Genomic DNA, 142,036 nt, shown 5'->3' with positions numbered 1-142,036 from the left:
TAATTTTAATTTTTTTTAAAGTGCGTAGCAAAAATAACAGAATGCGTGCCCACGTTCACTGTAACTAGAGGCTTAGCAGCCCTTCTAGCTCAGCACTGTCCTGATACCCAGAGACACAAACTGCAGGGGAATAAATTCCTGTCCTCCAGGAGCTTAATGTACAGCATTTCTCCCACCAGATCCACCAACTTTGTGATAAAGTCATATGAGACAGAAACAGGATGTTTGGTTTCTCAATCAGCACCCCCACAGCTCCCTATACCCCCTCACCCTACCCCACCCACACCTGAAAGTTCTTTTCCTAAGAAATGGACAGATCGTAAATCTTTTTAACCTAAGGGGGATTAGCATGACAAAAGAGTTCTTGGGATGGATGCTGAAAGGTCAGAGGAATGAACAACAGGGCTGAAGGCTTGCCCAGCGCCTCTCCTGTCTTCCTAGCTTGCTTTCCTTTCCCAGGCTGACTTCACCTCCCTGACCTCTAAGCCGCTACTTAAACAATCCTAAGACTTCTATACTTAAAGGGCAGCAGGACTTCGGCTTCAGTAAGATGCATTCAACTCTCAAATAGTATCCAAAGTTTATTTTCAAATGAAAATCAGATCCTTAATTGATGAAAAGTTATAAGCAGTTGTTTTCACTTTTTTAATTCTGAATCCGCTTAAGGGCAACAATCTTTGACTATCAATCCGTGTTATTCTCTGTTCTGAGTGTGCAGGGATTATCTTATGCAGAAGAATGCTCTTGTGGAAGGTAATAAAGCTACCTGAGTAGGGATGACGTGGCTGGCACATGCCAGGCACTGATGTTCTCATCACCACTTTGGTTGTCCGTGAAAGAGCTATCCTTCCGTATGAAGGGCATAGAAACTGAAGTTACGGAGGAAAGTATTGTAGCTAAAGACTGCCATCTCTTATGGCACTATGGCCCACTCAGGATTCTCCACTACTTCTAAAATCAAGCACTGGCATCATTTCCATGCTGGAAGTGTGTGAAAGAGTTTGACAGAGTTACACAAGTATTTGCAGCGGTGACACACCACACGTGTGTCACGTGTGGTGGTCCACCATATGGTGAGTGACCAGAAGGCAGGACTATCATAGCCATTCTAGACCCCGGCTCCTACGAGGAACCCTGAACCCAGTGGGTTCTCAGTAAGGATCTGCTAGGAAAGCTGAACAAACACACCACCACCTGTTCTGGTCAGTGACACACGACTTCTTAATTCCAGCTTCTCCTAGTGGCCTTCAGGCAAATCTGTGAGATACTCTTCAGCCTGCAGAGCTCAGGAAATAATGCCCAACACCACCTCAGAACCTGGAGGCCAAAGATCTGAAGCATGTTCTGATGCCGAAAGTCATGAAGCTCCGTGTGAGCCACAGCGTAAGGGCTGCGACGGGGAGAGATGAGTCTACACAGTCTCTGCTGCAAGACAGCCTCCCCTCCCGGCAGCAGGCCTGCCTGGGGTCTCTTGCCTTCTGCCGTGAGCTTCTGAGACCAGCCCTGAGACCTTCTACCTGCTCTCCTCCCCACACACGTCGCTGCCTCCCCGCTGCAGGGCACCTGAGCTCAGGCCGCCTTCTTCTTCCTCGTTGGAAGACAGGCAACTCTTGGGTGATTTATTTTCCTCATGCAGTCTCTCAGGCAGCACACAGCTGTGGTGGGAAAGGCCTGGAGAAACTCTGGGAGGCACTCTCTGTGGGTGGCCTTCAAGCAGCTCCCCACCCCAGCTCACCCCCTCTTTCCCAGGAGGTTTGTTCAACAGTAGAGGGCGAGCAGCTAGCCTCAGGAGATGGAGCGCCAGCGCAGTCAGTCTAAGCCAGCCAAAGAAAGCTCACCTTGCTGAGAGAGTGTTCCGAACAGTGGCGTGTCGGTCATATCTTGTTCCGGCCAGCAGCATGTGCAGGGCCATCTTTCTGAAAGCTCTTGGGGAAAAAGGTCTTTCTCAACAGCTCAAGAAACCTCCTTTTCACCCGCCTCTGTGTCCAGAACATTTAGGCTTGTTTCTCCCCCAAACTCCAACTTGAATACATGAAGACGGGATCATACCTGATCATACCTGATTTGCTTAGCTTTGTGCGACAGTGTCCAACATCTGCCTGGGTCACACTCAGCCTCTGATAGTCATTTCAAATGACCAAATAAGGAATGAGATTACTTCCCGCCAGAAGGACTGAAAAGAGCTTCATGTAGTGATATTTAAGACAAATCTTAAATAGAAAATATAATAATACAATGAAATGAGACTGCTGACATTTATTGGGGTCCCCTTTGCATATTCTAGGCACCCCGATACTGGATTATCTCGTTTTCAATCCTCACAACTTCCCTACGAAGTAGGGATGCTCATAGTTACCATTTCACCCAGGAATGAACTAAAACCTAGAAAGTGGGATTGACTGGCCCAAGGCCACACAGCTGGAAAACGGTTGTTTGAACTTCAGCTCCTGATTCCGGAGAACTACATTCCTACAGACTCAGTTGACAGGCTGTAGAGGTCACAATTCAGCTCAACAAACGGGCCCTCTCACGACAGCAAGGCACCCCCTGCCAATTCACCCTCAGTCTCTACGAACATAGGGATGCAGCAAAGTCAGTCTCTGCAGAGATAGCCGAGACATTACTGTCAACAGCTGTCCTCTGTTGAGCAAGGTAGCACGCCAGGCGATCTGTATGCGTCATCTCATCATGTGGGCATCATTAATAATACCCACTTTACAAGTTAGGAAAGTGAGTCACAGAGACAGCCAGCCCTTCACCCGTGATCACAGTGACGGAGACGACACGTACCCATGCCATCCGGCTTCAGGGTGGGAGTGACTCTCCCCGACACCGTCACTGCAAAATGAAATCGCAGAAGCTTTTACAGAGGTGTGCGCTCGGAAGATGGAAGCAGCAAAAGTGGGGTGATGATCTGTGCTTGGGCAGGTGAGATAAAGGGCACGGAGAAAGCGCCACCATGTGTGTTGATGCTGTGAGCAAAACTAGTGAGGGGAGTGCGTCCATGTGTCCACGCTGAGAGAGCTACCTGAGTGTGTGAGTGTGCGCGTGTGTGTGTGTGTGTGTGTGTGTGTGTGTGTGTGTGTGTGTGTGTAGAGGAGGAAGGGAGAGAAACACATGATCAAGGGCCTTAACAAACACTGGGCTGCACTCAAGGAGCCCAACGTTCTATTCAGTCTCACAGCAATGACTCAGAGTTCCCAGGCAAGGGCTGGCATGGTGGGAGGTGAGAGCAAGCCTCTGAGGTCCAGAGGCAGACAAGCCAGCTCTGCTAGCCTGGAGTTTCACATGGGTGCAGAGCCACCATCCCTTCCCAAACAAGGACTGTGAAGCACCAACAACTTTTTAGTGGAAGCAGCGCCAGTTAGGGGAGCAGAGCGCTGTGAGGCCCACTGACTGCATCCTGGGGTGCAGGAGAACCTAAGATCCAAAAAGAGCAGCCAGGAGGGCCATACCCACACAGATGCCATTCTCCAGAGCAGGGAGAGGTTGGTGTCCAAATACCCACCCTTCATTCATCTTTTCTACGTTCGCTTCTTCATCCTGTCTCTCCTCCCCACTCTCCTCTCTATTTCTCTGTCTTTGGTTTGCATTCTTTTTCTGCACATCCAAGGCATAGCAAATACAGTTTGTGCTCAGCCAAAAGATTGCCATCTCTACCCAATTTGAAACGCCATAGTTGGATGGGAAACAGCTGTTTCTGGCCATTAAATTTTATATGAAAACTATAAATGTTTCCCTGACAAATGAGATAAGGAGAAGCCTCTGAGAAATCATGAAGTCATCCCCACCCAGGGATTCAGCAGGATTCATGGGATTCATGGCCTGGTGGCAAGGTCTCGCTTTCTTCTTGCAAAATTAGAACACAGCCTGGGGTAGAGTAAAAAGAAGCTGTTTCCAAATGACATGGAGAACCAATATCCTTATCTACACTCCCCACGGCCAGAAATCACTGCCTCGGGGTTAGGATACAGAAGAGTGTGGACACGTTCATCACAGCTATCACCCTGAAGGACTCTATTAGGCGCCCATCCATGTGCACCCTCGAGTTATATAATTCAGTGGGTGTCTTGCTATCAAGTTTTATGTTCAGGTTTGTTTTTTGTTTTTTGTTTTTTGTTTTTTTTGTATGTGTGTTTTTTAAATTGCCAATAAGGAAAAACTATTCAGTAATTCACTCAGTAAATTTTAATGAAAAGTGTATTAGGTCCTGGCCTGTGTGCTAGGCTCTCAGGAACACAAATGATCAGCAACACCATCTTTGCCCATAATAAAGTCATGATCACTGGGCTCATACTAATGTGTCCGTCCTTCCTCCTCAAAGACCAAGTGTCCTGTTGGCACAGATGGGAAGGATCATACAGAAACTTCTCCTATGGAAAGGAACTATCGAGCCTGAGAAACCAGGCCTGGATTTGTCCGCTGTGCCAAGACAGCACTGACCTCCAAGGAAATAAAATCATATATAAAGAAAAAGCGAACAAAAAGGAGAAAGAGGTTTGAAAATCTAACCATCGTTTCTGTGCCGTGCTACTTCGTTATTATGCCACAACTTCATTAGAACATCAGACTCTCTTAAGTTGAGAGAGTCTTAATTTAAAAAAAAAGATTTAAAAGTGATAGTAGATATTATAAGAACTCAAGTATGAGAGAGAAGTGAAAAACACAGGCACTATCTCTCTTCATCTCTCCATGTTGGCTTCTGCCATATATCTGTTTTTTGTTTTTTGTTTGTTTGTTTGTTTGTTTGTTTACTTTCTCTTCTTTCAACACATCATCTTTGTCTTCACATTCTATAGTTCCATCCGAAGTCCCAGGAAAGGGCATCTGATTGGCTCAGTGTGGAGGAATCACCACTCTTGATCCTCCGATGAGGCGCTGTCTAGAAGGCAGAGTCACACAGCACAAGCACAGCTGTCACGGAGGAGCCTGAAGAGCATGACAGAAAGTGTGCTCAGGGCAACAGGGCTGCTATGGTTTGAGCATGCGCCACAGACGTGCATGCTGATCTCTGGCCATCCTGTCTTCTCTGTGGGCTCTTCCTCTGCTGCCCGTCCTTTATGCTAAACCAGATACACTAACAATGTCCTCCATTCACCAGCTTTTATTGTTTTGCCACCAAGACTGAAGGAAGGCCAGGCCTACTCAAGCTCTCAGCTGCTGAGTTAGGCCTCCAGCCCTCTCTCTGGGCTTTTGAATTTTTCAGGCAATACTTGATTTAACATTTCACATCCGTCTAGTAAAATGACTTCTTTAACATTTGATCATTACTGTAGTAAGCCTTATACTCCTCAAACAACTATTTGGGAACAACTAACAATAAGATGGAATAAGAAAATAATAGATTAAAGGGGAAAAATTCACAGCACAAAATCATTAAGACTGACTGCCACATAAGTTCCTGGTGACTGAAGTCTTACAATCCCGGGGGTACGATTGCTATTCCTCTTGTAAAAATCTTCTGTACAACTCATTTAAACAACTAGAGACAAGCAGTGCGCCAACATCTTTCTCCCATGAGCAAATTAAACTAAATGATGCAATGCCTGTGCTCTCACCATACGAAGGAGAATGTAACATAAACACGAAGAGGAGAAGATATAGCCCAAGAACAAAAGAGTCTGTCGCTGAGAACCAGGAGAAGTTTGTGGGAAAGGTACACCACGTTACACGAAAGAGTCTAAATATTTTGTTCTCCTAGTTACAAGCTCAGCTTCCAATTAATTTACAGCCTGAACCATCTAGTTAGCCGTGAGTGCATCCCGATACTAAAGACGCAGGTTCTCTGAAGATGAGAACGTTCTTTGACCTAGAAGTACAAATAAACCCATACTCCGTGCAGCTGAGACGGGTTTCCTAGGCAGGGAACGGCCAGCAGGAGAGTAAGAACTTTTACCCGAATGAGAGCCACAGGAAGTGCAGTCTCTCGTCCATGTCATTTTGTAGAGATTTCCTCTGTGACCTCACTTCCAAACCTGAAACATAGAGTTCTCTTTTAACTGGGGTGGTTCAATTTCACACACTCTTTCCATAAGAACACTGGCCAGGCTCAGATGAGTGTGTGGCCTCAGAAGTGAAGCAAACTGCCCAAACACCACAGCCCTGAATTGAGATGAATCCAGATCCAGTTGGAAACAATCCCCCTCTCATCACCGTTCTGTGAGAGCGGATGAAGTCCTTAGAGAAGTTATTGGCATGATCTCATCAAGGACCCCAACGCCTCAGCCCCACAGGAATGGCAATGCCTTCTCCGAGTGAGACTTGGAGCGACCACAGAGTCCTCCTCTGGTCCAAGTACAAATGTTACAAAGGCAGGAAGATCTCTGTGAGTTCAAGGCCAGCCCAGTCTGTATAGTAAGCTCCAGGCTAGCCAAAATTGGAGCAAGGTTTCAATGCAGCAAATAGTGAGACCCTGTCCAGAAAACAAAACAAAACAAGAAAGTATAGAAGTTATGAATGATTTACATTTGGCTAAAACTGGTATATGTAGTCATCTGCTACATGAAACTGCTCCCCTTCAGAGAAACCGCCCCCCGCCAAGATTAGCCAAAGTGCCTTCTGCTCATTCGGCTGTATACAGTAAGCCTGCCTCCTTACATCTCAGGCTGTAATGAATACAGCAAGTCTCTGGGGTGCCGCTGTGTCTCCATCAGAGCGCGAGGCCCACCCAACCCCAGCTTTTTTGCAAATGTGTTTTTCCTTTCTTCATCACCCTGCCTCCCACGTCCCAATCAGGGCAGCCCCAGAGCCACGCAGGTTGCTGTGTAGGCTGAGGCACTAGTTTCTTCCTCCCTCCTAGACAACGTGGCTCTTGCCAAGGATAACCCCACCATAAGCCCCATGGCGATTTAGACACCAGATCTCAAATCAAAGAGTCTGATGAGCAAGGTTCCAACACAGCACATGACATCCAGAGATATGGACTACAGGTACGAAAGAGTCAAAATAGAAAATCCCAGAGAACTCCAATAAAGACCTGTGAGATGACTCAGAGGTGAAGGGACTCACCGGCCAGCCTGACAAACTGATTTCAGTCCCCAGGTTCCACGTGGAAGAGAAAGAAAACTGACTCCCAAAAGTCGCCCTCTGCCCTACACACGTGTGCACCCGTACGCATACTATAAATGGATTTTAAAAATAAACTTTAAAAACAGATCTGATAAACTGAATTACTGCCCGTCTAAACAGAATTCCTTGGTGAATCCTTCAGAACAGAAAGGCCATGAACGTGCAGTCTTAGACTGAACCCTGAACAGCAGCAGATGAGCACTGTGGTGAAACAGGCTGCCCCAAACAACAATAATTTACTAGCTTGCGGTAGTGCTGGGCACTCAAACAGGCCTGCACATGGGTGGCTCCTGTCCTAATCTCTTCGGGCTGACTCACGTGGCAGCTGTCGGCTAGCACTTCAGCAGGGATCTCGCAAAAATGGCCTTGCTCTGTGACTGGCTAGTTGGTCTTTGCCTCTCCTCATGTCCTCCCATGCCTGGTGCACACAGCCTTGGTTCTCCTGGAGGCAACAGTGAGCAGAACAAAGAGCTGAGAGGACAGGCCTCAGGACCAAGGCCTACCTACACCAGCAGCAGAATATATAACTCAGTGAACACTGGTCTCCCTGGAGCCTAATGTAGGACCTGGGACATACCGGACGTTTTTCAAGTACGTTTTAAAAGAAAACGCCATTTAAGATATAGTCAGCTGGTTGCTAGATAGATATATAAAAAAAAAAAAAAGGAATTCCAAAATTTAAGCTAGCCATGTTTTCAGCAACTCAGGTTCTGACTTACAGGTCAACACTGCTCTCTCAGAACTCTTGCTTCTCTCTTTCTCCTTCTCCCTCCCTCTCTCCCTCTCTCCCCTTCTCCCGCTTTAAAGTTTTGTTAATACAGGAGAAGGGGGTTGTTGCCATGGCATAGTGCATGTCCGTATGGAAGCTAGAAGACAACTTTGAGGGTCTGTTCTCTGCTTCTACCTACACGAGGTTCCAAAGGTCGAACCCAGGCCACCAGGTTGGTGAGGCAATCGCCTTTATCTGCTGAGGCCTCTCAATGGCTCTGGTTTTTTGTTTGTTTGTTTGTCTTCTAAGCCCAGCTAGGATGAGGCTACTTTTGTTATATTCTTAAAAACTTGATTGTAGTGTAACTTCTATTACTGTCAAAACAACATTGATCACGCTAGCCATAATTTTATACATCATTTACATGTATGACCCTGATGTGCCCCACATCTGGAGGCAGAAGCATCTCCATGTCATTACCACAGGAGTGCATAGAATGGCTCACTAGTGAGCAGTCCATGACCTATGGGCATAGGGCCATTCATAGCACCTGTGCGGGGGGCAACAGAGAATGGCCATCCTTTGTTCTCCCCTTTCCTTCCATCCGCTTGCCCTTCTCTTTTCACGAAAGGTAGCAGACGTGTGTGCCTAAGTAGTAGATGCTGATGGAAGCGTCGCTGTCTTGTGTTCTGGTGTTTCTGGAAGCCACTGCTGCTCCTTGCCCTGGGGTCACCTCCTCCTTCTTCAAATCTTTCTCCCATCTCTCTATCCTACTTCCTCTTTAATACAACTTGTGACCTTTTAGACCATAGACCGGATAGAAAGCTCACTCTTTTAAGAGTCCCCTCAGGTAATTCAGCACACAATCCTTCTATCAAGGCCCGTATCCTTAACCATATTTGTAAAGTCCTTTTTGTTGTATAAGGTTCCATAGTTTAGGGTGTCTCTTCAGGAGCCCATTACTATCACAAAAAGAGATTCCCATCTCGTCTAAGTTACTATTATTTTTGTATTGGCAGTAGAAACCAAACTGGTATTGTTTTTAATGATTTTATTTATGCGTATGTGACTGAGTGCATGAACATACACACATGCATTTGAACACCTGTCAGGGCCAGAACATGATCAGCTCCCCTACAGCTGGAGTACTGGGGGGCTGTGAGCCTCCTGAGCCGGGTGCTAGGACCGGACTCACATCCTCTGCGTGGGCCATACATGCTCGTAACTGCTGAGGCTCCTCTCCAGAACCTCTCCCCCTCCCACCCCCAACTGGAATCCTAGCTGATATCATCTTCTCCAGCCTCGTTTTGCAGTGGTATGAACTCCTTGCTTTTTAAAGTGCCATCCATGACAAGGCAACAGGAGCAGTAGTGGCCTCACTTTATGAACGGGTTGCCTGACATCATCTATGTAATCATAATTGCTCTAAATTGAATCAAATTTGAAAGGTGGCAAAAAAAAAAAAATGTCATGTGGGTAATCCTTTGAAAAGTGAAACAATACTTTCCGGCAGAATAAACATCCCCTAATAAACCACTTTTATTCTACATTTAAATTTTTTTCATTTGACTGAAATCAGATAAGCCTAAAAATAAAGTTATACTTCATAACATTCAAAAGAGCTGCTCCTGTTTGAACGCCTAGAAAGTGTTTTATTATAGCTCTTTTGTGTGAGGTATTTAGTAAAATGCAAAGCTTTTCTTAGCAGAGCATGCAATATATGTTTGTTTTATTTTTTGAATATTTAACCATGCTGTAAAAAGGTAAGAGAAATGCGTGGATCAAAAGAAGCTATGAATGTAACTACATGAGCTGACAGTTAAGCTCATGAGACATGTTAAATGTAGGCTGTGAGCCGACATGTACCTTATGAGAATTAGGCAGAATTCTTTTTTGTTTGTTTGGTTGGTTGGTTAGTTGGTTTTTTGAGACAGGAATTCTCTTTGTATCCCTGGCTGTCCTTTATAGACCAGGCTGGCCTCAAACTCACAGAGATCTGCCTGCCTCTGCCTTCCAGAGTACTAAAATTATAGCCCTGCACCACTGTGCCTGGCTGTGCAGAATTTTTTAAATGTGTTAATGTAAAGAATGAGTAATCCAGAACTGTTTTTTAATTTTTTTTTTTTATAATTTGTTCACTTTACATCTCAGTTGTAACCCCCTCCCTCGTCTTCTCCTGGTTCCAACCTCTCTCCCTCTTCCCCCTCATTCCCTTTCCCTATTTCTCAAAAAGGGGGTGCCCTCCTCCCTTACCATCTGACCCATGCCTCATTAGGTCTCATCAAGTCTCATTAGGACTACCTGTGGCCTAGCAATGCCCCTCTACCAGAGGAAAGTGATCAAAGAGAGGACAACAGGTCCATATGGAGAGACAGCCCCTGCTCCCCCTACTAGGACACCCACATGTAGATTGAGCAGCACCTATGTCTGAGCCTGGGGTCTATGTCCTCTCCATGCATGGTCCTTGGTTGGTACATCAGTCTCTGTAGGCCCCCATGGGCCCAGTTTTGTTGGCTCTGTTGGTCTTCTTATGGAGCTCCTGTCCCCTTTGGGTCCTTCTATTCCCCCACTCTTTTCTAGGACTCCCTGCACTCTGCCCAAAGTTTGGCTGTAAGTCTCAGCATCTGTTTCAATCCCCTGATGCATGGAGTCTTTCAGAGGATATCTATGGTTAGGCTCCCATCTTGTTCCCTCTCTTCAACCGCTTCCAGTGTCAATTCTATTTGCACATTTTAATGAGAATTAAGCATCTTCCCTAGAGTCTTCCTTGTTATTTAGCTTCTTTAGTGCCGTGAATTGTAGTATGGCTAATATCCACTTATAAGTGAGTATATTCCATGCATGTCTTCATGGTTCTGGGTTACCTCAGGATAATCTTTTCTAGTTCCATCCTTTTGCCCACAAATTTCATGATATCCTTATTTTTAATAGCTGAGTAGTATTCTACTGTGTAAGTGTACCACAATTTCTGTATCCATTCTTCAGTTGAGGGACATCTAGGTTGTTTCCAGACTCTGGCTATTATGGATAAAGCTGCTTTGAAGATAGCTGAACAAATGTCCTTCTTGTATGGTGAAGCATCTTTCAGATATATGCCAAGGAGTGGTAAGGCTGGGTCTTGAGGTAGAGCTGTTCCCAGTTGTCTGAGAAAGTGCCAGATTGATTTACAAAGTGGTTCTACAGGTTTACACTACCACCAGCAATGGAGGAGGGTTCCCTTTCTCTACATCCTGGCCAGAATGTGCTGTCATTTGAGTTTTGATCTTAGCCATTCTGATGGGTGTAAGATGGACTCTCAGAGTCATTTTGATTTGCATTTCCCTGATGACTAAGGACGTTGAGCATTTCTTGAAATGTTTCTCTACCATTAGATATTCCCCTGCTGAGAATTCTCTATTTAGTTCTGTACCTATTTTTTTTTAATTTGATTATTTGGTTTGTTGGAGTTTAATTTCTTGAGTTCTTTATATATTCTGGATATTAGCCCACTGTCAGATATAGGGTTGGTGAAGATCCTTTCCAAGTCTGTAGGCTGTTGTTTTGTTCTGATGACAATGTCCTTTACTTTACAGAAGGTTTTCAGTTTCATGAGGTCCCATTTATTGATTGTTGATCTTAGAGCCTGAGTTGTTGGTGTGCTGTTCAGGAAATTATGCCAATGAAATCAAGGCTCTTCCCCACTTTTTCTTCTAACAGGTTTAGTCTGTCTGATTTTATGTTGAGGTCTTTGATCCACTTAGACTTCAGTTTGGTGCAGGGTAATAAATATGGATTATTTGCATTTTCCTACATGTAGACATCCAGGTAGACCAGCACTATTTGTTGAAGATGCTATCTTTTTTCAATTGTATGGTTTTGGCTCCTTTGTCAAGAATCAAGTATCTGTCGATGTATGGATTTATTTCTGGGTCTTCTATTTAATTTCATTGATCCACCAGTCTGTTTCTATACAAATACCATGCAGTTTTTACTACTATCGCTCTGTAGGACTGTGAGATCAGGGATGGAAATATCTCCAGACAATCTGTTGTTGTATAGGATTGTTTTGGCAATTTTGTGTTTTGGTTTTTTGTTTGTTTGTTTGTTTGCTTGTTTTGTTTTTCCATATGAAGTTGAGAATTGTTCTTTCAAGGTCTGTAAAGAATTGTGTCAGTATTTTTATGGGAATTGCATTGAATATGTAGCTTACTTTTGGTAAGATGGCCATTTTTACTAAGTTGAGCCTACTGATCTATGAGCATGGGAAATCTTTCCATCTTCTAATATATTCTTCAATTTCTTTCTTCAAAGACTTGAAGTTTTTTTTTCATACAAGTCTTTCACTTGCTTAGGGTAGCACCAAGATACTTTATGTGTGTGTTTGTGTGTGTGTGTGTGTGTGTGTATTATGTGAAGGGTGTTGTTTCCTTAATTTCTTTCTCAGCCCATTTGTCCTTTATATACAGAAGGGCTATTGATTTTTATTTATTTTTATTTTTTTTTTTTATTTTTTTAGTTAATTTTGTATCCAGCCACTTTGCTGAAAGTGCTTGTCAGCTATAGGAGTTCCCTGGTAGAATTTTTGGAGTCACTTATGTACATTATCATATCAATTTGCAAATAGTGATACTTTGGCTTCTTCCTTTGATCTCCTTTAATTGTCTTATTACTCTAGCAAGGACTTCAAGTACTATGTTGAAGAGATACAGAGAGAGTGGGCAGTGCTGCCTTGTCCCTGATTTCAGTGGGATTGGTTTAAGCTTCTCTCTGTTTACTTTGTTGTTGGCTATAGGCTTGCTGTTTATTGCCTTTACTATGTTTAGGTATGTGCCTTGTATCCCCGATCTCTCTAAGACGTTAAACATGAATGAGTGTTGGATTTTGTCAAATGCTTTTTAGCATCTAAAGAAATGATAATTTTTTTATTATTTCAGTTTGTTTATATGGTGGATTACATTGATGGATTTCAATATATTAAACTACCCTGCATGTCTGGGGAGAAGCCTACTTGGTCATGGTGGATGATATCTTTACTGTGTTCTTATATTCGGTTTGCAAGTATTTTATTGAGTATTTTCATGCCAATGTTCATAAGAGAGATTGGTCTGAAATTCCCTTTCTCTGTTGGGTCTTTGTGTGGTTTAGGTATCAAGGTGACTGTGACCTCATAGAATGAGTTTGGTAACGTTCCTTCCATTTCTAGTTTGTGGAATAGTTTGAAGAATAATGCTATTAGCTCTTCTTTGAAGGTCTGGTAGAATTCTGCACTGAAACCATCTGAACCAGGGCTTTTTTTTTTTTTTTTTTTTTTTTTTTTTTTTTTTTGAGGTGGGGGAGAGGGGTTTAGGAGACTTTTGATGACTGCTTCTATTTCCTTAAAGGATATAGGACTATTTAATTTGTTTACATGATCATATCATCTCTGGAACAGGCTGACACAGGGACTCCACATGCCGAGTTTGCTCACCTTCCAGTGATGCCCCAAAGAAACCCTTGGGTCCCAAACTACAAGTGTGGCCTAGAGGTGAATCACCAGGGATGGCTTGGTTCTGTCTGCCCTCCTTCTGGTTCTTGTTTGAACTTGGTCCTTCCTCTTTACCCTCGAGTTTATCTGCTACCCCCTCTCTTCCCACAACTCATGGGGAACCCTAGGAGTGAGCACTCACCCCGATTGTCCACCTGCTCTGGTTTGGATGTGTAGGTCAGACACCTTTCCCCACTGGTTTATGTACTATGATTGAAAGTGATAGAACATTTAAGAACTGGGGCTTACTACAAAGTAATCAGGGCGCCAAAGGCATTACCCTCAGTAGAGATAACGCTGGTCTCAGGGAGTTATTAGTCCTTATAAGAGAGAGTTGTAAAGCAAGGCTACCCCACATGCTTAGCCCCTTTAGTATATGTCTCTCCATCATATGTCACACAGCCACAGGGGTCATTACCAGAGGCTAGACACTTTAGTACGTGGATCTTCATGAAGTTCCAGCCTCAAGTATTGTGTTATAGCAACAGAAGGGAGACTAATACATGCCCTATTGCAAAGGCTACCAGCCCTCATCCAATGCCTTAAGCTGACAATAGAGCTTCCCCTAAAGAGACAACAAATGTACACAACAATGAAGGAGGGTGGCAGGAAGTAGAAACACTTGGATGGTTAGATTAAGCATGAATTGGGAGATCACTTCAGAGACAAAAAGGCGCTCTAAAAATGTTAGTTGGCATACCTGTAGAGACGGGAGACATCTAAGCCATAGAAACAAGAGCCCACAAAGAAAAAAACAAAAAAAACAATCCAATGTGATAAAGAAACATTTCTAAATTATTAGAAGAACTATAAGAAAGTCAAGATCTTCTGAGAGATAGAACAAAAACCAAAGAAATGGAAACTATGAGAAGAATTTTAAGAAGCGCCCTGAGGATTTACCCAGGAAGTAGTCCTGTATGCAGGTAACAAAATGAGAGAGAGCAGGCAAGGTGGCTTAGGGGCTGAAGGTCCTTGCCACCAAGCCTGAAAACCTGACTTGGACTCCCAGTATCTGCAGGATGGAAAGGGAGGACTCCTGAAAGTTCTCCTCTGACCTCACATGTGCTCCAGGGCACGGGCAAACCCACATCAATGCCAATGAAGACAGTTTTTTAAGAGGGGTTCAAAACTGTTGCTAAATAATAAAATAAATCTTCCCAGAGAGGAGGAAAGACACGTGGCTTCTGAGAGCCCAACAAACTCAGTACCGAGAAATTTCATCCTCTGTACCACACAAGGACATGCCACTGTGAAATTTATGAGTGCCAGAGAGAAAAGGAAGATCTATTTGTTCTGAGACAGTGAAGGCCAAGGATGAGGCATGAGAATTAGGATGGTGTCACTGTGTCCACAGCAATAGTGGTGGCAATAATTCCCACTAAGGGACACATTATTTTGAACATAGTATTCTGTACATAACCTAACACTCAGAGAAGTATAAGATGAAAACCACGGCATGGTCTCACACACCAGGAGAACAATGGAAACATCCCTTGAAGCCTTTTTAGAAAGCAGCTCCTACAGAGGCGACTAGTTAATCAGAAGAAAATGAGGACCCGGGAATAAAGGGAAAATGCAAGATCCAGTAAAAGCAGGGAGAAAGCCCAGAAAGCTCATTAAAAAAAAAAAAAAAAAAAAAAAAACCCTGGGATAATAGTCTCACAGCTGCTTAGGAGGTAACAAGGCAGAATTAAAGCAATAAATCAGATAGTTCTGGAAATAAGTCTTTTCAGAAGTAAATTCACATTACTAGTCAGAATAGGCACTGGATGCTCTCTATAATATGGATTTATATGCTTCTTTTGTCCATAAGGAGAAAAGAAAGATAGACAAACTCTTTAGGGGAAAGAGTTTAGAAGTATGAAGCTAAACTGTGTTTCAGAGTAATTTTGAGAATAAGAGAGAGGAAAATCAACTGGCCATGGTGATGGGGCCATTGCTTGCTGTGGTTCCATTTCTGACATATGACTCCACTTCCTTCTGACTGCAAGCTGCTGTAATTTAAAAATGAAACCAACCTGACTCATAACATTGTAAGCGCTTTTATTGATGCCCCGTTTCTATTATAAAATAAGATAAAGATACAGGAAATGATGGGAGGGATAGGATGGTGGCTGAGTAAGAGGCTCCAATGATCACCTCTCCCAGAGACAAGCCAGTTTGAACAGCCGTTTACACCCCAAACTACCCTCACAAGTGCTAATGTAGTCAGGTGAGAGAGTGCAGTGCCTGGTGTTAGTGTAATTAAAAAAAAGAAAGAAAAAGAAAGGCTTGTTTGGAGGTCTAGCAGGGGAGCCCAGCTACTCATCTACCCTTGACTGATCCTCCTCTATTTGGGGAAGCTTCTCCTCTTCCGCTGAGCTAGAGCAGTGTTGGAAGGGACACACATGGAGCATGAGGGAGGAAAGGGACACCCACCTAGCCAGTCAGATCAGCTGAATCAACCCTGGTGATCAATGTCGAAGCCAGAATGCCCTCACATCAGCTCAGAGAGTAAGAGCCCTGTCTGCTCTTCCAAAGGTCCCGAGTTCAATTCCCATCTCGTACCCTCTTCTGGTGTACATGCAGGCAGAATATTGTATAAATAATAAATAAACAAATCTTTCAAAAAAAGAAGAAGAAGAAGAAGAAGAAGAAGAAGAAGAAGAAGAAGAAGAAGAAGAGGAAGAGGAAGAGGAAGAAGCAAGGCATTGAAAAAGACAAGAAGGCAAGCCTTGCCTCTCCAACCCCTAACTAAACAACCCAGCATGCAGAGAGAAACTTCCTCAGCACTTTGGGCAGGAATTACTTCCAGGCTAACGGACATGAAGCCAGGGGCCAGGAAGAGTCTCACAAGAACGAGGACCAGGTGACAGCCGAAGACTGTGCTGCGGACTGCATTAGCTGAGCAGCTAACTTCCTCAGAGAGCCTTTGAGCCATCACTGGCAGCAGAAATGGAGCAGTCTGTGAAAGCCAGCACTGTGTCTTCTTCAGGAAGTGTGGACTCACATGTGGCAAAGTTTTGTAGCACTCCTAACCACACCCATGGCACACACAAGATACATGGCCAATCCCTTCAGGGTGAGTCCCTCAGAGCCAGGCCGAAGCCTCACCATCCAACCACAGGCCCTGTACGATGGATGAGCTGTTTGGGCACCCCTTGTCCCAGAGAGAGGCTAAAGAGGGTGACTATCACGTCTAGGTTCTCCTTCCATTTTGAAGATCTGGGATATGTCTGCACTTAGACGATCCGCTGGCGTTGAGACACTGACATCACACTGTGGGCAGACCTGCAGCAGAACCACGGAATCAGACACAGCAAAGAACCTCCTTGAAATCTCAGAGAGCCTGGCATAAAAGAGCTAAGTTGGAAAAAAAAATGGACAGTTCTTTGATCCTGAAACAATTTTGCATACTAACAAGAATCAAGAACTTTACAGAAAACGTGATCCTACCTGTCAAAATAAGGTGTGAGAAAATAAACTGCAGCTCTCTCTGTGGGACACTTTTGAAGTTGAAACAGTTTTTCTCAGGAAACTCGATGAACCTCAGGAAATCTTGGAGATAGGACTTGAAACCACAATAGAGAAATCAACAGAGAAACTGAAATATTTTTTTTTAATCAAACAGAAATCCTTAAGGTAAAAACTACCCAGAACAGAATTAAAGCCTGATAGACCATGCGTGGGATGTCACACAGAAGAAAGATCCAGTGATCCAAAAACAGGTTATGTGAAGATATAAATCTTGGGCTGTAGAGAGGACACAGTGGGAAAAGTCTTGCCACCAAGTCTGGTGAGCTAAGGTCCAACTCTGAGACCCACACGGTAGAAGGAGAGACCGGACTCCTGAAAGCTGCCCTCTGCCCAGCAAGCAAACCAACACACACGTACATAAATCTTAAAAATGTAATTTTTAAAGACAAGTCACATGGCTGGAATGACTGGCCTCCCAAACTGCAGTCTACATATTTCTGTTTATGCTCTCGGCTTCGGCCAGGAAGCTCCTTCATTCCGTAGGCCACAGCGAATTCAAGAGGTTTTTCACGGGTCGAAGCGCTAAGGGTAAATGCCTGCTCGCTGCTGGCCCTGAGTCTGTGTCAGCCCCTCGAGGAGGAGGGTGACTGGAAAGCGTGAGAGGAAGAGAGGAGCTGTGGTGCTGAGGATCCGGCTTCCAGGCCTCCCGTGGCCATCTCAGGCTGGCCCCCTCAGTGCTGCAGTTAGCTGCGTGGGATGGGCCGCCAGCGGTCCTGTGTGGAGTGGGAGGGCCTTGCGGAGCGACGACACAGGCAGTTTAGAGGAAGGCGAGAGGTTGTCTTCAGTGGTATGGATACTAGAAGTGCTGCGCTCGTGGACGCAACCCCAATAAAACTCACCGATTTACAAAACAACGAAAGAAAAGAAAGACACGGGTCTTCTAAGTGTGACGAGACTGTAACACTCAGGAGTGCACAGCAGCTGCTGTTAACTCCCCCAAGAACTGTACAAGACAAGACCAGACCGGAAGGAGGACGGCACGTGGGCTGCCACTTGACCCCCGATGAGCTACCGGCAGTTGTGGGTGCTCGAGGAGGAAGTCCTTTTCTCTAGAAATGGGTTCACGCTCGTGCTCCAGAGGATGGCCTCCCAGCCACCCAGGCCTGCGCAGCACTGATTGCATTCGGTGGGCTATTAAAAAAAGAAAGTTATGTATAAGAAGTTGGGATAAGGCTGGGGGCCAGATCTAGGAAGAGTTGAAAGAGAGAGTGGGGGAAATATGATAAAAATATAACCATGTGTGAGATTATCAAGGAATAATTTTAAAATACTATATTAAAAATTTACATTTTAAAAGCCCTGAACATAGAAAAGAGGAGGAAAGGGATTGGAAGAAGGGGTGATAAAACTCACTGTATGCATCATGAAATGTCATAGTGGAACCTGTCATTTCTTTAATGATTTCTTTATTATTTATACATTATTCTGTCTGCATGTATGCCTGCAAGCCAGAAGAGGACACCGGATCTCATTATAGATGGTTGTGAGCCACCATGCGGTTGCTGGGAATTGAACCCAGGACCTTTGGAAGCACGGCCAGTGCTCTTAACCTCTGAACCATCTCTTCAGCACCCAGAACCTATCACTGCAATTTACTTATGCTAGTAAAAGGGGAAAGGAATGAAGAAGAAAACGAAGTCTCACGGACACATTGGTAAACATTAAATAAGTAAATATTTGAATTATTGAGCTTAAATAAGAACCAGAAAATGCCAAAGATGCAGAAACTTAATCAAAGGGGGGGGGGGGAGAAACAGAAAACGTCACAAATCTAGAGAAGAACAAATAAGCAGACAGACGGGCAAAGGCCACCAGACCTTACCAAGTCTATGCAAGACGCAATCAAGCTCTACAGGACAACGCTCTGGAGGAGACAAAAGGGAAACAAACAGCACATCAGTCTCGCCATCACTTGACAGCAGACTTCTTAGCCTTATTCTCAGCGCCCGGGGAGGCTGCATCAGATTGTCATAGCGCTCAAGTGGGGGAAATCCTGCCAATGAGAGCGCTGGGCACAAAGCTACCCTTTAGCACAAAAAGACGTGCCCAGACGAAAACTCAGAGCATCTCCGCTAGACCCACCCAAGAGCGAAAGGTAAGCCCTTTAAACTGTAAGAGCCATTTAAAAATAAGAAGGACACCCTGGGGGCGACTCTCTCCGTAGGCAGCGCGGCGGCCTTCCACTTGACTCTCAAGGTGCTGGCGCTGAACAAGTTCTCCTCAACAGAAAGATTTTGTGAGAGATCATGCGAGTTCTAGGATTCTGACCGACAGTACTCAGTACCTTCAGTATTCTTCAGGGAAGAAGTTAAAAGAAACAGAAGTGTCACAGAAGAGGACACAATCCGAATGATGGTTACCTAAGGCAATCCGCAGCTTAAGGAGTTAGAAAGGACGTGCGCTTTAGCAAAATCTTAATGGATTTTCACATCTCCATGCATTTTGCACAGGCTTAAAAGCCACTGTCACAAAGCACAGTAACACATGAAGAGATGAGCACTCCAGTCAAGAGTGCAGATCAAGGTGTCAATATGTCCACTACAGCGGCTGAAATTAAAAGGTGGACTAATGTAAAGAGGAGAGCGAGGAAACACACACTGCTCATGGGAAGGTAAAATTGATGCCTAATGACATTCTGCTATCCTCACAGATTGCTGCCTATCCCAGTTGTCATCAGAGAAGTGTCACCTAGCAACTGACAGGGGCAGATGCAGAAATCCACACCAAACACTAGGCAGGGTTCGGGGACTCCTGCTGAGGAGAGAGAGGAAGGATTATAGGACCCACAGGGGTCAAACCCACAGAAAACCCACAAGAAAACCCACAGAATCAACTAACCTGGGCCTATAGGGGCTCACAGAGACTGAACCAGCAATTAGGGATACTGCGTGGGACCGACTGAGGCCCTCTGCATATATGTTACAGTTGTTCGGCTCGGGCTTTTTATGGAACCACTAACAGTGAGAGCAGGGGCTGCCTCTTACTCTCTTGCCAGCTTGTGGGACCTTTTCCCTCATACTGGGTCGTCCCTTCCAGCCTTAATATGAGGAGAGGTCTTACTGCAACTTGACGTGCAGTGTTTGGTTGATTTCCATGGGAGGCCTGCCCTTTTCTGGGTAGAAACAGAGGAAGAATTGAGGTGGGAAGTAGAGGGGAGGTGAGGAGAGGGACTAGGAAGAGAGGAGAGAGAAGAAATTGCAGTCTGATGTTAATAATAATAATAATGATAATTTTAAAATGAATTTAAAAATTAAAATATGAAAAGCTATTGTAAAAGGCAAGGAGTTCATAAACTAATAAAGGCATTAATTTAATAAGAAGAACAATAACTCCATCTGCACACTATCAGAACATCCAGATATATAAGGCAAGTGTCAAAAGAACTACAGGGAAAGATAGGCTCCAATCGATAACATTAGGGGACCACAGCACCTCATTTCCAGTAGTTCATATGAAAAGAAAATAAAACAGGAACAGGAGCGTTAGAGTTCACCCTGGAATAAATGGAGCTAGCAAACATCTAATGGACAGTCCAGCAGCCACTGCACAATCTGCATTCTTTTCATTAACACTCTCCAGGGACAGTCTTCAGAACAGATCCCATGATAGACCACAAAGAAGTCTCAACAATTTTCAAAGACTGAAGTGGGAGGCTGAGGAAACGGCTCGGCCATTAAGAGTGTGCCCTCTCCCTGCCGAGGACACAGCTTCAGCTCTTACCACTCACTCACACAGGGGCTCACGGTCACCTGTAGCTCCAGCTCCAGAGCCAGCGCCCTCTACCTGCATCCATGGGCAACTGCAGTTATGTGCACAAACCCCAACACACACACACACACACACACACACACACACACTTTAAAATAAAAGAAAATATTAATTGAAAGTGTATTACCTCTTCTAAGCATAACGTCATAAAACTAAAAATCAATTACAAAAAAGAAAAGCTTTAGAAACTACATAAACACATGGAAATTAATCAACTTACTCTTAAACACCAATAGATTCAAAGAAGAAAACCGAAAGGTGATTTAAATTTGGGGTAAGGGAGCATTGATACGGTTCAGCAAGTAAGGCACTTCCCATTAAGCCTAAAAACCTGAGTTCAATACTCAGAACCTGCACCATAGAACTGACTCTCCGAAGCTGTCCTCTGACCTGTGACCTCTGAGCAAGCCATAGCATTTACATGTTCCCCAACACACACATAACATAAATGTTTTTAAAAGCCCTAAAAACATATATATGTGTGTGTGTTTATATATATATATGAGCAACACTAGAAGGACTAAGTAAGCTGTGTGCACACGTAATATTAGGAAAAAGAAGCCACGAACTTGAGGGGTAGAACATGGAAAAAGTTGGAAGGAAGAGAGAAAGGGGAAGTGATGTAAATATACTACTCATGTATGTAATTCTCAAAAATTTAAATTTATAATTTAAATTTTTTTAAAACAATGAAACTAAAGACACAATATAAAAACCTTCAACACACAGAAAAATAAGTAATAAGAGAGAAATTAGCACTCAACACCTACAGAGAAAAAAAATGCTTTCAAATAAATCACCTACTGCTACATAGCAAGAAACTGAGGACCAAAAAATAAAAACAAATCAAATCCAAAATTAGTATAAAGCTGTATTTCATTGTTATTAGAACAGAAATATATGAAACAGACTGAAAAACAGACTAAAAAACATCAACAAAGATAAACAATAATGGTAAACCCATAGTCAGACTAAGAAGAGCAAAGACAAAAATAAAATTAGAGATGAGAAGAGTGACTAATCGTTACCATGACAAAAATACAAAAGATCATTACAGGTTATTATTAACTACACGCTAACAAATATGGCAACCTAGAAAAAATGGAAAAATTCTTGAACTCATATATCTTACCAAGATTGAGTCACAACGACATGAAAAATTTGACCAGGCCAAACCACAAGTAACAAGATCCAATCAGTCATAAACTCTTCCACTGAAGAAAGGCCCAGAACCAGAGGCTTCACTATTGAATCCTACCAAACCCTTAAAGAATTCTAATACCATTTTCAATCACTGTTTTTACTTATTCTTTAAGAATTTCATAATGTATGAAATGTATTTCGATCATACTTATCCCTTTATCCCCTATTCTGATTCCTCTTAAATTATTCTTTAAAAGAAAAATAAAGAGAATAAATTCTTTCAAATGTGTTCCCCAAGACCAGAGTTAGCAAAACCACCAGAGTGAAGATACAGCCTGCAGAACAGGAGGAAATACATGTGAGCTATACATCCAAAAGGGTCAATCTCCAGAATACATAGAAACTTGAAATCTCAATAACAAGTAAACTTACTGAAAGAAGAGACTTAAAAAGCTAGAAGCTGGTGTTTGCATGTCTTTAACATAATGATGAATATTTGTAAAGATATACGCTGTGATGGTTTGAATGAGAATGGTCCCAATAGCTCCATGTATTTAGATTCTTAGTCACCAAGTAGTGGCACTATTTGGAAGGTTAAAAGAATTAGACTGTGTAGAGGTAATGTGTCACTGGTGAGCTTTGAGATTTCAAAAGCCCATTCATGCCAAGCCCAGTGTTTCTCTCAGCCTATGAGTCAGGATTCAACTCTAGCTACGGCTGCAGATTCACATGGGCCAACAATGGTCTCCATCTTGATGATAATAGACCCCCTGAAACTGTAAGCAAGCCTCCAATCAAATGTTTTCCTTTGTAAGAGCTGCCTTGATCGTGGGGTGGCCAGGACAGAAGCTGGTACCAAGGAGAAGAGTGCCACCGTGATAGGCCTGAGCACCCTTTTGTTCGAAGGAATGTGCAAGCCTTTGGGACTAGAAAAGCACTTGCAGGCTTTTAGCATCGTTTCACGGGCCATTCTAGCAGGAGCATGGAAGAAGGAAGTAAAGAGAATGGTTAAATTATAACAGCCCAGCTCGAGAAATTTCAGAAAGAAATAATATTAAGCCCCCGAGAAGCTCTTCTTGTGATATTTTGGCAAAGAATCTGCCAGATTTTTGCCCTTGTCCTAAAAAAATCTGCCTGAAGCTAATTTTAAAAGTTTTGGATTGAGGATATTAGAAGAGATTTAGAGACAGCCTAGTATCGACGCTGACGTGTGGTTATTAGTAATCATGTTTACACAGATCTGTAATGAAAAAGCTGGACAAACAGTAACACAAAATGAACAGCTTAAAGAGAAAGGAGCGCCAGGCAAGGTGAGATTGGAGCCAAGTCTGTGCTCAAGGAGATAAAAAATTTAAAAAGCCCACCCAGCTAAGCTTCCAACTTGTGAAAGGGAATTAAAGAAAAGGTTAATTAACAAGGAAACCATCAACAACAGAAAGCCAGTGCAAATATAACTCAAGAAGGGGCCAGGTTCCAGCTCCAGCAAGCAATAGAACTTGGCAGCTTTGGCCATACAGTTCTGGCTTTAGAGCCAATGATACAAGAAAGGGGCCAGGAGTGTGGCAGGGGTGGCCCAGAGAGGCTATTGCATGAAGTTGTGAAAGTGAAGCCTGGATTTCACTAGAGGCCCCAAAATGTTGGAGATGGCAGAGTTACGGATACATGCCCAGGAGAGCCGAAGACTGGGCGTTGAACCGGCCCAAGAAAGAGAAGTGTGTTGCAGTCAGGGAAGCTGAAAGAAGTTGGAAATTTGGAGAGTGCTCTCACATCAGACATGGAGATGCAGAGTTTGGAGTTTTCTCAGCTGGTTTTAGGCCTTGCTTTGGTTTAGCATTTCCTCACTATGCCCCCTTTCCTCCTTTTTAGGATAGGAATGTATATTCTGGGCCATTGTGTGTCGAAAGTATGTAATCTGCTTTCTTATTTTGGTTTTATGTGAGGTTACAGTTAAGAGATTGCCATGAGTCAACTTTGAATTTTGGGCTTTCAGACTTTGAATTTTGAGACTGTGGTAGACTATGGGGATTTTTGATGTTAGATCTTTGCATTTGATATAGCTACAAGTCTGTGGGGACCAAGGAGTAGAATGTGGTGGTTTAAATTAAAAACAGCTCCCATAGGCTCATATGTTTGAAGGCTTAGTCACCAGGGAGTGGAACTCTTTGAAAGGATTAGAAGGATTTGGAAGCATGGCCTTGTTGGCTGTGTGCTTTGAGGCTTCAAGAGTCCATGTCAGGCCCAGTCTTCTCTCTCTCTCTCTCTCTCTCTCTCTCTCTCTCTCTCTCTCTCCCTATGGATCAGGATGAAGCTCTCAGATACTGCTCCAGCACCATGTAAACTGCCATGCTCCCCGCCATAATAATGTACTCTGAAACTTTAAGCAAGCCCCAAACTGAATACTTTCTTTTTATAAGACTTACCTTGGTCATTGTGTTTCTTCATAGCAATAGAATAGTGACCAGGACATTAGCTTGACTTGATTTAAGAAGAATATAATATGCATACCTATCAGAATGTCACACTATACCCTATTCATATGTGCAATGGTTTTATAGATCTTTAGAAAAATAATTTAATTCAAGAGATTGTTTAAAGAAGCATAAAATCCAAGTCAAAACGCAGAGCGATGAATTACGAACAGGAGTACATTTATTGAGCTGCTATTCTGCTCAAGGACTAGAACCGCCCCAGCCTTTCCATTTTCATGGTTCCAGGCTCACCCTCTTGGCTTTTGTTCCAATTGTTTCCTTCACACTTTATCATTTTATCCCTTGAATGTGAGGCTCTAGAGTCTAGTTGCATCTTGACAACTTTTAAATGTTGATATCTTGTGATGCTGGCTCCTTTCCCATCATGCCATCTGTGCTAGGGACTGACCCGAGGGCCTCACAGGCTCTAGGCAAATGCTCTACCCCCGGGGCTATATCTCCAGTCTGTAAGTCTCCTTCCTTTTTAAAATTTGAATTAAGTGACTTACTGACCAAACTTTTATTGGCTTTTCTATGAAGCACATTTGGGTACATAAGGGAATATACTGGGTGTTTCCGGGATTTAGTTACACTGCTGTCTGTCCCATGGTTTTTATTGTGCAATGCATCCAATGGGTTATTAACTTACATCTTATTAATTCTGCCTATTCCTACAAGCCATTTGCATACTCACTGCGTATGCTTAACTTTTCTTCCTTAATGTTTTCTTTGTTTTATTTTCTTTGATAGCAAATTTTGAGTAAGTTCAACTACAGACAAAATACACAAATATAAGTGGAAAACAGCTTTCAGTTTGGGGCCAGAGAGGTAACTCCAACATTAAGAGCGCTTGTTACTCATGCAAATTATCGGTACAGTTCCCAGAACCTACATAGCAGCTTCTAACCATCCATCATTCTAGTTCCAGTGCATCAAACTCCTTTTCTGGCCTCTGAGCGCACCAGGCACACAAATGGTACACGAACAATACACACAGGCAAAACACTCATACATATAATATAAAATTTAAAGCCTAGAGATAAATGAATAATAATAAAATAAATAAGCAAGACTTTTCTTTTTCTACTTTTTACCCTTCTTGAGGATAAATGTTGTTATACGCCTTAGTCGCTCCTAAAATATTAAACAACAAAAACATAATGAAAACCATCTATTCCTATAGAATGATTTTAAAACTTTACTGTTTTATTGTTTTACATTTTACAGTGCAGGGTGTTTTTCTGTTCCAAAGGCTTTGTAGCCAAGATCTTCACTGTATAAATCATGTGGGGACTGTGGGAAAGAAGCACCACACAGTAGACGTCACGCCTCCAAAACTGCCGATGTAAGCATGGATCCTGTCCACTGTGACCGCAGCCATTCCCTGGAACTCTGTGGTCACCTTTCTTACCTGTAAAGTGGAAACAATACGAGTGGAGAATGAAATTAGATCATGCTGAGCACATCACATAGAAGGCTGTAAATTATCTATCTTAATCCTCATTCCATCAAAGATGAAGCCACAATTTATATTCCTGACTCTAAAATTCACTACAGTAGAAATCTTAACTAAAAAAGATGTGGCTAATATAAAGGGAAAATGAAGAGAGGAGAGGAAGGAAGACCTAAGGAGAGGAAGACCTAAGTAAAAACAGTCAAAATATTTAAAGGGAAGCCATTAAGGAACCAGCTGCAGAGACTCCCGGGTGCCTCAAGATTTCCCAACACTTAGTCCATTAAGAAAAGGGATTTTGTTCCTCAATTAGATTTTATTTGACTTGGGTCCCAGGTCTCGGGCACCTCCTGGCAGCCTCGGCTCTGAGACTTTAGGGCAGGCAAGTCGAAGCGGAGCCCTCTGGCGTTTTTGTCCTTCCCTAGAAGGAGCAGAAGGAGCCTCTCTGCCATTAGTCATCAGGAGGCTGGGGGATAATTCCTGACTCTGTAAACATCTCCCAAAGTGGGCAGGATCCAGCTGGTGGTGGGAGGCTGTTAAGGAAGGATTAGCCCCAAGACTGGGCCACTTCCTGAGGCCAACCCAGCAGTCTTTGCCTTCCAGGATCAAACTGAAGCTCTCAGGAAGATATTTGTCTCCCCACAGCCAGCTGTCAGCCAACTAAGAAAGCTCACACAGGACTTGAAGTGAGAGAACTCAGATTCGGGTCCTAATTCAGACACTTCGAGTCTGACCTCTTTTCTTCCTTCTGACGTTTTCAAGATTTATTTTATTACTACCGCGTGTGCCTTACCTTGCCGGTTCGAATTCAGGTTGTCAGGCTTCAGCCAGCATCTTTACCAACTTAGCCATCCCGGCAGCCCCATATTGGTAAGTTTTCATCTTAGTAGAGCAGAGCAGAGCAGAATGTCCCACCCCCACAGCATGGAAGGGTCTCCTCCAATCATTTGGAACCCTGAATAAGACAGAAAGATCATACACCCTCTGAGCAGAAGAGAACTCTCCATCAACTCCCCATCATCCCGCCCTTGGATGAAATCTACATCAGCTCTTACTGTCAAAGGCAGTGAGTGTTTTTCCACCTGTGGTTCCAGCCACTTTGGGGTTGCCTCTCAGATTTTCATATGACAGTTGGTGACAGTAGCAAAATTATAGTTATGAGGAAGTAACAGAATAATCTTACGGCTGGGGTTCAGCACAACCTGGGTTGCAGCATTAGGAAGCCTAAGAACCACTAGCCTAAAGGCCTTAAATACAGCATCAACTCCCCTTAGAGCTGTGGCCTGCTGACCTTCCCCACTGACTAGACCCACCAGGATACACTCTACGGTCAATGGGCTGAGAGAACATGCTGTGTGATCAGTTCATCCTTGCGTGATATTCGGGGCACTCCTAGGTTCTGATCCCATCTCTGGCGGTTACTTCCTCGTGATTCTCTTCTTTTCAATAGATCCAGTCTCTGTGAGTTACCCATAAATTATTCGTCAGCTTCATTCCCATTCCCTGCTGTGGAAGCTCTCCAAGCCGTGACTATGTTTGTACTCATCCCCAACAAAGGCTTTGTTTTCTTGCCTCCCATCTTGATCTACAAAATCCCACCTTTTTCCTGCCCTCTTCCCAATTTCTGTATCATCTGACCCTCGTGGGCAAGAATGGATGTATACTGTACACACCCACACCCACACCCACACCCACACCCACACACCGTACACTGAGGCCTGCTATTCCCGCCACCATGCCTGTTGCCTCGGCTCTGCCGTCATGGACTCGGCCCCTCTGGAACCGTAAGCCAAACAAATCCCTCGTTCTGTAGGTTGCCTTGGTCATGGCGTTTTCTCACAGCAATAGAAAAGTAGCTAAGACGGATAGCTTGTCCTAACACAGTTCAGAGGCATGAGAAGAGGGTTCAGAAACCAAGAAGCTGATTACTGCTGCCGCAGAGAGCAGCATGAACATCGGCTTTGCTGGAGTGAGCCTCCTGAGTTCTAGTTCCTGCAGAGCCCCGTGAGGGGCAGCTCATTCCTGCTCGTGCAGAGGGGTTGTGTGACAGAAGAGGAAGCCAATGTTTACAGAACTTGAGTCTTCCATCACGAGTAGTGAGCATGCCTGTCCTCTATTCCAGAAAGTGACATACATTACTGCCACCTTCCAAGACTGCTCGCTACACAGGCATCTCAGGAACAGCACGTAATTAGCCAGCCACAGTAATGTTCATCTGTAACTCCAGCTTTTGAGAGGCTGGAGAAGGTTGATCTCCAAGTTGAAAACCAGCCCAGGATACATAGAGAGTCAGAGGCCAGCCTGGGCTTTACACTAAGACCCTGTCTCAAAACAAATAAGCACACAAACAAAACAGTACCAAGCAAAGTTCAGCCAGGGTCTGCTGACAACACAGGCAGAAACAGAAGCGTCTGGGGAGTCGTTCCCCCAACCAGTAGGAGATAAAAGCTGATACTTTAGAAATGAGCCCTTGTGTTCAAATTCTAGACTGTTACTCATCCCAGCTGGGCAACTTTGGGTGCGTTTCTTAACCTCGCTGATCTGTTCTTCTCTCATCTAAAACATAATAGTAGCAGCCACCCAAAAGCTTCTGTGTAGTGAATATGCACCTAGCCCTTGTCAGAGTGCTAGTACCTTAACATAGTCACTGTCACTATGGTGGGAAGTGTCTCATTGTTTAATTCCATTGTCTCCAAGCCCAGCACAGGCCATCCCTTGTGGAAGACTGGACCTGTTCCTCATTATCCTTCCTGCTTCTCATCTATCACAGGAGGCTTAGCCTCGGGCAAGTTCCCACTGTTCTGTGTGTTCCGTCTGGAGATCTTGCCCCTTGTGTAAGTCCTGCCATTGCACTGTGTCTAGATGCAAGTCTTCCCAGCCAGACTGCTCTGTCCTGGAGGAGTAACTCTCTTGGCATGTGATCTTATACCATATACACGGCAAAGGACATTAGCAGGAAGCTCACACAGCCCGGGACGGTGGACATAGACCCCTCCATGAGCACTCACGCCTGTATGCAGACAGACATCTGTCTGTATAGAGCAGGCCAGTAGACATCTGAACAGTGAAGGGTAACTGGTGGCTGGCCTGGCTCCTTCACCATCTGCATGTCCCTCTAGAGCTCATATGAGGGGTGCTTGGCAAGGGAGCAAAATCATGGCCTCCAGAAGAAACTTCTTTGAAAAGAACTCATTGGCGCGAAGTTGTTTTGTTGTTGTTATTGCTTGTTTTTTTTGTTTTTTGAAAAAGCCAACTAGAGGGACCTCTGGCTAGCAAATTAAATCCCTGTGCCTTTCTGGTGTGCCCTGGGGCAGCAAACCTGCAGTAAACAGGACTCTAACAGGACACCTTCCCTGGGCATTTTAGTGTTTAGCAGCCAAACAACAGGTGATTGAACCCAGATGTACACTGTGCCATCTCTGGCCAGCCAAGAACAAATAGTTTGTCTCAGCCGTGTCTGCCGGGGGGAGGGGGCAGCTTCATATCAGCCCCACGCAGGCTGTGGCCCAACTGGGCTTTTCGTCACAGGGCAGATTCTTTCGAAAAGCAAGCCCCACACTCAGCCAGTGCCAAGGAGAGCTGGCTCCCTGTCAGATTCTGCCAGAGTGGCTTCGCCCGCCTCTTACGTAGAAAATGCCTTTTAAAATCAAGGTACTGTAAACAAAAGGCTATGGGTACCGCAACTGAATTGACAGGGGCCTTCCCGCAGAGGGGGACCTTCCCTCTCCTCCCCGTGTCCTGAGAGTCAGCAAGAAGGGAAGAGGGCGCATACAGCTGAAACAGCAGGAACCTGATGCGGAAAGGAAGCCTGGTGTCTCTTCCCCATAAGACCCACATGCAGAAGAGAATATATATTATATATATATATATAAAATGACTTCTATATAAGAATTTCCTCTCAATATAAATATGTATATATGGATATGTGTGTGTGCATGTGTGTGTATAAACGTGTGTGTATGCAAATGCCTGCTTCTTTGCATGATCTGTCCCATTGGCCGTGACAAAGAGACAGGCTCGGGAATAAGCCTAAGTCCCCTGGGCCCCTGAGAGAAGGACGGCAGATATCAGGTGGTGGCTGACACCACCCAGCTCTGAAACAGCCCTCCCTGGAGCCATCACCTCGCAGACCTCTCACTCTGAGGTGCTTCGATGTTACTGTGTAAGTGGATTTGCCCAGATCTTCCCGGACTCCCAGGTAATTGATTCAACATCAAGCATCTGTTCTACAAGCCTCAAGTTCAAGGTTAGCGAGTCTTTGCTGGGCCTAAGAGATAGGAGAGCAGGCCATGAGGGCTGGTTTAATACTGATGGCCGTGCCCACTTACACAGCTCTTACCGTGTGCCAGATTCTGTCTCTTCTATTTCTCCTAACGACGCCATGGAACAGACCCAGCTGAAATGTTCTTATTCTCAGGAGTTCACAGATGGGGAAACTGAAGAGCAATTTTTTTTCAACACCTACCCAAGATCATTAGGCCAGTCCATGGCAAAAGCAGGCCTGGCACCCAGCCCCACAGTGTGACATCAGAGCCCTTCTTTCAGCTCCTTAGGCATAACAAGAGCCCTGGGAAATAGTTCACTAAACGTGGATGTGGATAGAAAGAGGTCAGCTGAACATGTCCCAGGAGGTGACTGCCGAGAGGCTCCTTTGCCCTTGTGCCTCTACACTAAAGGGCTAATGCCAGGTAAAACTTTTGCTAAAAGATTTTTTTTAAGAAAGTCATTTTTTTTAAATGATCTGTTAGACTCTTAGCCAAACTCTGGGCAGATCGCAGGGAGTCATATGGTAGAGAAGTAGGTAGAAGTAGAAGGGACAGGAGCTCCACAAGGAGACCAACAGAGCCAAAAAATCTGGGCCCAGGGGAGCCATGCACCAATGCACCAACCAAACACCAGGTATGGAGAGGACCTAGACCCCCTGTTCAGATGTAGCCCACAGTCCTCATGGGGGGTTCCCTAGTAAGGGGAACAGGGGTTATCTCTGACATGGAGTCTGTTACCCATTCTTTGATCACTTCCCCCTGGCAGGGTGGCCTTGACAGGCTGCAAAGAAAGAGGATCCAGGCAGTCCTGATGAGACTTGATAGGGTCATATGGTAGGGGAGGAGGGCTCCCCCTCTCTGTGGTCTAGGAAAGGAGGACAGGGGAAGACGGAGGGAGGGTGGGACCAGGAGGAGACAAGGGAGAGGGCTATAATCGGGATATAAAGTGAAAAACTTAATAATTAATTAATTAATTGGGAAAAATAAACTGTTATCCATGAAAGTCAAAAATCAGCCTGCTAGGGAACACCGTGAGATGCAGCCAGGCCCCAGCAGTCTTGTCTAACATCAAGACAGATGTAAACGAGCTGCAGATGTGGTTCTGGCAGGCCTGCACCTCAGGACCCGTGCACTGGGTCTCCAGTAGCCTGTGGCCCTGCCTGTACCCAACCAGTGAACTGAAGCCCCGGGTGACTATGCGCTGCTGCGTGACGTCGGACGCACATCGCTTTTCTCCTAACTATCAGTGTCCTTGCCTGTTACATTGTCCAGCCTCCTAAGCAAGCTCTTCCTGGACGCTCCATCAAGGGACAGCCAGCCACTGTTCCTCAGAGTCTAGCATGGAAAGGACTCATGAAAAATAGCCAGTACTAGGAGACTACACATCTATTGATTCAACAGAATTCCAATGGAAACTATTTGGGGGGCGGGGGACCAGCAACTTGTCCTTGCTGAGCATGCCCAGTCTCTCTTGAGAATTACTCCCTTAACTTCTTAACAACATTGGACGTTAGCTCACAGTCCGGGAGAATGACCATTTCCATAGGACTTACAACTTGGTTGCATATGGCCAGAAATGATTTAAAGCACCCGAGCGAGATGTCACCTGACCACAGTTTGTAAGTTTCAGAACTGCTCAGCGCTTTTTCCTGGCTGAAAATCCTTGCCCCTCTTAAATCACTATTTGAAGGCATCTTTGAGAACTGCCTCTGCTCCCCTAGGGTGTCCCTGTTCCCATAAGAGCTACTCAGCCATTATCTCAAAGCTGATTTCATTTTTACCTAGATGGCTAATGACCACCACTAAGAGACCCATATGAAAAAGTACTTAAGTGTCCTAAAACAGTCACAAGGTTTGGCAGATTCTAGATTTGCCTCGTTGTCTGCGTGTGGAAGATGATGATTTCTCTGTGAGTAACTTTTGCTAACACAGAATACCTTACCTCTCACTTACTATATTTCGCCATTCATTGGAATGAAGGAAGCGTCTGAAGCAAGCGTGTGGGCTACATGCCAACGTGACGCCACTTCCCGTAAGGCGCTTGAACTTCTATGGCCCTTGGCCTCCGGGGGAGGCCTGGAGCCCAGTCCTTCATGGATATTGCTGAAGGACAACTGTATTTACCGAGCGAAGAAAAGGAACACATGAGTGAATGATTGGCAGCCTTGAAGAACAGCCCTCGGGAGCTCCATGAGGCTGGGTGCAAGCAGCCAGCTGCCCTCCCCGGGGCTAGCCTGCAGCAGGCCTTAGAGAGGCAATAGGTACGGCAGCAAATGGTGCACCTGCTTCCGACAGGCGCTGCGGGGGAAAGGGGGTGAGGGAGCATTCTCTGACACACATCCCAAACACCTGGGCCAGCTCCACTGTTCTGCAAAGCCAAGGCTGCCTTCCCCCGTGGACTGGCAAGTGTTCTCCAAGCAGGAACTCACTGCCATTGTCTATGTCCCCCTCCTTTCAGCAAGCACAATCTCTGGGCCATTAATTTTTCTCTCAGCCCTCAGAGAGTACGCCAAGGACTTCTTGTAGCTCATGAGTCATGGTCTCCTGGTCCTTGAGCATGGGAACATTTCTGGAGGAGAGCCAGGGATTGGGGGCCCTGCCCTGAGGGAAACTCTGCCAGAGGAGACACTCAACAAAGCAGCCTCCAGAAGGACCCAGCCAGACATTTGGGGTGAAGTGGTCAGGATCCCACGGAAACCTGAAGGGCTGCCAGGGCCTAAGCAAGACAGAGGGGGCAGAAACTTAGGCACTGACCAGAATTTGGTATCACAGGCCCAAACTTGGCAGGGTCATCGGGGAGTGTGAAAACAGGAAACCCCTGAGAGTTTATTCTACAGACTCGAGGAAAGTCTTGCTCCCACCTGTTGCTGCAGCTAAGAAAACGAAAGCGAGAACCAGAGAGACAGCAAAAGCAGACGGATCCACCAGTCAACCACGGGCATGCTTTGAGACACGCATAGAGTTGTAAGCTAGCCTGAGTCAACAGACACAGGCGTACTTGCTGTACGCAGCAGAACGGCATTAGACATGGGGCTTCCTGAAGCTGACAGTCTTTCTCCTGTAGAGCCTGACAAGCCCACCCCCAACACCAGCACTTCGACTTAATATTCACACCACTCCTTTGACCCAAATGGCGGAGTGACACAGACAGTTCTGGATGAAAATTTATTTCCATTTCAAATGTTATTGTTTGTCTAGCTTCAGAGAGAGAGGGCGGGAGGGGGAGCAAAGAGAGAGAGAGGAAGAGAGAGAGAGAACTTACAATAGCTCTAAGACGTTTCTTGAAGTGTTTGGTTCCACAAATAGAAAATGAAACTTCTTTCACCTCTAAGGAAGGACATTTCTAGCTTTCTCTCTGTGTTTCAAGTAGACAGATACTCATTTGTAAACAAGGAAAGAAAGCAAGACAAGGAGACGTGCCCAGGTCATGGGCAAAATGGAGATGAGACACTAAAAATGTCAAATTGTTCAACCTCTCCATTTTATGCCAGACATGCAATAGCTGCCTGAAATATAAGACTTCCTTTGAATAGGTCACATTTGCCCAGAAGAGAAGGAAAACTATTAAATGCTTAAAAGATCGGGTTTTCTTAAGTACCCGGTGGTAATGATGTCAACATGATGGAGTCAGCCAGGAGATGCCTGTGGAGGATTACTGTTGACTGATGTGGGGAGACCCATCTTAATTTGGGGCAGGACCACTCTCAGACTGCAAAATGGAAAGTGAGAAGGCACTAGGAAGCAGTCATTGCTATTCCTTGACCTGCTGCTTCAAGCCCCTGAAGCCTTGCCTTCTGCAGCACGATTATCTGTCTACAGTTTGAACTGTGAGCCAGAACAAACCCTTTCTCCCTTAAGTTGCTTTTGTCAGAGAATCTTATCACAGCAACAGGAAAAGACACAAGACTGAACCTACATTCATCACAGACATGGAACCACTTCGTTGCTAACCTGTGGAAGGGTTTAGAACTCCAGGTTAGGAAAGCCTAAAGCGAAGCTTAAAGGGCCCTTCCGGTGGGAGCTTGGGAGACCAGAATGCAAAGATAAATGAGAACATGGGGATCCAGCTCAAAGGGAAACAAGGACTCTGTCCTGTACTGGGCTAACACTCATTCTTGTGATATTTTGACCAGGAATTTGGCTTCGTGTTAGCCAGTATCTGGAATGAAGTTTAATTTAAAGACAATGGACCCATTTGTTTGGCAGAGGAAATTTCAGCATGGTTTTGTAGTACAGCATCGTCATGAGCCTATACAGACAACGAGTGGAAGATTGTGACTTAAAGGTAATGTTTGGGTATCAGACTGATAAAGGGTAAAGTTTCCATGCTAATCATCGGCCTGACAGAAACTAGAATCATCTGGAATATGGACCTGTAGGCGTGCCTGTGAGAGGCTATCTTGAAAGTGTTAATTGGGAAGACTCATGTTAATTGTGGGTGGGGCTATTCCTTGGGCAGGAACTCCCCAGCAGTATAGACAATATAACACAGAGAAGCGAAGCTTCAAGCTCCTAGTGCCCTGCTGCCTTGATTTCCCTCCCAGGACAGACTGCACCTGGAACTGTGAGGTGAAACGAACTTTCTCCCTTAACTTGCTTTTGTCAGAACATTTGATCATAACAGTAGGAAAAGAAACTTAAGTACCTACCAAAAAGGATAATGGCTGAAATTTGGGATGGAATTGCTACATTCTTGGTAGCTTCCTAAGGCCTGTGTATTCCACGTGGTCCTTGTGGTGGTTCTTAGGAAGTGGTGGAAATTTAGGAGGTGGAGCCTCTCAGAGGTCTTTAAGTCGTAGAGGGCATGCCCTGGAAGGAAATAATGGAACCTGGGCCCTTCTTCTCTCTCCAGGCCTGTGTGAGGTGAGCAGAGGCAAGTGCCTTTATCTTTTGTCTTTGTCAGCCAGCCTGTAAGCCTCTGGGTGCTGTGTGTGTGTGTGTGTGTGTGTGTGTGTGTGTGTGTGTACCTGTACCTGCATGTGTGCCACTAAGGTGTACTGGAGTGTGCCTGCACATCTGCCCCGTGGCCAACCTGGCAGTAAATAAGATAGGTCTTATCTGTCTGTGGACATCTGTCTATGACTGCTCCTGGTCTCCCATGACCCTCCCCTTTCCTGGCTTCAGAGCTTTGCCCTCACAGTAGCCCAGAACGCAACCTACCTTCAACACACATGGAACAGGACTTAACAATCTATTCTAATAATTAACATTAATAATAATAATTAATATTATTAATAATAATCTATTCTAACTTCCATGAAGACATTCATATTTTACATGTATCATGTAAACCTTCTTGAGCTCATTTATGTATCTAGATGCAAAGCTTCTCAAAATAAAATGTCACATTTTTTAATCACACAAAAGGCCATATGCCCATACAAAGGAACATATTGACCAAGGCTACCATGAAAGTGAATCTCAGAAACATCATGCTGAGTAAAAGAAATCAGACCCAGATGCCGTAAATCATGTGGTTATATCTATCTGCAAGGTCCAGAAAACAGAACTCTTCAAACATCGGTTATAAACTAAGACTTGCATAGAGTTAGAGGCAGAGATGAGAAATGATGGCAAGAAAGTATGTGGTTTCTTCCTTGAGCGAAAGAAAAAATATATTCAGGGGCTGGGGAGATGGCTTAGCAGTTAAGAGCACTGGCTGCTCTTCCAGAAGACCCAGGTTCAACTCCCACCATCCACTTGGCAGCTCACAACTATCTGTAATTTTAGTTCCAGGGGATCTGACACCCTCTTCTGATAGCCATAGGCTCTGCATGCATGTACATGAGGTATACAGCCATACATGCGGGCAAAAATACCCACTTACATAAAATCAACATCTTTTAAATCTTTTAAAAAAGAAAATATTTTAAATGAGTTGTGGTGATGACATACAACTGATATTAATTAATAAGCTCTGAACTGAATGATTAAAACGTATGAATTTTACAGCATTTGGATTATGCCCAAAAGAAAGCTTTAAAAATATATTTATGTGCTTTTCATGATCCCCAATATAACAGTGCTAGTAGGGGAGAAGGGGAAATGTGTGTCCTAAAGGAATTTCAAGCAGTTGGTTCTTGCTCTTTCCCTTGGGGCACCTACACATAGAAGCCACCAATTCAACCCCTCCCTCCTCAGGGCCTCTATGAGCCCATAACATCAGCCACTCTGGGAGCTCCTGGAAATTCAGACTCCGGAGCTCTACTCAGACTGTGATTTGAATTTAAACATGGTGAATGCATTTGAGTTTGAGAAGCACTATTCTAGATCATTGTGCAATGAGGTCTGTGCCCTCCCAAAGCCTTTGCCCTTGTCATGCCTTGATCTTTTGTGAATCCATCATTTGATAGGAGTCTTTTGTCAGAGAACACTCTTGTTTTTCTGAAATCAGGTAACTGGAAAAAACCAAATAGCTTCTCCTCAAATTAGAGACCTTTATTATCTGCTACAGACAATACTAATCAGTGTTGCCCGCCTGCTTCAAAGGATTGACCAGATGTTTATGTGTGGCTGCGTCCAAGAATGAAGTACCAGGCATCCAAGGAGCACGGCCCTCACCTCCCTTTCTGGACGGACACTGGAGAAGCCAGTGCCCATTTTCTGTGCTGGGAGGCCTCCCCACAGTCTGTTGTGTTGGGGGAAGACCAAGTCTGCTCTCACTGATCACATTTAGCACAACGATTGGATGGTTGGCAGAGTACCCTGGAAAACAACCTAACAGTGAGCAAGGCTCTGTGTTTTGATACAATTAATAAGTAACCATCAGGAAGCCGGCTTCTAAGTGTCCTGCTTCTGGTGTGGAAGACTAGCAGAAATGTGCCTTAGAAACTGATTTGGGGACCTGTTAATTAGAAAAAAGCTAAAGGCTGTCCCATCCACCAAAAGATGCTGGCTCAGAACATTAGCCTCAGATACCTTAAGGCTCTCCTTAGTTTTCACTCTGAAGCACAGGAGGCACCGTTCCTCTTACATTAGAGATTTGACAATCCTCAGTCAATTATTTGGAAAACAGTATGTTCCTTTAGCATGATCCTATCTTATTAAGCAAGTATTCATTTGTTTTTGTTTATTAATAGAGTCTCATTCTATAGCCCTGCTAATGTAGACCAAGCTGGCCTGGAACCTGTGGTGATCTTCCTGCCTCTGCCTCTTAACTGTTGGGATTGTAGGAGTGTACCACCATGCCAGATTTATGGAGGGATGGAGATAGAACACAGAGCTGCATGTATGCAAGACGCGCAAGATGCCAACTGAGCTACATGCCCAACCACTATGCAAGGCATTTAAAGAGTTCTCTCCTAGTCTAATATTTAAGGTAGCCATCCAGCACAAGGCTCACTCCCATCATTCTTTGGACCCATGAATGTCTTTATTCAATCAGGTTTCTGTTTATTTCATGTTTTCCCCCATCATTTACAATGGCTCCAAAAGAAGAGTAAGAAAAAAGAAAAGGGCACTAAAGTTAGGTTAGTTATATCTGTCCCTTTCAAGTCCAGGAACAGTTCTTAACAATAGCTTCATATGTGTGTAATGCTTCTCCCTGTCAGAGAAGTTGAATTCACAAGGGATTTGATGGATAGTGACAGAAAATTTCTGAACCAATCTTTAAAACCAATCATTAAAAACAGCAGCCCAGGGGCTGGAGGGATGGCAAAGATGGCTGCTCTTCCAGAGGGCCCAAGTTCAGTTCTTAGCACCTGCAGTGGGCAGCTCACAACTACCTGTAACTCCAGCTCCAGGGAATCTGGCACCCTCTTCTGGCCTCTCCTGGCATGCACACATGGCATACACACACACTCACTCACAAACACACACACACACACACACACATGCACGTGTGCACATAAAAATAAATGTTCTTAAAAGTCTAGAAATTAATGCAAAGGACATTCACTTTCCCTTTCCAAGCAAGAAAGAGTTCTAAACTCTGGGGGAAATGTGGGAATGTTTTTATGTGTGATGGTTTCTTGTGGTGGCCTGGAGAGGAAGAGCTTCCTGGGCTTTGGGAGTCTCTGGTCAGAGATCTTGCATCATATACTGAAAGGAGAGTGGGTCTGGAGCTGGGACTGGCTGGCCAGAGCTGACAATCTCCCACCACCAGAGGAAGCACTCCCACAATGCCTGAGGGCAGCCCAGTCTAGGTACTTCTTGTTGCTGTGGTAAAATACCATGACTAAAGGCACCTTGGACTAAAGAGGAAAGGGTTTATTTGGTTTACACTTCCAGGTAATAATCAACAATCCATCACCAGCGGAGGCTGGCACAAACGCTCAAGTAGGAGCCTGAAGCATAGGGAACGGAGGAATGGTACTGTCTGGCTTACTGTCCATGGCTTGCTCGGCCTGCTTTCTTCTAGATCCCAGGGTCAGCTGGCCAGTGGGCTGGGTTTTCCCACAGCGGTCACTAATCAGTGAAATGCCCCCACAGACTTGCCTGCAGGCCAATCCGATGGAGGCCGTTCCTCAGGGGAGGTTCTCCGTTCCTGCGGGCCAATCCGATAGAGGCCGTTCCTCAGGGGAGGTTCTCCGTTGCCAGGTGACTCTAGTTTGTGTCAGGGTGACAATAACTAACAGGCAGAAGAAAGTCTTGAGGGTCTTGTGATGCCTCCGTACAACGTGAAAAGATCATATGCCTCTTGCATCTCGAGTTTACTTCCCACACTATAACAAAACACACCCTTGAAATACGACCATGGATGAATGCAAGTTTTTGTAGCCAGGAGTCCCAGTAGAGCCTTTTCTAGTAGTCTGCTTAGCTGCCGTGTAGGCACCATCACAAACAGCCACGCCACGCTTTTTTGGCTTTGTTGGTCTCCTTGTGGGGCTCCTGTCCCCTCTGCGTCCTTCTATACCTCCTCCTTCCATAAGACTCCCTGCACTCTGTCCAAAGTTTGGCTGTGAATCTCTGCATCGGCTTTGACCTGCTGGGTGGAGTCTTTTAGAGGACATCTGTGTTAGGCTCCTGTCCTGTTCCCTCTCTTCTACTGCTTCCGGTGTCTATCACGTTTTCCCTTCTGAATGATCATCAACCAAAGACCTTGCATAGAGAGGACCTAGATCCCCTGCTCAGATGTAGCCCATAGACACCTCAGTCTCCATGTGGGTCCTCTAGTAAGGGGAGAAGAGACAGTCTCTGACATGAACTCGGTTCCCTGCTCCTTGATCATTTCTTCCTGGTGGGGTGACCTAGCCAGTCCACAGATGAAGAGAATCCAGGCAGTCGTGATGGGACCTGAAAGATTAGGTCAGACAGTAGGGGAGGAGGATTTCCCCTACCAGTGGCCTAGGGGAGAGGGATGGGGAGGAAGAAAGAGAGAGGGTGAGACTGGGAGGAGGTGAGGGAGGGGTCTACAACCCAGATACAAAGTGAATAAATTGTAAAAAATAATAACAAAATAAAAAAACACAAATAGCCATGCTGAGCCTATCAGACTCTGTGCCAGGGACCTCAACAAATCTCAAAAGAAAAGGAAAACAGCCCCTTGAAAAACCAAAAAAGAAAAGAAAAGAAAACAACATCCAAATTATGGCAGCCTTGGGTGAAGAAAATTACTCACGGGTCTGGAACCGTATCTCAGCGGTAGGTGCACTTGCCTCTCACCCATGAGGCCCTGGGTTCGGACCAAGTATTGAAAAACATAAGGGGTGGAGAGGGCTGAGAAAGTGGCTCAGTAGATAAAGTGCTGGCCATGCAAGCATGAGGAAGAGAGTTTGGATGCCCAGAACTCACATAAAAGCTGGCAGGTATGGCAGCCCACTGGTAATCTCAGTGCTTGGGACCTAGAGACACAATACCAGCTGGTTAGTCAAGTTGGCAAGTTCTGTTTTCAGCAAGTCATCCTGCCTCAGAAAACAGAGTAATTGAGGAAAACACTGGACATCAATCTCCAGCCTCCACATGCACACACATGAACAAACACACACACACACACACCACATATCTGTGAAAAAAATGTTTAAGTACACATCATCAAAATATGATTATCTTCCTGTATAAAAGGTGAAACAGTGGGCTGAAGTGATGGCTCAGTGGTTAAGAGCATTGGCTGTTCTTCCTGAGGTTCTAAGTTCAATTCCCAGCACCCACATGTCAGCTTACAACCATCTATAATTGTAGTTCCATGGGATCCAAGGCCATTTTCTGGTGCGCAAACATACAGGTAGACAAAATACCTAAAAACATGTAATTAATTAATCTTTTTTAAAATACGAAAACAACTTAAATTTCTTTAAAAAAATAAAAGACGATACTGTCATGTGTGGTTGTTGACCATTACATACCTATCAACCTCAATCCACAACTCTGAAGAAAGACAGCAGCCCCATAATTCCCTTCCACACTGTCATTCCGCCAAGGTTAAGTGGGTTTGGTGATACTTTTTGCAGCAGCAAAAACCGTGGGGAGACATTTTCTCCATCCGTCACGCTGACCAAACCTGCTCATGTGTGCCTGCCCTACAAGCATCATTCACCCTATGATTTAGATCCCTCCTAACACAGGAGTTAGACACTGGTGGGTCCTTCCAGTTTGGCTCAGAGAGAGGGGTCAGGCTGTGGCTAGTCAGAACCAGACACGCGTGGTGCCATCTTCCTACGCAGGATGGACATGCAGGCATGGGACAGAACGTGCTACTTGGCAAAGGATGAGGCCACTTGGCAGGTCATGGGTCTCCTCTGAAAAGAGAACTGAAGAGTTTGATATATTGTGTTTGGGAGATACACAATAAATGTCAGTGTGATGGAGTAAGAAAAGGAACGTCACTGAGGTGAGTCGATGCTAATTGGAGCCTGGGGCAGGGCAGGGACAAATTGTATTTGGCAACATAGACAGGAATTATCATATGTATCGAGGTTAAAGAAAAATCTCTGTTTGGTGTAAAGATTTGCTTTGGAAACTGAAGGGGAATTACTGCTTCGTTAAGAGAAAAACAAAAAGCTGGGCCCACCTAACAAAAACCCCAATGCCAAATGCAAGAAGCTCTTTTTTGAGTTGTTACCCAGGGCTGGCCAGGAGACTCCCCAAAACACACAGCTTATTGCTTTTGCCCTTGGTTACCCTCCAGAGGCGGAAGGTGAGTCCTGTTGGTGAAGACAACAAGTACATCAGAAACAGGGCCTAGGGGACCCTGAGCTAGAAATGACCCGAACGCCGTCTCCCTGAGAGCTAGCTTCCATGGTACTAGAAGGCTCCGAGGAAGCTTCCAAAGGAGAGAACCAACCTAGGAACCGCATCAGTGACCAGCACAGCATGACCACCCTACAGGTACAATAGTGGCCTATATACCATGATGGTAACCAACATCTCTCTAATATGGCTTAAGACCAACCGACAAGATGGATGGCAATGCCTGGTACTGGGAACATAGTTAACTACTCGGAGCTAGTGAGGTCATGGTTACTGGAGGAAAATCTACAACCTCTAGCTTACTAAACCAGCATAATTCCTAACAACAGTCAGTAAACATTTGTCCTTATACCACGGATAAAGGGCGGTCCTCATTCTCATCACGAAAACTTCTCTTTGCAACAAGCAGAGACCACAACAGAAAGCCACAGCCAATCAAAATAAAGTCATGAAACCCAACCCTAATGGATACATCTGCAGAACACTCTCCACCTCAGGGTCAGGGACCATGTTAGAAGGGGGACAGGAAGATTTTGAGAGTCAGAGGACCAGAGAATTTGCTGCGAGATTCTGTCTTCTAGTGACCCCTCATGCTCCAGCCTCTGGCCGACCAACACTGCAGGTGACAGCCACCAAGCCCCAGGTTGAATATTTTTTATCTTGCTGTTTAATTTTACTCAGGAGTTTGCCCTGGGAGCTGGATGAGGGTCCGCACATCTCACATCTGCTGACCTAGCCCTACAGTGAAGGAGAGTCTATAACAAAAGATACATTTTCCCTCGAAAACTATGCGTTCAAACTCTCGCTGAAGAAAAGATGCACTGATAGTAATATGGTGAATTTACCTGGTCTGTGGGTTCACTTGGTGGCTGCCTGCACATGCCTAGCAGGAGTGCTGTGGCAGCAAATCGAACAACAGAGGAGACCAATGGCTTTGAGCCCCAGATGCCAGCATGCCTGCAGTTCACACTCCAGTGAAAGAGACAGAGAGAAACCAACCACAGAGCTATGGAGGAATACTTCAAGGGCACTCAGATAAGTTGAAAATGCCCCCCCCAAGGTATGCCATCTACTAATCCTTAGAGCCTGTGACTGCAACCTTCTATGGCAAAGAGGGAGAAAATGGGGTCAGTCTTTATAGATGGGATTAGGGTTCTCAAGACAGATTACCCTGGAGTTGAGGTGGGTCTCAAATACAATTACATATCCTCATGAAAGGCAGAGGGAGGGTTGACACAGATGGAAGGCAGGGCAGCGGGACCACAGAGGCAGAAAACAGAGTAAGGTAACCACATCCATAAGGCAAGGAGGCAAGGAATGCTGAAGGAGTCTGGTATTTGGAATTCTGTCTCCCGGCCTTGGCAGATTCAGGTCTTATCTAAATTCCATTTCTCAGAGGCTGTCCTTGGTGGTCTCTGTAGGTGGGGTGCTCTGAGCCTGAGAAATAGATAGCAAGTTCCCTGCAACCTTGGGAAGCAGATAGCAGACTTTGAGTGACCTTGAGTGAATTCTTGGTTGCCTTGCCAGGTGGCACAGATGTGTTGCTACTGTGAGAAAATTTTGCTTGTACCCTTTGCTTTATAAGCGTTGTTTGCACGTTCAGTAAACTGAGACTCGATCAGGAATCTGTCTTGTCTCCATTCCTCTGTCTCTGTCCCCCAATTTCCACTCCCTCTTTCAGGCGACCCTGTTCGACTAGCCCTCGGGATGGGTCAGAATGGTGGCAGCTGCTGGAATCTGGCAGAAAGATCCAAGTCTCTCTAGTCATTTCCGGAGGAATTGCGGTCCTTGATTCAACACATCTTGGTTGCAGCCCAGAGACAATTTCCAAAGCTTAGCCTCTAGAACTGTGACAAGATAAACTTCTGTTGCTCCAATCCGCAGTTTGTGCAGTTGTACCAGCTGGGAGAAATGAGCAGACACTCTTAAAAACTACTGGGAAAGCAGTTTGCTCGGGAACCTTGGGTCAAGCGTAGGAGCTGATCCTGGCTGTTATAAGCCAAAAGATTCCCTGGAAGCGGTACCAGCTGGGGGCAGGAGCTAGGGCTCCTCTAGTGGGCCAGTGGGCTTGAGACTGGATGGAAGAGCAAGCTTAAATCCCAGAGAGCTCCAGAAAGCTCCGGCTGTTAGCATCAGCCTGTTTGGGGGAAGCTACTGCCCATTTCAAGGGAAAGAGGGGCATCTTAGTCATCTCTCTTGTTCTTGCATCACTGGTGGCCTATAATTCCTGAAAGCATAACCCGGTTGGATGAAGATTAAAGTGATAGTGGGGGAAAAGCCTGTCCTCTATGTCTTCCTCAGTTTAGAGGAAGGAAGGGCGTCCCATGATTATTACACAGAAGGGAAGGAAGGGCGTCCCATGATTATTACACAGAAGGGAAGGAAGGGCGTCCCATGATTATTTCATAGAAGGGAACTCTTCCTAACCCCAGGAAGGTTCAACAACCCAAACCAATGACAACAATACCAAAGATACATGACAGGAGACAGCCAACCAAGGTGCGGAAGTTACAACCTAAAGAACCCGTAGGAGCCAGCCTGCACATGCGTAGAACTGAACTGTGAGCCATAACCACACACACACCCATGCATGACATCCTCGCTTGTTCTCTGAGCTCGCTGGCATCCCCCTCCTCCTCGTATTTTCACATCTCATTGTTGCATTCTTGACCGGGACATGTAAGCCAAATCCAACGGCCCCAGAGAAGGAGAAAGGAGAACGCAGGCTGGAAAAAAACCTCCACATATGGCTGTTCCACGCCTGCGTCCATGGAACTTAAGTCAGAATCCCCAGAACATCCCGGAACTAAAAGCAAACACTGTCATCGCTGAAACGAATTGTGTACTGGGTTGCCTGGCAACTCGGGGTTGTTATTGTGACTAACTGCTGGCCTAGACACATGTGAGTCTACCTTCAGCTCTCTGGAGAATGTAACTGAGTCATGATCCTACTTTGTTGAGCTCAGGGACCCCAAAACGAAGCAGAGGTCTAGGAGCCACAGGTGAGGTCACTCAGAAGACTGGAAGATGGAATGTTTCCGAACCATCTGGAGCCAAAGCCCACTGACATCAGCCTTCCAGCAAGCTCTGGCCTGTCTCTCGACCCGGTCACAGTGAGGGTCTGAGAGGGTCAGGGGTCAGACACTTTCATCGCTTGTCATTGTTTGTAAACTGGGCTTTATTCCTGGGAGGTTCCGGGGAACAACATAACGCCCTGTCCTATGAATAAAATTAAAAGGGAATTTAGCAAATATTTAAAATACTGGGCTGTGTCACCTTCCCAATACAGACTGTTCCTCGGTCTTGCTCTGACTGTCCGTGGCCCAGAAGCCTTCTTGTTCCATCAGAGGACAATCAGGGAAAGGGGTCAAGTGACCGCCCTGCCGCTAAGCAGTTCTGTGACAGAAGCAACTCTCCAAGCCCTGGATCCTGTACTCACAAACTCAGAAAAATAACAGGACTTTATAGGGCGGTTCAGTAACCCTTAATAAAATATACATCTGGCACACAAGTACGTTCACTCTGGCTGTCAAGATGGCTTGGCAGAAAGAGGCCATGGTCATCAAGCTTTCTGGCCTGAGTATGATCCCAGGACCCACGGGCTGGAAGGACAAAGCTGACTCCCACAGGATGCCTTCTGCCTTCCACATGCATTCTGGGACACACACAAACACACATAAATGTAAATATAAAGACATAAAAGAAAGGAGCATTCACTAAGCGGTGACTATTTTGTATGGGTTGGAAATGAGAGATCTCCCTCAGCCCTGTTGAGCTTGTCTGAAATATTTGACGTGTTCATCTCTTTGTTCTTTAGGACAAGCATGTGCACAGGGCATACTGTGATAGTGCTGACGTCACCTTGTCAGAACAGAGCGTCACCTGGGAGGGAGAGTCTCTTGAGAGAATCAGCAGAGCAGGAAGACCTGCCCACGGTGGATGGGGCCATTCCCTGACTGGGGTGAGTAAAGAGAGGAACAGCAGCCTGCACACTCTCGTTGCTCTCTTCACCTGGCTGCAGCTGGCCAGCCACAACAGGCTCCCGACGACTCTCCCACCACGATGGGCCATTACCAGGAACTCTGAGCTCAAAGAAACCTTCTGTCTCTACATGTTCTGTGTCACAACAACATGAAAGGAAAACAAGCAATTGCCGCAGTACCATCTTGCAGAATTCCTAAGAACGTTAAAGGAGAGGATATATGTTCGCCTGGTACAGGGTGCGTGACAATGAGCGTTCAGTAACTGGATTCTACCCCTGGTTTGCCCTCATGCGGATTAATCTAAAATTTAGATGGCTGGGGTTATCTGCGTGATTTCTCAAGAGGAAGGAAAATCTCTCTGAGTTACTAAGGCTAAGTTTTCTTAAGTTTAACTTTATTTTATGTGTAGGCAGTGTCTTCAGGCGTGCAGGGACACTGCCTGGTACCCACAGAGGCTAGAAGAGGATAAAAATAACCATTTAAGCCTCTATATTCCAACTAAATATCTATTTAAACCACTATATAATGAATTTGTTCAGAGTTTGAAAGGTAGGGCTCTTGTATTCCAAAAAGTCATAAATTTAAATATGGGGGTATGAGAAATTCAAATTTAATTAGTAAGGTAATAACTAGTAAGTGGCAAGTGCATCTACCATAAATAAATTCTATACATATGGGGCACATGACTAAGCATTTTAATGTGTCATGCCTTATAGATTGAAAAAACAATTGATTTATATTATGATAAAATTTATCCTTATTGGACGGTGGCGGCGCACACCTTTAATGCCAGCACTCAGGAGGCAGAGGCAAGTGGATCTCTGTGAATTTGAGTCCAGGCTGGTCTACAGAGTGAGTTCCAGGACAGCCAAGACTATGCAGAGAAACCCTGTCTTGAAAAACAAACAAAAACTTGCTCTTATTATGGCATTTTAAGTTCATTGCTTTGAATAAAGAGTTGGCCATATGATGACCACATTTATTGGCTGATTTTATAGAACAAATACTTTTTTAATTTTTTTATTTATTTTATTTATTTTTAATAACACTTTATTTATTTTGTATCCCCCTCTAGTTCCCTCCCTCCTCCCCTCCCAATCCCTTCCCTCTTCCCCCTTCTCCATGTATGCCCTTCCCCAAGTCCACTGGTAGGGGAGGGTTTCTTTTTCTTCCTTCTGATCCTAGTCTGTTAGGTCTCATCAGGAGTGGCTGCATTGTCTTCCTCTGTGGCCTGGTAAGGCTGCTCCCCCCTCAGGAGGAGGTGATCAAACAGCAGGCTAATCAGTTCATGTCAGAAGCAGTCCCTGTTCCCATTACTATGGAACCCACTTGGACACTGAACTGCCATGGGCTACATCTGTGCAGGTGTTCTAGGTTATCTCCATGCATGGTACTTGGTTGGAGTATGTGTCTCAGGAAAGACCTCTGTGTTCAAATTTTTTGGTTCTGTTGCTCTCCTTGTGGACCTCCTGTCCTCTCCAGATCTTACTATTTCCCACTTCTTTCATAAGATTCCCTGAACTCTGCCCAAAGGTTGCCCATAAGTCTCAGCATCTGCTTTGACAGTCTGCAGAGTAGAGCCTTTCATCGACCCTCTGTGGGAGGCTCCTAACTTGTTTTCTGTTTTCTTTTTCTTCTGATGTCCATCCTCTTTGCCTTTCTAAATGGGGATTAAGCATTTTAGCCAGAGACCTCCCTCTAGATTAGTTTTTTTAGGTATACATATTGTATTAGGTTTATCCTATAGTATATGTCTATATGAGTGAGTATATACCGTGTGTGTCTTTCTGCTTCTGGGATAGCTCACTCAGGATGATCCTTTCCAGTTCCCACCATTTACCTGCAAATTTCACAATTTCCTTGTTTTTCATTGCTGAGTAATATTCCATTGTGTAGATGTACCACAATTTCTGTATCCATTCTTCAGTTGAGAGGCATCTGGGTTGTTTCCAGCTTCTGGGTATTACAAATAAAGCTACTACAAACATGGTTGAGCAAATATCCTTATTGTGTACTTGAGCCTCTTTTGGGTATATGCCTAGGAATGGTATAGCTAGATCTTGAGGAAGCGCTATTCCTAGTTGTCTGAGAAAGCACCAGATGGATTTCCAGAGTGGTTGTACAAGTTTACATTCCCACCAGCAGTGGAGGAGGGTTCCCCTTTCTCCACAACCTCTCCAGCATGTGTTGTCACTTGAGTTTTTGATCTTGGCCATTCTGATGGGTGTAAAGTGAAATCTCAGAGTCGGTTTGATTTGCATTTCCCTGATGGCTAATGAAGTTGAGCATTTAAGTGTTTCTCTGCCATTTGATGTTCCTCTATCGAGAATTCTGTTTAGCTCTGTTCCCCATTTTTTAATTGGATTACTTGATTTGCTGCTTTTCAGCTTCTTTAGTTCTTTATATATACTGGATATGAGTCCTCTGTCAGATAAAGGGTTGGTGAAGATTCTTTCCCATTCTGTAGGAGGTCGTTTTGTTTTGATGATGGTGTCCTTTGCTTTGCAGAAGCTTTTCAGTTTCATGAGGTCCCATTTATTGATTGTTGCTCTTAGAGCCTGTGCTGTTGGTGTTCTGTTCAGGAAGTTGTCTCCTGTACCAATGAGTTCCAGGGTCTTCCCCACTTTTTCTTCTAACCAATTTAATGTGTCTGGTTTTATGTTGAGGTATTTCATCCACTTGGACTCTAGTTTTGTGCAGGGTGGTAAGTATTTGCATTTTTCTACATGTAGACAGAACGGATACTTCTTGACATATTTATTTTATTTGATAGGAATGTCTGTATGTATGTATGCGCACCGCATACATGCCTGGTACACATACATGCCTGGTACACATACATGCCTGGTACACATACATGCCTGGTACACATACATGCCTGGTACACATACATGCCTGGTACACATACATGCCTGGTACAGCAAGCCAGGAGAGGATGTCAGACCCCGTGGAACTGGAGTTATAGATGGTTATCAGCTGGACTGTGCAGGTGGTAGGAAGAGCAAGCTTAAATCCCAGAGAGCTCCAGAAAGCTCCGGCTGTTAGCATCAGCCTGTTTGGGGGAAGCTACTGCCCATTTCAAGGGAAAGAGGGGCATCTTAGCCATCTCTCTTGTTCTTGCATCACTCGTGGCCTATAATTCCTGAAAGCATAACCCGGTTGGATGAAGATTAAAGTGATAGTGGGGGAAAAGCCTGTCCTCTATGTCTTCCTCAGTTTAGAGGAAGGAAGGGCGTCCCATGATTATTACACAGAAGGGAAGGAAGGAACTGAACTAGGATCCTCAGCAAGAACAGTGTCTCATTTGGGGTTACTATTGTTGTGATGAAATACCGTGACCAAAGCAACTTGGGGAAGGAGGGGCTATGGCTGGGCTACAAATTAAATAACCTGTGATTAATATAAAAAAAGAACCTTATTTCCCCCGGCCACAGAGGAAGACAATGCAGCCAGTCCTGATAAGAACTGATAGTCTAGAGTCAGAAGGAAGGGGAGGAGGACCTCCCCTATCAGTGGGCTAGGAGAGGGGCATGGGAGAAGAGGGAGGGAAGGTGGGATTGGGAGGGGATGAAGGAGGGGGCTACAACTGGGATACAAAGTGAATAAATTATAATAAATTAAAAAATTTTAAAGAACCTTTTCTTTCTCATTTATCCCCAAGATGGCATGTTAATATTAATATCACAATACAAAACATATTTAAAAGTCCCACAGTCTTTACAAATTCAAACACATTAAAACTCCAGTCTCAGCCAGAGAGACCATTCCAGAGAGCTGGTGTGCAGCCATTGGTAGCTGTACTGGGAAAACACAGCACACAAGAAAGAAGCTCACAACCTCATTGGCAAAAAAAAAAAAAAAAAAAAAAATGTTCTCATATCAGAGACAAAAGAACTCTTGCAGTCATTTATGTCCCCCTTCTTCTCTAGAGAGAGGATACCAAAAAGCTGTGATCAAAGGTCTGTTCATCTTATTCAGAAAGTCACCATTAAGCCAAATGTCTGTCGGTGTGTCAGCCGCAATGTATCAGACAAGTTCTGTCACTACAAGCTGACAGAACTTGGCAACCGTCTGATTGCCAAGGTTGAAGGCAAAGGAAATGGAGTCAAGACAATTATAGTCAACATGCTTGACAGTGCAGAGGTGGTTACCTGGCCTCCAACGTATTCCACCAGCATTTTGGTTAGGAGTTGGGAGCACAGAGCCAGTTTGGTGTTAAGAATGGCTTCTTCAAGAGGGAAGAATGAGGGCACAGTCACAGTCTGAAGAAAGCAAAACCAAACTCTATCAGTGCAAATAACTCAATGTCCAATGTCTGGGATCCATTCACAATCTTCCGGGCTCCTCCAAAGGGCATGGGTCACTTCTCCAGCTCTGCCCTCTACAGCACACACAGCTGTCTTCTAAGTGTGGACAGGCTCCACTCCTCCACAGCTGCTGTTCTTGGGGGACTGAACATGGTACTGGCATCTCCAAAATGCTGGGGTCTCTGCAGCAGCTGGGCTGCACTTTCACCACTGTCGTAGGTTCTCTTCATGGTGTTAAGCCTCGACTTCTCTGCGTGGCCCCTTTAATCCTGGGCCTTCAGCTGAGGCTGCACCTTCACCAGTGGCCTCTCCTGGCCTCTCCCAGTGCCAGGCCTCAGCTGATCTCCATGACCCCTTCATGCCTTCAAAACCAGTATCATCTGAGTGACTTTATACTACCAACTTTGGCCACCTCTGGAGCACAGCTGCTGTGTGCTGTCCATGAGGAAACACTTCCCAGAAGATTTTGCCTCACAGATGCTGGTCTCTCCTTAATCACCACTGATTTCTCAGCTCCATAGGACCAGCATCAAGTACCTCAGTAAAGCAAAGACTTCACTTTAGTAGTTCTGGTATCTTGTTAAATCATGGCTGATTCTTCAGCCCCAACTAACTGAAAACACAGAATCTTAATTCAAAATAACAAATGACAGCCCCCCACCCACAGAGTCTTTAAAACCTCCCTCTGAAACGTCACAGTCCAGGCCTCATCTTCTGCATTGCCTTCAACAATTTCATCTTCCGTGCTCCTACCGAGCAGCTCACCAAGGTTTGAACACTCAGTTGGTTTTCTAGCCCAAAGCTCCAAATTCCTTTCACAATCCTCCCAAAACAACATGGTCAGGTCTGTCACAGAAATACCCCCATTATCCTGATACCAACTTGTCTTAGTTTGTTTACCATGCTATGAAAAAACATCATGACCAAAGCAACTTGGAGAGGAAAGGGTTTATTCAGCGTAAGCTTCCACATCACAGTTCTTCATCAAAGGAAGTCAGGACAAGAACTCAAGCAGGAGGCAGGACCTGGTGCAGAGGCCATGAAGGGGTGCTGCTCACTGGCTTGCTTCTCCTGGCTTGTTCAGCCTGCTTTCTTAGAGAACCCAGCCCAGGGATGGCACCACCCACAATGGACTGGGCCCTCCCTCATAAATCATTAATTTAAAAAGTGCCCTACAGGCTTGCTCACAGCCAGATCTTATGGAGGCATTTTCTCAGTTGAGCCTCCCTCCTTTTTGATTATGCTCACTTGTGTCAAGTTAACATCAAACTAGCCAGTACAAGCAGTAAATACTCTTAACTGACTCACCCTTTCTCCAACCCCAAACACCTAACACTTTTATTGCTTTTATTAGACGAGAAAGAAAGAAAAGATGGATGAGACAAAGAGTGGAGTATGGAGAAAAGATAAAGAGTCAAACTTTCAAAATCTCAGGAGAATCTCTAAGCCCCCAGGAATCCTGCCAGCATCCCTCTGACTAGAGCTGCAGGTGTGAACCCTGTTCATCACCCGCTGCTGTTAGACACTGCCAAACACTAACACAAACACTTGCTCCAAAACGAACTGACAGAAACCAGTTTTTCCACTACAGTGATAACAGTTTCAGCTGGGCCTGGCTGGATGTCTGAAGCATCTTCCTCCTCGTGGTTGACCTTTCCTATTTATTCATCCTGAGCAACCTTCCTGGAGGCTATTTGTAATGACTGCCCTGTTGGCCCCTGCTTGTCCACACTTTAGAGAGGTATTAAATCATGGCAGGTGGCCTCAGGGCTGCCCCAGGCTTGTTAGCAGTAACACATCAATTCAAACAGCCCAAACCTAAACTGTCAGTTACACAAGACCCTCGTCTTAATAGGCTGTCTGGGTAAATGTCTTTAACCTGGGGTAGCACTTGCCTGGAATATTCAATCCACAGCTGCAGCCTCCAGGACTTCAAATGCTTTAAAGTTTCTCCTACTTTACAGTTGGGGCTTTTCATTCAACACTTCTAGCCATGAACAGACAAGTAGAGCACTAGCTATGGTCCACAAACCCCCTCTCCCATGGGCAGTTCCTTTCCCTACACTCAAACTAGGGGCTCATCACAGCCAGGTCTAGACACACACATCATCTCAGAAGCATTCCCTTCTGTTAACTGAATAACCATTCTTAATAAAACAAGCTATTAATGGGCCAGCCTCAGTCAATTGTTTGGGCAAGTCATGACTGACTAAACAGCTTCTTAGTGACCCAAGGAGTCAGTGCCAAGATAAAAGAAATGCTTTCTCCTTTGTAGCATTTGAGCCGGAGGCTTGGCCAGCTGGAATAGAAAATGCAATAGGATCTGACAAAAAAAAAAAAAAAATCACACATATATTCAATAAAAATCCACATTTTTATTTAAATTGTTTTTAAGCTGTTACTATTAAAGATTTTCATGATTCTTTTTTGACATTTTGTGAGGATTCTTTTCTTTTTTTAAGACAGGGTCTTCCTATGATGGTGTGGCCATGCTGGCCTTGACTCAGCATCCTTATGATTCTTGGTTGTCAAACTGGCCTAGAATCACCCAAAAGACAAGGCTCTGGACAAGTCTATAAGGGAGTTTCTGGACAGGCTTAATTGAGATAATAAGACCCATCCTAAGCGTGGGTGGCACCCCTGTTAAATAAAGTTAATTTTATAAAACTGTGTTTCTCAGTTTCTCTCTTAACCTGGCTATCACACAAATAACTGAGATTCTTTCATATTTGTTTAATAATAAGACTCGCAACACAATAACTGAGCAGTTACTACTCTATTCTTAAACCTCTAAGCTAATTTGTTTTCCTCCCAGCAAACATCCCAGAGACATTTGTACTTTGTAGCTTTTCCTGCTCCAGCTCCTTCTCCTGATCCCTCTGGACATCTACCCTTGGCTGAATCCCTTGCTTCCTCCTCTAACTCCTCCTCCCCTGGCTGGCAGGAAGTCCAGCCCTATTCTCTCCCCTGCTCAGCAATTGGCTATAAAGCTGCTTTACTGGCATATCAGAGGACAATTGGGGAGCAGTGTTTACACAACATTGAGACAGGAGATTCCCAGAACAAGGATTGTAACCAGATAGAAGTACAGAAATCAGCATTTGAATTACACAATAATCTTGTGCCTACAGCACAACGGGGAGCTGTCCTACTCATTGCTCTCTGCTTCATGGCTGTGGATATAACCAGCTACCTCTCACTCCTGCCACAATTTCTTCAACACCATGATGAACTGTACCTCCAGAGTGTGGGTCAAAATAGACCCCCCCTTAATAGCTTTTGTCAGGTGTTCTGTCACAGCCACAATTAACTAATCTATTCCTCCCCAACCTTCCAAGTGCTGGAATTACAGACTGGCTACCATCCTGGGTCATTACTAAGAACCGCATTATTCACTTGTTTCATTGTTCTTACCTTTGGATTTCCTCTCTTCCAGGACCTACTCTTCTCTTCTAACAATCTGAATCCTGAGCCATCTGGTTCAACTGCCCAAATCTAATCAATTATCAGTGAAGGTCTAATTCATGTCACACATTCCTAATGCTTCCGCTGCTGTCCGCACTGATCTCCTTGTTCTCCACACTTACTTATTTACATATTCTTTTGGTTTTTTGAGACAAGGACAGGCCTCACTCTGTAACCTGTGCTGGCCACCCCTTTACATCCACACATATTCTGTCCAATCAGAAACAGTGTTCAGATCAGCACCATCATACATGCCTGCTGTCCCATCACTTGGGAAGTAGAGGCAGGAAATTCAGGAATTCAAGGTCAGCCTCAGCTACACAGTGAGTTTGAGGCTAGCCTGGGCTACATGTGAGCCTGTCTCAAAAACAAACAGTGTGGGCATCATGAACAAACAGTGTGGGCATCATGATGCATGCCTTTAATGCCAGCACTCTGGAGGCAGAAGCAGGTGATTTCTGCCTCTGTTGTTTCAAAGCCAGCCTGGTCTACATTGTGAGTTCTTGGCCAGCCAGCGCTATGCAGTGAGAGCCCATCTCAAAGAAACTAATAAGGCAGTGCTCCCTCCTTTCATTATTGATAACGATGCCTCTCCTTGGATGGAAAGCAGGGAAAACAAGGAAAGAGAAGCTTTAAACTGTGACTGAGTTTCACAGCAGACTCCCTACTGATCCAGGAAATAACGAGAAGGCCGACTCACTCCCCAAGTACCATGAGGAATTCATTCCCCAAATGAACCCATGGTCTGTGGGTCAGCCTCAACACCCCCCCCCGATGGTCTTCTGCATCCAGACCACCCAACTACGGAAGACTATGGAAAATGGAGGACCCGCTCTTCCATCAATGCGTCCCAGTCCCTTGATGTGTTTGAGCTTCCCAGCAACCTTCTCTAAACCTACATCTTAGCAACAGAAGGCCAGGGAGGCCTACACCACTGCTCATTTCCCCTGCGAAGACTGGGCCCTGCCCTTAGGAGCTGGCAGAGGAGAAAGGAGGGCTGAGAAGGGAGCTGGGGGGCGCTTAGGAGGCTATCTCAGAGAGAAGCGGAGTTTCTGTCATAAGCAGGACTTTTTCACATAGCTGGGAGACTTGAAGACTGACAAAAGAAACACTAGTTGGAGGACATAAGTGCAGCTGGGAAGGCATGCATCATTCCTAAAAAACAGCCGTGTTTTTAACTTCTCTGGAGTCATGGTGATTCTTCAAAGCCGGTGCTCCAAGGCCTCAGCTTTATCCTAGATCCTCACTGGATATGAGACTAAAACTTCAGGAAGCCAAATGTGGTCCTGCCTGCCCTGGAGCTTGGATCAAAGAGTGTGTCACTGGTGACAGTGGTCTCCCCCCACCCATCAAATCAAAAAAGCATCTCCACATTGGAAAGAAGGCCAGGGGTAGCATAGCGAATCACGAGGAGACAAGCCTCACTCCTTTCCCAAGACTTGACGCTGATACACCAGGCCTACCTCCTCTCATGGCAGAATGCTCAGGGATCACCGGAATCCCACAGCCTTCTCTCATCCTTGGTGTGTGGAGGGACTCCTTTAACTGAACGCACAGGGACTTCCCTAGAGCACGCAAGACTCAGAAGTCAATCTTCGCACCGCAAAAACGTAAGTAAACAAAATGAACAGGTGTCCTAGACTCTATCATCCAAAAACTGGCTTTTTCATCTTCGAATCCCACGGCTGAAATCCCTCAACAACAGCCATGTGTTACTCCCAGTGCGGGGCTGTTATCAACCAACGCAGTACCGCTTTGCTTGCCCCTAATTCAGTAACATTCTTCGACTTTTGCTTTAAAATGGACAGGGCAACAAGGTGGCTCAACGGGCAAATGCACTTGCTACCAAGCCTGACAACCTGAGTTCACCGTCCAGGACCCATGTGGTGGAAAAACCAACTCCTGAAAGTTGGACTCTGACCTACACACACACACACACACACACACACATACACACACAAAAAAATAAATATATGCAAAAAAAAATAAGACTTCTGCTTCTACATTTGATCTCAGGAACCCGTGTGCAGAAGGTGACCTAAAACCTACGTAGAGAAAAGGAATCTGTCTCCGAGCCTTTGCTGACCTCAGTCCCCCCTGATCTACCAACCATCAACTGACCATCAAGACCAGGAGAATTGCCAAGTGAAATCAGCTGTTACTACAGTCCTTGCCCTCAGACACTTGACAGAATTAACCCATGGCTGTAAACACAGATGGACAGAGGCTGGTACATCACTTAACCAAACAGGGGCTTCTCCATGGGAGCCTGTATCTTCCCCGGTTACGGGTTTTTGTCCAAGTCCCCAGTGTAGATGTACATCTCTCCCTGTGGAATGGGCCCTGGCACTAGGATTCCCAACCTTACAGTTTCTAGGATGATGGGCAGGACCAGGCAACTCTCTGAAGCAACATCCCAAAGTGAACGGTGAGGCAATGGCGATAACCTTGGCAAAGCGCTCTGCAAGCCTGTTGCCCTCTGCTCTGAGCAGGGGTCAGCGGTCACAGTCCACAACTGAGGAGATGGTAAAGTCACACACAAGCAAGATTTACGACAGCCTGGAAAGGCTCCATCCACTGCTGCCTGCTGTCTCCTCAGCAGATCAGTGTTGGGTACAACAATTTGGGTAGGAGGCGCCATTCCACTTCATATCCTAGAGCTCCTCCAGGGAGCCCCGCTGTATTTCTCCACCCCAATAAACTAGATCAAGGTGCTCAATGCCCATGGGTATGAGGTCCTCAGGCTTTAAAGCCTTCCAGAAATCCCTCAGCACAATTGGCTTCTGTCAATTATTCCTTTAGGAATCCAGCTCAACACAAATGCCTTCTGTGTTACACTTGCCTTTGTTTTGAGCAACTCATACAGACCTCTCTCTTACCTCCTCTAGGTAGCTCTTCTACCTTGCAGACTTTCTTTATAGCCATGCTAAGTCACTTACTTCCTATCTCACAAACATCTTGTGCCACAAAAGGGCTCAGCAAAGATGTATGAGCTCTTTGCCAGCCTTGCCAACCCTGAACCAGTTCCTCCTAAGAGTCCTGTGAATTCCATCCTCCCAGGCCCTGTACACTGAGGATCGTACATTGTTTACCTCGTCTCAGGTTTCTTCAGTAGCCCCTGTCCCTCCTGTATAGTCCGTCAGCCCCTGCTACCCATGGTAGGTATCTGACACCCTCTTCTGACCTTCTTGAGTACATAATGTGATACATAGATACACCCATACAATTTAAAATGGTTTAAATCTCATAATTTAAAAAAATACAGTTTAAAAAGTTTACAGTACTTAGAACAGTGACTGCATGTGGCTGACACATGCAATTTTTTATTTTACACAAGCCATGCATCATACTCAGCTTGTTTTCTCGCTTGTTCGATCTCTCAGATCCCAAGTGCAATCCACACTTCTTGACAAGAATTATTTGCATTTAGTGTGTGGTGGTGGGGGAGTGGTATATGTGGACCATGACATGCATGGGAAGGTCAGAGGACAAATTGCAGGAGTTGGTTCTCTTTCTTCACCATGTGGGCTCCAGGTATCAAGCGCAAGCCATCGACTGGGTGGAAGACACCTTGGCTACAGAGCCAGCTCCCGGCCTGGGCGAAAGTTCTTGTCCTGTCCTTAAAACAGTTCTAATAAGGTTAGCCTACAAGCACATTCCAGCATTATTTTCTACCATGGTACACAGGAAGAACGTGTGCTCTTTGGGGATCAGTGAAGCTCTAAAAGTTATTGGTGGCTGCTCCCTTTTTCCAGTGGTTGATTTTTTTACATTTTCACAATTATAAAATTTGGCCCTTCCCAGATGATTTATCCTAACTTTAGAAGTCAGGGGGTTTAAGAAATGGAGAGATGTTTGTTCCTACTCAGAATCATGGGTTGTTTTTGTTTTTGTTTTCGTTTTGTTTTTCCACACTGGCTACTTGAAAGGTTATTTCATTTTTTTCATTCTGACTTCACACTTAATAAACATGATTAAAATTCAAAATGACGTCCTTGTTTTCTAAAGTTACATAATTATTATTGAGGAAAAACATACACTACATAAAGTTATTGACCAAGATAAATGGTTGGGGTTAAAGCAGCATTTGTTTTCTGCTCTTCTCTACAGAAAGACCAAAAAAAAAAAAAAAAAAACCCAAGTAACCTTAATTAACGTTTCTTTTGGTGATGGCTCACTCCCCTGTTCCCCTGTTGACCTTCCAACAGTCTGTCCTCAAAAGAGAAGCCTCCTTAGGGTCTATTTATTTTAATTAACAGGATTTCCAAACCCACACTGACTCACCTGATGAATTTTAGAAGTAGACTTTCATTATCAGTCTATTTATGCTGTCTTAGTAGTCTATTGCTGTGAAAAGGCACCATGACCATGGCAACTCTTATTTAAAAAAAAAAAAAAAATTTTTTTTAAAGCACTTACTTGGCTTTGTCTTACAGTTTCAGAAGCTTGGTCCATTATCATTATGGTGGAGGCATGGCAGCCTGAAGGCAGGCAAGGCACTGGAGAAGGAGCTGAGGGTTCTGCACCCGGATCAACAGGCAGCAGGAAGAGAGAAGACAGAGTCTGGCTTGGACCTTGAAAGCTCAAAGTCCCTCTCTGCTCCCCCGGCCCCTTTCTCCCCTATCCCTCCACCCCCACAGCACACTTCCTCAAAGCCACATCTACTCCAAGAAGGTCACACGGTCACACATCCTAATCTTCTCAAACAGTGCCACACCCTGGTGACCAAGCATTCAAATCTAGGAGCCTGTAGGAGCCATTTTTATTTAAACCACCATATATACTGTTGACAGCTGTATGGGATTCATGCTATTGAGACAACTGGCTGAGTTTCTTTTTTTATTATTTATTTTTATGAATTACAGTCTATTCACTTTGTATCCCACCTGTATCTCCCACCCTCCTCCCCTCCCAATCCCACCCTCTCTCTCTTTCCCCACCTGAACCCCTCCCCCAGTCCACTGATAAGGGAGGTCCTCCTCCCCTTCCCTCTGATCCTAGTCTATCAGGTCTCATCAGGAGTGGCTGCATTGTCTTCCTCTGTGGCCTGGTAAGGCTGCACCACCCTGAGGGGGAAGTGATCAAAGAGCAGGCCAATCAGTTCATGTCAGAGACAGTCCCTGTCCCCATTACTATGGAACCCACTTGGACACTGAACTGCCATGGGCTACATCTATGCAAGGGTTCCAGGCCATCTCTATGAGTGGTCCTTGGCTGGAGTATCAGTCTCAAAAAAGACCCCTGTGCTCAGATTTTTTGGATCAGTTGCTCTCCTTGTGGACCTCCTGTCCTCTCCAGGTCTTACTATCTCCCACTTCTTTCATAAGATTCCCTGCACTCTGCCCAAAGTTTGGCTATGAGTCTCAACATCTGCCTCAATACCCTGCAGGGTAGAGCCTTTCAGAGGCCCTCTGTGGTAGGCTCCTGTCCTGTTCCCTGTTTTCTCCCTGTACGATGTCCATCCTCTTTATCTTTCTTAATGGAGATTCAGCATCTTAGCCAGAGTCCTCCTTCTTGATTAGCTTCCTTAGGTGTACAGATTTTAGTATGTTTATCTTATATTATATGTTTAATATCCACTTGTAAGTGAGTATATACCATGTGTGTCTTAAAAATAATGTTATATATTGTAATCCTTACATCAGGGCCAATTCTAATAGAATCAGAAACATAAATAAGAAAAATAAATTAAAAAAAGAAGCTGTGGTGGTGAGATGTACCTGGAATTTTAGCACTTGGGAGGTAGCGACATGTCATCATTGACTATGTAGGAAGTTCAAGTCAAGCCTGGGCATGTAAGACCTTGTCTCAAAGCAACAAAAATAAGAAGAAAAAGAAGAGGAAGATATCGAGGGAAAGGGAGAAATTACAAAAAAAAAAAAAAAAAAAGATATGAAACTTCTATTCCTAACAGTAGCTTAAGTATTTCACCAACGATCCTGCTGTGAACAAAGTGAAGTATGTTTAAGCACGTATTTACTGTAGGAACAAATTATCCTATACCTTAGTACTTACTAATGGGAAATAAAAATGTGCATTCACACAAGGACTACCCCACAAATGTTCACAGTGACCGTCCTTGCAAGAGCCCAGGTGGGCAACAACTCGAATTCCAGCAACAGCTGAGTGGTCAGACAAACTGTGCAGACATCTAGTCCAAGGAGCACCGCTGCGCAGTGAGAAGGCGTGAGTTACTGTTCGTGCAGCAACACAGACGAATCTCGATACAACTAACCCTGAGTGACAGAAGCCAAGCAAAGGTGAGCAAACAGGACACACTTTCGTTTATAGAGATGTGTAGACAATAAAAACAAATCATCTGTTACCTAGGATGGGAATTAGGATGAAACATACGGTAAAAGCCCAAAAGCCACAAGGATAAATTTGCCGGGTGATACATTAACATATTATATGTAACTACTGAATACATCTTCAGTACTTCAAGTTCCATCAACTGTTTGTCAGAACTTACATTCTGCTAATGTGTTAGGCAGCTTAAGAAGGCTGTGAAAAATGACACAGACCTGATCCAGAAGAAGGCCAGGGGGTGTGCTGGAATACGGTGCCCTTTCTTCATTTGGGAAGCCTTTATGTGTTATCTTAAAAGAAAGGAATGGTAGGCCAGCAATATGGCTCAGTAGGTGGACCCAAGTTCAGTGCCTGGCCCCATATGATGGTGGGAGAGAAGCGACTGAGATCCTCACCATTACTATGGCATGAACACATGTATACATACACACAGGTGCAATGTAAATGTTTAGAAAAAAAGAATACCAAAAATGGGTGGGCAAGATGTCCAGCTTAAAAGTTTTTGAAAGAACAATATTTCAGCAAACTTGAAGAAACATGAAGGATGAAAGTAAAAATAAATCAACGAACCAGAAAACAATAATTAACCAACCACACTAAGTGTTGATTGAAAATGGGGGAGATGCCTAGTAAAACAGAGTCTGGGATTTTTCATCGGGAGAAAAATAGAAATGACTTGAAAGAAGACAATGCAGTAGAGAAGGATTTTGAAATCAAAATGATTTGTAATACAAAAAAAAAAAATGAAAACCTTAAAGAAAAACTTAATTTAAAATTTCTGTGCATCCAGGGGTCTTTTCTGAGACTGATACTCCAACCAAGTACCATGCATGGAGATAACCTAGAACCCCCTCACAGAGGTAGCCTATGGCAGTTCAGTGTCCAAGTGGGTTCCATAGTAATGGGAAGGGGGACTGCCTCTGACATGAACTGATTGGCCTGCTCTTTGATCACCTCCCCCTGAAGGGGGAGCAGCCTTACCAGGCCACAGAGGAAGACAATGCAGCCACTCCTGATGAGACCTAACAGACTAGCATCAGAAGGAAGAAAAAGAAACCCTCCCCTACCAGTGGACTTGGGGAGGGTAGTATGTGGAGAAGGGGAAGGAAGGAAGGAACTGGGAGGGGAGGAGGGAAGGAACTAGAGGGGGGACACAAAGTAAATAAAGTATAATTAAAAATAAAAAATTTTTCTGTGCATCACCCACATGCTTCAACAGTAACACGTTAGGAAAAGTGCACCTGCCGATGCGATATGGGCATGACAAACATGGGGAGAACCAACTGCTTTACGATTGGGTAAGAGGCCTGCTCCACAGAGGGATGCCATACCAGGTATTACAAACCTTGTCAAAATCCTGACTGGGCAGAGCACAGGCCCTAGGGAGGCACCTAATATTAGCCGTTTTACTAAATGGCTACGCTGTCAAACTAAACGCATTCTAAATGTTGATGTTTAGACCATAGATTTGTGTTGCCTTCGGTGTTTGTCAGAGAGCTCGCTTTAGCAGAGGTGATGGTGAATGCAGACTCGTAACCAGTCAAAGGGCCAGGTGTGAATATCGGAGTTCTCAGCTGTGGCTGTGTCATCTAGGTTAGCTTCCCAGCAGCCCAGGCTCAGGGAACTGTGCAGAAAAGGAGGTAGAAAGGGTGTAAGCACCAGGAAATGGGAGCACAGTGAAATGATTTGTGCACGAGACATGGCTGGTGCATGTGACTGTGTTTGTTTGCACACAGGACCTGCACGTGACCAAACCAATCAAACTTCCAGCATTGGAAAAGAAAGCAAGCCAGAGAGGCAGCTCAACAGTTAAGGGCACTGGCTGCTCTCCCAGAGGATCTGAGTTCAATTCCCAGCACCCACATACTGGTTCACAACCCTAATTTCAAAAGATCTATACCCTCTTCTGGCATCTGTGGGCACCAGGCATTCAAGTGGTGCACAGACATATATGTAAGCAAAATACCATACACATAAAATAAAATTTTAATTTAAAAAATTCCAGCATGGGCACAGCCACTTTTTTGTGTGCCTTGACATGGGTGAGGGAAAGATGGCCCTCCTTCACTCCTCATCACCTACAGAAGGCAGGAGAGCTGGCCCTGAGGTCATCAGAGTGGAAGAGCTGTCCCTGCCCCTCACTTGCAGCAGGTCCTTCACCTAGCCTGAGCAGCACAGTAGAGCTGGCCCTGAATGGGGGAGGGGCAGTTTGCAGGTGAACCAGCCCAAGGGAGTGAGTGCAGGAGAGCTGACCTTGCCTCTTGTCTACTGTACAGTGGCCTGGATGAGGGAGAGATGCCCCCTTCCCTCCCTGTTGGGGGTTGGTCTGGTCCTATGTATTCTAATGCTAATTACTGGCCCCCCAAAATCTGGCCACACCCCAGATGAGCACATTCTCACATATACCAAGTGATGCTGTGTAACTTCATGTCCCAGTTATCCCTGATTGGTTAATAAAGTTGCTGACAGCCTGGGCTGGGCAGAGAGAAGTAGGCAGGGCTGAGGTTCCTAGGCTAGGGGTCTGAGAGGGACCACGAGCCTGGAGAGAAAAGAGAGGAAGCAGAAGATGTAGCAGGAGGAGAAAAAGCTGGAGAGAAGGAAGTCACCACGGGGTAGTATGGACTATGAGCATATGGCCATAAGGACAGACTGATGGAACAGAAGCAGCCCAGACAGGAATGATTAAGGCAATTAACATGGAATATGAAGCTGGGAAATAGCAAAATAGCTTAGAGAGTTGATATCTGCCCAGCTCTAGTGTTTAAAGCTTGTAAAATATAGTCTCGCTGTCAATTATTTGAGAACTAGAGGAAATAAAGACGTTTTCAAGGGTCTAATATCAAATTCTACTACACCTCCCTCATCCCTTGCCACGTATGACAGGCAGAAGAGCTGGCCCCAGGGTCATGAGAGTGGGAGAACTGGGCCTGACCCCTCACCCTGGGCAACACTCAGGAGAGTAGGCCCTGCACCTCACCTGGGCAGCAGAGTAGAGCTGGCCCTGGTAGGGGTTGCAAGTGAGCTGTCCCTGAGAACAGGAAAGTGGGAGAGCTGGCAGGCTGACCAGCTCAGATACCTCTCAGGCCAGATCCTTGCTTTGAATTGGCCCACCCCAACATCTACCCCATTGAAGAATTTCTCAAGTGCATAAAGGGGCCGGTCCTACAGATCCAAAACTACAGAATCTCCATGATACAAGGCAACAGCAGGATATCCAAGGGGAGTCCAGCGAGGATCCAGTATTGACAGTGTCGCAGAAGCCAGAGGTGTGGCACCAAGCCAACAAGTCATTGCAATGAGCACTTAGAAGCAAAGAAGTGTGGACCAAAGGGTACACTGTGGAACAGACTGTGACACACTAGAGCTTCAACAATGACTTTTTTTCTCTGTTGGGGGAAAGTTGCAAGGGTAGAGGGAGGGTACAAGAGAGCCAGGGAGTGAGTAGGATTAAGGTATATGATGTGAAATTCACAAAGAACCAAAAAAAGTTGAAAACAAATTCCAGCCTTGATCAGGAAGGGACCTAGAAGGCCCTACGCCTCCAGAAAATCAGTTGATAGTTACAAGGAAGGGGAATTCCTCTTCTTTGAGGACGTAGGCACTAACAGGTTGCTCATGGCCCAGTGAAAATCTACACGCCTATGTCTATAAAGTGAACTCTGGGGGATATTAATAACTCAAAAAGTTGGGAGGAAGATGAGGAGCACTAGAGGGAATTAAAGGCAGGTAGTGGTGGATAGTAAAACAAAGAACCCACTCCCACAATGCATGCAGATAAATACACACACATACACATACATACACACATTCACACACAATCTTAAGCATAAATGGGGGTAATAAGTACCAGATTAAGGATGGTAATACTTTCTGACGATGGGACCAGGGCAGGTCCCACATGTTTACTAAATTTTATTTCTTAATGAGAAAAAAAGATGAGAACCTAGTCCTGTAAGATGCCCTGCTGTGGAACATGACTGTGCAGCAGAATGTGCAGTGCGTAGGAGAGAATCAGGAGCTTCGAGCTGGCCTGGGAAATAAATTGTCATTAAAACAGAACAACGGGAGGAGAGTCCAATGGCGTTTAACAAGAGTTCTGCTCAGCACAGAGCCCTCAGGAGGATGTGAGGAGCCAGCAGCAGTTAGAGATGACCACAGTTGTCCTGACTGGAGCAAACAGCCAATCGAGGAAACATCCCAAGGCAAAGTAACAGGACCAGGGTTGGGCACTGGATGTCATCAGTGGGATGAGAAAGGCGGACTGACAAGGTCTGTTTGCACATAGGTCACGTGTCTCAACTTTCTGTCCTTGCTGGCAAGAATGACGCGTTCTAAGCCAGGCACAGCAGCACACACCTGTAAATCCCAGCCCTCACCAGGATGAAGTCAGCCTGGTGGACAGACCAAGTTCCGGATGACCCAGGGCTCCGGCCTCACCTTGTCTCACTCCTCCATGCCCACAGGGCAATGCTCTTCCTTCTGACATAAGGAGGATGTCAGAAGGAATTTGGACATCACAAGAGAATTTGAACACTACCTTTAAGAAACAGAATGAAGGTCGGAGTGACCTTGTCACACCTTTTCTTCACGTGCCTTTAAACTCAAAGCGGCCAATGTGCTAGTGCAACATTTGAGGGAAACAGACAGCGGTCTGATGATGAAGTCATCCATAAAGGAAGATGTGTGGATCAGTGCATACAGCACAGGAAGTGTAGACAGAGCCACAGCGGGCTGTTAGCTGCCATCACGAATGGTACTTCACAGAGCCTGGGTAGAACCCTGAACAGGCAGGCTTTTGTCAGTTGCAATTTAAACACGATTTGGTCCTATTTATAGATGTTTTCCCTAGCTGAAGAGTCCTCAGAGGTCTCCCTGCAGGCATCAGTTGATGAGCTCTGCAGGCATCAGTTGATGAGCTCTGCCGTCCTGGGGCTGAGATAAAGATGTCTTTGTTTTCATTCGTGGCCGCGGGGCACGGTAGCGCTTCTCACTCTGCAGCTGACAACCCAGCACCTTGAGTCGGCGCCCAGTGAGCACGTCGTGGCAGCGCTGCAGAAAGGCGGGCCCTGGAATGTGCGCTTATGGATTTGTGCCAAAGGTGACACGGAAACCCTCTCTGGGAGGCCACGGACCAGAGCCAATCTGATCTCCAGAGCACTCAGCCAACCTCAGGAGAGGTTAAGTATAGCTTTGAGCCTGGCAGGGGACCCCACCCATAACCTGAATTTGACTTTCAAATTGTTCAGTGACATCTTGCCAGGACTTGCTCTTGTTTCTAGGTTTCTATGGATATTATCTGTGTTACACAGGGCACCCTAAACATCAGTTAAAATTTCACTTTTTACTCACGGGAGGTAGACAATAACGGTGCTAGCTCATACAACAAATCCGAAAATATAAAAACGGCCTCCTCAGAACTTCATGCAGGGCAGAGGTTTTGAGTTCTGTATGGTATTTGGTGGGTGTGTTCAGTTAACAGGCCTAAATGCCAATGGAAATAAATTACCAAGTTAGACTCCATGAAAACTTCTAACATTCATTTATAGAAAATTTTTGCCAGACTAAAAAGGCAATCCAAAGAATGGAAAGGAACCTTTGGAAATGACACAATCTGATGAGAGATTCGTATCCAGAATGTATAGGGAACTAAGACTCAACAAAAATACACAATCATGCTGCTGACACAGGTCCATTCCACAACAAAAGGCTGAAGACAAGATTAAGAATGATGTAAAGAGATACCAAGTGAAATGTAAGGGATAGACATACATGCAGGCAAAATGCTAATGCAGATTCAAATAAATAAAACTTAAAAAAAATTTCGGGCGGTGGTGGCATATGCCTTTAAGTCCAGCACTTGGGAGGCAGAGGCAGGTGGAGCTCCAGGTTTGAGGCTAATAAGTTCAGGTTCCAGGGCAGCCAGGACTACATATAGAAACCCTGTCTTGAAAAAAAGAAAGAGAAAGAGAGGTGAAAAGGCTAAGGCTGGAGAGAGAGTTCTTAAGTTAAGACAACATGCTGCTTTTACAAGAGACCTGGGCTTAGTTCCCAGCACCTACACAATAGCTTACAGCTATCTGTAACTCAGGTAACATGGGATCAGATGCCCTCTTCTGGCCTTCAAGAGCACCAGGATGGGATGACAGCCATTCCTGAGTCTTTCTAGCTCTTTCTGAACTCTCACTGATTGGTTCAACTCAGCTGTTCTGGCCCAAACTTCTCTCCAAGCTGACTGATTCAAACTGGCTTCTCTTAGCTTCTGACTGAATTGTTCTGCCTGGCCTCAAACTCATCCTGGCTTGTTTCCTCTGTAACCTGTCTCTGTAAAACTTTTCCAGTAAAAAACTTTCAATGAAAACTCTCCTCTCTCTCTCTCTCTGGTCTCAAGTAGCCTCTCTTTCCTGTCCAGTTCTCATGTGAGTTGGTCACATCATCTCTCTTGACTTATTCCGTCAGATCTTTTTCTGATTCAACACTTTGTCTGCCCCTCAATTAGACATCACTTTCAAACATAGCTCCTTCCTTCTATAAACTAACCTTATCTTCATGGTTTGGGGTTAAGGGTGTGTACCAAGGGCATGTCTGTATTCCAGAAAAATCCTGATATTAATCCTGAGCATGTCTTCACTCTGACCCAATCACATAGTCCTAGATGGTCTTTGGATATGATCCCTTGCCAGAGCAACCATGTTGCTGAATTAAAATTTCCCTACCTCCACTGCACAATACTATTTAAAGGTTCAACATGCCCTGGGCCATCAATTGTGTTTCTCTTGACGCAGAGCCTCAATGTGTTTGGCTCACACAATGAGCCCTTCCCTAGAATCAGAACCTGATTTCATGTAAGGAAACCTACAAGACTGTGGGAAGACAGAAAGCAATAACTAGGTCAAGGCTTCATTGTCTGACCAAACAAACCTTGCACATCTGGATGCCCTCAGCAATGTTGCCATGAGACAATTCATGCTGCTGCCTGAGGGGGGCGGTCAGCGGGTGCTGCTTCTGTTGGATGTTGGAGCAACATTTTATTCTATTTTAATTTGGTTCCTTATGCCTCTACCTCTCTTCTCCACCCCTTATCCCTCCTAATACCTTCTAATACCCGAACACTAGGTAGGAGAGAAAGAAGGTTAGCGGGGAGGGGGTGCAGAGGTCTCTTTGGCTACTTCTGGCTGGTTAGGGCCATTGGGTTCTCTGGGGAATGCCAATCTCAGTCATCAGGATTTTGAGCAAAACAGCAACAGCAGATGCAGCAGGAGGACAAACAAGCAGCCCCAGGCTCCTTCCTTCTCCCCCCATCTCCTCCAAGTCCCACAAGGCTGTCATCAGCTGCGGATAAACTAAAAGCAGCTCCAGATCCCACAAAAACCTGTTTACGGTAGCCTGAGTTGTTTGGGGTTTCGTTTCTTGGGGTTTTTGTTTGTGTGGGGGGTTGTTTTATTGTTGGTTTTTTTGGTTTGCTTGGTTTGTTTTCGGGTTTTTGTTTGTTTGTTTGGTTTGGTTTTGTAAGACAGAATTTCTCTGTGTAGCCTTGGCTGTTCTGGACTCACTTTGTAGACCAGGTTGGCATTGAGCTCACAGAGATCCGCCTGCTTCTGCCTCCCAGAGTTGCTGGGATTACAGGTGTGCATCACCATCCCCAGCATAACTGAGTTTTTAAAGAAACCAAAACTTCCTCTACAGTTAGACAAGTCTCCTTGTGGGAATTTCCTCAAGAATATGTAATGCAAACAAAATATGCATAAATCTTTTTCAAAAAACATGCATTTTCAGTTTTTATTACATATGGAATAAACATTGTTTTGTTTTGTTTTCTATGCCATTTGACAGTTGGAAAATGTTTAAATAATTTTTCATCGGACAACAGAAAAATTATTACTAGAAGTCTCCTAAAACTATTGACATCAATAGCAAACTGTTCATCTTTATAAATGTTTGTTAAAACTACACTGATCTTACAGGAAAATCAGAAGTTGGTAATCAGGGTGTTGCTGATTCAATGAGTTATTTATAACAAATTTTAAAAGGGCTGCTCATTTTTTTTTCATAATATTTTTATTGATTATTTGGAAATTTTACATCATGAACCCCAAGAACACTCTCTTCCCAATTCTCCCAGGTCCTCCCTCAACCTTTGTAACCTCCCCCACCCCTCAAAAAAAAGAAGTCCAATTTGTGTTGTGTGCCCATAGATTCACTAGAGCATGGTCAAACTCCAGTGGCCAGCACTCAAAGAAAACCGAGTCCTTTCCTCCCCGAGTCCCTGCCAGAAGACATCAACTATGGAAGCTACACTTCAACATCTCTTTCACAATTTTAAGAGTTCTCTTTGGTAGCTTTCCGTCGAGGCTGTTACTTCTTGGGGGCGGGGGTGGGGTAGGGATTGTCACGGAAGTCTCCTATGTCCCCCCTCAGCTGTGAGCCTGCAGTCATGAACACCATGGCAAAAAGCAGCTTCCTTGCCCTTTCCAGTAGCAGGAGCGCAGACGTACACGTGCTTTCTGGAGACAGCACAGGCCACACACAGCCACCTGGTCTCTGGAGTAAGCACGATTTGGACCTCAGCATGGTTCCCCATGGCAGTGTAGACCACCTACTGCCCTCTGCCGCAGTAGGGGCACAGACCCAGACATGTCTGTCAGCTGCAGCATCGACCCAGACGTCAGCATGCCCTTAAACTGCAGCCCAAACCAAATGCATCTGTATGGCGTTTGGTGTCCTCGGGCCAGGGACATCAGCACAGCTCCCCGCCGCTGTAGGGCCACAGACACCAACATGAACCTTGGGCTTCAACTGTGTTCTTAACTGTGTTCTTGGTGGAGCAGAACAAGAAGTCTCACTCCCCAGCAAAAGTCATTTCTTGTCAGCCAAAGGCTCCTTGCTTGGCACTGACGGCTCCAAGTCTTCTGACGTTTCAACAAGAATACCGTGAAACATGAAATGCTGCTGTTCCCCATCGAGTATCTGCTGAAAATCTGAGGGATACGAATAGACAGCAGAAGTGGATGAAGAGAGCAAACTGGGTAGGAGATGGAATGAGGAAGGAAACAAGGATGGGGATCAGATGTGGGGAGAACAGGGGTGGGAGGGGAGAGGGCTAGGAACTGAGAAGGGAAACGGAGGGGGAAGATCTTTGTCAAGCTGGAGGCCTGCGACAGGATAGCTCTTGGGAAGATATGGGTGTGACTCTAGCTGAGACTCCTAACGGGAGAGGGGAGGCAGGGGACATGAAGACTGAAGTGATCACCTCCTGGCTGGGCAGGACTAGTGGAAGAAGGTGAACAACAACCCACCGACAAAACCTTTGATCCAAAAATTATCCTGTCTACAAGAAGTGCGGGGATAAAGAGAAAACGAAGATTGAGGGAATGTCCAGCCAATAACTGGCCCCACAAGAGAGAACCAGCCCCTGACACTATTAATGATGCTCTGTGATGATTTCAGACAGAAGCCTAACTTGACTGACGTCCGGAAGGCTCCAGCCAGCAGCTGATCGAGACAGATCCTGAGACTTGCAGCCAAGCATGGGGCAGAGCTTTGGGGGCCCTGTGGAAGTGGGGGGGGGGAGATGGAAGAACCTGGAGGGGACAGGAACCTCATAAGAAGATCAACAGAGACAACTAACCCAGTCTCATGAGCGCTTACAGAGACTTGAGACATTAACTACGAACATCAACTATGGCATGAACCTAGGCCCCCTGCACATATGTGGTTGATTGGTGGCTTGGTCTTCACATGGGGCACCTGGAGAGGGAAGGAAAGGGTGGGAGTACGTTTTTAAAAACTCCTTTATTTACATTTCTTTTATCTTTTTCTCCCCACTCCACTCTAATCCCTTCCAACACCCCAACACCAGGTAGAGAGAAAGAGCTAGTGGAAGAGGGGGTCATAGTTCCCTTAGCTGCTTCCTGCTGGTTAGAATTGTCAGGTTCCTTGGGGCCAGCCCAATCCTTGTTTCAGGAGATCTCCAACTTATTGTCACAACAGCAACCAAGAGCAGCAAGGGGGAAGCTGGAGCAGCCTTGTTCCTCTCGGAGCTCCTACACTCTCTGGGCTCTGGCATTTATACTCTCTCTAGAGTCCTCAGATTTAAACTATCTGCAGCTGGCAAAGGGCTCCTTTCAGTGACCTCATGAGGCAAATAGTCTGCTGCTGTGGACCATCTGAATCAGCCCCACATCCTACACCTGGGACCAAAACAAAAACATGTTTATATATATGGGGGAGGGGTGCTGTTTCTAACATGGACTCTGTTGCCTGCTTTTGGATCACTTCCCCCTGGCAGCACTGCCTTGCCTGGCCTCAGGAGATGGGGATATGCTCAGTCCTGATGTGATTTGATGGGAGGAAAGGGAAAGGAGAGGCAAGGGAAAGGAGAAGAAAGAGAAGGGGGGACTGGAAGGAGAAGAGAGAGGAGGCACCCTTGGGATGTAAAGTAAATAAACTGAAAAAAATAATTTAATTGTGGGTTAAGGAGCTGAGCTGGGATAAAAGGCATGCCCTCTACAGCTCATTCCATCTAACTCTAGTCCCCTTTACTCCTTTCTTAGCATCTTAGCTCAGGAGGAATGGTTTCTCCTACTCTCTGGGAAGTTAGCAGTAGTTAATGGGAACTAAGTGAAAGTTTGTAGATCAGGCTGGCCTCGAACTCACGGAGATCTGCCTGTCTCTGCCTCCTGGAATGCTGGGATAAAAGGCATGTGCCACCACACCCGGCCTAACCTGTCATTCTTTCACCAGTGACTAAAATGCATTAATGATTCTGGGAGTCTGTCTATGTAAACTAAGAGTGTGAGTTCCCAAGGACTCATGGCAAACTGCTGACTCAGAGTGTAACCTTAGATATAATCATGTTACTAGGCTTGGTGGTATCTTTTGTCATTAGTGCAGGGAGGGGCAGCAGACACATGGGGAGCTCACACTGTGAGCTCGAGTTCAAAAAAGAAAATTATAAAATTTATGACTCCCAAAATGTATGATTAAATTACATCTAACACTCCAGGCTTTCAAGTTGTATAACAAACTCCAATAAGGCATCAAATAAATCAAAAGACTTCCCCCACAGTATTTTTTTTAATGCTAAAAGCCAAACCCTGAATTGATATTGATTTTTGTGGGCAACAAAGAAAGTCTTAAGGATGGAAATTTGAAATGGCTCAAGGGAAAGAACAGACCCAGCAAGTCTGGAAGAGAGCCACAGGAAACTGGTCCTAGTTTCAAAAAAAATCTATATTACACAAGGAAGGAGAAAATAATATCCTTTTACACCAAATCATATTGAATCATCCCTTGGACACCAAAATTAAATCTTCAGCAAACCCCTCTAGGGAACAAGAGTCGCCCGGGATCAAATCAGAGAAACAGTGCCATCTGCTGGTTGTGTGTGTTTCCTGCAAGTCCTAGGATTCCAGTGTGGCCAAACAGGATCAAGACAAAGTTGCCTGGGACTGTGGGTTGTAGCCGACAATCAAGTGAAATGAAGCTAGGCTTCATTTGCTCCTTTATTATACACACACTGCTACAGGAGGATGTCCTGTCCAGAACTTGAATTATGGGGGATTCATATTTTAAACTTACTGAGTTGTCCTTCAAGGGACTGGCACCAACCCTAGACTGGCCTTGCCAAGTCCACACCTAGACAAAGACACAGAACTTAAAATTCCCTTTGTGCTTTCTTCAGGGCCTCTGAGAAAGTCTTGGGTTGGTCTGGCTCCCCATACTGCCCAAATAGTGCCATCAAGTGAGGACCAAGCATTCAAATACCTGAGCCTATGGGGAACACTTCTCCTTTAAATTGCCACATTCCAGGCCCTGGTCCCACAGGGTGATGGCCACATCGTAATACAAGATCCATGTAGTCCAGCTTCAAAAGTCCCCATAAGTCTTTTGGCCTTAGCACCATTGAAAGTCCGAAGTCTTCTGAAACTCAAGATAACCCCTTAACTGTGTGTGATACGTGTGGGCAAACATGGGGAATCAATTCTTTCCTACGTGTGGGTCCCAGGCTTGTGCAGCAAGTACCTTGACCTCTGAAACATCTCCCTGTCCCTTGTTGGCCTTTTAAACAGTGTGGAACACAGCACTGTGCTCAGCCCTAAACTGGTAGTAGCCTAGCACTTTAAAACGTAATCTATGAGCGAAGAACCCAACAGAGCGCTAAAGAGGAGCTGAAGCATATGAGCCACTCAAGTTCTGAGCAGCTGTCACGTGCCTCGGAGACGGAAGAAGCACGAACAAAATGAAGTCCCTGTCTTCAAGGAAGTCAGTGAGTGGACAGGAGCGCAAAGCAAGCCAGCAGTTACGAGAGAACGTGTTACTTGCCGCACAGCAGAGTCAGCTCAGAGAACACAGGAAAGAACATCTTCCATATATTCCCCGGATGTTAACATGGGCCTCTGAGCACAGCCCCTGGCCTGCTAAGGTCCAAAGTCTTCTGAGTCCCAGGGAGCTCAGCATCTCTGTGTTTCTCAGCCCCAGGACTCCCACATCACACAGGCTTTGTCCCGGTGAAACGTGGCGTCTCTCATGAGGCTCGGCCTCTTCTTGGACGCACGAGACTGTATCTTCAGGGAAAGAGTTCAGACTGGGCAGCGATGGAAAGACGGCCACCTCCCGTACTTCTTAGAATGCAAACCACCAGAGATCAGGAGACATCTACACTTCTGCTCATCAAGTGCTATCTGTCCTCAACTTCCGGGCTTTCCTCTAAGCCAGTCAGCTCCTTCTACAGTCTCGCTTTGTCTTGTGCTTACCTGCCTTGTCTTCAGAATTCCAAACTTATCTCCCTCTGTCACATTGGATAGAAACACCCAAAGCACTGAAAGGTCACCCGACTTTTAATAGAGTGTTTTTCCAAATAAAGATCAGGATGAACTCTAAAGTAATCTGTTTATTTATTTTTATTTCACATGCATTGGTGGTTTGCCTAATGTATGTCTGTATTATTAGGTTGTTGAATCCCCTGAAACTGGAGTTACAGACTATTCTGAGCTGCCATGTGGGTGCTGGGAAGTGATCCCAGGTCCTCTGGAAGAACAGCCAGAGCTCTCAACACTGAGCCATCTCTCCAGCTATCATCAATTTACCCCCATGGAATTACTCATACTTTGGTATTCACCCTCCCTACATCTTTAGGTTTCACAAATGGCTTGTATGTATCCCTGAGCAAAGAGGAACCAGGCTCATCTAACGCTACGCCTATCACACAGGGTCGCTAACTGTGGTTGTTTGAATAGGTTTGGCCCCATAGACTCACGTATTCGAATGTTTGGACCATAGAGAATGACACAATTAGGAGGTGTGGACTTATCGATGGAGGTGTGGCCTTGCTGGAGGAAGTGTGTCACTGTGGCGGCAGCTTTGAGGTTCTAAATGCTTAAGCTACGACCCATGTGGAACACATCCACCCTTCTGGCTGCCTTCAGAACAAGATGTAGAATTCTCGGTTCCTCCAGCACCATGTCTGCCTGAAGGCTGCCATGCTTCCTGCCATGATGATAATGAACTGAACCCCTGAAACTGTAAGCCCCCCGATTACATGTTTTCCTTTGTAAGGAGTTGCCTTGATCATGGTGTCTCTTCACAGCAATAAAGACACTTAACCAAGACACTAATAAAAGCAAAGCACTGAACATCTGTAATATATCACTTAAAAAGTACTAGCAAGCATTATCTACTGAACATCTTCTTAGCTCCTAAAAGGTTATTTTAAAAACAAAACAATTTCCACAAAGTAGCAAAACACAAAATCAGCATGTTCCAGATACCACTCAGCTGGTAGCCTGCTTCCCTAGCATATACAAAGCCCTGGGTTCAATCCCTAGCATAATATAAACCAGGCTGGTAGAGTACTCAAAGAATTCCAATACTGGGGAGATGGAGGAAGAAGGATTAGATGTTCAAAGCCAGCTACATAACAGGTGTGAAGCCAGCCCGGACATAAGACACTGTCCAAAAAAAAAAAAAAAAAAAAAAAAAAAAAAAAAAAAAAAAATCCACATGTAAAAAGCAACAGCATTTTTTTTTTTTTTAAAGAATAGTAAGAACTCAAGAAAAAAATCAAAGCATGAGAGTATCCCATTATGAGAGCCTTTTAAAAAAAACTACCAGTCAGGCGTGGTGGTACAGGCCATTAGTCCCAGCACTCAGGGAGGCAGAGGCAGGCAGATTGCTGTGAGGCCAGCCTGGTCTACAAAGGGAGTCCAGGACAGCCAAGGCTACACAGAGAAACCATGTCTCAAAAAAACAAAAATAAACAAACAAACAAAAACTACCCAAGATTAATTTCTAGAATAAAAACTTTAAGGCACTGAAAAAAAAATAATTGAAAAACTTATTAGAATATGGAAAGACACCACCTTGGTTTGGCAGAATATTGCAAAAATACTGCAAAACCAGTTGCAGATTAAATACAATCTCATTAAAGTCACAGTGGCGTGCTTCACAGAAGTAGGAAAAAGAATCCTAAACTATATCTAGAAGAACAAAACGCCCCTAATAACTAAAGCAATCATTATCACAATATAAGATCTCAAAGACTATTACACATTACAGCTACAGTCACAACAACAAAACCATGGTATTGGCACAAAGCAAACAAGTAGAACAGACGGAAGACAGGACCCAGAAATAAACCTAGAGTCACTGTTAAGCCCCTTAAGGCTCAGTAGTGGCCAGACTCCTCCCCTAAGGTCCTCCAAGCACCAGGCTCCACCCACACAGACCCTTCAAGACACAGACATAGGTGGGGGTTTTCTTAACAGGAAGCGGCCCGGAGCACTTGCTCTCGGCCAGCCCAACGGCCCGCTCCCGTTCCTGGCTTGCTTTTCCTTCCTTGGTCTCCATGTCTAAAAGCATCAACAAAGACAAAGCCCTTACACTGCAAAGAAAACCATCACCAGGATGGAGGCCAGCCTATAGAGTGGGAAATCTTGGCCAGCTCCTCACCTGGAGATTCCGAGCCAGGATACATCAAGAGGCACAAAAATTAAACAGCAGAAAACCCTAAATCATCCCATCAATAAAAGGGGTAATGAACTACAGAGACAGTTCTCAAACAAAGAAACAGCCAATAAATACTCAAGAAAGTGTGCGATAGCCTTGGCACTCAGGGAAAAGCAAATTAAACTGCCGACACGGGATCAAGTGTGTGGATCACGGACTCACGCATGAGCAGAAGCAAGACGATAGTGCATCATTGGTGTTTCACTTTCAACCCTGAAGGGTATACACACGAAAGCAAACATTAGGTTTTTATTGTAATTAAACTGACATATATTAAAACAAAGTCTACTGTGATAACTCAGGTAATGTTATTCCCAACGTTGCATTTATTCCTCCATTAGTTTTTAAGGGAGCAAAGGAATGGTAGGAAGTAGTCCTTCGTTAGACGGCAGGAGCTTGGTTGGTTATATTCTGGAAAAAGAATGACACATTTCCCCTCATTCTCTCGAGAAACGGGTCTGGGAGATTTAAATGGTCTCCAGAAAAATGTTTCCACTGCTTCAGCTGTGACATGGAGAGAGGTCTCAAGGAGTTAGGCTTCTGAGGGTCAAGCTGTCTAGAGGTGGCGGGGGGTTCCGATGCATCATCTGAAATGACAACAGTGAGGCCCCTTAGGACAGCAGATGTCCCGCTCTAGGCGGAGAGAGCCATGTGATGCGGCACATCCGATCACCACAGTTCAGACTACACCGTTCAGTCATGCATCCTCATTACAAATGGGGTAGGCTGCTGACTGCGCACTCAACAGGCCACCGGCCTCTGAATCCAGCAGCTTCAGGATCTAGTAAGAAAGACAGGCAAAGAGCTTCTCGAAGAAAGGGTCGCAAATCCACAGTCCGTCGTCTCAAGCCTATGGACAGAGCTGAGGGTGGAGTGTGCATAAGGTCTCTGGCCCTATCCCCAGCACTGATGGATAAACAAGGCCTGGGGTTATTTCTCCATGCTATGGGTTTGCGAACACAAACATCTGGGTCAGAACTCCAGCAATGGAAGCCACTCACTTCTCCAGCAAGCACAGGAATAAGACTGTGAAATGGCTTCCTAGAAATGAGTCAAAAACACTCCTGCAGAACCCATCAATTTAGGCTAGGCTTTCTTTAAAGGCCTGTCTTTATTCTTTTGAATTATGCAGTTTGTGTGTCTGTGTGTGGCTGAGTACATGGGAATTCAGAAGCCCAAGGCCAGAAACGCACATCCCTACAGCTGGAATTACAGACATCTCTGGTCACCAGTAACATCACTAAGTTACCTGACAAACACACACTTGACTGCACGGCCAGGGTGTATAAGTGAGAGCATGTAACAGGCTACCCAGCGGCAGGGTGGTAGGAAATAAACTGTGATATATTCATACATGGACGATACCACAGCTGAGGGGGAAAGGAACTCACTCTTGCTCAGCATATTGCTATTTCTAAAAATGTGCAGTAAATGCATTGTATTTATATAATTTACACACCCCCAACTACTCTCACATCCCACTCACTTTGAAATTTATGGAAGCTTTTGGGATAATTATTGCTACACACACAAACACTCTGCTGAGTCTATTTAGTATTACACACACACACACACACACACACACACACACACATATATGTTTAGGACTAGATTTTTTTTACATAATGAGTAAAGAGGAAATAACAATAGAAAATATGAAATATTTAAAATTAATTTAAGAATATCAAATTTATGGGACTTCACACAGAAAAAAATTTAAAGGGTTAAAAACCATTTATAAAATAAGTTTGAAAACCATTAAGCCATACCAGGCGGTGATGGCACATGCCTGTAATCCCAGCAGAGGTAGGAAGAGCTCTGAGTTTGAGGCCAGCATGGTCTACATGGTGAGTTCTAGGAGAGCCAGGGCTACACAAGAGAAACTGTGTCTTGAAAAAACCAAAAAAGAAAAAAAGAAAAGAAAATCATTAAGCCAAGTATTCCACTGAAAAGACAGAAAAAGAGCACTACACTAAATACATTACAACAGAAAGCCACACCTAGTCGCTCAAGACTAATAACATCTACTTGTTACTTGGGAAGCTGAGATAGAAGGATTGCAACTTCAAGGCCAGCTTTGGCAATCTGGGGAGATTATGCCTCAAAATAAAAAATGAAAAAGAAGGTTGTTGATACAGCTCAGAAGTAGAAAGCTTGCCCAGGAACCCTGAGGTCCTAGGCTGAATCTCTAACTACCATAACAAACACTAATAAGCAAACAGATAACAAAAGGGCAGGCGTGGTGGTGCACAACTATCATCTCAGCACTTGAAAGACTGGGGCAGGAAGATGTGTTCCAGGCTAGCCTGGGCTACAAAGGGAATTTGAAGCCATCCCAGGCTACCTAAGAAGAGCTTGACTTTAGAAGAAGGAGGAGGAGGAAAGAAAAAGTCCTACGAAATAAACAAACAAACAAAAAATACACAATAGAACCAAATGTTCATGAAGAGAAAAAGGAAAATATTTATCTGAAGTTTTAAATCTACCCCTAAGGCAGGGTTAAGATAACTATCTATGAGATGAAGGCTAGCCTGGTCTACATAACAAGTTCCAGACCAGCCAGAGCTGGTCTTACATAGTAAGACTGCCTCAAAAGCTAAAACAAGTAAAATAAAGTCCACCCCCTAATAAATAGATATTATATCATTGTAACTGAAATACAATTATGATTATGCATAACCAAATCTATGAATTCTAGTATGTCTAATACAAATTTCAGAATATTTACAACTACATATTCTGCTATATAATCTAGTTGGGCTTGTAGCCTGGCACTCACATAGAGTGCTCACTGAGGATGCTCAGGGCTCTGGATTCAACTTCTAAAACCACAGAAGGAAATACATACATACAAGATGGGTATTAATGAGTATATCTGTGTATGTGTGTACACGAACATCAGTTTAATATGTACGTACATGCTTTGCTTTTGAGAATTTCATATGTAAGTACTGCATTTACCTCATTTATATACCTTCAACTCCTCCCTTAAAAAAAGTTAAAAAAATAACTTCTTTTTTATTTTTTATATTTTTAGAGACAGGGTTTCTCTGTGTAGCCCTGGCTGTCCTGGACTCACTATGTAGACCAGGCTGGCCTCAAACTCAGAAGAATAACTTCTTAAATATCACAGTATTTTTTTAATCTCTTAAAGATTTATTTTATAATTTATGTCTGGGTGTCTACGTGTCAGGTGAGTATATGTACACATGAGTCGGGGAGTCCATTTGCACTTTGCATGTACCATGTACACAAAAAAACATGTGCGGTCTGTTACTTAGTGCTAGGATCCGAATTCCAGTTCTCACGACTGTGCAGCAAGCATTCTTAACTGCTGAGTCATCTCTCTAGACCCTAACAATGTCATTTACCGAGTGACTTCCCACCGCGGTCATGGCTCTCTCGCATCCTGCCTCATCTAGTTCCCAGTGAGCAGTGTCTAAGTTTAGAGGCAGATATTTTCAGGCTTACTTAAACAATGCCAGCAGTTCAAGTACTGAGAAGAATGGTTGATTATTCTAAGTGCCTCAGAGTCTGGCCCCATTATGAATAAGGCTTATATGAGTTAAACAAACAGTAGATAATTCTACTAAGTATAGGATTTTCATGAAATTGCAATAAAAAATGTAAAACATTTGCTTACGTGTGAAGCCATCCTACCAGGCTTTGAGAGGTTGCCTACATAAGTTAATATTTTCACAACAGATTTAGAAATAAACTAAATAGAGCACACGGTTCTACCAAACACTTTCTCAAGCACACCGAGTAATTGCCGCACAACCCAGGACAAAGAAAGCTAGCACACGCAGATGGAGATGTTTTTAAGTTCCTCTGTAAGGGCTGTAGGGACAAACTGACTGCACTGAGGTAATGGGATCAACTCACCAGCGTGATCTGCTTCCCCTGAGCACTCACACTCGAGCAGGTCATGAGTGACACAGTGGGAATTTTCATGTAATGTGAACAAGTTCTTAAGCTCTTCCACCGAAAACTGGATGTGCTCGGATGACCTGGTTAGGTCTACAACTGCCCCAGAAAGGCCTTGCTTACTGATCTGCCTTTGATAGATCTTTTCCTCTATTGTACCTGGGGAGGAAAGGCAGTTATTAGATTTCCTTCTTGCATCTATTACTTGCGTTGGGTAAACATGTCTGTTACTTATTATCTGATAAAAGGATGTGTTCCAGATACTGAGGCATAAACTAACAAAAAGAATTTAAGGAGATACATTTTTGTTGCGTGAAGATCTTTTACCTGTAGTCAGGAGTCTGTAAATATGTACGGGGTGTTTCTGACCATCTCTCCATACTCTAGACATAGCCTAGACAAAATAAGAATTCTGAGTACAGTAGAAACTGACAGCCCTTGCCACATTAGCAATTTGCAGAATATATTTTACTACAGGGAATTCTGGATTTCACTAATAGCGTCAAAAACAGAGTAAGGTGCCAGCAAGATGCTCAGGGGTAAGAGCGCCAGCATGACATGCTGTTGTGGGGCCCAGAACCTACACTGTAAGAGAGAACCAGCCTCTGAAAGCTGCCCTCTGACCTCCACACACATACCACAGCACACAAGCGCCAAACACACACACACACACACACACAAAATGGGCCCTCTTTTCATCTCTGACCTGGGTTCAAAGAGGGAGGCTAGGCACTCCTGGAGGCGTGTGAAACAGCTTTAGGAGTGCCATGCAACAGTGAGGTAGGTACCGTGATCAAACAATGAAAGAGCAAATTTGGATGGCCAAGATACAAAGAACCAAGCACAGCCTGGGCACGGAGTGTCCAAGCAGCTAATAATTCACCCTTGAAACTCCCTTAAGGTATCTGCAGTCACTTTAGGCTCCCTCTGGATTAAAGATTAACACTGATACTGTGCAGTAAAGGGTTGAGGCTTAGACCCTGCACACTCCTGAGAATGGCTGCCTCCAACTGAAGGTAACAGCAACACAGTAGGGACAGGAGACGCTATGCTCTCATGCTTTTCCTCTATGGAGCCTGCTAATGACTTCCTCTCTTATTAACAATGCTTGCACGCGGCTAGCCCTTATCCTCACCTTATCCAAATGGGAAAACCCCACCAGGAACAGGACAATGCCAGCACGCCTGGCCATCGACTTCTACCACATAAAGTTTAGAAAAGAAAATCCCTCAACTTGTGACATAAAGATTTCGATGAGTGCCACTCCCAAGACCGACAAATCAGAGGGCACTTAAGGATCAATAAAGTGCCTGTTTTCTCTCTGACCACAGGCAGCCTGGATCCTGAAATCAGGTTTATTCTCTTTCCCTCAACTCCTTTCTCTCCTATGGAAGCATAAGTCTTGGAGTCTGTGCTCAGTGCGCGTTTTATTCCCACAGTCGTCCTTCAACCTTCCTCACACTGACTACCACACCCAGCTTCACATGACATAAATGTGTGTGGCCTCTGGAGGAGACGATGATTGAATAACTCCTCAGGCAGTCACGGAGGTGCTTCATGCCTACAGACCCTCAAAATGCGTGAAAGTGGCCTGCTCGCTGAAGCCAACCAGGGGCTTCTCTAAGAGGTCAACGCAGCCTTACTGCGGCCCACACCAATCGACCACGGCAGGTCACTGCCATCCCCGTGCCCGTGAACACCCTGCAAGCTGAGCTGAAGGGCGTAGCACGAAGCCTGGGTTTGAATTCTCATGCTGCAAGGAGGACAAGTTTCCATCTCTCCGCACACAGAACACCTACGCTACTGAGATCCCACGTGGAGGTGCTGTGAACGTTCAAGAGACGGTCACTGGAAAGCCTGCTCCACAACAAGAGCCCGACACGCAACAGCTATTTACACATCATCCCAATTGCATTCCCAGGCATTCGAAAGGTCGACTCACTGCATAAGCGTTCCTACCTGGATGTCAGTGGCTGGGTTCCAGTCAATATCATAGAGAATCAAGTGGGACCCTCCAATAAGATTAAGTCCCACACCACCAGCTTTTGAACTTAATAAAAAAATCAAATCAGTGGAGTATTTACTATTGAAACTGTCAACAATTTGCTGCCTTTGAGAGACCGGTGTTTGGCCATCAAGTCTCACACAAGCATATCCGTGGCGCCTGCACACTTCTTCTAAGATATTCAAGGTTTTTCTGTAGTTGGATACCAAAATCACTCTGTCAACCAAAAACAAAACTTCGTTACTCCGGTGTTAAAGCGGTGTCTTAGACTTTTCAGTTGAAGGAGAGCCAATACTACAGAAGAAGCAGTGGCGGGACTGAATAACTAAACCCCAGGTCGCACCCCTTCTCTAAGGTCCCTATCCACACTTCAGCTTTCAGATGGTAAAACTAAGACCTCGCCTCCTTCACTCCTAAGTCACCCTAAAAGGAGCAGAATAAAATGAACCAAAGTACAAAGTCTATCATATAAACAAGGAAAAAAGGAAAGCAGGGACTGGCTGGCCTTAAGAGTGGCAGGGAGGGACGGCTAATGCAGGGCAGGGTCCAGCGAAAATCCACACCAAGTATTCGCACCTCACGTCTTTTCATTTTAACCACGTGCGCGTGAGCACAGCTACCCACGGAGGCCAGAAGAGGGTGTCAGAGCTCCTGCAGGTGGGTTACAGGCAGTTGTTAGCTACCCGACGTGGGTGCTGGGAACCAAACTCAGGTCCTCCCGGGAAAGCGGCATGTGCTCCTAACCACAAAGCCACCCCCCAACCCACTATCCCCTAAAATCTTGCTCAGGCTCCCCACAAGAAAGGAGTTCAGAATGTCAGAGCACAGAAACCCTGGTCCCGCTCCGTGTGACTAGGTGACTTGGAAAATTTTATTCTTTGGAGAAAGTAAACCAAAGAAACCGAGTCCAGGGAGGACTGTAAAGGCAGGACATGGTGACAAAAACAAGAATGGCTGGACACAGGGCTTACTTTTCCGTGGGTCGAAGTTCGTGGATGGCCGCCAGGAGCTTTACCAACACCTGTAGTTTTCCCGACTCGTTCTCAGAGAACTGCAGAGGGTCGTAGCCAGCAGGGAACACGGTCAGCAAGCCTTTGCACAGGCTCCTTTCTTCACTTTCATCACAACTTGAGCTAAACTCTTTCCCCTGTTCAAATGTGAGTTAATACTGGTTCAGGTTTAGTGTTTAATAAGTAAGGAGCAAAGTTACAGGGGAGTCCAAGCTCACTGTGAAGTCAATCTTTGTAGGTCACAATTACCACTTCCAAAGCAGCACCAGGCCTCCCGAGGAGTTCCCGGGCCTTTCCAACCCCCCAGTACCCCCTACCAATACTCCTACTCTATCTCGCTCTCTCGTTTCCTCCCTACTACTTTTTCTCACAACATCTCCCAAATGACAAGCTCAAACAAGCACTCGACCCACACCAGTTTCTTCATAAGAAGTAATGACGTCATCCATAAACCAACAGAGAAATCTATTTATAGCACATTTTGCTTATTTAGCAGAATTTGTGGTGGATGTATGCTGGATAGTGAACCCAGGGCCCCTATTTAACTCAGATTCCCTTTATTCCAAAGTGATTACAAGCACCTCTGAAATTCTTTCCTAAATGCCTACCTGACATAGAAATACATAAAATGAAATTGCAGTGACAAATGACAACCCCTTTTTATGTTAAATGGTCAAGATTGGCAGGTCTCTTCACTCTTCCTAGTTTACTGAATCCTCTTTTTCTAAAACTTTGTTCAGCCTACACCACTGCCTGCCTGGAAAGCCTCTTCCTTTCCTGCTGTTATCTCAGTTCTATAAAGACTTGAGGGTCCAGTGCAAATCTCATCTTCCTTTTCTGAATCTCGCCCTAGAGACCAGCCTGGCCTGGAAGTCCCTGTGTGGTCTAAATGGGCCTTGAACTCAGAGGAGCGCCTGCCTCTGCTTCCCAAGTGCCGAGATTAAAGGAGTGTGCCTACGTGCCTGGCCAGTTTGTCTCGTTTATACACACTGCAGTCATCTTTGACCTTATTTAACTGAGTGGTTAACTATAAACACTGTTAACTCCCCTTAAGTACTTGCATGTTATAGTCCCTTTTTAGTAGTACTAAACAAACCTTTCTGGTAATTGTAATTTTAATTTCAACAAGAAAAAAAAACAATACTTGGGCAAAGTCACTTGATTAAATATCTGTAGAATGTGAAGAATCTATAACAGGTTAGATCTACATAAGAGGCCTATCATTTGAAGAAGTCTTGACCCAGGGTTTAGTTTCAATATTTGAATATGCTTACACTTAAAGAACTTGACAATATCAGGTGGATACACACATTCACATATACCACACACACACACACACACACACCCCTACGTATCAATACACAAACAGAGAGAATATGCAAAAACACTCTAAATTAAGTGATGTATTCTGGGCCATCACCATTTCTTCCTTTTAAGGAAGAATTTTTGGCTTCTATTTTCCCTGGGCTTCATGCCCAGGGGGTTTAATTTTTACTGCTGTATATAGAATCTGTTTCTTTAAAAGTTGCTTAATGAATTGTTATAATCCAGCCTTCTGCAGACTTACACAAAGCTCACTTCTACGATAAACTAATAGACAGGATCCACTGTAGGATTGGAGAATTCTGTTAGAACAATCCACTCTCTACGTATATAAATAATGATCTCATACATAAGCTAGCACCCACAGTTTTTTGGGGGGAAGGTTATTTAAGAAGATATTTGGATTTTACTGTTTAAAGAATTGAATAAAAGCTTCCCATGGTGAGCTGGAAATGTCATTGCTTATTGTGCAATTTCTTTAACCAGGCGTTTCTGCTCGGTTCTTCCCATAACTTCTTGTTAAATTATCACAACGGTGTCATCACGAAGCAATTATTGGCTCAGCCTTCCAAATAAGGAAACCAATGCTTACAGACACAGATTAAGTACAGAAATGTGCCAAAAGTTCAAGAATTAAGAGCTGGGAATAGTGGTGCATGCCTGCAATCCTAGCTGCTGGGAAATAAAGGCAATTAGACCCAGAATCCAGGGTCATACTCAGCTACAGATGGAACACAAAGCCAACCTGAGCTGCATGAGATGTCTCAGAGAAAAGAATTACAGGTACAGCTTGAGAAACTGATACCAGTTATAATCTCAAAAGTTCTCACCATGCTGCAGACTGCCTTATGGTCGGTAAGTATGCAAACAGCTGACTCTACGACGTCATTATTCAAATTCACACATACAAAAGCAATCTAATCTTAGGAATGTTCTAGAACAAGATTATATACAAACATCTCTCAGTTACTATTTCCTTTCTTTCTTCCTTCCTTCCTGCTTTTCTTTCTTTTTCTGGGAAGCCAAGGCTGTCCAGGAACTTCCTCTATAGACCAGGCTGGCGTTGAATTCAGAGATTTGCCTGTCTCTGCCTCCTGAGTGCTGAGATTAAAGGTGTGAGCCACAAATAAGGACAGAAGCCGAGCACAGTAGCAGGTACTTCCTGTCCCAGCTATTCTGAAGGCTGAAGGGAGAGATCATAGCTCAGAAATATAATACTAGCCTTGGCAAAACAGCAAGACCTCCTCTTAACAAAAACAGGGTGACAGTAGTCATTTTTATTCCAGACAGTTGTGTAAAGAATAAATAAAATAAAACCAGAAAAGCACTTTATTCTTGGAATACTGAAATACTTAATAACTATTAGCTAGCACTGTTAATAATATCAAAATGTGGTTTTTTTTCTCTGGCTGGAGAGTATATAAAAATTTTTATTTTTTTATTTTTATTTTTGTTTAATTTCTGTTCTGCAACAGAATCTTACTCTCTAGCCCAGGCTGACCTCAAAAATGAACGAGATCCTCCTGCCTCCGCCTCCTGCATGCAGGTGTTACAGGTGTGAGAGCCAGGCCAGTGTGTTGATTTTCTTTCTGTGGATTTTTCTGAATTTTCCAAATTTTATGCAACAATCACACATGACTTTTATAAAAAGAAAGATAAGTTATTTTAGTGCTAAGTTCTGTATTTGTTAGCCTCACATAAAACCAAATGACTCTATTAATATAAGATAGGAAGGGAGAGGCCCGCGGCAAAGGATGGAGATGTTCCACAGCAGAACCCCACGGGGAGGGGCTACTGAGCATTTCACACCCTCGCAAACGCCAGGCACTCCCTGGCTGAGCAGTCTGCCTTCTGGGACTCGCCAGCCACACAACAGGCCTAGAAATATCCACACTACTCACCTTCACAGAGCGGAACAAAAGGCAAGGGTGGTTGCACAGTTTCTTCAGGGCTCCTATGCAGATGAGGTGAGCGCTGTTTTCCAGTAGTCCTTGCAGACAGGACCTGACAGACTGAGAACTCAGCAGCACTCGGTAAAGTTCAATCTGCAGTGCTCCCGGTCTGCAAAAGACTACGGTCTCTATCTTAGGGGGAAGATACTTATTGATGACCTCCTGCGTTCTTCTAAGGATAAAACGTCCAGTGAGGCACGTGAGTTCAGTTGCTCTTTTCTCTCCTAACTCTTTTTCTTCCTATGGAAAAAGGAGCAGATTTAACCGGTATCTACAAAAATACCTGTAGCTATAGTTAAGATGAACCTGCAATATTATACAATAATGAGCCATCATTAATTATTTCCATCAGATTTTAGGGGGAGAAACGGGTGACTTTTGAGACAAAGTCCCACGACAATAGCTCAGGCTAACCTGAAACTCACCACATGGCCCAGCCTGCTCTTGAGTCCAATCGTCCTGCCTCTTCCCCCAGAATGCTGAGATTACAGCACACGGCACTGCCGAGCGATGTCGACTTTTCCCAACAGCACAGATGGAATACAAGTATGGGGGAAGAGGACCCAACCATAGTATCCGGGGTATAGCTCAATAGGAGAATCTGTGCAGGGCCCTAGGTTTAATTCCCAGCACTGGAGAAAAACAACGTAGAAGCCCATCACAGTCTTTTAAAAATCTATACTTATTAATTCTGTGAGACCTTCATATATGTATACAATGTATTTATCACATTCTCCCCCTAAATGCTCAGTTGCCAGGGAGTGTCACTATTTAAAAGGATTTCAGGGATCAGGAGGTGTGGCCTTTGAAGAAAGTTATCACTGGGGGTGGAATTTTAGGTTTCAAAAGCCCACAGCAGGCCCAGTCTCTCTCTCTCTCCCTCCCTCCTCCTCCTCCTCCTCCTCTTTCTTCTCTCTCTCTCTCTCTCTCTCTCTCTCTCTCTGTGCCTGCAGATCAGGATGTCGCTCTCAACTACTTCTCCAGCATCATGCCTGCCATGCCTGACGCCATGCTCCATGACATGATCTTAATGGACTAAGCCTCTGAAACTGTAAGCAAGCCCCCAGTGAAATGCCTTCTTTTATAAGAATTGCCTTGGTCAGGATGTCTCTTCACAGAAATAAAACAGTAGCTAAGTCACTGACCAACTCCAATTTGTGCTACCCACGTACTCATGGGTGCCAGGTGCCATCCTCGAAGAAAACTGGTTAACCCTCTCCCCAAAGCCATCAGCTGTCATTAGCTCCTCAGCCACAGGCAGGAGCTCATGGGCCCCTCCGTAAAGAACTGTTGACTGGTTTGATCTTGTACAGAGGCCAAGGCTGCTGTGAGTCCATTAAGGCAATGGTGCTCTCTTTGTCCAGAAGACACTGTTTTGCTAGCTTAGCCTCTTACAATCTTCTTACAATCTTCCCAGTCTCTCTTCTGCGACAGTCCCTGAGCCTTGCAGGGAGGGGTCTAATGTAAACATCCCATTTGTGACTGCATACTCCATGAGTTTCTGTGTTAGTTACCATCCACTGAACAAACAAAGTTCTCTGATGAAGTCTGGGGGCCGCACTAATCTAAAGATAGAGGAAAATAAGACACTGCGTCCATCATTCACCAAGGAAAGGTTCCTGGCCTGACTTACAATACCCAGCTGTATTTCCTCCCGTGCAGCAGGCCTTAAATCCAGTCAGAAAGCAGTTGGTCACTGCTGCCGGGTTTATGCTGCTACTGCATTGATCTTGCCACATTAGTTGCTGCTGCAGCTCACAGGGCCCACAGCAAAGTAAGACTTGTGATTATTTTTCTCTCCCAGAAACCCACACCACACCTTCCGGTGCTGTGAAAGCTCTCCAGCGGAAGGGAGCTCCTGGTCAGAACCGATTAGTGTCTCCACGTCCTGTGACCAAAGTGTGTAGTATCTTCAGGCTCAGGGTTTCTACCATCAAGTTCTGGTGGAAAACCAGGTACAATAGCATGAACCTACATTGTTTGGGCACCTCCAGATACCCCTGACCAACAGCAAGGAGCGCCATCTCACACCTGACACCACACATTTTTAGGCAGTCTATGGCCTATAAGAGCGAGTTTTATCTCCTTAAGCTCATGTGCGTGTGTAACATAGAATATAATATATCATACAAATACCATATTAAATAGGTTTTTATACAGTCTTCTCAAACATTCTTAGTACTAGTTTTTCTCCCCCCCATCAAATGTTTGGTATAATTTGGGTATAATCATTTAATTAACCGCAATCTTCTTACCATTGTTTGGTTACTGACACCATGGAAACCCTATTCTGAAAATAAGCATTCATATAACAGTTGTAAGAACATACATCTTTAAAAACACAAGCAAATTCTCCTCCCAAGCCTCAGGGACATCTCAGAAGCTCCAGGAGAAAGACAAAAAGACTGTATACCAGAGGTGGGAGGAGAGCAGAACAGTGCCTTCTGGGCGTGACGGGACCAGGCCAGTCATGAGCTCCTAGCAGCTATGGCTGCCTGTACACGATCAGCCAGCCATCAATACAGCATGGTCTGGGGGTGCCCTGAGCCCTAGCGTGGTCCAGTACATGGCCCCACTAGACACCCACGGGCTGCACTAATGGGTTCAGTGGGCTGTTTTGTGAAAAAGACACTAAGTTGGAAGAGGGACACGCACTATCAATCCACAAGGAGCTGGCAGGGCAATTGGTGTGGAGAGACTATGAGCAAATACACTGCACAGAAACTATAGCTCTACCTGGAACTACAAAAATCTAACGTCTATTTTTACCAACCGAAAACAACCACTGTTGAACTGGTGAGCTGGGTCAGTAGGTAAAAAAAATGTTGACTTAGGCATAACCCCAGGGACCCATAAGCCACGTGACGGGAGAAAAGAACCAACTCCTGAAAGCTGTCCTCTGACACACACATGCCTTGGCATGCACGCTACACACACAAAAGGAAATTTTTTAAATATTTGTGTCAAAATGTATGTTTTTAAGTAGCATTTCTCTGTAAAAGTACAAAATGATATATCATTATTTGTAGCAAGAAATACAATCTCAAACAATGAAACTTCATGCAAAGAAGGAACCAATCATTTTGGCTCATCTTTGCATTCCTCCAGCGTAAACTTCTTAGCCTCTGATCCACGTGCAGTATTTGAAATATGTGTTAGATTGGGCTGGGTGAGGTGGTACATGCCTTTGATCCCAGCACTTAATAGAGCAGGTAGGTGGATCTGTGAGCTGAAGGACAACCTGGTCTGGACAGTGAGTGCCAGGACAGCCTGGGCTACATGATAAATCCCTTCCACAAACAAACAAAAAAAAATAAAAACCCTATCAGAGCAATGACTGACTAACCTTTTTTAAATGTAATATGCTATGACATTTTCCATGCAATTATTAAATATTCACATAAGCCATTACTTTGTACCGTTTCTGATTCGTGTAAAATGCTTTTTAAAATGTATGTTGACAAGTTACCTTTCTATTTGAACTCCTCTAGGACAAGACGTGGCTCTGGGCATGGGGCTCAGTTTTCAGACTGTGTGTCTCCTGGGGAAGAAGCCCTTGGTTGGTTCTATTTAGCACCTAGTAAAACTGTGTTTGTGGCACAAACTTGTAATCCCAGCACTGGGATAAAGGGTGGATCAGTTCACAGTCAGCCTGAGCTACAAGAAACAATCAACAAACAAACAAACAGTAAACTAATACTGTTAGATTTGGGATTCGTGGTTTTGGGGTTGTTTTTACTGGGCGGGTGGCACGAGTCGTGCTCTCACTATGACTCTCTGGCTGTCCTGGAACTCACTACATAGACCAGGCTGCTGTTCTCCAGCTTATACTGCCTTTTCCTGATGTGTGCTATCCCTGCCTAGGGTGTGTGTGTGTGTGTGTGCATGCACGCGTGCACATGTGTTAAACAGTCATGCTTTGTAGCCCAGATTGCCTTAAAATGTGTAGCAATCGGCCTGAGCCTCTGGGATGCATTTTAACAATCAATGTTTTCCTTACAATTGTAGCAGTGTTCTCTTTAGTGATACATGGAATGGTGGCATAGATTATTACTGGTAGAATCTTAGATTTAATAAAATACAGTATAGACATGAATACCGAAATTATGATTCTTCCAGACATACTGCTCTTTAAAAAAAAAAATCATTAACGTAAACTACACCTTGGAAGAAGAAGGTTCTCTTGATGTAATGATGGGCTCTTCATATATTTTCCGATAAGACGACAAAGAGCCTAATATTCCTGGATTAACAAAATCAACTAATGCGAAAAACTCTTGCAGGTCATTCTGAACCGGGGTACCTAAGGAGACATAAAAGTGGTGACAGGTTGTTATAATCACAGGTCTCTGTAGAAAGGTATGCCTTCTTCCCTGAGAGCAGAAATGCCAGCAAGCACTCTGTAACTAAGGAGAAGCAGCAAAGCCAAAGCCTAAAATACCAACGAGCACGTAGAATGTACACCTGGCTTTAGCGAAGCGGCTGAGGGCAGGTGCTGGGGTCTGGCTGCTCACGCTCTGAGCCCACCACCTCCCTCGAGTCGCAGCCATGAGCATCACCTGTGACCACGGGTGGGTGTAGGAGTGGGTGTGGGAGGAGGACCCTTGCGCTGTGAGGGTCAGCAGTCAGTCTACATAACCAACCTAAGAACTGGGCTTCTAGCCTTGACACCCGTGAGGAAAGTGTTTTGGGCACAGTCTGCCGCTCCTTATTACGGTAACCCTGACAGACAACATACCTATTAGTTTCTAGATCCTAACCGCTTTCTAGACAACAAAACCGTGAGCTAGAAAATAGCAGGAAACAAAATTACAGTTTCTTCCACCATGGATAACTGAGTCCCAATCACATATGTAACACTGAACATGCTCATATGCAAACTTGGACTTTCACAGAGGAGAAACATCACATTTGGAGCAAAAGGTCCTGTCATTCTAAGTACAAAAAATTGGTTCAAAGATCCAGCTCGGCTGCAGAGAGCTTGCTTAGCAAGGCCCTTTGAATCAACGAAGCAGGGTGCACGTGAGCACACAGAAACTGGAGTAGCAAGCACGGGGCCGACACAAGTCTGCACCAGGCCTCTGTGCACATATTAAAGCTATCAGCTTAGCACTTCTATGGAACTCCTGGTCGTGAGAACGACTGGGTCTCTGACTCTTGTGCCTGCTCTTGGGACTCTCCTTCCCCTCCTCTTGGATTGTCGTGTCCAATTCAATATGATAGTTTTTGCTTTGGTCTTATTACATTCTACTTTGTCATGTTTGGTTGCTATCTCTTAGAAGCCTGTTCTTTTGTAAGGAGAGACAAAAAGGGAGTGGATCAGGAAGAGAGAGGAGGTGAGGAGGAACTAGGAGTAGAGGGAGGGGAAACCATAATCAGGATATACTCTATGAGAAAAGACTCTGTTTTCAATAAATACAAAAAAAAAAAAAAAGAAAAAAAAGAAAAAGGTAAAATAAATCCTGGGTTCAATCCCTAACACCACAAAATGATAGACAGGTAAACAGGTATGGATGGATAGAATCAGACAATTCTAAAGGCATAAAGAACAACTATAGACATCTTCTTTAGTTAGCGCTAGTTTTTAATCCAAGTTTATAGCTCCACGAGCAAAAGTGACAGGAATAGGAAAACAAAAACAGTCTCAAGACTGACAAAGTAGGGACACAGAGGGCAATGGCAATTTCTACGCAAAGACATCTCACAGGTTACCAACGAAACATTCCTTGTAAAGGAAATACCTGGATCAATTTTTTACTGATGAAATCAAAAAACCCAGAATACTAAGTTAGCAGCAGGCTTCCTGCTGAGGATGTGAGTCATCTGTCAGCTCTTGTTAAGGACAGCTGATACCCAAGGGAGGAAAGATTATTGGCCTCCTTGACTGCTCCTCTTTTCAAAACTTTCTTTTATGCTCATCTTCATTTCCCCTCCACACTGCTAGAGCTAACCTTTTCTATTTTATAGCTGCAATACTGCCCTCATGCTGAATGGAAAGGAGAAATAATCATATATTGTAACCAAATTCAGTCGCTTTTCCCAGAGTTTCCCCAGTCGAAAGGCTCTCAAGATCCTCAGTCGCTCGTGGAGTTAGAACCTACTTAGTTCCTCAAATAGCCAAAGACATGAAAATCACCTAGAATAAGCTTTCCATTTCTCCAATTCCCTGTTTCCTTTAAAAAAAAAAAAAAAAAAAAGAATTTTATAAGTATTAAACACCAGCTTCTCGAGTTAGTATATACAAACATTGATTGGCCATCATTAAACATTAGGCATCAAGGTACTTACGATATCTGATGCCAATTATTTTAATCTTTTTCATCTTTAAGTGACTAAATTTAAAAAAATTAAAAGCCAAGCCCAGAGAGACAGCTGAGCAGGTGAAGGAGCTGTGGCCAAGCCTGACAAGCTAAGTTCCGTCCCTGGGACCCAAGTGGCAGAAGGACAGAATGGACTCCTACAGATTGTCTTCTGACCTCCAAAGCATGTGCAAACCCCCACACAAAACAGACATAAAGAACTGTAACTTAAAGCCTTTTTCAGAACAAGGCTGGCTGTGGCAGCACGCTGCTTTTGATCCCTGCACTGAGGAGGCAGAGTGAGGAGAATCCCCTCTGAGGTCCAGGCTAGCCAGGGCTACACAGTAAGACTATCTTGGATAAATCCTTGCATTCAAAGGGTACTAAGCTGTCAATGAATCTGTAATTGCTCATCCTGCTTCCTCCTGAGCTCCTGCTGTTGCAGGTGTGAGCTGCTACACCTGGCTCTAAATCATTGTTCTGTTTTGGGACAAAGTCTCAATGCATAACTCTAGAACTCAGTATGTAGAGAAGGCTGGCCTTGAACTCAGTCAGGGGCAATCCTTCTGACTCTGTGTCTTCCGAACGCTTGGCACAGGTGTACAGAATAATACCTAGCTCAAAGTTATTCTTTAAAGCATAGTTTTAAATATCACCACTAGAAATTGCTACATATTCCTACTTCACAAATAAGAAGTCAAAGAACTGACTTTTTAAAGGTACATTCCCACCATACCCCAACTTGCTAAGAAAGGAAGGCAGACTTGGCCTTTCCCTGTTGCTTTGGGATATACCTTTACCTGTGAGAAGACTTAGGAAAGAAAAAGTGGCTCCTTATAGTCCTTCTCTCTCCCATTCTAACTTCACAGAAGAGCTCTGACATGCATAAAGGCCATGCAAAGGACAAGATCATCAAGAGACCATAATGCAATTCAGTCCATAAGGGTTCGATACCATAGGGAACTGGGGCCGGATGGACAGCTTGGCGGTTAAAAGCATTTACTGCTCTTCTAGAGGACCTGGATTCAGTCCCCAGCAGGCATGTGGCATATGTCCATATGGCAGCTTACAGTCAACAGTAACTCCAGTTCAGGGCTATCTAACAGACTGTTCTGGCTTGCCTGGGTGAACATACACATGCATACAAAGCATATATCACACAGATATACATACACATTTAACTTTTTAAAAATGTAAGCGTAAAATGGTTGGGAGTGGAACCTTGAATAGAAAGAAAATGGAGAGTTGGTAAGTGCTGTTAGAAATGAATAAAACTCTCTTCCTTCTCCTGCCAGAATGACAAATCTGAAGAATGTTAACATGGCAAGTATGAGAAAAAAGTTACATTGAGAAATTCAGACTTGACTTGACTCTAAATTAGGCCTTAAGCTGAAAACAAGCAGGGGGAAAGGGCTCCTTGTATTACACACGGTCTATCCCACCTTTCCAGACACTCTGGGCCAGGAGCTTTGACCAGCACTAAGGCATGGACATGCAACACAGATTCACACGAAACACCTGCCACGTGACAGGCAGTCCCGATCACATGGAACGAGTCCTCTGGCCTCACAACTCTATGACTTGATGCCATTACATCCCTATTTGACAGACAAGGAAATCGAGATAGCAAAAGGGTAAATTACTTTCTCAAGCCTCACAGCTTCACCAGCAGCCCAAGAAACCAGGTCCACCCAGTCCAGCCCCATCAGCCATCACTATGACACCATTAAGCTCTTTTTACGTCAAGCATGAGATTACAGCCTGTACAGGTTCCCTAGAAAAAGCTTCCATCACGTCTCCCGCAGTGACTACTGACCAGTCAGGATTACTCTGCGCTCACAAGGGAGGCTGGAGAGGGCTGTAGTTGTCTTGATACTGCTGTTCTTCAAACGATGACCCTCATCACAGATCAGAAGGTCAAATTTTAGAGTCTTAATTTGATCAAGGGAACGAAGTAACATTTCATAACTGATGACAAGAACAGAATAAAATGTAGACTGGATAAACTCCTCAACTTTATGGTCCTGAAGAGAGAAAAATAATATTTACTAAATCATAAACAGAAACTATGAAATCCTATCTAAGCAACATATTTTGCCAATCAATAACCAAATATCACAATCCGTTGGCCCTTCCTGTCTTGTTTCTGTTGGGCTGCATTAAGAAGGCTTGAACAACAGCCATGACTTCTCACTGGGCTGGGAAGCCTAAGTCTGGCCCGTCAATGAAGGCAGGCCCAGCCACCGACTCAGCTAAGCTCACTTAGTTCTTGTCCGTCCTTCTGAGCTCTCCTTGGTCTCTCACCTACCACTGCTTTCACTCCCAGGAACAAGGGGACTGACTGATGAACATCTTAACTCAAAGGACCAAAATTACCCCAGCAGCAGAACCTCCTCAGTACCAACAAAGCAAACCCCACCCCCATACCTGACCTAACATCATAGTCTCAGGTAATACCAACCGGACCAGAGACTCAACAGAAAGACCCAGACTGGTCCCATGAAAAGCCTCCCGCTTCTCCCTGGTGTCACAGTGGGGAGGGGACGATCGGAGCCACCTTGCTAGTGGCAGCATGCTACTCCCATCATAGGGCTCCGTGTTTACGACTTTATCTAACCCTGATCACTTCCCAAAGCGTTACCAGCTGCCGAATGACTGCTGACGGGTGACTTGCGATATTTTGATTTCAAAATGGTACAAAAAGATAGCAATAACGCCATTCTGTTTTCTCAGGATTCGGTAAAACAAATGAAAAGTCAACATTCTATTATAAGATGGGTTTTGTAAGGTGATGACACACAAATGTTGGCAGCCAGCCTCAGCCTTGCCACTGCCATGACATCTCAGCTGGCCAGTGTGTCTACGGAGCCTACACCAAAGGGTGCCCATCCCGTCTCCCACCCGCTCCATGCCGCCTGCCTGTGAACCTCCCCAGCCTCCAAAGGTATGCAAACATACTCTCTGCCTCTCCTCACAGTCCTGCTGCTAACCCTGCCTCTCTGCCCAAGTCATTAATAACTCTTCTAATAAACTCCTTAGTCCCAGTCATCCAGCTCAGTGCCCTCTTGGACCACCTGCTCACAAATAGAACCTGAGGTTTTCAAGATAATGCAAAGTTACACTAAACAATGATGTAGAAAACATTACATGAATTCATTTTACACACACACGCACACACACACACATCAGGCTTGGCTCTCATCTAGCCAAGACTGGCCTCAAATTCTGGATCATCCTCCTGCCTAAGCCTTCAAAGTTCTGGGATTACAGACACATGCCCAATGCTGCATTTCCAACTCACGATATTACATTATCACACTGCAAGAAAATGAGCACTTGCACACTGAGAGGCAGCACCTGGCCGCGTGACTCTGAGGAACCAAAGGTAACCAACCATCCCTCCACACCTAGAAAGCCAAACTCCATTTCTATGTGAGGTGCTTAAGGAATTCCACATACCCAAAACACTAAGAACTCAATTACTCACTTAAAAGGCTAGGTATTAGCCTAGGAGGCTGGGCGTGGTGGCGCAGGCCTTTAATCCCAGCACAGAGGCAGATCTCTGTGAGTTTGAGGCCAGCTTGATCTACAAAGACGGTCACAGAGAAACAAAACAAACAAAAAATAATAAGAATGGCTACAGCTTAGACCTTTAAAGATCCCTTACCTGATCAACAGTGAATATTTTGATCCTTTCACTTCCAAGCCACTTTTGAAATTCTTTCCTCCAATTAGTCACCAAGCTTCCAGGGGTGACAATAAGTGTCTTCTTTATTACTGGCTTGCCTCCATAGGGTCCCTGACACTGGAGAGTCCAGATGAGCGAGATACACTGCAATGTTTTTCCTAAACCCATTTCGTCAGCAAGAATAGCACCACATCTGCCATTTGCCCTGTTAGAAGCAATTATACTTTCTTGAATCACAGTGGGAAGTGTTTCATGCCCTGATATCATCAAGAACAGGAAACTGGTAATACTGACCCTGGAGATGTTCAGTGTTTCGTCTAGCTGATTACAACCTATCACGTTTGAATCTTTGACAATTATAATCATTATGTATTGTGAACTAATTACAAAAACATGAATCCTAAATTAAGGACCTGAATATAAAACCCCCATTACTGCCATCTATACATAGTTGAATACTAGAAATGAATTCCAATTTTGTATCTATGAAATAATTTAACTATAAGACATGTTTCTCATCACTAACATTTGAACACTTCTTAATCAATTTTAGTATTGGGTATCAAAACAATTCAACATATATTGAAGCTTTAGTCAGCAACATCTGAGCTGAGAGATGAAGAGATGGTTCAGTGGTTAAGAACACTGAATGCTCTTCTAGAGGACCTGGGTTCAATTCCCAGCACCCACATTGCAGCTCACAACTGTCTGTAACTCCTGTTCCAGGAGTTCTGATATAAACATCATGTAGTCAAAATACCAATGTATATAACATAAAAATAACTAAATTATATTAAAAAAGAAATCTGAGCTTAAATTGTTTAAAATAAATGTATTCTATAATAAAAATTTATCACTCTCTGACAAACAATGGAGTCCTCAACCAAAAGTGCTTTAAAAATGTGTGACATCAGCTGGGTGCAGTGGCTTACACCTTTAATAGCAGCACTCAGGGAAGAAGAAGCAGGCGGATCTCCATGAGTTCCAGGCCAGACTGGTTTATAAAAGCAAGTCTAGGACAGCCAGGGCTACACAGAGAAACCAAGTCTCAAAAAAAAAAACCAAAAAAAAAAAAAAAAAAACAATGTCTAATGTCCTACAATTAATACAACTTAAAATGCAAAGTTATTAGGAATGTTTTCCAAATCATACATTTTATACTGCTTTATATTTTTAAGCTCTTAGATAGCTACATGATATTTAAAAGTTACAATGTCCAATGGAATTAAGGATATCACCAAAAATATAAACAGAGTTCATCAGCTTAATTGCATTTCTCTATTAGAAATAACAATTAGTTAGCAGGACCACTGGCACACACACACACACACACACACACACAGAAACACACAGGAAGAGGACGAACAGGGTGTCCCTTTCAGCACTCTGTACTGAACCTCCTCACAGAAGTGAAGTCTGAAGGAACTAACATGCACAAATGCAGCTCTTAATATTCCTTCCTGAGTTCTCATCAATTTCTTCAGCTGTTAACATCCTTCAGATTGCTTATGCTCCTGTGAGCCTCAAGCCAAAGAATGGTGCTTCCCCAAAAATATACTCTTTGTAGCCATATGTCTTTATGAATAGAGAAGCAGAAGTCTGAAATTGGATCTTCTGTTGAAGCCTATAAAAGGTTGGTTCAATGTGAGGTGAGGATTAAATGAAAAACCTTGGTGAGGCTAGAAAAATGTACACAGAGCCCTGGGTTCAATCCCCAGCATAAAAAAGTTTATATGTGTATGTGTGAGCGTGCATATACATGTATAAACATAAATTACATGTGCATGTATTTAGATTAGAGGTTCATCTTAGAAGCCAAATGGTTTAGAGAAAAGAGCCTTCAATTAAAAGCTGATCAATCTTGCCCTGTTTCTAACAGGGAAACTGTCTCCCATTAGCTGCATAACTGGGAAAGTAATCTCTATTCTTGTCACTGTGTTTCCCCCATCTAACTTACGGAGTGTTTGGGAGGGCAAGTGGAATAGCTTTATATAAAGAATAACCTAAGTGGACAATGTGAGGTGGGGCTACTTGAGTCCTTGCTCCTGGAAGTCCAGCTCTTACCAGAACATCTAGTCACGCCTTCCACCAAAGCACACATTTAATACCAACCACCTTTCCTACCAACTAACAGTTATGGTACAGACTTGAAGTTCATTCTATCAGATTCATCTCTAAAAAGGTAATTGTTACCATTTGTTTTCCTACCTCATTCCCGTCACACACTCGTAGAGGAAGATGATCCCCTCTTTCTGATGTGGTCGGAGGTGATGGACAAGGTGAGGATCTATCACCACATCCACAAGAGGAAAGCTGTTTCTATTGAACATCCACTGGTGGTCCTTGTCTGGCCGCGGCATGACAAGGGAATCTTAAAAGTAAGGCAAAAGCAGAAAGGTCGGTCACTTGCAGCAACAGCGTTATCTTGTTCCCATTATTTCCACACCAGAGCTGCTTGCCAGTGTGTGTGTGTGTGTGTGTGTGTGTGTGTGTGTGCCAGTGAAGGATTCACACATATGATCCTAGCAACATATGATCCTAGCACTCTAGAGGCAGAAGAAGGAATCTAGGGAGTTCTAGGCCAAAAAGGGGGGAAAAGGAAGCTAAAGGGGAGGAGGGGTGGGATGGGAGAGAAAGGAAGAGGAAGGAAAGGAGAGAGGAAGTCACCCGCTCTGGGTGCTCAAGTGCTGCAGACGCTGAACTTCCCTTCTTCCTGAGGATTCAGTAAGGACGGCACTCCACACTAGAGAGCAGGGAGCCACTCCCACTGGAAGGCAGGGTCTAGAATTTTAACCAGATGCACTTGCCAGCTTTCACAGACTCTCGTTCTGCCCAAGCTGAACAGAAAGCCTTTATCTGAAGGCTTGTACATACTGACAGTGACCATCTTTTCTACTAACATTAACCAGACCTGAAAAAGAATGGCAAGTTCCCCTTTGATTTAACCATCATTATTTTCAGAAAGTTAACTATTATATTCATGAATGTCAAATTCATGAACTTTTGCAAAGCAGCATGAATTAATCATCAAATGATAATCTAATTTTTTAGAAATAAGGTTAACACAGCTTAAAGGATTCAATAAAATATCCTCCAAAGACAAAATCAAATATAACAGAAAGATGACTGATGATAAATCTGAAGATAATTAATCCACCAAAACTGACTTTGGATTATGTTTGCATGGTAACAATGTGGTTGAAACTTAATTCATTCCAAGAATTAAACAAGAAAGAAAAAAGGAATAACAACAAAGAGAACCCTAAGAAAGATGCTTAATCCTCATTCAGAAGGGCGAAAAGGATAGTCATCAGAAGCAGGATAAGAGAGGGAACAGGACAAGAGCCTTCCACAGAGGGAATCTGAAAGACTCTACCCACCAGGGTATTGAAGCGATGCTGAGGCTCATAGCCAAACTTTGGACAGAGTGCAGGGAATCTTATAAAAGAAGGGAGAAATAGAAAGATCTGGAGAGGAGCAGAACCGAGAAATCTGGGCCCAGGAGGCCCTGAAGAGACTGATGAATCAACCAAGGACCATGCATGGAGAGGACCTAGACTCCCTGTTCAGATGTAGCCCATGGGCAGCTCAGTCTCCAGGGAAGCAGGGGAAATCTCTGGCATGAACCTGGTTGCCTGCTCTTTGATTACCTCCCCCCGGCGAGGTGGTATTACTAGGCCAGAAAAAGAGGATCCAGACAGTCCTGACGAGACCTGATAGGCTAGGGTCAGATGGAAGGGATGGACAACCTCCCTTATCAGTGGGCTAGGGGAGGGATATGGCAGGGAAAGAGGGAGCGAGGGTAGGACTGGGAAGAGATAAGGGAGGGGGCTACAGCTGGAATACAAAGTGAATAAATTATAAATAATAATAACAATAAATAAAATTTAGAGACTATTTCCAAAAAGAAAAAGAAAAAAGGAATAAAGAGATGAGAAAGGGAGATAAAATCGATTCTAGTACATTGAATCAACATCTACTGCATGGATATATAGTCATGGAATGAGAGCTTAGTTCTGTTCACTGTTAGCAATGATCCATTCCATCCAGCCCCAGACTCGATCCCTTCTTAGAACTGCTCCTTTGTGTTTTTCCATATTATCGGTAGTTGTCAGTGTTATCTTCTATAGCCTGAGAGCTCCCAAACTCAAAAGGTTAAAGCCAGAACGACAGCTATACTGCAAGAACTGATGGCCCTGGACAGGACAGCAGGAACCTGACAGGGAACCTGCAGTATAATCACCATGACCAAGCACAACTTTGGGAGGAAAGGGTTATTTTACCTTACACCTTATAGGTCCATCATTAAAGCAAGCCCAGCAAGAACTCAGGGCAGAAGTCTGGAGGAGGAACAGATGCAGAGGCCATCAAGGAATACTGCCTGCTAGCTTGCTCCCCATGGCTTGCTCAACCTGCTTTCTCATTGCATCCAGAAGCAGCAGGCCAGGGGTGGCACTACCTGCACGGGCTGAGCCCTCCCACACCAATCACCAATTTAAAAAAGCAAAAAACAAAAACCCACTGCAGACTTGCTTCCAGAGGCAGTTTCTTAATTGTGGTTTCCTCTTCTCAGATAACCCTAGCTTGTGCCAAGCTGACATTAGAACTAGCAAGAACCCTGCCTGATGCTCAGAGAAATGCTGGTTTTGTGTCACCGAAGATGAAACTCTAGACTACAGGTAAAGCAGGGGCCCCAGGCAATTCACACCATAGGAGCCCAGGTCCTCTTCTCCAGTCAGTGGATGGATAAAGAGCATTGTGTCTTCTCTCATAGGAAGAGACGACACTCCTTCTACAACAGCATGAAGTGGCTATAAGATGTATCATCACCATCCTTCAGTTCCCCAAAAAGCTCTCAGGGAGGAGCTGAGATTGGACAGGGCAGAGAGTGAAGTCAGGAAGGACCTAACCCAATGCAAAAAAATTAGCAAAGAGGAAGGCTAGAAATCCCCAGGCATAGCCCAACTGGAACCGGCAGGGACCACTTGCAAAGGGCTCCAGATCTGAGAGGATAACCTTAGGCTCATGTAAACTACATGAGCAGAAAGCGTTCCTGAGGAAGTTCAAAGTATGCAAATGAGCCAAAGAGCCAGCGGTACAGAATATAAAAGTGTTCGTCCTCTGTGCAGCATTGGCATGGAGCTTCTAAGCTTTCTCTCTGTTCTAGGCCTCTCCTCCTTGGAAGTGTACTAGTTATTAATACACTACTTCTACTGTAGCTATGTCTGTTTCAGCACTTTCTTCTGGGCAAGAAGAACCTGGAAATATCCCTGTAGAGGTACACCAAACACCAGTATCAGCATCTATCACTGAAATTACGAATGCACACATTAAATAACTTTCATTGGATGTCATCATTATTCTTTATGTGAAAGGGTACATCTGAATATAATCTTCCCCTGAAATTTTCAGTTTTTTAATTTTGTATGTGCGTGCATGCCATGGAATGCATGTGAAGCTGGATAACTTTTGAGAGTTGGTTTTCACTTTCCACCATGTAGAAAGGATCAAACTCAGGTAAACAACTCAGCAGCAGGAGCCTCTGCCCACTAATCCAGCTTTCCAGTTCTTCGCCTGCATTTTTTTGTTTTATCTAGTTTTTGGTTTCGAGACGAATCGAAAAATATATAGTCCAGACTTCTTACTCACTATGTAAGCCAGGCTGACCTCACCCATTTGCAAATTTTAAAACAAAATTTAAACATCAATTCACTTGTCAAAAATCTTTAGACACTACTAAGGTGGTGATGTCACACACCTTTACCCAGCACTCAGGAGGCAGAGGCAGGCTGATCTCTGTGAATTCAAGGTCAGCCGGGTCTACAGAGCAAGTTCCAGGACAGCCAGAGCTACACAGAGAAACCCGGTCTTGAAAGACCAAATCAAAACACAAAACGAAACAAAAACAACGTTAAACAATGAAAACAGAATGTTCAATTGTCTTTAAAACCTTACTTGGTGTGCACGGGTCATGGCGTGGTTTGCAGTTTTCCCATCTAGTTTTCTTTAGTTGAGTTGATTGGCAAACACTTTTGAAAGGGTTAGAAAAACATTTCCTGGCAGCCTGAGAACCTAGGACGACAGGGCTTCCTCCTGCACACTGAAAACACTTGCCACTGTGGAAGTCGTCGGAAGAGATTGTACCCAGGACTTCTATCTCTTTCCCACCAAGCGTCAGGGTTTGGCCTTCTTCTACATTTTCAAGCTCTTTGAACTTATATCCAATGCCTCCAAGAAAATTAAAAAAAAAAAAATCAATTGAACTGACATTCTAAGAAAACTTAGTAATAAAGTATTTATCTTCCCATAACTGTACAGAATTAACACTATCCTTGGTATATGTTATAATATATATATATATCAACAGCCAGAAAAATAACTTACCATTCTGATTTAAGAAAAGCGTGAAGGGCCAGGAAATAGCTCAAAATGCTAGATGAACAAGCCTAATGACTCAAGTTTAATTCTCAAAATTCACATAAAAAGCCAGATTATTTTTAAATATGCAATAGTGTCTATAATATCAGTGCTTTTCCAAAGACTCATTTATTATATATATGTGCGTGAGTGTGCGTGCCTATGTGGGTGCTGGAAACTGAAGTTGGGTCCAACAAAAGAACAATATGTACTCTTAACTAATAAATACTATCTCTAGCCATTTCCCAGCATTCTAATGGTACAATGGAGAACTGCCTGAAAGCTCTTGGGCAAGTTAGCAAAGTACACCAACTCTGAAACAACCGTCCTCTTACCTTCCTCCACAAACCATTCTCTCTCTGACATCACACACACACTAGATAGACAGACAGATAAATGGTTAAGTTTTTAAAAGAAGTATTTAAGAAATTAACACAGATGAAACGGCCCCCCTTGGCAAAGCCATACCCACTGGGAACAGCAAGAGTCATGAAGACAGCACAGCTGCATGACACGGTTCCAGCAAAGCTGGGCCAAATGCTGCACTCTCCATCATTCTGTCCCTCACTTGGGTTTTGGTCTGTTACATTCTTGGGGACTTTCTGCATTATGATTCATTTTATGTCTTTTCCTGAGAAAATGATGTCTGAGTCGTTTTAGGGAAATCCTAAAATTAACTTTATCTGGACACTATTTGGAAGTCTTTTTTATGCCCTGGAGCTCAGTGAGCATAGATAAGCACATAGCTAGATGAGGCCATTACTCCAGAATCTTCTTGAGATATTTGCCCCCGAGCAAACTCAAACAGCATAATGGGTGCAGGGTAAAGAGAGACAAGTGACAAACTGACTGGCCAGGATAGGTTACAGATTCAAGACCTCCCTTTACAATCTACTTAAAACTCTCTTGAAAATTTAAAGATAGGGGCTTGTACAGGATGCACCCCTGGAGGAACAGAACTCAGTAACTAAGATAGACTGACTAAAATAAATGTTTCCTACTTTGTGGCATAGAGGATGAAACATACAGTTGTTGGAGGCTGGTCTGATGTCGCTGGCCATCTGTATAAACCTGCCTAAGTCATTTTAGCTGGCCAGGGCAGAATGGGGTGGGCGTGGCTAAGGGTCTCAGGCTTTGGAGAAATCACAGGAGAGAGGCAGATGGACTACTGGAAGAGAGGAAGGAGAAGGGGGCCAGGATGGGTTAGCCTGGAGAAAACACCAGAAATACCACATGGACCAAAGAAGGACTCCTCTAATGGCATGAAAAGGCCCAAATGAAAATTATAAGCAAGTACCATGGGATTATGGATGAAAGGTAGTCCAAATGGAGAGGATAAAGGTGAGTGGCATTGGATAGGGGTTGGGAGATGATGGTGAGAATATTTAGACAGCGTAGATAAGAATACCTGCCTGGTCCAAGGTAAATAAGGCAATTATAAAATCTAACAGGTGTCTGTGTCTTATTATTTGTGATAGTGGGTTAGATAATACCGCCATGATAATCATAGGGCTAATAACATAGAGCCCAACAGCCTTTCAATTACTTACTACTTCATATAATAAAAGAAGTTAGGTATTAGTATTTGCTATTCCTTAAAAAAAAAAACTGATTCAGATATTTTCTGTTTCTCTGGAGTGCTTTCAGGCTGCAAACACTGCCAGCTTAAAAGCAGGTTGTCATATAATAAATGTGGTTGTTTTGGAGTAGACATTCTTTAGATTCTTTAAATTGGAGTTACAGGGCTAATATTTATTTTTATAATAAAAAAAAAAATCTGTTCTGTTTGTTTGTTATGTTTGTATTTTCTAATTGTGACTGAACTTGTAACTCTGTAAATGTAATGAAAAATCAGACACATAATCTGGACTTCTTGGAAAACCATTAGTCTGCTTCTGTTCTGTGGAACCTGTATAAATAAAGAAGCACCTGACTGCAACTCAGTCAGAGCTTCGAGATTCCTCAGACCATCAGCACCTGACTCCTTATCTCCTCTGCAGGCTACCCTGTCAGCAAAGCCCATCTGGGGAAGGCCCTCACCCACCCAGTGAGCACCCAGCCTCACTAAGATGAGCAAGTAAGAGATGGAGAGATGAGAGAGAAAGAGAAGCAGAACAGTGTGTGCACTGTGAAGAGAGCCAGAAGTGGAGACACAAGGGTGCTGAGGAACAGCCTGAGGTGAGCAGCAAGCCACGTCACCTGAGGCCATGGTGAGGGCCTGCACTGCCAATGAAGGCCGGGTCTGGATCCGAGGCCCTGCAGCAGCAGTGGTCTGTGAAGATGTCCAGGACCCAGATTACCGGAGGCCATGAGGACTTCCCTGGTCTGGGCTGCTGCCTGCGGTCATGATGACGTGGGAGGGCTGAGCAATACTGGCCCCATCCCTCCCTGCCAGCTGCTCTCGGAAGAGCTGCCCATTCCAGCGGGTAGGAATTCTCACTGAAACAGTTATCCTACCACTTTGTAATCATCAGTTATATTCCCCTTACTACACTATAAATTATATGCACCTCTGAACCTTTACTCTTAGCATAGTCACTGGCATGTAAGCTGAAAATCAAACAAACTATAAACTGTATTTTTTAAATGAGTGGATGAATATATGCAACAGACTTAAGTGTGGCCAAACTGAAAACTAAACGATAGAGAACAGAACAAAAAGCCTGGTGTGACACATCCTGGCTCTGCGTACTGCTCTGCATTAGGACATGCTATTCTGGGAGCGCTGTGTAATAAAAACAGTGGTTCCCTCCAACTCAGCTGTGGATCTGTGCAGGCCCGGGCCTTATCTCCTTATTCCCTATTTCAATTTTTTATTAAAATTGGATGTCATTCAACTAATAATGACAGTTCTTTACAATTTCAATCATTTAACATTGGGGGAGGGGAGGGGAGCCAAGACAAACTCCCTAATCTCAGAAGACAACTAAGACAACTATAGCTGGTTGGCTCCTTTCAGAGAAAATTAAACGACAGGCAGAATTTGCCCTAATGAGCTAGCATAGATCATAAGAGTATTAGGTGCACTGTTACAAAAAACACTACGTTTCATACAAAGTTGGGCACAAAATTCAATTAAATAACATCCCAATCTGTCCCTTTTTAAAGCTCAATTGTGTTTCAATTGTACAGCCACGAATATGTACTAATTTAGGAGCTGATCATAAATGCGGGTAATATACACTACAATACCTCTTCCAATGTCTTTGCCTTCCAGATCTTTCAATGTGAAGGACCTTCCTTTCACAATAAGAATAGCATCACCTTCCCATTTTTTGTGTTTTTTCTTTGAAGCTTTACACCAAACAACACTGAAATATTTAAGCAAGCTACTAGGTTCCTCTTCTTGTGTCTTGGATTCTGTGATTTCTTTAGAGGCCGAATGAACTGAAATAAAAAATAAATTTAAGACATTATTGTTGAAGATGACTTTAATTTGTAAGTATTAAGGTCATTCAAACAAAAGTAAATAGGCACAGCAATAATAAATACCACAGCAGCGTACTCCACCAGTAATCCCAGGATGCTGGAGGTAGAGGCAAGAGGATCAGATCAGTTCACGGTCAGCCTTGCTACCCATGAGGCAAGGATGAGGCTCTGTCCATAACAGCAGTAACAGAAACAGTAACAACCATATGCATAAGAAAATCAGATGTACTAAGAAAGAACATGAGTGTCTGTGGGTCAGTGAGATGCTTCAGTGAGCAATGGCACTTCCTGCCATGCCTGACAATCCAAGTCTGGTCCCAGGAACCACTTGAGAGAAGGGAATCAACTCCACCAATGTCATCTGATTTCCAATCACAAGTGCCTCCGCACACACAGAAAAAGAGAATAATGAATGTAAAAAAAAAAAAAAAAAAAAATTGAAGAGTATTTGAAATGTTCATTTTGGTATTTTAGAAACTAAGAAGTCCAAATACTGGGTGCAAACATGACCATGATTGCACCCAGTATTTGGACTTCTAATGTAATGTAATAATGTAAGAATGTAATGTCTTATCACCTATAAGCCATATAAATTCAACTGAAATAGTGTGACTTGTCACTGTAAAACTTTTGGGACACTAGAAATTAAAGCTATTATTTTAACATCTAGACATGAAGGAATATATATGTTTTTAACGACTAATTTCATTAACATGACAAGCTGAGGAAAAAAGAAGGTTGCAGAGTTTTCTGAAATTAAACTCCTAGTGACGCTACACTCTGCATCTGTCTCAACGTTTGTAGACACCACGTACAAGGGAAACCGTACAGTAGTCTCCTATTTCACTTGCATGATATCATCCATATTCACCCATGTAGCCACAAATGACAGGATTCTCTTTTTGTTTGTCTGTTTGTTTTTCGAGACAGGATTTCTCTGGGTAGCCCTGGGTGTCCTGGAACTGACTTTGTAGACCAGGCTGGCCTCGAACTCTCAGATATCTGCCTGGGATGAAACACCAAACCTACAGAAGAGAGTTCTTCCCTGTGGGCTTGCTTAGCTTCAGAGGATCAGTCTGTGACCACCACTGCGGGGTATGTGGCAATCAGGCATGGTGCTGGAGCCGTAGCTGAGAACTTATACCCTGATTCACGGTAGTGTATTAATTTTTTTTTTGTTTGCTTTGTTTTGTTTGTTTTGAGACAGGGTTACTGTCTGTGTAGCCCTGGCTGTCCTGGAATCATTGTATAAACCTTGAGTGGGAAGAGATATATGTTTATTTTACACATAACACTGAACTTTGACATTTACTATTTTTTTTATTAGGTAAGGAAAGTTACAGGTAATTTTCAATTTGAAGCCATTTATATATTATTGCATACTTTAAGAAGTACATTTCTTTTATGTGTGTGGGTGTTTTGCCTGCATGTGTTTCTATGTGCCACATGTGTGCTTGTGCATGGCTATGCATGGCTATACCTGTCTCCCCAACCTCTACCAGAAAAAGTTATTACAGTTCTATTTTAGTGAACGTGTTAATGCGTATGTGGCGAGTTGATTGAGAATGGCCTCCACAGATTCATATATTTGAATGTTGGTTCCCAGTGGGTAGATTGTTTAAGGAAGGATTGGGAGGTATGACCTTGTTGGAGGCGGCGTGTCTAAGGAAGGATTGGGAGGTATGACCTTGTTGGGACCAAAGGTGTGTGCCGCACCCGGCTTAAAACCAAATATTTTATTTTGAGAATTTGTGGACCTTGAGCTTGTTTCTGTGCATGATATTTAGATACAGTGTATTTGGTATCTATTATAGTCTTGAAGATAATTTTATTTCAAGTTTGCTTCATCAAGAACTTATATCTCTACTACACTAAATTCTGACTTATGGCACCAAAAAGAATATACAAATCAATATAACTTACTTCATTATTCTTAAAAAAAACATGTATTAACAAAACATTCACTAACCACCATCAGCAGCAGTATAATATAGTCAACACAATTCACTGAACTCTAGGAGATAAGCTAAGGGGCTAGAGAGATGGCTCAGAGGTTAAGAGCATGGGCTGCTCTTCCAGGGGTCTTGAGTTCAATTCCCGGCAACCACATGGTGGCTCCCAACCATCTGTAATGAGATCTGGTGCCCTCTTCAGGTGTGCATGCAGACAAAACATTGCATACATAATAAATAAACAAACCTTAAAAGAGAAAGAGATAAGCTAGGAAGGGAGCAAAAACTACCCACTATCCAAATTACTAAGAGATCAAATAAAAGCCAAGTAGGGTGGCGGACACCTTTAATCCCAGCATGCATGAGGCAGAGGCAGGCAGATCTCTGAGTTCGAGGCCAGCCTGGTCTAGAGTGAGTTCCAAGACAGGTAGGACTACACAGAGAAAACATGTCTCGGAAGAAAAAAAACATCAGTGATCAAATGAAATGATCATTTACCTTGCCTATTTTCATATTGGAAGAATCCCTACAGAATCACACCTCAGGTGTGTGAAAAACAAAAGCCCTCAGGTTTTTCCAGCTTCTCCCAGATAGCATGAGGTTCCTGGACCCAAAAGCTCTGGATGGTATCCGGAATGCCTGGAAGCTTCCCCAAGTAAAGTTTGTCCCCAGCAGAAACTGTTCTCAGGTGACAGGCGGTCCTCAAATTCAGAAAGTCTCCATATCAAAAAGAACAGCGAAAGAGAATTACCTCAAAATTTCAGTGCCATACTCTATAAGATCAAGGTGGGTGGAGGACTTCCAGAAGGGTTCTGTGGTCAGATAACTAAATTTTTGCTTTGTTCAGATATTCTCATACACTATGCTTTGAAAAGATGGTTGCACAGGAATTAGAGAACGGGGCACAATTAGATGTTTTACATATAATTAAAACAATACTGACTCATAAAAAAACTGCAGTAAGTTTACTCTAATGAATGGAATTCTGGATTTAAAATTTTTTAAATTAAGTTTATTATCCAACATAACCCTTAACTGCTACCAAATTGTGTCACTTGACATATGGAAACAGCAAATTTGAACAATGCTAGATAAAAATGTAATTATAATACCAATTTATGTACAGCAAAAGAAATTTTCAAAGGCAATTTTGCATCTATATATTTTTAATTTCCACACTGATTATAGAACCAAACCACCAAAACAGATGTACTTTCTTTAAACACAGAATTATTTTCTAGAAACATTTCACAGAATTAATCTTCCACAGAAACACTTCTAAAATGGGTTTTGCTATACAAAGTCAATACTGAGACTGAATGTTTACTATCAAGTATGAGTGGCAGCATGCTGAAATTATAAAATGAATTATACTTCATAGCATAGCTTACTTTTAATAACTTTAAAAAGGTTTCTACTAATGACACAGTTATTAAAATTTTATTATAAAATATGTTACCTAAAAGTAAAAGATTCGTTACATTTTAAATGAAAGTCATAGCACAGATTACGAAGACAAACTGCCATAAAGGCTGGGCGGGGGCTCACCCCTGTAATCCCAGCACTCGGGAGGCAGAGGCAGGTAGATCTCTGAGTTCTAGGCCAGCTAAAGCTACCCAGAGAAACCCTGTCTGGGGGGGGGGGGGGAGTAGAAAGAATTCATCATGACCTTGACCTTCAGGTCCTGATCCTCCAGTGCCAAATGCTAGGATTACGGGGATGCAGTACCACCCACACAGGGCTCATGCAGCGTTAAGAACCCGCCCCAGAACCTCCTGGGCGCTAGGCAAGCATCCTGCCTCCTGAGCTACATCCTCAGCCCTCAGGACATTGCACAATACAAAGTTTTGCTTAATGCAAGTATAAAGCATACAATGCTTTTGTGATTCAACCAACAAAATTCAATAAACGAGCTAACCCAATACCCTAAGAGTTCACTTTATTAAACCATAACTTGCATCACTAAATATGATAGCATTCTCCCCAAAACACATCTTTAATCATGTCGTCTCTATAATCAAAAAGCCTCCACAGCTTCTCACTTTATATTCAGTTAAATCTGACTCCTTAAAAATAGCATTTAATGTAATCCATAACTTGGTAACAGCTGACATCCTCTCAATTCCACTTCACCCACATTTCTCTTCAGTAAGAACGGCTGAGAAGCTGGCTGATTTAAGCACCTAGTTCAAGTCTTACCCTTTAGCTAGCATCAGAATCCCCAGGGGACTCCCTTGACAGACTGCGGAACCCCAGCCCTAGTTTCAGACACACTGGAGGGGTTTACACTTCTAAGGAGCCAACACGCCGCTGACACTCCAGTTCAGGACTAACACTATTGTCTGAACTCTGTGTGTGTGTGGTGCCGTGGACGGAAGGGATCTCAGGCCTCAGTTATACCAGGAAAGCCCAGGATCCCAGCCACAGGTCTTCTTGGGCTTTTTCCCCACTGGAAGCCTGGCACCCAGGCGCTAAGGGGCAGGCCCACTGGCATGCCTAAACTGTGACTGAAAAGCATTCTGGATGACTTCCAGACATTTAAAAGCTGAGATTGTTCACACAGAATACAGATTTCTGACATATTTCTGCATGTAAAGTTTCAACTTGAACTAATGTAGTCAAGCCTTGTCCACCAGACAAGCCCTTAATCCCAGCACTCCGGAGGTGAATGATCTCTGTGACACTGAGCCAAATCTGATCTACATAGTGTATTCCAGGTCATTGTAAGACCAAAAAAAAAAAAAAAGTCCCTAGTTCAAGTTACCAAAAGCTTTCTACCTATCCGCACTTAAAAACTGCCTTGCTTAGAGTGCGTCTGTGCGTGGATACCTTGATCCACTTCATCCCATTTTCTACGTGCTGTTAAAAAGCTCAAGCTCACTCCAGGTTCCTTTTATCCCTAGGATTTCTGAAACTCTACCTGCCCCATTCGAAAGCCTGACTTTTCAAGGTCTTCACTCATCAAAATCCCAGCAAAACTAGAAATCAAATACGTAAGACACACATTAAATACTTAACATAAATTTAATATTTATCATAAAAATTAAAATTTTATTTTCATGGAATAATACAATATTTACAAAAATCATATTTATAAAAATCTATTAAGTTATATTAAATGTAAACATGATTTTTGTTATTTTCATTCTAAATAATTTTTATTTCATTTTATTCTAAGTTTTCTGTGAAGAAAACATTTTCCAGGAAAACATTTAAAATAAATTAAGATAATTTTAATCACATGGTCAAAACACGTAATAGCGTCAATAAAAATCCCTGATCAGACAGCAGAAAAGAAAGGAAGGAGGGCAGGGTAGAGACAATTCCCTAGACTTCATAACCCAGCTGTGTGTAGAGATGTAAATCTCCTAGATTTTCATTTCTATAGACTAAATAAGGAATAAAAATGACCACTATCATTACCTCCCCTGCCCGGCCCCACCCCAACCCATTAAAACTAAGTGCCAATGCGTCCTCTGACATAAAAAGCTGTGATAACTGAAATAAATGATGGCACCCTGGACCTTGGTTTCATTTTCATTTGGAAAACTGAAGTGTTTTCCAAATATCTTCAAACCCTAAGGTCTAACACCACTCTTTCAAGAGATAAAGACAGCGGCACTGTAATGCATACAAGTTTTTTGTTACTGCTAATTTAGCAGATACCTACAATCCCAGTATTGAGAAGGCTGGGGTAGGAGAAGCTTGGATTACATACAGGCTAGCCTGGGCTACACGGTGAGATATTGTTTCCAAAAAAGAAGAAATAGGACTAGGATGTAGCTCAGCATTAAAGGTATGTGTTTACCATTCATTAGGTAACTTTCAACACGCAGCACGCACACTCTTAACACTAACTCTCAAAGTTGTAACTAACGCCGTTGAAGATTCAGGACTTTGAAATATGAATGCATTTAAACAACTGGTAAATTTTGTTTTGACACAGTATTTCACATAGCACAGGCTGACCTTGAAGCTGGTATGTAGCCAAGAATGGCTACATCTGATCTGCCTCTGCCTCTCAAGGGCTGTAATTATAGGCTTACACACCATATGTAATTCTATTTGTACTATTTTTATAATAAAAATAAAAGATCTTACATAAGGCCAATAGTTAAATATCTTAGGAAAAACTGGGGAGAGGAAATAAACTGGATTACCATGCCAACCAATCAGTAAATGTTAGTATCTAAAAATTAAATACTTAGAAAATTGTGTGAAAAAAAAATAGGTTCAAGGCCAGCCTGGTCTACAGAGCTAGTTCCTTTCCAAGACAGACAGGGTTACACAAAGAAATTCTGCCTCAAAAACCCAGAGAGAGAGAGAGAGAGAAGAAAAAGGAAAAAGGGGTCAGAAAGAAAAAGAAAATCATGTCAAAATCTTTTTTATAAGAGAGAGATTAACAACATTTTTATAGAACATGTGCTGAGCTTCGTGATACTCCAAAATTAAAATTATCAAATTGCAAGACTGAAAAACGTCTTAGATACTGCTATACTCAGGCAGATCATGCCGTAAGCGAGTCGCTTTCAGCTGCTCTACTTCAATCTTTGCTCTTAGCAGCTCCTCCTCTAGCCGCTGCCTTCTTTTCAATCCGTCCCTCTTCTCCTGAACATACAATCCAAAATTCTTTTGATTTTCTAAAATTATCTGGTGTTCCTCTTTTAACATTTGCAGGACCTGAGGGTCACATCTCAGCAGAGACCTAAAGTGTTCTCCACTGTCATGATGAAAAATACCATCTCTCCTTGGAATAGAAGATGGAGATGATGTCATTCTCATATCAACAGAAGAAAGTGATGGAGACAGGGATCCTTCCATAACATGTATGAATTCCTGCTCTTCTCTTTGCTCTAAGGTATCATTGTGTTGAGGATTTGAAAACAATGGAGGAGACAGTTTAACATCTTCTTCTTGCTTCACCTCTACAGTAATAGCAACAGGACGGTGATCCACCGTCACCTGCAGAGGACCGGTTCCAGCTTGGGCAGCCTCATCCAAGGTTGCACTAGCACATTAAAAGAAAGACACATTGTAAGCAATAAGCATACTTATAGCACGGTTTAATATTTAATATGGATAAACATTTAACTATGAATCTTTGAATAGAGGGTGGTGGCACATACCTGTAACCCCAGCACTTGGGAGGCGGGGACAGCCTGGGCTACATACCACACCCTATGTCAAAACAAACTAGGCAACCAAAAGAAAAAATGCCTTTTAACCCCAGCACTCCGGAGGCAGAGGCCCATAGATTTCTGAGTTTGAGGCCAGGTCTGTATAGTGAGTTCCAGGACAAATGATCAAAGAAACCCTCTTTTGTTTTGTTTTGGTATTTTTTGTTTGTTTGTTTGTTTGTTTTTCCTTTCCTGAGTCCCCTCTCCTCTTTGGAGGGCCTTTTTCTCTGTGTGTCTGTTTCCTCATCCCCAACAAACACCTTTCTTCAACTGCTGATTCTATCGTTGCAATCTGGGATGCTGGAGATTTCTCTGCTACCTGTTGCAGATCAAGAATGTTTTTGTCTTTTAATTCTTTAATTGGCACTGAAAAAGAACCCAATCAAGACCACCCCCACCATATTACAATTACACACTTGTGAGCTTCCATATAGGTGCTGGGAACTAAATGTGTGAGTGTGTGTGTGTGTGTGTGTGTGTGTGTGTACATATAATGTGGGTCCCCTGGCTGGAGAGATGGCTCACTGGGTAAGAGCACTGGCTGCTCTTCCAGAGGTCCCAAGTTCAATTCCTGGCAACCACATGGTGGCCCACAACCATCTATAATGACGTGGGTCCCCACAGAGACCCAAGGACACGGTCAGGTTTCCTTCTGAAAATTGTTCTCTATCCCTGTTTTTGGTTGGTTGGTTGGTTGGTTGGTTGGTTGGTTGGTTGGATTTTTTCCTTTGATGTAGGGTCTCTCTGAACATGAGGCGCAGCCACTGAGCTAAATCAGCCGGCCAATGAACTTCAGGGACCCACCTGTTTCTGATCCTCCCAACGCTGGGAAGACTACCATTTTTAGCTTTTCACATGTGTTCTAGAGATCTGGACCCAGAATGTCATGCTTTCGTGGCAGGCACTTTACTAACAGAACCATCTCCTCAGACATAAGTTTAAAAAAAAAAAAGCTTCTTTTTTTACAATTATTGTGTGTGTGCGCAGCTGAGGACACAATATATGGGAGCTTGTTCTCTCCTCCCTCCTCCCACCATGCAGGGAAGGGGCTCAAAGGCAGGGCATCAGGCTCAGCAGCTCCCCCTGTACCAACTGCGCCACCTCACTCGCCCAGAAAAGCCACTTCCATGCTCTCACAGAGACATTAACTGTCCCCATACTGCTGAGGTTCCTAGACGCTGAGTCATTTACTGTGTTCTCCTGCTTCTGTCCTCGACTCCTGTACAAACCATTAAAGCTGAGGAAGATGGTAGTCGACCGTCTGTGGGACCAACCATAAAATTATTTCACTGTTACCTCATAACTGTATTTATGCCGCTGTTATGAATCGGAAGGACACATACCGAATATGTGACCCCCAAAAGTCACCACCCACAGATTGAGAAACTCTGCTCTAGACTAAAGTCTGGAACAAGAAAAGGTTAAAACTATAAATAAAAAGTGTTTAGGGGCTGGAGAGATGGCTCAGAGGTTAAAGAGCACGTCTGCTCTTCCAGAGGTCCTGAGTTCAATTCCCAGCAACCACATGGTGACTCACAGCCATCTATGAGATCTGGTGCCCCCTTCTGGCCTGCAGGTGTACATGTAAGCAGAACACTGTATACATAATAAGTAAATAAAAATCTTTAAAAAAATTGTTTTAGATTATCTTCATAATTCTACTGCAAAGAAGTATGTAGCATATAAATATAGAAATTATACTCCCAAACAAATTAAAAATACATTAAAAATGCCTAGATTATTCATTCTATTTTGGTGAAACAGTATAAGGAATAAAACAAAGCATTAGGGAAAGTCTCAAGAAAGATAACTAAAAACTAAAAATCTAAATTTAGAGGATCAAAAAGATTACAAAATATAAACAACAATCTGCTTTTTAGAGATTAGTATAAAATTTTTTAAAAAGCATTCTAAGTTATAAAGTTACAAATACAGTAAATATTTTTAAAAATATATAACGCATGCAGTAAAATTTCCTAGTAGAGTCTAAACAAATAAATAGTAGTATTTGTGTAAAAACATAATCAAAATTATAAATTTATAATCTCAGCTAAATATATATAAGCTGAGATAAATCTATAAATATATTAAATTAATATAAGCTAGCAGAAAAATTTCAGTGTAGATACTAACATAAGTGACATATTTCTTATATCCTTCCTTTTAAAACCTAGCAGTGCTCTTTAAACAACAGATCTAGAGATGAGCTAGTTCATTTTTATAAGAAAAATATTGGTGTATCAAAAACTTGTGTGTGTGTATATGATGCATGATGGTCAAAATGTAAACACGTTACTATGTGTTCTCTGTAGTCACTGCATTTTTAAATATGCAGCTAACTAAAAATCAGTGATTATGTATCATTTTCAATCAAAATTTAATACCCAAAAGGTATACTCTTATACCACTAATACAAAAGCCATTCTTCTCCAAGCTATCTTTGAAAGAGGCAAAATTCAAAACAAGTAGGACAATACCAAACAATTTTACTGTGGAGATTATTATACATCCAACATAGAATCTCATCATTTGCCACTATCATGAAAATTTCTACCCCTGGCCCAAAGAATTAACCAGATCCTGGATTCCCAAATGGGTCGCTTTATTTATTTATTTGTTTGTTTGTTTGCTTATTTATTTATTTATTTGTTCTGTGCTACCAAGCAGAAATAAGCAGTAAAGGGTAAAAAGCTCAAAAAATAAAATAAAATAAAACAAAAAAAAAAAATCTCCTAATAAGTTACCAAAACAGATAGACTCAGCTAAAAAGCTTTCCTCTTTTATTTCTCTACTAACTTCAAAAGTTTCACAGGTAATCAGCAATTTTGCTTATATAATGCCTCTCCTGGAGCAAGAAAGCACACTGAACCTTTGTTTGAAAGGCCCTTCAACTTGCAAAGAGTTTACAGTTCGTTTAAATTACCCTAAATGATTCAGTGTAAGAATGGAGCTGCCATTTTCATCTTATGTCAAGAGTTAAATTTTAATTAGTCACAGGTAACAGCTTTTAAGAATCTTAAGCAAATAATCATACAGAACAAACTTAAACCAAAATTGTTTTCAACCCCTAACCCAGAGTACTCTTATTAAAACTGAGTTTTCTAACTTACAGAGCAGTATGAGAAAGTTTACCCCCTCCTATGACCCTCTATCAAAGTGAAACTAGATCATTTACACTTCTAGATCAATTACACTTCATTTTATTATATAATCTGAACCTCTTAATTAGGTGTTAACTTCCTTTAATGTTTCCATCTTACCAATTTCAAATACATTAGAGAAACAACAGTCTTCACATACACAACCATGTCATTAATGAGTTTGATTTTAAGTTTTGTCCAATGCATATTCAAGAAACATACACAGTAGTAATTTATAAAAAACAAAGTTTCCATTTGCTTCAAGACTACTAACATCGTACAGATTCTATATTAAAAGTCAAAAAACATATTTCAATGAAATTTAATCTTAAATGAGAATAATGCATCTCAGAAGCACGTAGTCTAATTTTAAGGCTTAAAAAGTTAGAGATATAATAAAAGTATATAATATATATGTATGAAAATGTCATAATGAAACCCAGTATTTTGTACACTGCATGCTAGTGACATCTTTAAAAGTTTATTTAGTGATGTCAGAAGCTTCATCCCATTAATTCCTCCTTAACCTTTACTTTTAGAAACTACAGGAATGAAAGAGGGAAAGACATTAAAAAGTAGTTTAAATCTAGCGTAACAGAAAAATTCCTCCTAGCTTTACTTTTTTTTTTTTAAGAAAGCAAACAAAGACAGTATTCAGGGCTCCCCTTGTGGGGTGCTTACTATGCACATCTCAGTCACAGCTAAGCCAGAGCCCCATAGACAGGAGGCGCCATCATCCCCACAGCGAAATAAAATGAGGCTTACCTTTGTGTGTGGCTCCTGTCTCTTATCAGGCAAAAGCTGGAAATCTGGGGAATCATCTCCATAACTTTCTTGGTTGGCTCGGAAATATTGCTTTTAAAGTCAGATTGGGCCTCCTTCTGCTGCAATAGCTCCTGTTTGGCATATTCTTTGAGCCTTTTGTAAAGGCTGCGTAGGCCCTGAGCTGTTCGAGGAGGGCGATCTACTCCAATTGCATTATAGTTAACTGCTATGACATCCCAACATCTATTCTTTTCCACTATTACTGAATTTTTATTAGTGTGCTCTTCGAGAATTTTCACATATGGCTTCACAAGGTTTAGCAAATCAAGCTTTTCAGACAAGGTAAAATTGGAAGATCTAGCCTTTCCTACCATTGTTCTTTTGAAATGAAGTAGGCAGCCTCTGAAACCATGCAGCCTTCAGCTCTGCTCAGCTCTTTCCACAAACAGAAAGATCAGGCTTAACTAGGCTAGCCTCATTTAGGCCCACGCCTACAGGGGAGGGCTTATTAAAATTCCTCCAGCTTAAGCTGACGCAGGTTCAGGAAAGCTGCTTAAGCCAAGCCTGACCTACATAAAGCTTCTCACAGAAGACAGGAAAGCACAAGCAAAACACACTTGTGTGTAAAGAGAGCAGCTCGAGATAGGATTTAATGCACAAAGGTCTAGAGATAAGCATAAAACACAGCTTAAAATTAGCTAATTTAGTGAGACTATCAAATTTCCACACATGCATGCCGGGCTGATGGACTGAAACAGCACTGCAGTATCACTTTAATAAAAACAAAAGAGGAACTGTTTTGTGCTATGTGTTTACAAATCTAGCAGACCGAAAGCTAGAATACACGAGGGGCGAACGTAGTGATTCCAAACAGAGCTCTAATCACTGTTTCTGAGCTGGGTGTTCTCCCTTGCAAAATCTGCATGCTGCTGGTCTGGCTGTCAATCAGGAATTGCATATCCTCTAGCTAGTTAGGTTACACCAGCTCAGACTACAGTAAAGCTAAGCTTCCTCTTCATGTCCAGTGTATAGCAGCCCCTGCAGAATTCTGTTATTCAAGGAGAAATTTTTATTGAATTCTGGATATAAAAATCAGATAAAAATATGCTTTATTATTCTACCTGTAATGTCTGTAAATATACCAGCCTGCTTTACCGTGTTTAAAAATTAATGGTGAGAAATGGCATAATCGTGTCTTGGATAAGAGTGTATAAACAAAACCATGTTTCTATTAAAGATTTTTTTGTTTATCTTAATTACACAACATGGACTATATGAAAAGAAACATCCAATCTAGCCTTTAGTTTTCATATTTAATCCTAGTTTGAACCATATAATAATCACAAAAACAAGTTTATTTTCTCATGATACATTTGTCCAAATAGGGGAATTACTTGAAGCATGTGTGAAAGACTCTAGGTGTAGCTCAGTGGTACAGCAAAGGTTCCAGGTTTAATCCCCAGCACCCCAAAACTAAAGAAATAAGTCAATAAAACCAAAACTGAACATATTTGATTCAGTCAAAGGCTGGCAAAATAGTTTACATAGTGGATATTGGGATCCATAAGCAGGCATCTCCACAGCCAGCTCCGAGGGGCCTGACAAACAGAACATCAGGCATCTGTGAGGCCACCTACGGACTACCTGAAAACCACCTGCACATGCTCTGGGTCACCTTATAAGAGAACTCGCACCACCTCCACCCTCTCTTACCACCCTGTCTCTTTCTCGCCCTACCCAGAGGTGGTCTCTGTGACCCCTTCTCCCTTCCCTTAATAAACCTCCCACACAGAACCAGTCGCATGGCGCAATTTGTGAACCCGTGTAACTTTGCTGCACAATCCTAACAATGAAGGCATCTGATGCCAACCATGATGAGCTGAGTTTGATCCCTGGGACCCACATAGTGGAAGAAGAGAACCAACTGCCAAAGACTACATATACACACATACACACACACTTAATGTTTATGAAGTAAGAGTGAGTCCATAGAGCAATTAACCAAACCTATACAAAATGTTCCTGAGCTCAGCACAAGACCCGAAGAATAGACGCCGCTTTGTAGGAAGCTGCAGTGCACAGAAACGCTACAAAGATGTCTCCTGGCGCACGAGGGCTTCCGGACTGCTGCTCTGTGCTATTCCTCATCTACAGCCCGGCCTCTGAAGTTGCTAACCTTGTTCTCATCTTTATAACAAAGAAGCAAATTTAACTTGCTGAATCCTCACTTTTTTGGCTCTTTGTTGCTGACTTGAGATAGGGTCTCCCTATATAGCACAAACTCCCAAGGTAGCCCAGACTGGCCTCCAACTCAGGATTATCCTGAGTGCTAGACAGTAAACATGTAAAATGAGATCAATGACCCTGAAAACATTCAACAATTTTTAAATGTATTACCTGTCCAAAACAAACAAACAAACAAAGAAAACAAAATTTAAAAAAGACTAAGAGCTGGGTGTGGTGGCTTACCTGCCCAGGGATGGGGAGAGCACAAGTCTAAGGCCAGAGCGGACTACATACTTGGGCTACATATAACAAGACCCTGTGTCAAGAGACAAAATGGCTAGGGAGATGGTTCAGACAATAAAGTAGTCACTCAAGCATGAAACCAGAGTTCCGTTTCCCCACCACCCATCTATGCACACCTTTAATCCCAGCAGAAGCAGACAGATCTCTACGAGTTCAAAGCCAACCTGGTCTACAGAGCTAGTTCTAGGACAGTCAGGGCTACATAGAGAAACCCCCAAACACAAAAACAAAACAAACAAAAAAGCTGGATAGGCATGGTAACCTACATGTAATCCCTAAATTTAGGAAGCAAAAACAGGGGATTCCCAGGGTAAACTGGCTAGCTAGATTAGCCCAATCTGAGAACCCGATTTAGTCGCCTTGCCTCAGTAAACAGAGATCATTGGAAGAAGGCAAGCCACGAACTCTAGCCTCCACACACATGCACACGGCCCACCCACACAGGCGCTCAGACACATGTACATATGCACATATAAAAAAAAAGAAAAAAAGATTTCTATGCATTAACATATAACAATCTTAACATGGTATATTTAAAAAGAATGCAAATTAGACATACATACAACATAATCCCTATTTGGCTGATAGTTGGGACCCAACCCCGATACCCCTAAAATACTCCATCTATTAGTCCTGTGAAATAAAAGGCAATTTCAGAATGGAACCCTGTATCTCATCCCTAATGCTACTGCACAAGGAAGACTTTCTCCCACACTCTTCATCCGCTAACTAGGCTAAAAGCCAGCACCATTATTTTCTATACCCTCCCTGTTTTCTCACTGTCAGGAACCGAGAGGATGACATAAACTCCAATGTGTCTCCACTTTAGGACCAGCCCTGATTTAAAAAAAAAAAAACAAAAAAAAAAGAGTCATCAGTCCCAGAAACTAGGTCACAGGTCACCAATTCCAGGAACAAGACCATAAAATCCCCTACCCAAGGAACAGCCTGGAGATAACTGCAAGAATGGGCAAGTATCTTGTCTCAGGAGGGGGCATCTGTGCTAGGCAGCCTCATCTCACCCTGTTGTTAAACATCTTGGCACAAGAATGCAGCCCACCGACCACCTGGACACAAGCCAATTAGGAATCAACCCTTGTAATTTCCCTGGCTCCCACCAATGCAGTTTTAGATTACCTAAGCCTTGCTAGAATCCCTCTAGTTTCCTATAAAAAGGCCTGAGAGCCTTTGTCTAGAGTCGCCATTTTGTAAAATGGTTTGACCCCTGCATGCAAGTTTTCTCGAAATTAAACACCCTTGCCAACTGCATATATGAGTGGTGGTCTCTGTGCGGTGATTTCAGACTTCACAGGAACAAAAATGAAACCATTTTGTGTGACTTGGAATAATGCAGTGCCAGCCAACAGCAGCTCAGAAGGGAGCCAACCCCAAGGCAGGCTTTGATATGCTAATGACTAGCTACAACATGGCATTGACAGGCTAATGAACCAGCCCTTAGCTGCGAACCCACCCTGACAGCACAAAACTAATGCCCAATTAGTTGGACAATACCAAAAACTAGAAACTTGGAGGTGAGCGTGTGAAGTTCTACTGTGCGCCTGCTGTGTCCCTACTGTGCTCCTGAGACGTGTGGCATCTGAAGCCTCTACACTTAGATCTGTCTGCACGGGGACTCTGAGACTGGCCACTGACAGCTGGCCACTGGTAACTGAAAGCTGAGGCAGGAGGATTACAGCAAATCCAAGGCCAGTCTGTGCTGCAAGTATGATGGTAGCAAAAAAGAAAGGAGGCGGGGGTCAAAGGCAGGCTACTGCCTGTTCCAAGTTCCTCTATATTAGGTAAAAGTAGTTTTTCAGGCTGTGCCTTCCCCTGCAAGACTCCATTTTACAAGCAGCTTTTGACTCAGTCTTAAAAATAGAAAAAACTGCATTCCTGAGAACCCTGTGGTCAAGCTCCACAAAAATAAATAAATAAGTGGCAGGTTCAGATGAAAGACAAGAAGAGACAGTCTAAAACAGAGGCTGCGTCAGGCTTGGTGCACACACTGCAGCCCCAGACACAGCTGGGTCAAGACTTCAAGGCCGGTCCAGGCCACATACTGAGATCCTGTCTCAATGTTTACACAGAAATACTGAAGCTGGAAGAAGTGGTCCACACCTTAACTCAAGGCCCTTGGGAGGCTGAGACATCAAGATCACAAGTTTGAGACCTCATGCAAAAAGAAAATTAAATTAAAAAGCAGAGGTTCAGTGCCACTTCTGTGGGGGGCGTGCAGGTCCCTGTGCTCACAAATAAGCACTAGGGGAGCAGGAATGCCAAGCACCGGGCATCTCTTCAAACAGAGATGTCAGCTGTTTCGGCCCAGGAGGCTGGCACAAAGGGCTGTGACCACAGCAGAATCCCCCAGCGCCTCATCTTGAGCTTGTTTGTCTCAGTCAACCTGAAACCCTATCTTCCCCCAGACCCTTAACTTCAGGCTGTTTTCTCAGTTAATACAGAACCTATCCTTACATGCATTTGCCCCTTACATGGGAAGAGTTTCAATGCAGTTATGTTTTAAGCTCTGTCGCACATAAGGAATTGAGTTAATTATCAACAGAAAAACTTTTTTCCAAATTGTGCTATGCTTACATATACCTAACATAAACTCCTGGAGTTTGGACCAACACTGACTACTAAGTTCAGTGTTGAACTGAACTGCCTTTGCCTTATCTTCCGCAAGCTGGCACTCTGCTGGCCTGGGCAGTCAGAGAGATCTGTGAATATTATAATTTCATTTTTCCCACACCGGTCCCACAAAAGTGGATTCAAAGTAAGTGAACAAGTCTAAACCGCTTGCGGGGAATTTTTTTGAAAGACATTTGGAGAACATGTCTTACAAACTTGTATTAACCTTCTAAGAAGGCTAATAAAAAACTACAAGAAACAGCAAAACAGTGACCCTCCACTTAGCAAATGCGTGCCACACATGCATGTCCCTCAACTGTAAATGCATCCCATTCATGACGGGAAACGAATTTCGGCTCTAATATTAAAACACCTGACACTGTAAATGAGAGATGGACCACGGTTCACTAGTCCCATAAACTCACGGGCCTTGAGACACACACCATCCTACTCACTGAAGGCCACAGAATTCCGTGAACAGCCAGTGTCTGCAAGCCAGAAGAGGACGAGACTGGCTTCTTTAACATAGCGGCTGGCAAGGAACTAAAACCTGCTTCCTGGTCACAAGCAGAAGCCATACAGCAACCCTTCAGACAGGAGTGGCCTCCGCTGGGACTCCATGCCGCAGCAGATGAGTCTCAGAGGAGCATGGTCTGTACAAGGCCCTACCTTGTACAGGTTTTGCCACTGTTGAGGCAGCATATGCTATTGAGAGTTCAAAAGAAATAAGGCGGACTTGGGTGTGACTCAGCAGAACAAGCGCCTGCCCTGAAATGCAGGTAGCCCCGGGGCTTGAACCCCACTCCGCCAGATAAACAAATCATCAAAGTTTAAAAAGGACAACACACCTAAACAGACATTTTCCCAAAAAAGAATTTAAAAGGTCAGAGAGGTTCACAAACATATGCTCGATGTCATTAATCATCAGAGAAACGCAAATAAAAAACACTGGGGTCAGCCATGATGGTACAGCTTGTAACTCTTGTGCTTGAAAGAGCATCAGTTACAGAGTCAGTCTGAGGCCAGTCTGGCCTTTATGACATCCTGTCTCAAAGGACAAAACAAACTGTGTAGGTTGAATTAGCCTAAAGATCTAATCTACAATATGAGAACTAGTTAATAAAACTACTGTATTAGGGACACTTGCTGAATAAGTAGATTTTAGTTGGTTTTGGCATAGAAATTAACTGAGATGATGAATATGTTAACTTGCTTCACTACAATTTTACTCTCTATGAGTATTCTACACCATCGAATGGCAAGGTTCAAATACAGACAATTACATGTTCTAAATTTGAATTCTATTTTAAATGTATGTACACCTGTATGTGCGGAGGTCAGAGGACCACTTTCAGGAGTCAGTCCTCCATTCCCATGGGTCCAAGGATCAAGTGGCGCACCAGGCAACCTCTACCCACGCGCCATCTTACTGGCCCTAAGTCTACTTTTCAAATCCTTTTTTAAATTGTACCTTGGGTGAAGAGCCAACCTCAGGGTGAAATGTTTCCCTATCACGTAGAAGACCTGCATTTTGTCCCAGGCCCTGGGATGTAGGAGGAGGTACTCACATAGCCCTAAAAGCCGTGTGGGTCAAGAACTAGTGACTAATCCGATGCCATCTGACTACTGCCTCTCCCCATGCTAGACTCACCTAGTGTAAAAGCTGGTGATATTCTCTAACATAACAGAAAACGCAATACTCCGATCTCAAGAGTTCCGGGGACTCCCGTGTAGCTTCAAGCACACACCTACTTCAAAATGACCTGGAAGAGTGAACAGGAGAGGCCAGTAGCTGAATAATCACAGCCCTTTTCTCAACAAGACTGATTCCAGAACAAAATTTAACAAGTATATTTGCTTGCATCCACAGCAAAAATTCCAACAGTCCCCACACAGACATCACTTTAGAAGCTTTTTTTTATCCAGAGAACTAAAAGCAAATTGGGTAGGGGAGAATTATCTTCAACTGTGCCTTTACAATACAGGTATTCCATTTCCCCTCTCGCTAGAAAATAATTCTACACACCTCCAAAATCATGAAAACTATTAACCCGCCAACCTAAAGCTTCCTAAGAGAGCCTTAAACATAAAGGATAGTCTTAGTTCTTAATTTTCTATGAGAAACAAATCGTGAAGCAACAGCAAAAAAGGTCCAAGTCAGAAAACAGTCTACACATGCTTGCCCTGTGCCACGTAAAGAGCATGGATAGTATAGTGGGGTGGAGGGGTCATGAGCACCTGAGACTGACCCCCTAGCGGTACCCGAGAAGCCCAGCGCTGCAAGCTGGAGAATCGGAGGGCTCACTAGTCAAAATGGTGGCTCCAAACTCAGTGTACAAACACTTCTCTCAAAAAATAAGGTAGAGTTGCTGGGTAGATGGCTTGGCGGTTAAGAAGACTGGATACTCTTCCAAAGGACCTGGGTTCAATTCCTAGCACCCCATATGATGGCTAACAGCTGACTGTAACCCCAGTTCCAGAGGATTCGATGCCCTCTCGAGCCTCTGTGGACACTGCACACGAGGGATTCACAGATATACCTACGGACAAAACATAATACACAGACACACACCCCCATTTATGCTCGAATAAATTTAAAAAACAATAAAAAGAAGGCAGAAAGGCTGGGAAAGGTGGTATACACCTTTAATCCCAGCACTCAGGAGACAAAGACAGGCAGATCTCAGCAAGTTCAAAGCCAAACTTGTCTACATAGCAAGATCCATGTCAGCCAGGACTACAAAATGAGACCCTGTCTCAAAAACAAAACAAAATTAGAAAAAAAGAAAGAAAACAAAAAACAAACAAACAAAGAAACTAATGGCAAGGCAACAAGATATAGCCCATAATCCTGGACTAACAGAAAAAAACCTTTACCATAAACACCATCTTAACCCATTCAAGTTGTTATAACAAAATACCACAAACTGAGTAGCTCACAAACAACAAAATTTTATTTCCTGCTATCCTGGAGACTAGAGACTCCAAAACCAAGACACTGGAATATTAAGTATCTGGAGAAGACACACTTTCTGAGGGTTGTGTGCATGGATGGCGTCCTGTGTCTTCCCATGGTGGAAGAGGCACTCTCAAAAGCCTATTTTTAACTGTTTGTGTTTCTCTTATTTTTGCCTTATGTGTATGAGTACTTGTCTGCACCTACGTATGTATGCCATGTGCATGCCCAGTGCCTGCAGAGGTCAGAGGACATCTAATGCCCTGGAATTAGAGCTACAGGGCGCTCTGAAACACCGTGCGGGTGCTGGGAACGAAGCCTGGGTCTTCTGGAGGGGCAGCCAGCTGGTGCTCTCAACCTCCGAGCCATCTCTCCAAACCCAGGCTAGCATTAGGAAGCATAGCCACAGCCAGGCATGACGGCACATGCCTGTAATCCCAGCACTGAGGGAGACAGAGGCAGGCAGATCTCTGTGAGTTCAAGGCCAGGCTGGTCTACAAAGCCAGTCCATGACAGTCAAAGCTACACAGAGAAACCCTGTTTCAAAAAAACCAAAGGGGTGAAGGGTGGGGAGGGACAAAGCCACCTTCATGAGGCTCTCCAGTTTATTTAAAAAGCATACACTGAAGATTTGAGGGTGACCAGGCATCATGCCAGCAGCTTATTTTCAACAAGTTCAGAAAAAGTATATACACACACAAGTCACACAGAAAGTACATTTCATGAATATTTACTCTAGTCTTGAATATTTAGGGGCGTGCAGATCTTGCTATATGACTCAGGCTGACCCAAAACTTTCTTCAGCCTCCCAAGGGCTAGTATTACAAGAGTGCACCACCACTTCTGACTCAAATAATCTGAAAATATGAAGAGTAAAAAATTTACATTTAAAAATACAACAAAAACACTTTTTAACTATTAAACTATCAAATATCAAAAAGCATAAGTATATAGTTACATACAGTTGAACGTCACCTGGCTGTGGTGTAACAGCCTTTAATCCCAGCACTAGGGAGGCAGAGGCAGGTGGATCTCTGAGTTCTAACAAAAAGATTTCTAAGACAAACTACTGTAAATGAGAGAAACCTCTTCAAAATGAACCGTCTGCAAGGCTGATTAACTGACTACAACTTCAGTGACTGCAGAGTTGAGTTACAAGTTATTTTAGGCTTCTTATTTTTTTCTTCTGTCCGTTTTTTTGAGACAGGGTCTTTCTACAAAGACCTGGCTATCCTAGAGCTCAGTGCATAGGCCAGGATGGCCTCTAACTCACGAAGATCCACCTGCCTCTGTTCCTGACAGCTGAGCGTAAAGGAACCACCACCATGCCCAGTTTTGTTTGTTTGTTTGTTTGTTGAGACAAGGTTTCTCTGTGTAGCCTTGGCTGTCCTGGCTTTGTAAACCAGGCTGACCTCAGAGATCCACCTGCCTCTGCTGGAATTAAAGGTGTAAGCCACCACACCCAGCCCTCCTTAGGCTACCTTCAACCCCCTCGATAAAAAAAGACTAGTTTTCACCACCAAGAAGCTAAGAAAAAACCATCAGTTAGCATCTGAGGCCTAGAGCTGAGATCTCTCCATTCTGCTGTGAACACCTACTTCATATTTCCACCAATGTATTTCTAAAGGGTCTTGACTTATGACTTTCCTTGTTCTGTTACTACAAAAACCTTCGTGAAACTGGTTCCTCAATGGAACACGGAATTTGGGGTAACCTAATTCTGTGTTCACAAGCCATGGCCACTCAAATTTGGCTCCAGAAGAAACTATCTCTTATTCCCTTTGAGGTGAAAGTTATATTTTTGCATCAAAAATAGTTAAAATAGTTAAAAATGAAATGTAGAAATAGAACACAGAATGGTCAAAATGGCGCAGCAGGTAAAGTTGCTGTGTCTTGAGTTTGATGTCTGGGCCCGCACGGCGAGAGGAGCATACCTGACTCCCACGTGTTACCCCCCGACCTGCACACACACAGACACAGACAAACAAAGAGAAGATAAAATGTTCAAACGCAGGGCACCAGCTAACGGCTACTTTCAGAACATATAGACATATAATTCAAGTATGTAAAATATCTGTAATGGCCAGCTTTTGTCAACATGACACAGGCTAGAGTGGTGGTCCTCAACCTTCTTCAATACAGTTCATCATGTTGCAATGATCCCCAAACATAAAATCATTTTTGCTGCTACTTTGTGTTATGAACCGTGATGTAAATATCTGTGTTTTCTGGTGGTCTTAGGTGAGACGTGACCCACAGGTTGAGAAATGCTGAGCTACGGTCATCTGAGGAAACCTCAGTCTTCGTGAGTCCAGCCACAGGCAAGCCTTGGGGCATTTTCTTGATTAATGACTGATGAGGAGGACCGGCCCGGTGAGGGTGGTACCATACCCTAGGCCAGTGGCCCTGGTTCTGTAAGAAAGCAGACTCAGCAAGTCACAGAGAGCAAGCCAGTTAGCAGCACTCCTCCATAGCTGCTGTTTCCGTTCCGGCCCTGACTTTCCTCAGGAATGCAGTGTGACCTGAGAGTTGTAAGATGAAATAAACATTTTCCTCCCCAAGTTGCTTTGGGTCGTTGGGGTTTTAGCACAACACTAGAAAAGTAACTAAAAGACACACACACAGAATGTGAGAGGTTACCTCTGGGAGAAAGAACCAGATGTCTAAACACAAGGGAAAGGCTTCTTACCATGCCATGTCCACACACTGTTTATTTCAAATATAGACAAGTGACTACTTACTGTATTTTTTCTCTTAAAGATCTTTTGTTACTGCTACTGTATGTGTGAGCACACATGCCACAGTGCATGCGTAGATGTCAAAGGATACCTCTGTGGAGTTGGCTGTCTCCTACCTTCATGTAGGTGTTGAGGATTGAATGCGGGTGACGGGCTTGCAGAGCAAACACCTTCACTGGCTAAGTCCTCTTACCAGTCCTATTTTCTGTGTAAATGTCATATTCAGGATAGGCAAATCCTACTGAAGGCTGAAAGTGGATAAAATGCTGTGAACCTACACAGACATGACATCATACAACACTGCTTTTGTTAAATGCCAGTCATTCAATTATGTACTTTAAAATGTTTTAGATGGTAATTTTAATATGTCCAGCACAAATACTATTTTTTGTTTGTTTGTTTTGTTTGCGAGATAGCCTTGACTGTCCTGGACTCACTTTGGAAACCAGGCTGGCCTCAAAAATCACAGAGATCCACGTGCCTCTGCCTCCCCAAATACTGGGATTACAGGTGACATCATACCCAGCCGTCACAAAATTATTAATCAAATATCAAAAGCAATTTTTAAAAAAAATCACATTAATTTGATAATGACCTCTTGCTGTACCTAAAGTGCTAACCACAACACTATCAATACAATACTAGCAGATCTGGCATGGGCTCTTCCAAGTTCAACAAGCCTTCTCCCTAATAAGAAATGTGACAGCTCAACACCTTCCCATTCTTTTGAATGGAAATATTCATTTGGTAAGACTGGCACTTATAGTCTGTCCATAAAACAGAGCTATCCAGAAGATTTAGCAAATATTTATTAATATCATTCAAAAGAAAAAAGAAAAATTCTAACATCTCTGGGGAGTTTATAAATCTTGAGAGCATGCCCAGGGACCTAATACTCACTTGAAAACTACATGTCTGATTTCTCCACTAGAGAAAGACTTCATTGCAATTTGTTTATGTTTAATCCTTCACTCTTAAGAAAAGGCTAAGAAAGACTGGACAACAGTACCAAAATTCAGTTAGACAGAAGTATTTAGTCCACTGCTCTACAGCATAGTAGTATTTCTATGACGAAATACATCACAAAAAAACAACTAAGAGAGGGGCTGCAGAGATGGCTCAGTGGTTACAATTCCCAGCACCCACATGGCAGCTCACAACTGTCTGTAACTCTAGTTTTAAGGGATCTGACACCTCCACATTAATGCACATAAAATAAAATTAAATAAATTATTAAAACTAAGAGGAGAGGGTTCCCGTGGCTCATGGTCCAGAGGATGGGTTTCATCATGACAAGAAAGGTGTGCTGGCAGCACACTGCTTGCTCACGCCTCACGGCAAAGAAAGTGGAATACTGGCATTCAGCTGGCTTTCTCGTTTTCCGTTTGTATTTAGTCTAGGACTAGCCCATGGGACTGGGATATTCCCTCCTTGCTTAAACCTGGAAAGTCACTCACTAACATACCCAGACATTATCTCCTAGGCAATTCTAAATCCAGTCAAGTTGACAATGAAGATTACTGGCATATAGCCACAACAATTGAAGGACTACAGTTCATAATACTTCATTATACATGCAGGCTGGAAACAGAAAGTAATGACAGGAGCTAAAGCACTAACTATCCTGATTTGATAAATACATACAGCACACACGCACTGGAAGATCGTGCTGTACCTCATAAATAACTATGCATTAACAAAAAAAAAAAAAAAGGAAGAAGAAAGAAAGAAAGAAAGAAAGAAAGAAAGAAAGAAAGAAAGAGGGAGGGAGGGAGGGAGGGAGGGAAAGAAAGAAAGAAAGGAAGGAAGGAAGGAAGGAAGGAAGGAAGGAAGGAAGGAAGAAAGAAAGAAAGAAAGAAAGAAAGAAAGAAAGAAAGAAAGAAAGAAAGAAAGAGCGAGCCAGTACTGGGTTGACGGCTCAACTGGAAAACTGGACTTGAGCTCAGTGTCTATAATCCATGTAGAAAAAAATCCAGGCATGGTGGAATCTGTCTGTAATCCTAGTGCTAGAAGTGGAGACAGGCAGAAGCTTGGGGCTTGCTGGCCAGCTAGCCTAGCCCTTCTGGCAAGTTCCAGTGAGACTCTGTCTCCAAAAAAAGGAAAAAAAAAAGGAAAAAGAAAGAGTAAATACTGCCTGACAAAGTACATCTTCCGGCTTCCATATGCCCATGGTCACACATGCAAGCACATAGCACAATATACACACATGCACATACACACACACACACACACAAGGCAGACCCATGGTGGCAAACTCCTGTGTTCTCAGTAGGGACAGACAAACAAGGGTACAAAAGAATTAGAATCCAAGGTTTGAAGCTAGCTGAGTATATGAGATTCTGCCTCAAAAATAAATAAATAAATTACTTTTTAAGTTTAAAGAGATGAAAATGTTAACTACCTAATTTTTATTCTTATATCTTATTAACATGTATCAAAATGTCTTAGTAGCCCATAAATTCAAATAATTAAAATAATTTTTAAAACACTCTTCATTACCTCAATTCTTCTTATACTAATCTCTTTTATTTGTTTGTTTGTTTGTTTACTTGTTTGTTTTTGGTGTGTGTGAAGCTGGAATTGAACTCAGAGCCGTGTACATATAAACCCATGTTCTGCCAGTGAACTACATTCTCGTCTTATACTATCTCTTTACAAAAATCTGTTCTAGTCCTCCGCTAGGCCTCAAAATGCTACTCCTGCTCATCACACCAAGTGTCTTTATTTACTCTTTCACTTTCTATCTTGCCTCTGTTTACCTATTCACAGAGCATATTCCTGACAATATGCTAGAGCTTCCTTACAAATTGCTATAGCTTCTGAAACTGTCTCTCAATAGCACCAAGGCACACAGACCATCACAATCTAGTGGCCTTGTCTTGCCCACCTCTTTCTCTGAGTACTCAGAAGCCAAAGTCTTGGTTGTGGCCATCAACTATAGAAATGACACATCTCTCCAAAATCCCTTCATGAAATTCAGAGTCCACCATTGTATTAGTCTGGGTTCTCTAGAGAAACAGAACTTACAGAATGAAAACACACACATATATATGGAGAGAAGGGGAGAAAATGATTTACAGGCTTTAATTCAGCTAATCCAACAATGGCTGCCTATGAATAGAAAGTCCAAGAATTCAGTAGTTGCCCAGTTCTCAAGGCCGGAAGTCACAGCTGGTCTTCCGTATACACTGGAATCCTGAGAAAGTAGACTCTAATGCCAGTGACAGAATGGATTTGCTAGCAAAGTGAAGACAAGCAGGCAAAGAGCAAAAGCTTCCTTTTTCCATGACCTTTTTCATAGGCTTCCAGCAGAGTATGGTATGATGGCCCAGATTAAAAATGTGTCTTCCTGCCTCTAGATCTGAATTAAAAGCATGTCTTCCCACTTCAAGTTAAGCAAAAACCCCTCACAACCATGCCCTCCATTTTCAGGTTTTAGTTCCAGATGGAGTCAAGTTGACAACCAAGAATAGCCATCACAACCAGAAACTAATATGACTCCATCTTAACATGACTACCTCTGCAAAGACCCCCTTTTGAAAAGAAAGTCACATTCATAGATTATCAGGACTTAAAATCTCATACTTTTTTAGGGAACGTATTCAATTCACATTTCCCCTCTTCCAGGATTCGGTTTTCACAGGCTAAGGTGACCCAATTGGCTACCCAAGGGCTGGGGGTCCTGGTTCTGTAAGAAAGCAGACTGAGCAAGCCATGAGAGCAAGAGAGTGAGGAGCATTCTTCCACGGTCTCTGCACCAGTTCCTGCTTCTTGCCCTGTTGGCATTCCTGTCCTGCCTTCCTTCAGTCTAGAACAGTGCTGTGGAAGTGTAAGCCAAATAAACCCTTTCCTCCCCAAATTGCTTTGGGAATGATGTTTCATCACAGCAACAATAACCCTAAGCAGGACAAGGGCTACCCACAAATGGGCTCTTCTATCACACCCTCCACTGAAAGAACATTCTCTGAGCCTTGGGAAGTCATTAGGCATAAACTGACACCTTCATCCTCAAAGAACATCATCTGCAAATATTTAGTGCTGGAGACAAGGACCCAGTGAGGCAGAACGTAGCCAAATGTACTTACTGGAGTTCTTTCCATTGAGAAAGAAAATAAACAAAACATCTTATGGAATTCAGGGGTAAAGAACTTGCCTAACATGCATAAAACTATAGGTTCAACTCCTAGCACATAGGGATGGGAGGAGAGAAGACTGCAAACAAGACATCTGCTGCTGGACTCAGAACCATTTTCAACTTCTTTATATACAGGAAATTTTTTAAAACAAAAAGGCAATGTAGGGACATGGGGACATATTTTAACTGAAGCATTCAGGCTTATATCTCCCCCCGGAATGAACCAGATCTAGAATTAAAAGAATGTCAAAATGTATAATCTGTACATGCTACATGTCTCTCATCCCATGCTTTTCTCTAGTAAATCCCTCTGCAGCAATCCAGAGAACAAAACACTCCTCAGAGCAATCCTTTCTCCAATTTGACCTCTCTGAGGAAGAGCAGAAGAGCATCAGAAGGTTGGAACAGGTTCCACAGTCCAGTGTATTCATTAAGTCGGGAAAGAGGTACAGGTTAAGGGAATTAACTGACTCTTCAATTTATCTTAACTCTGAACTCCTCATATTTAGTACTAAAGAGAATGACAAAAAAAAAAATCTGTGTAGAACACAAATAAAGCACAACTCAGTGATAGATTATATTATCTCCCATAGTAAAAAACATCATTCTCAGATGAAGATATCAGCTACCGTAACAGAAAAAAACAAATAAAACCCCACTGGCACACAGTATTAATTCTCTGCCCTCAACCTGACAATGAAAGAAAAAACCTGGACCAGGAAAAAGGAGTCTGGAAGAGAAGGAGGAAAGGAATGCAAATCAGAGACAGGGCAGCAGCTACACTGACAGCCCAGACCTGTGCCTGGGGTCCTCCTAAACTGACCCCAACTCCAGAAGGGTCTCCCTCGCCCTTCTAACAGTAACTATTTCTTTTAGATAGTTACAAAAATGTATAAGCAGCAGCAGGATGGCTAACCTGGGAAACACAGAATTCCTTTTTCTATCTACAAAACATGACTTTACAAAAAGGTTAACTGATTATGCAGTCAGTATTCAGTAGTCCCAGAATTGAGGCCAGCTCCCCAAAACTGCCCATTCAAAGAAACTTGAATAAAGTTATGCCTTCCTCAAGGCCAAATAAAGTCTGTAAACTACCTTACTTACAAGTTGCCTGTTCTAGCAGATATAAAAGGAATCATAATTATTTTAACTCAGTTCAACAATGGAAAGATGAAATAGGTGAAATGCTTGGTTTTTCTAAATTAGTAATTCAAATCTGATTTACCACAGACCACAATAAAGTTTTGATTTGCTTATTTCAAGTTTATCTCCTCAAGTTTAGCAGTATCAACATGCTTATTACAGAATTTTAAATTCAACCAATTAGTACTTAGACACTGTATCTGATCAACAAATTTTCCTATTGTCTTAAACGTACACCTATTACAAAACACAAAGTTTCAATTCCATAGTTTTGGAGTTTGTTCTGACTGCTTACTTGGCAGTGCTGGGGCTCAAACCCAGGGCCTTGCCATGCAAGGTTAACACTAACCACCAAGGTACAGCCTTGAGTTAAATGGGTATAAATTTAAATTCTAAAGACAAATTTTGACAACATCATCTGAAGCAAAAATCCAGTGGTATTACATTATCAACAATTATCAAATTAACATCCACTCTTAACTAATCATTTCTAGATAGAGACATAATAAAATCACGTCCTACCTGTGTGAAGTGGATCTATTCCATAACCCATTTCCCTAGTGCTTCCTTCAGTAGAGCAAAGACTTGACCTGCAAACACCTGGATCATTCTGTGACTGTTCAGCCCCCTAAAAGAAACAAAAGCAAATTCATTTTTAGTGCATGAATTAAATCTAAGTTCCCACAATTTTACATAATAGTCTCTGATCAGTGAGCTGCCAGTTTCTACATATCTGTATTAACAATTGGTATTGGGGGATGGACAGTTCTCTTCCAGAACCTAGATTCCCAAGTTGGAAGCCAACCTAGGATATATAACAAGTTCAAGGTCAACCTGAGCTACACAGCAATTCCAACCCAGCCTGAGGTATGCAACAAGCTGTACTAAGAAAGCGAGTGCTCACAGGTAGAACACTTGCCTACCAAGCACAAGGCCTTGTGTTTAAACTCCAGTACCACCAAAGGAAAGTTGAAATAAGCCAAATACTCCTTAACTAATGAAGGACATGTATAAGACAGTAAATGGATACAACAGTATTATTAAGTGTTGTAGGTGAAATGAGCATTTTCAAAGATATCGTCTACTGCTCAGAATCAACAAATATGTTGCCATTTTATTCTATGTGGCAAAGGGGGGCTCAGAAGTTGTATTTAGTTAGGGACCTTACAAGAAAGTCTTACATGATCCAAACGGATCCAATCTAACCAAATGAGTTCCAACTGCAAAAAAACCAGAGACAGCAACTTCCAGTGCTGGCTTAAAGATAGAAAAGGAGATGATAATGACCTATAGAAGCCAGACGTGCAGCTGCTCCATCCCAGGAGAATATACTGAAGGATCAAGAAATCAGACAAGTAAATGGATTCTTCCCTAAAACTTCCTAAAATAAACCTAGGCCTTACCTTGATCTTAATCTAATGCAAAGTATTGCCTGTGGTGATTTAAATGAAGAATGACCCCCATGGGCTCACGCATTTGAACACTTGATCCCCCAGTTGGTGGTGCTGTTTAAGGAAGTTTAGGAGGTGCTGCCTTATTGAACAAAGTACAACAGTGGAGACGGACATTGAGAGCTCAAGGCTCACCCTACTTCTGCCCACACCCTGCTTTATGTTTGCATTTCAGGTGTCTCTCAGCTTCCTAATCCTGCCACGTGCCAGCTGCTTGGCGCCATGCTTCCCCACCATGGTAAGATTCTTGTCCTCTGGAACTGTAAACCCAAATACATTTTTCCTCCTATAAGTTGATTCTAGTCATGCTGTTCTACTATAGCAACAGAAAAAATAACACATGTACTTTGACCTTGACCCCTGCTTGGCTGAATAATATTCAGATGTGTGTATATACCCCATTTGTTCATCATTTATCTACCTATTGATAGATTCTTGGTTGTTTCCACATTTTAGCTCTAAAAAATAAACAACACATTTCTGTTGATTTAAGGCCATAAACCCAAGGTACTATGTTACAGGAGAAAGAGAAAACTAGTATTTTAGCAATAAGAATAAATTATTACTGACACATGATACTCCAGTCTCAAAAACATTATGCTACAGGGCTGGAGAGATGGCTCAGAGGTTGAGAGCACTGTCTGCTCTTCCAGAGGTCCCCAGTTCAATTCCCAGCAACCACATGGTGGCTCATAATCATCTTTAATGAGATCTGGTGCCCTCTTCTGGCATGCAGGCACATATGCAGGCAGAATATTATATAAACAATAAATCTTTTTAAAAAACAAAGTCTGAAATAATTATATAAATTACTTATGTATTTTTCCCTTTAACCACTTTAATCTCAAATTTCTACTCTTTGAATCAAAAACTTGAAGGAACACTGACTAGACTTTTATTACATTTATTTACTGTGTATTCTGCAGGTGTGCATGGGTGTGCACACATATGTCACAGCACACATGTGAAGTCAGAGGACAACTTACGGGAGTCAGTTCTCTCCTGCCACCTATGAGTCCTGGGGATTGAGCTCGGGTTGCCAGACTTGGTGGGAAGGGCCTCTACCCACTGAACTACCCTGCCAGCCCACAGATGACTTTCTGTAAGAGGCTCCACCTCTTCCTTGAAAAGATTTTTTATTTCCTAATAACAAAAGGCCACATTATTATTTCTAAGAATTTTGGAAGATTTTGTTGGAGGCAAGTACAGAAATCTTAATCCAGCAACATGGCTACTCTGGCAAGGGATCACATCCAAAAACCTAGGTCTGTGTGATCAGGCTGAATGCAGACAAGCCCTTAGTATACACCTTTTATCCCAAACAAGGACATCTAAATGAGGGGCAGACAACATGACAAATCAGAGAGAGATCTGACAGTGAGTCAGAGACAGGATACACACAACTCCCACAAGAACAGACAGGAAGGAGAGGTTACTGAAGAGCAGCACAGAGAGAGTGGAACTGAGTTCGGTGCAGTTCAGTTGGGTGCAGTTCAGGTCTTGAAGCTCAGAGGCAGTTTTTCCAAGCAGAACAATTCAGCCAGAAGCCAGTCTGAGCGAGTCAGTGTGGCAAGAAGTTTTGAGCCGAAAGAGCTGAGTTGAACCAGCCAGCCAGAGTTCAGAAAGAACTAGAAAGTGTGAGCTTATTCAGCACTAAGTCTCAGAGGTTGAAACATTACAGGCCCAGACCTAGGAACAGTGGGATAGAAATGCTCTGGGATGGCAGAGCTCGGATATAGTTCTCATCTCATTCCCATAGCTGAGGAAATAAAAACAACATTTACAGAGGCCACCGAAAGTTCTAATATGCAAAGAGGTTTCACTTTTTGTTTAATTGCCTTTGAGTCAGTCTCACTATGAAGACCATGCTGGCCTGAACTCATTATGAAGCCTAACCTAGTTTTGAACTTATGTCAATCCTCCTGCCTCAGCCTTCCAAATGCTGAGGATTTGGATTACAGGTATGAGGCACCATACTTAGTTTTAGGCAATATATATCTCATACTGTGACTCCCTTCTCTTATTTACCTGAAATGGTTTTATATCTGGACTCATCCTTGTAATCTCTTTATGCGGACTTGCATTACTTCTTCCTGGAGGTACGAACTTTGGTTTTTTAAAGGAGTTTCCCTGCACCTGACTTGGTGCTGCAGATCGTCTCATCTTCAATAACACTAACCTGAAAAATACCAAAACAGAAACCATTCATGAACATGATTAACAGCTATCCATAACTCCAGTCGCAGCGGATCTGACACCCTCTCCTGCCCTCTGAAGGCACAAAGGTACACATATACATAGAAAATTATAATCCTTTTTTTTTTTTTTTTTTTGGTTTTTCGAGACAGGGTTTCTCTGTGTAGTCTTGGCTGTCTTGGACTCACTTTGTAGACCAGGCTGGCCTTGAACTCACAGCGATCCACCTGTCTCTGCCTCCCCAAGTACCGGAACTACAGGCGTGCATCACTGTGCCAGAGCCTAGAATACTTGGAGTTGGAGAGATGATTCAGTGGAGAAAGTGGGTATGTGCAAACATGAGCAACTAAGTTGGGAACACCCAACATCCATGTTCAAGTCACTGCAGCGGCAGCGTGACTCAGTAACTGCGTGTAGAAGGCAGAGAGAGGTATATCTCAGGACTCACTAGCCAGCTGCTGTAGCCAAAACTCCAGGTTTAGTGAGAGACAATCTCAACCAGTAAGGTGGATAGATGAATGAGAAAAAAAATCTCAAAATCAACTCTGGCCTCCACACACACCTACACAAGCAAGAATAAGTAACTTACACATACACACACAGATAGACAAACACACAAACACACAAACACACAAACACACACACACACACACACACCTGTTCACAAACCAAAAGAAGGAAAGGGGGCCGGCATGGTGGCTCACGCCTTTAATCCCAGCACTCGGGAGATAGAGGCAGTTCTGTTCCTCTACAGAACCCTGACTAATACAGCCATGATGTTTCATCATAGCACTGGAAAAGTAACTAAGACAATGCTAAAAACAGGACCAATCATGATTCCAAATACATTACATTCATCGACAAATGTTCTGAATAAGTGAATAAAAAACACAAGTTAAAGCATGTTTATAATGCAATTTTGATTTTACTATTCTGTTTCCTTTTAAAACAGTGTTCTTCTAAGATAAATCAAGAGACTAGAATAAACTTCTAATTTTTCTCAACACTATTTCCACTAACATGGATAGGAAGAATCAGAAACACTACTGTGATAGATAGAGATAGACAGACAGACAGATAGGTAGATAGATAGATAGATAGCTATAGATAGACAGATAGACAGATAGACAGATAGATAGATAGATAGATAGATAGATAGCTATAGATAGACAGATAGACAGATAGACAGATAGACAGATAGATAGATAGATAGATAGATAGATAGATAGATAGACAGATAGAGATAGACAGATAGATAGATATAGACAGACAGACAGACAGACAGATAGATAGATAGATAGATAGATAGATAGATAGATAGATAGATAGACAGACAGACAGACAGATAGATAGATAGACAGATAGATAGACAGATAGATAGGCAGACAGACATATATAGATATATAGATTCATAGATAATTTTTCTGCAGTGGATAGTAGTCAGTACTTCACTGCAATTTTGCAAAACATTTACACAGCCATTGTCAAGCATATAGTTACCAAAATAATTTGGTTAACCCAAAAATTCAACTTTTGGTATAAGAAAGTACCAAAAATATGCTTAAAGCCAGGCAGTTGACGTATGCCTTTAGCCCCAGCACTAGCCAAGCAGAGGCAGGCAGACTGCTGTGAGTCTGAAGCCAGCCTGCTTTAAAGAGCCAGTCCAGAACAGCCAGGGCTACACACAGAAACCCTGGCTGGTGGGGGGTGGAGCGCTTGTCCATAATTAGGTACTAGATGAATTAATCATATACCCCTGCACACAGCCAAATAGTATTCACAAACTCCTAAAAATTCTAAACCTTTCCTGCATTTCCTGCAGCCCATCCATCTAAACTTGTAACAGTAACTTTTTTTTCTTTTTTTTTCTTTTAATTTATTTTTCTCATACAACAAATTCAGACCACAGTCTCCTCTCCATCCACTCCTCCCAGCCCTGCCTTCTCTTCTCTCCCAGAACCACTCCTCCTCCATTTTTAATCATAAAAGGGCAGGCCTCCCAGTGATATCCACTGAACACAGCATACCAAGATGCAATAGGGCTAGACACAGGCCCTCCTATCAAAGCTGGATAAGGTAACTGAATAGAAGGAAAAGGGTCCCAAGAGCAGATAATGGAGTCAGGGACACTTTCACTCTTACCGTTAGGAGTCCCTCAAATACTCCAAGTTAAACAACTGTAGCACATGTGCAGAGGACCTAGTGCAGACCCATGCAGGCTCTGTGGTTGCTGCTTCAGTCTCTGTGAGCCCCTGCGAGCCTTGCTTAGTCGATTCTGTGAGCCATTTTCTCCTGGTGTCCTCCACTCCTCTGGCTCCTAAAATTCCATTCACTCTGCCCAACAGTTGCCCATCAGGCTCAGCATCTGCTTTGATAGTAACTTTTATTCACCTGATGTAATTGTCTTCTCCAAGGCTTACTGCCTCTGTCTGCTTACCTAGGCCTAGTCAATACTTATTTGTTTGTTTGTTTATTACGTTCTGTCTGCATTTTGCCTGCATGCCAGAAGAGGGCACCAGATCTCATTATAGATGGTTGTGAGCCACCATGTGGTTGCTGGGAATTGAACTCAAGACCTCTGGAAGAACAGCCAGTGCTGTTAACCTCTGAGCTATCTCTCCAGCCCCAGGCCTAGTCCTGGAAGCTTCCAGCCTCCAAAAATCTAACCTAGGCCTAGAATATTTTCAGCCTCTGAGACTTACTACTGAATAAACTCACCCTGTCTAGCTCTTTCTGAACTCTCACTGGCTGGTTCAACTCAATTATTCTGGTTCAAACTCCTCTCCAAGCTGACTGATTCAACCCGGCTTCTCTCAGTTTCTCACTGAATTACTCTAAGCCTCAAACTAACTTTAGCAATCTGTTCTAATCTTCTGGCTCCTTCTCATTCTCTGGCTCATTGTGTCTTTATCTGTGTCTAGTTTGTTCTGTCTCTATAAAACTCTCCGGGTAAAAACTGCCTCTAAACTCCACAAACTCAGCTCCACTGCACTTCCTCTCGACTCACTGACTCAACCAAACTCCTGAACAGAACTGACTAGAACTCAGAGATCTGCCTGCCTCTGTCTCCTAGTACTGGGATTAAAGCTTTTCTTTATCTGAAACTTGCTCTATACCAGGCTAGCCTTGAACTCAGAGATCTGCTTGCCTCTGTCTCTTGGGATTAAAGGCATGTTTGTATTCCAGCCAGATCACATAGACCTAGGTCTTTGGATGTGACCTAGGTCTTTGGCTGCTTTGCAGAGCAGCCACGTTCTGAATTAAAATTCCTCTATTGAACATGTTCTGTTTCTCTGGGCTTTTGGCCACTCTTTCCTCTATATGAAGTAGGAATGTTTTTTCTTTAATTCCACCTTATCCTTTAAGAGCACTCTGCATTTCCCAACTACCAGCATATGGCCCTTGATATATATGCACTACCAAGGCACTTTTCATGTGGCAATAAAGACTGCCTCGTTGTTTCCCCTGGATATAAACTGCAACAAGAACTTTGTTACAAAATGATCTAAAAATATAAATCCAAACCAGGTGGTGGAAGTGGTGCACACCTTAATCCCAGCATTTGAGAGGCAGAAGCAGGTGGATCTCTGTGAGTTCTAAGCCAGTCTGGTCCACAGAGCTATTTCCAGGACAGCCAGGGCTACACAGAGACCCTGTCTCAAGAAAAAGAAAAAAGAGAGAGAGAGAGAGAGAGAGAAAGAAAGAAAAAAGAAATATCCAAAATACTCTAAACTCTGAAAATCTGAGAGCCAATTATTAGTATCACAAATAGAGTATCCCACACCTGATCTAATGCAGCAAGTCAGGGTCACAATACAAGTGCACAAAAAAATATTACATGAAGTTATTATTTTGAGCCTGTAAATTGGCTGAGTTATTAAAGGCACTTGTCACCAAGCCTGATGACCTGTTTGATCCCCAGGATACAGACAGTATGGCAAAAGGGGATAATCAATTCCCTTTTTGGTTCCCAGGCTGTCCTCTGACTTCTGCTGGAGCATCACAGTAGACACACACAAATAAACAGTAAAATAAACAAACAAACAAATGCAAAACCATAACTTTAAAACTGTTTTCTTTGGGCCTATATAAATAAGGATTACATGAAACAAAGGAATTGTTAGGCTGGCAAAATGGGTCAGTGAGTGAAGACAAACTTGATGAGCAAGAAGCCTGAGTTTAACCCCGAGAATCCATGTATGCAATGGATAAAGAGAACTAACTCCCACAAGTTGTCCCCTACTTTTTATATGTGCATGTATGTTCATATACATAGACACACACAAACGAAAATAAATAAATGTGTAAACAAATTTTTAAGAAATACAAATGAATTTCATGATAAAACGTGCAAAGCACGTGCTCTGACATTAACACTCTCTCTGCGTGTTAGAACAAGTGATTTTGTTTTTTTTAATGTGCACATATGTCTGTGTGAGGGTGTCAAGTCTTGGGAGTTACAGACAGTTGTAAGCTGTGTTGTGGGTGCTGGGAATTGAACCCAGGTCCTCTGGAAGAGCAATCAATGTTCTTAACCATTGAGTCATCTCTCCAGGCCCATGATTTTAAATCTTAGTTCCTTTCTGTGTACTTCAACGTACCTAACAAGATAACAAAGGTGTTATCTTCATAATAAACTATGACTGGTTAAATTTACCATATTTTGTTAAATCTAAAATGCCATGGGCTGGAGAGACGGCTCAGAGGTTAAGAGCACTGGCTGCACTTGCAAAGGTCTTGAGTTCAATTCCCGGCAACCACATGGTGGCTCACAACCAACTGTAATGAGATCTGGTGCCCTCTTCTGGAATGCAGGCCCACCTGCAGGCAGAATACTGTATACATAATAAATAAAATTTTTAAAAATTATAAAAATAAAATAAAACGCCAATTTTCAGATATACCATTCTTAATTTCAAGAAAAAAAAATCAGCCCATCATTTCATAAATAACTTGACATCTCCCCGATTTCATCACTGCTAAAATGAAATACATTAACCATTTGATATAAGTTTTTACCAGTTTAAAAGATTTTGGTGGAGGTCATGCTATGTTTTCTTCAAATACAAACCATCTCCACAATCTTAAAGCAAATTATGAAATTAATGGTTTGTTGATCTAATTTACTGATGCATTTCAAATTACAGAAATCAGTTCATTTCCCCCTAAATATTTTGGCACCTTTACTAGTTTTTTTGTTTTGATTTGAGACAAGGGCTCTCTATGTATTCTAGGTTAGCTTTGAACCTGATATCTTCCTGTTGCCTGCCAGGCTCTAGCTGACTTATAGTTTTGCTGAGACCTTTTTCACGGGCCTCATAAAGCCACCTGGGAGCTCTGCTGAAATGCTGAGATTTCTGAGGTAAGAACCTGCTTTAGTTCTCCCCAGGAAAAGGCCAGACCAGGCCGATACCTGGAACACATCGTGGATCCTTAATTACTGGGCACTGCAGTATGGTGATTAAGAACACATCTTTTTATAAAAAAGATTTAGTTTATTTATTATTTATACAATATTCTGCTTGCATGTACAGCTGCACTCCAGAAAAGGGCACCAGATCTCATTAGAGATGGTTGTGAGCCACCATGTGGCTTCTGGAAGGGCAGACAGTGCTCTTAACCTCTGAGCCATCTCTCCAAGCCCAAACATCTTTGAAGACAAACATCTGAACGTAATTGTATAATAATCTTCCCAGCCGGTGAGGCTGCAGCTAACTTAAATCTGTTTCCTCATGCCCTTTTATCACACTTAAACATACTATGCAACTGTGAGATTAAATAACTCTAGAATTGAGGGGGAGGGAAGCTTGACACACACTAAGTACTCAATACTTTCTGTAATAGAATTACTATTGCCTGTTTAATCCACAAAATCCTATAAGAGCTGAGACGACGGAGGTTTCATGAGAGGAGAGACGGAAGGATGCAGCTCTGCCCACAGGATCATAACCCGAAATCAATGCCTTCCTCAAAGACACACACACCCCTTGCTGTTTCAGCGTTTTGGCTTCCGGCTACATAGGGTAGTAAGATTTCCACTTCGTACTGTAAATTCTCCTTAGACGTTGGGACTCCAGGGCACCCTACAAAATCATCCACGATTCATCTGTCACCCGCCTGGATGCGGGAGAGCCAGCGCTGTTCACGGGCCCCAAGCGGCCTCCGGGGCCCGGGGCGCGAGCGACCGTCCTCGCCCGCACGACCCGCCCCGCCGGCCCGCTCCGCGGAGCCCGCCGCCCCCATCCCCGGGGCCCGCGCCGTCCCGCCCCCGGCCGCGCACGCGCCCCCCCGGGCCTCCGCGCGGAGACCTACCCGCCACACCGACGGCGGCCGCCAGCGCCGCCCTCCGCCGCCCGGCTCAAGCCTCCCGCCTTCGCGCAGCCAACCGCCGGCCGGGCGCCGAGCATGCGCGTCACCGCACGCCGCGCCGCTCCCCGGCTCCGATTGGACGACGTTTCCGGCGCGCCGCTGCCCGGGTGCCTTGGCGCTTCCTTGTACTTGCATCTCCGTGTGATTCCGGTTGAGCGATGGGTGTAAAACTTAGCTAGTTTGGCTCCAGTCTTCAGATTCCAGCTGAGGCGACGAAGCTCCTAACTTATGTGGACATGAATCAGGGAATTATGATTCGGGCCATAGAAATGTGTGCACCAGTGAGGTACGCGAAATCCTGTTAGTCACTCATTCAGATGAGTAGATCAGCCCCTGAGGTGTTTTACAAGCCCTTTTAAGTTCCAGGAGTATGAAAATGAAAGCGTAATTATTGGAGTCTCATGAAAAGGAGAAGGGCTCCTTTGGACGTAAAAAAACAAACAAAAAACACGAAAGAGTTGTAGGCAAGGAGGTGATATTCAGAGGACTGGCAAAATGAACTTCCAAATGCTACAGTTATACTGATCTTTCTGCCCTATGAAACCTGGAGTTATATAGAAGAAGGTGGTTAAAAGTCATTCGCTGGGTTTTATACAGCAGTTTGACAAAAAATTAAAAAGCTTTTAAAAGGGGGGGAGGGGGCTACTGAAGATGTGAAGTAATTGGGTGCAGTGGCACACGCCTGTAATTCCAGCACTCAGGGAAGCAGAGGCAGGCGGA

The 142,036-nt window shown here is 43.6% G+C and overlaps 2 protein-coding genes and 1 long non-coding RNA gene across 3 annotated transcripts; all 3 read right to left on the bottom strand.

Moving 5' to 3' along the window:
- Positions 1–38,117: 38,117 nt before the first annotated feature.
- Positions 38,118–57,408, bottom strand: LOC132654760 (uncharacterized). The gene is made up of 3 exons (XR_009592476.1): positions 57,195–57,408; positions 39,626–39,675; positions 38,118–39,178 (listed from the first exon to the last, which is right to left on the bottom strand). It is a non-coding gene; the product is annotated as an uncharacterized LOC132654760 (long non-coding RNA).
- Positions 57,409–73,769: 16,361 nt separating this feature from the next.
- Rad54b (RAD54 homolog B) lies at positions 73,770–141,329 on the bottom strand. Its single transcript, XM_021661433.2, has 15 exons — positions 141,260–141,329; positions 134,780–134,930; positions 131,823–131,928; positions 103,901–104,095; positions 100,247–100,519; positions 96,500–96,662; positions 94,271–94,496; positions 92,420–92,627; positions 88,468–88,607; positions 84,254–84,544; positions 80,991–81,166; positions 79,974–80,235; positions 78,342–78,408; positions 77,973–78,173; positions 73,770–74,674 (listed from the first exon to the last, which is right to left on the bottom strand). The coding sequence occupies exons 2-15, from the start codon at positions 134,912–134,914 to the stop codon at positions 74,469–74,471; spliced, it is 2,649 nt and encodes an 882-aa protein (XP_021517108.2). The 5' UTR covers positions 134,915–134,930; positions 141,260–141,329; the 3' UTR covers positions 73,770–74,468.
- Positions 107,146–116,456, bottom strand: Fsbp (fibrinogen silencer binding protein). Its single transcript, XM_021661434.2, has 2 exons — positions 115,172–116,456; positions 107,146–111,097 (listed from the first exon to the last, which is right to left on the bottom strand). The coding sequence occupies exons 1-2, from the start codon at positions 115,543–115,545 to the stop codon at positions 110,572–110,574; spliced, it is 900 nt and encodes a 299-aa protein (XP_021517109.1). The 5' UTR covers positions 115,546–116,456; the 3' UTR covers positions 107,146–110,571.
- Positions 141,330–142,036: the final 707 nt, after the last annotated feature.

Source organism: Meriones unguiculatus, chromosome 6 (assembly GCF_030254825.1).
Source record: "Meriones unguiculatus strain TT.TT164.6M chromosome 6, Bangor_MerUng_6.1, whole genome shotgun sequence".
NCBI lineage: Eukaryota > Metazoa > Chordata > Mammalia > Rodentia > Muridae > Meriones > Meriones unguiculatus.
Note: the sequence above shows the minus strand (reverse complement) of the source record. Positions and strands in the feature narration are given on the sequence as shown.

Coding starts and splice junctions, on each gene's coding strand:
- Rad54b (XM_021661433.2), bottom strand. CDS start 134,914: ATGAGACGATCTGCAGCACCAAGTCAGGTGCAGGGAAACTCCTTTAAA. Junction 96,663..100,246: donor CCATGACCCGTGCACACCAA/GTAAGGTTTTAA, acceptor CTTACTTTTAAG/ATTCCCTTGTCATGCCGCGG. Junction 74,675..77,972: donor AGGGGAAGCAGATCACGCTG/GTGAGTTGATCC, acceptor TTGTCATTTCAG/ATGATGCATCGGAACCCCCC.
- Fsbp (XM_021661434.2), bottom strand. CDS start 115,545: ATGGTAGGAAAGGCTAGATCTTCCAATTTTACCTTGTCTGAAAAGCTT. Junction 111,098..115,171: donor GACAGGAGCCACACACAAAG/GTAAGCCTCATT, acceptor TTAATGTGCTAG/TGCAACCTTGGATGAGGCTG.